The 144,179-nt window shown below is 48.1% G+C and overlaps 1 protein-coding gene and 1 long non-coding RNA gene across 3 annotated transcripts; one reads left to right on the top strand and one right to left on the bottom strand.

Annotated features, from left to right (window-relative positions):
• Positions 1–34,426: 34,426 nt before the first annotated feature.
• On the bottom strand, positions 34,427–40,830 carry EMX2 (empty spiracles homeobox 2). 2 transcript variants are annotated; one of them, NM_001266139.1, is given in 3 exon segments: positions 35,453–35,898; positions 38,147–38,331; positions 40,283–40,830. In NM_001266139.1, coding segments are annotated over 3 exon segments (759 nt in total). In that variant the 5' UTR covers positions 40,689–40,830; the 3' UTR covers positions 35,453–35,730.
• Positions 40,831–41,653: 823 nt separating this feature from the next.
• LOC107000288 (uncharacterized) lies at positions 41,654–98,524 on the top strand. Its single transcript, XR_013398425.1, has 5 exons — positions 41,654–41,853; positions 83,321–83,435; positions 91,574–91,662; positions 92,795–93,221; positions 96,042–98,524. It is a non-coding gene; the product is annotated as an uncharacterized LOC107000288 (long non-coding RNA).
• Positions 98,525–144,179: the final 45,655 nt, after the last annotated feature.

Here is a 144,179-nt window from a genome sequence, read left to right as displayed (position 1 = left end):
GCACTCCAGCCTGGATGACAGAACAAGACTCTGTCTCAAAAGAAAAAAAGACCCTTTTTCAGGTGCACCTGCTAAGTGCCAGGTGCCACAAAAGAGGCTTCAGGGATGCAAGCAACAATAAGGTCTGGCCCTTGTCCTCACCAAGCACACACTTGGGGAAGAACCATAAGAAAGAGGACATAGTAGTTGGTGCAGATGATAAACCCTACAGGAATTTTTGAGGAAGGGGAAGTTCCAGAGGCTGGCTGAGCAGAGATAGTGCCACTTGAGATCACCAGTATTTGGTATATAAGGGAATTAAGATTGAAAAAGATGAAATGACTGGCATAATAAGGATGGCAGGGGTGCCATGGCTCGTGCCTGTAATCCCAGCCCTTTGGGAGGCTGGGGTGGGAAGGTCATTTGAGCCCAGGAGTTCAAGGTTTGCACCACTGTACTCCAGAGAGACCTTGTCTCAAACAAAACATATGGAAAGCACAAACCATGAAAGTTTAATGAATCTAAATGAGGGCCGGGCGTGGTGGTTCAAGCCTATTATCCCAGCACTTTGGGAGGCCAAGGCAGGTGATCACCTGAGGTCTGAAGTTCGAGGCCAGTCTTGCCAACATGGTGAAACCCCATCTCTAATAAATATACAAAAATTAGCTGGGCATGGTGGCGGGCGCCTATAGTCCCAGCTACTTGGAAGGCTGAGGCAGGAGAATCGCTTGAACCCAGGAGGCAGAGATTACAGTGAGCCGAGATTGCTCCACAGCACTCCAGCCTGGGTGACAGAGCAAGACTTCGTCTCAAAAAAAAAAAAAGGATGGGGAACCAGAATTCAATCTCAGTTCTCCTGAATTTGGATTCCAGGTATGTCCGTGATGTCAGAATCCTCCCCTCACTGACAACTTTCCAGAAGCGTCTTGCTTAGTCTTGTCCCAAGATTATGTAGATGGAAATGGATTAGAATAAACTCCACCAAGACTTTCAAAACCTAGGTTCTAGACCTGACTTTGCCACTTTTCAGTCATTTAATCCCACTGCAAGGCCTTCTGTTCGAGCTGGATTTTCTATGTCTATAGAAAGGGGTAAAAAATCAGAGAGTACCAGAATTGCAAGAGATCTCGCAGACTAACTAGTACACAAGATACTTGAAGCCCTTCCCACTGGAAGAGATGTAGCCTATACTTGCATACTTCTGATGATAAAGAACTCAGCACTCTAAGGAAGCATCTGTCATCTTTGGACAGCTCTATTGGAAAGTTCTTAAAGGGAACTGATATTTATTTCCCTGCTTACTCTAGTTGTAGATCTTTAATCTCCCTCTTTGAGATGAGCAGAACCCGTTCTTCCCAAGGAAAGGTCTTCCCTCATTTGAGGACTCAGCTCATGGGACCCTAACCTTCTGCCTTCTGTTGGGTATCCCCAGTGCCTTCCATCACTTCTCACAGGGCCCGGTTTCAAGTCTCTTTAGTAACTTGAGCTCTCTTCTCTGGAAAGGTTTCCACTTCTTTTCAGAGATCCAACAACCAAGGACAGAAGCCAGTGTGGAAATCTCAGCAGTCCACCGCAGGGAAATCCTTCCCTCCCCAGCAAACGCATTTCCATCCTCACAGCCTGACACTGGAGTGGCACTTCCTCCCATCCTTGTGACCCATACTGGACTTTCTTTCAGCCAACTAGGTCTGTTTCACATGTGTCAAGAAGTCACACTTCCCTGGTTTCTTATTAAGGGATTGCATTTGGACTCACCCAAATTCTGAATCTTACACCTATCTTGGTTTTTTCCTCAATTCGGATCTCTGTTCCAATAGATCAAGAGCCATTTGTCTCTTTAGGGTGTGTTGTTTGTTGATTTGAAGTGCACTGGAGTGGTTTTACTTTAAAATTTTAGAGAGTGTTGAGACTTAAAAGAGCCAGTTCAATCCTCTCATTTATTTACATCTGTATTTTTTTATTTGTGCTATTTTCTTTAACTTATAAAAAGTAGAGAAAAAGTCATGAATGGACATTTCACAAAAAAGGAAGTACAGTACTAAAGGCTCTTAACTTTATGAAAAGATGGCCACCCTTATGCATATGAAAAGAAATGAAGATTACCCACCAAATATGTAAAGACCAAACAGTTGCCAAAAATGTAGAAAGAGGCTCCCAGCTATATTGCTGGTGAAAATATAAATAGGCTACTCCATGAGAGCAATATGAAAACATGTACCAAATTACAAACAAAAATAGTAACAATAATGAACATACCATTTAAATTCAAAGCTAACAGAAAGAAGGAAAAAAACTTCAGCATTGTATTAGAGACAAGTAACTTCTGAAATAAACCAAATAAATTGAGAGATACACTATATTCATGGGTTGAAGGACTCAATATTGTTATGATGTTGATTTACTCCAAATTGATCTATAGATTTAATGCAATTCCGTACAATTCCTAACAGGCTTCTTTGTAGAAATTGAAATGCTGACAACTAAACTTGACATGAAAATGCAAATAACTTTGAATAGCCAAAAGAATGTTGAACATAAGGAACAAAAAGAAGGAGTTGCATTACTTGATTTCTAACTATATAAGCTATACAAGTCATAAATGATAGATAGAAGATAGATAGATAGATAGATAGATAGATAGATAGATAGATAGATAGATAGATAGACAGATAGATGACTTACTTGGAAAACCACAGCAATTAAAACAGTGTGGTTAACTGATGTTTGACAGAGGTACCAGAACAATTCAACAGGGAAAGGATGGTCTTATCAACAAATGGTGCTGGAAGAAATGGAAAGTTATTTAGAAAAAAACGAATTTTGCTCCACAGCTCACAAAGGCACAGAAAAAAAAGCTCAAAATGAATCATAAGCCTAAGCACAAAAGTTTAAATTACAAAATTTCTAGAAGAAAAGATAGGGGAAAACTTTCAGATCTTGGGCTAGACTAAGATTTCTTAGATGGGACACACACCCACATACACACATACCAAAAAAAAAGAAAAAAACCCAGAAGATATAAAGTGGATTTCATCAAAATAAAAACTTCTGCTCTTCAAAAGACACAATTAAGAAAAATAGCAGGCAACCAACAGAAAATAAGAAAAGATTCGCAATACGTATAGCTTAAAAAGAATGTGCACACAGAATAAAGAACTTTTACAACTCAATAAAAAGACAAAGAACCCAATGAAAACAATAGACAGAAGATTTGAACAGACACTTCTCAAAAGAAGATATACTGATAGACAATAAGAACACTGAAAGATGCTCTACATCATCAGTCATCAGAGAAATGAAAATTAAGAGGATAATGAGAGGCCGGGCATGGTGGTTCACGCTTGTAATCCCAGCCCTTTGGGAGCCTGAGGCAGACGGAATGCAGCTTAAGAGTTCAAGACCAGCCTGGGCAACATGGTGACACCCCGTCTCTACAAAGAATACAAAAAGTATCCAGGCACGTGGCATGTACTTGCAGTCCCAGCTACTTGGGAGGCTGAGGTGGGAGGATTGCTTGAGTCCAGGAGGTCAAGCCTGCAATAAGCTGGCTGTGATTGCATCCCCGCACTCCAGCCTCAGTGACAGAGCAAGAGACTGTCTCACCAAAAAAAAAAAAAAGTTTCTTCTACACAACCACTAAAACTGCTAAAAACAAACAAACAATGCAGAATAAATCCTGTTTATAGGGTTCTGTTCTCCTAGAAGTTCCCACTTTGGGGACCAGAACCTCAGTTAGGCTGTCAGAAGGGATATTCCCAGTTTGGGTACTTGACCAAAATAATACCTGGAGGGGTCACTTTATGATGCCTATAAAAGAATTTGCTGAGAATGAGAAGAATTTGCTGAACTAGTTCATGAAGTAAAAATTCTAGACATTTTACAACTCAGTGACCTTACTATGAATGATTTTCAGGGGATTCTGACATTGTCAATCTGCCCTTCACTTGGCCGAGGCATGGCTGAGCAGGGGTCACATTACAGTGGTAAGAAGCAAAGGTTTGAGTAGCGCAAACCTGGCCTCCACTCCACTGAGTGACCGAGAGCTCGGGCAAGTTATTCAATGCCTGAGCCTTAGTCTCCTCATACCTAAAAATGGGATAAGGACTCTTACTTCACAGTACTGTCATAAAAGATTCCATGAAATCAAGTATTCCGTGGCACATGATGTTATCAATAAATGACTCATGTTACTCTTTTTTTGTTTGTTTGTGTTTTTTGAGACAGGGTCTCGCTCTGTTGCCCAGGTTGGAGTGCAGTGGTGTGATCATGGCTCACTGCAGCTTGTACCTCCTGGATTCAACCCATCCTTCCCCTTAGCTTCCCTAGTAGCTAGAACTACAGGCGTGCACCACCATGCCCAGATAATTTTTGTATTTTTTGTAGAGGCGAGTTTTCACCTTGCTGCCCAGGCAAGTCTTGAACTCCTGGGCTCAAGCAATCCAGCAGCCTCAGCTTCCCAAAGAGCTGGGATTACAGGTGTGAGCCATTGCAACCGGCCTCATGTTACTCTTCCTGATAAACTTACCTAACTTTCTCATCCCCTTGAGATGCTCTGCTGGTCTTCTCATGGGCAGCGTACCTCACCACTGTGTGCTAAGGTGCCACTGAGCTACCCGGCGCTCTTTCCCAGCTCTGTATCACAGCAGAGACTGCAAGCTGCACTTCCCAGACTCCCATGTCAGCCCATGGGAGGCAAGAGAGAGAGACTGGAGGGTGGGGAAGAGAGGGCAGCCAGGGTCTTTCTCCTCCTGACTCTCTGCATTGGGGTGTCTTTCAGGCAGCAGCTCCTCCAAGCTTCACTCCCACTTGATTCCAGATCACACTAGGCTCCAGTAACACCGTCTCTTCCCTCCGTTTTACCAGCCGGGCAGGGTAGTAGCTCCCTCCCCTTGCTAATCTCTGGGGTACTTTATTGAAATAACTCTGTTTGGCTTCTGGGCTCCTCCATACCATCTGTGTCTCAAATTCCCTGCTTTACACTCCCCCTGTTGTAAATACCTGACTTGGTTCCTGTTTTCCTGGTCTGCCCCTGACCATACAGATGGTTGGTCACCTGGTACGCAGGACCCTTGAGATTTGCAGAACATTAATTGTCATTGCTTATGGCTTGTTCCCAGTCCACCGTCAGTGCCATTTCTCTATCAATCGCTTTGCTGGGAAAGCTTTGCCTCTCTCCGATCCCTTTAGTAAAATGCCTGCTGCTAATTACCTATTACCCAAGGGGATGGGATGGCTTCTTTCTGTTTTAGAAATTTTATGGCCAGATGCCTGGCCGTGAGTATTTGTTTCTTGAGTTCATCTCAGTGTACAAACTGGTCAGGGAGGGGGGAGAATTGTATCATTTTCTTTTAGTTGAAGAGAGTAACTTCCTGAATGAGATCCCAGTTAAGAGTGGACTTTTTTTCTCATCATTGCACAGAAGCCTGGACACCATGTCTCTCTCCATTGTAACACATACAACATCTCTCCACCCTGCCCACACCACCCCTATGCTGACCTCGCACGGCAGCTCAGGCCTGTGGCTATTTGTTTAACAAGTTTACACACAACGTGGTTCAGGCTGACTTTGCATGGTGCTAGGTTCTATGGAGAATACACGGATTTGTCAGACAAAAATGCTCCCCATCAAAATCAGCTACATAATTTGCAGGACCCAATGCAAAATGAAAGTGTTGGGCTCCTTAGTCAAAACATGTCAAGAGGAAAACAGCAGAGCTTTGAATCAAGCACAGGGTCTTGTACATATGCGCAGGTGCATGCCTGGGCACCTGGCTCGTCCTCCACTTCCCCCAGCACAGTGCCCCAGGATTGAAGCCTGCTTTAGGAAGACTAGATTTAAGTACCTAAAACAGTGCCAAGTGACATGGGATCAATGGGCTTGCGTGGTTCCAGAAGGTGACTGCACCAGGGACAAAGGAGTTCTCTTGGCCACGTGGGTAGCATGCATGGAGGAGGGAAGAAAGAGGAGGGAGAGCTGCCTAACCTGAAACTCAGCCAGAGCAAGGGGACCTATTTTACCAATTAATCATGCTTTACGCTCAGTCTCCATGCCACGTCTCCTTGGATTCCCCCATTACCATTATTTTAGCCCCAAAATCTTCAAAACTCAGTCACCCTTCTCAAATGCTTTAGCCATGGGACATTTGTATTATCTACCCTAAACCTGAGCAAGCTAAGGGAGAGGGGGAATCCTTTAGCCTGGGCCAGTGCGTATCAATTAACCACAATAGGGGATCACCTTAATCTATGCATAAAGAGAAAGCTGTATATTGACACAGGAATTGACAAATCTACAGGCCACATAAGATCACTAAAGAGACCCGGACCTTGGGGACAGATCCATCTCAGGACTGGCAGCACAGCAGGGGAACCACAGATACCCAGTCTAGATGAGGGAGGGAATCTGGGTTTGAATTGCAGCTCTGCCACCTGCTAAGTGATCTTGGGATAAAAGATTTCATGTCTTTGACCCTCAGTGTTATCATCTGTAAAATAGGGATGGCATCTATCTTATTTGAGGATTAAAGTATTGACTTTACATACACTAGTATGTAATAATACCTTTTACATACATTATTATGTAATGATACCTGGTCTAGAGCATGTACAGTAGTGGACTCTCAAAAATGATAGTTTTTGAATATAGATATATCTGTTATAGACATGGCTATATCCATATGTACATATATGGATATGAATCTGTATTATATATGTGTATTTATATATTTTCATGCATTCAGATAAATATGGTTGTATCACCATTCTATTGAACAACTTACTCCAACATTGCTCATCCCAACCTCAACTGTCCCTTCAAACCAGCTCTGCAGGTTGTTCTTTTCCGGCCCTGAGAACAAAATCTCTGGCAAGTCCCAGAGCTTTTCTGCTTTGCAGTCACTTTCAGTCCCAAGCATAGTCTCATTTCATTAATTAAAATTTCAGGCCCAGAGTCATAATTACTAACTCCTTACTCTCCCCACAGTGTAGGAGCCCTCCCCAGCTCAGGCCAGCTTTAGCTGGGGAGGCCCAGGGGGGCCAAGGGCAACAGGGTGGTCTTTTCTCCCCTCCCAGCCTTGTGTATCTCCTCCTCTACTCCTCCCGACTCCCAGGCCTCCAGGTTTGGAAAAGAAGAGGGAGAAGAAGAGGATTCAGATGTAATCTTGTGCTTTAACTGGCTATTATAGACGTTCAAAGTTCACTTTCTTGAGGAGTGCTTTTTCTGGGTTTCTCTAGAACTCTCCCTCTAGGCATCTCTCCTTCTCCTGCTACTTAAGACACCCCAGCCCCTGGGCTTCCAGAGGTCCTCCCAACTCAGATGTTCTCAGTTGAGGTCACATTGTCTGACTAGCCAAAGTCAACTGTCTCCTGCAGGTCTCCTTGACTCATGGGAAGACTCATTCACCCCGGTCCCCAATTCTAGGGAACATGGGTCAAGCTTTCTGAGTGGTCTTGCGTGAGCCTGTCTCCCTTGACTTGTGAGTGAGAAGGAAATACCACCTCCCAGAGTGGGGCAGGGCAGGGTGCAGGGAGCAGAAGGAGTTGTAAAATGGGGAAATGTACCACATTTCAACTAGTCCCTAAGTCCTCTGCCCTGACCTCTTTGCTTCAATCATTTATAATCTTCTGGTAGGTGTCCTTTTAGCATCTTATTACATGTAAAATACCACAGATCGAAGGGATTGCCTCTGCCGCCTGCACCCACCCCTGCATCGTCCCATACTTACTACAGTTCTAGCTCAGAAGGAGTACTCAGAAAGCATTCGTTGAGTGGATGAATGAATAGAAACCTCCAACCTAGGCTGGCAGTTTATTTAATCTAGTTAACAAACATGTAATACTAGTTTGCCATCTGCCAGAATCTGTTCTAAGTGCCTTACAAGTATTACTACTTAGTCCTCACAACAACACTTTAAGAGGTGGATGTTACGGCCAACCCCATGTTACAGATGATGGAGGCTTAGACAGGTGAAGTCTGGCTCCAGCGTTTCTGCTTTTTACCCCTCCCTCACCATCAGCATCCCCATGGCTTGGGAGTGTGTTCCAAATGCAAATTATCAGAAACCCCCAGATGCACTCACCCACCAAGAGGGTCAGCACTCCATTTTTAGCAAGCCCTTCTGCTGATTCAGGTGCTTGCTCCGTGTGAAACACACTGGTCCATACCTGCTGCTTCTCAGACATATCCAATTATAAGAATTACCTGTGGTCTTGTTAAGACGATCGCTTCTTAGATACCCCACCCCACCTAATGAATCAGACTGCAGGGAAGGGGCAGGGAGAACCTCAGAATCAGTATCTTTTAACTTTCTATTGGGCAAGTTTTAGAAACATTCATCCAAGCTATTCACATTTTGACTGCACTGGAAGAAAACTGGGATGAGATACCACAAAGAGCGTGGTTGTGGGTGTGCAGGCGGGTGGGTGGATCTGGAGGATGGCAGGTTTATCTTTCCTGAAAATTGAGTCAAACACAGCAGCTGTTCCATCCTGAAGCTCAGAGGACAACAGATCACAAGAGAAATCGCAGGTATAAATCTCCCTCCCCTCAAAAGCAGACGCTGATGTTTGTACATTGTTCACAGCTTCCTAATCAGAAGGGCAGATTCCACCTCCTGCAGGAATGTTAATGCTGCCTCCGTCAGATATTTGCAGCTCAGCCTCAGAAGTCCGGTGCTCCAGGCAAAAGTTTGCCTTTATTGCCGTCTCTTTGAGAAGCATGAGATCGTCCTTGCCAGGGATTTCCTGTAATAAATACTTTTGTCGTCTTGACTAAAGAAGTTGTTGATCTGAAACACCTTAGGCTGAAATATTACCTCTGCCTACCCCTTCACAGTCACCCGGACTGTTGCAGTATGGGGTTTGTGGGAGGCTGAAAAGACAAGGAGCAGGCTAGGAAGGGACCGAATCACCCGTGAAAAGTGCCATGCCGCCCACCCCAAAACTCCTGGTTCCCGACTGCTACCGAAAATCAAAAGAGAACAATGAAAAAAGGAATTGGGTATAAGTTGGCAGAATTTTAAATATCTTAGTGTTTATTTATTTATTTTTAGAGATAATGTCTCACTCTTGCCCAGGCTAGAGTGCAGTGGTGCAATCATAGCTCACTGCAGCCTCCAACTCCTGGGCTCAAGTGATCCTCCCACCTCAGCCTCCTCAGTTGCTGGGACTACAGGTGTCCACCACCATCCTTGCCTGCCTAATTTTTTTTTCTTTTTTTTTTTTTAGAGACAGAGTCTTGCTATGTTGCCCAGGCTGGTCTCAAGAGATTCAAGATAATCCCAAAGTGCTAGGATTACAGGATTGAGCTACCTCACCCAGTCTGGCAGAATTGTTAAAGTTAATAATGTAAAATAAAAGGATAAGTCCAGACATGTAGCTTTTAGCCTAACTTTTCATTTATAATGTACTCTGCAATATTTATGACGCTCAATCTGTCCAAAACAAGAAAATGTGCCAGACTGGGCCTGCCAGGCCAAAGGGTTTACATTCTACTCCACCACCATTTACCAGCCAGTGTGACCTTGAGTGAGTCTTTAAACCTCCTGGAGCCTTGGATAATTTATCTGTAAAGTAATAGAAGTCACACCTTGTTCAGCTGACCTCACGGGCTGTTGGGAGGATTATATGGGAAGATGGCTCTGAAAAGCACTTTGTAAATGCTCTCCCCATGTGAACGGTTGTTATGGTATAGGAGCAAAAGTGGGTCCTGGGCAGATCCCAGACCACTAAGTATCAGAAACACGGAGGAAGGAGGTGGGTAGACAGTGCAATTTCCCAGAGTGGGTGGTGAAAGATATTCACTCTGTGTGAACAATAGACTTTCACGGTGTAATCCATGACCTCAACTTGGGAATATAAGGATGTGAGATATCACTCATTGAGTGAGGACCAAATGGACCCAAGGAATCGCTGCTCCTCCCAGACATTGTAAAAGTCAAGACCTGACCCTTAAAATCCAATTCTGGAAGTGGAGATGTTAGAGACACAAAAGGTAACTTGCAGTGATCCTAGAGCCAATTGTGGGCATCTCTTCCCAACTCCACCTCCAGTGACATGTTATTCACGACACTAGTCATGAGTCAGCCATGGTGGTGTATTTATACCACAGAAACTGCCAAACACTACAAGTCAGGGTACCGCAGAGGCAGAATGTGACTGTCAGGATACAGATATCACTACAAAAGTTGAAAAGGGAAAACAGAAAAACTCCTCCTCCACTCAGGAGAGGGTACCATTCAACCATTAAACCTCTGATTGATCTAGGCAGACCACACAGAAGAGAGCATTTCATAAACCAATTTACAATAAGAGATTGCCTTCTCTCTATATAGCATTGGTGCAAACTCCACTCCCCTAACACACATGCTGTCAGTAGCACCACTTCCAGGTACCATCACCTCCAGGCGGTCTTCCCTGACAATCCTCATCTTACTCTGCAAAAAGCTCCAGCATCCTCTCAGTTCCCACACACACAGTGGAAAGTGGTTCTTTAGAACTGAGGCTTTTGGAGTTAGAATGCTTAAATTACAAATCTCATTTTGACCACTTTCTAGTATTTACAGGAAAGCCACTGAACCCATCTGTGAAATGAGGCTAGAATACTCTAAAGCCATCACGAATTGTTACGAGAAGATAAATGGGTTGAGTACCCAGCATAGTACCTGGCACATAGTAAGTGCTTGATAAACACTAGTCATCAAGACACCCGCTCCTTTGGACTATCATTTCACTTCTCAAACATGCAAAAGCTGCATCTTTCCACCTGGACTGAAGTTTCATGAAGACAAAGACCTTCTCTTCTTCATCAGGCCTTAAAGGGTCCAACATATAAGAACTCCTCAAGAAATCCATGTTAACTTAAATGGAATTGAAAGCAGGTATGTTTCCCTTCTTTCTACAGCCTCTGTACCCAAAGATTGGATGAACCAGGGACAAGAAAATGCCAGGTGGAAACCCCCCAACAGACAGTCCATGAGTGTCGGTGGAACCCTGTGCTGTACCACCCACATCCCTTGCAGCTGAGTCCTTCTCCAGAACTTTCCTTCAGCTGGAGGAAGTTGCCTAGTTCAAGGTTACCTCCCTCCCTGGGGTAGCTAGCATTCAAGGACTGGTCCAAGCATGAGTACAAAGACCCAGCCCCCAGCGTAATTCAGGTCATCTCTGAAATGCCATCCCAGCTCCAGAGTCCCATGGGGTCTGCCGGGTCCTTGGCTGCAACTGCATCACAGCCCAACTTCTCCCTCCACCCTATCCTGCTTCCCTGATTTGTTTGTAGGTTTTCTTCCTAAGTGCATTCCCTAATCAATGTCCTGCATGCTAATTTGTGTCTCAGACCCAATGCAGTCCCCAGTATGTTTGTGTCCCTGTTCATAGCCAAGGCCCATGGGCCAACACCTTACCCTTGTCGTTCAGAAGAGATAATGAGATCACAGTCTCTAAGATATGGTTCATTCACAAATACACTCTAGCACGTTCTCAGATGACCTCTTCCCCACCTCTGTGCCAGCCAACGCTTCAAAAAGGTCTCCCTTCACGCTTAGATTTCTGTGAAGGAGCTCCCCTCCCTTTCTAATTTCATCTCCTTTCATGATCTTGATTCTGGAGCCCTGCCCTTGTTCAGAACCTGTCTTGGGTCCACGTCAGAAGCAGACCTTTAGATGAGAATCTATCTGACCACACCTGCGCGGTGACTCATGCCTGTAATCCCAGCATTTTGGGAGGCCAAGGCTGCCGGATCACTTGAGGTCAGGAGTTCAAGACCAGCCTAGCCGATATGGTGAAACCCCATCTCTATTATAAATACAAAAATTAGCCAGGTGTGGTGGTGCACGCCTGTAGTCCCAGCTGCTAGGGAGGCTGAGGCAAAATAATCGCTTAAACCCAGGAGGTGGAGGTTGCAGTGAGCCGAGATTGTGCCACTGCACTCCAACCTGGTGATGGAGTGAGACTTCGTCTCAAAAACAAAAAAAAAAGAATGTATCTCATCTGAAGGTCTGGATTCATGAGAAATTAAGGAAGTGCTCCCAGGAAAGATTGAAGGAAGGACATGGTAGGGGAGCAAGACAGACAGAAGCAAGAAGAGTGCAGTTTCAGGTGAAGTCCCAGCCCCAGCTGGGCACCAGTCCCATGGGGAGTTCTAAAGGCTAAATTATACCTCTAAGTTTGTCCTGCCTTGAGCCGAGAAAGCTAGGCTTTCATATCCCTGCTCCAGGCAGTCCTTAGCTGCAAACCTTCCCAGAGGGAGATCATCAGCCCTAGGGCACATACAGCCCTCTGCCTGAACAAAGTGGCTCCAGTAGCTCTAAGGTAGCATCTTGAAGAGCAAAGGGAAGCAGAGCACAGAGAAGCTTTTGGGTGGGCACACAAAAAGGGCAAAAGGAACCCCCGTTTACATGAAGAACAGTGCTCCAGCAGCCCCCTCTACAGCACCACCATGACATCTAACTCAGGAGTGGAAAACACAGAGGATTTGCAGAGGATACTGTGGTGCCGGGAAAAGAAAACCAAGCTTGGTCCAGAATCCCAGCCCTGCCCATGGTCTGCTGTGTGATCTCAGCACCTCTCTGAGCCTCAGTTTCACCATCTGTAAACGCAGGATAATAAGGCAAATGAACCCTCCCTACCTCTCAGGCTTGTTGTGTGAATTAAATAGAATTATGTGAGGGGAAGTGTTTTGTAAACCATGAGGAGATTCCTGTCCTGGAAGATGCAGCCTGCTGTCACCAACATAATCAAGCCCTCTTCCAAAACTCGGCCTGTGATTTCCTCCTCTCTCCCCTGCCTACTCCCCCTTGCCAACTTCATTTACTCACTCTCCTTAAAGACTTCTATGTCTATTAAACTCCTAACTCAAAATAACCTGATAAAATGTTCTGGGGGGACTCGCTGGTTCCAAATAGATATATGAGGATCAGGTTGGCCCAAAACACAAAACTCAGAGCCCCAGCCCAGCAGAGGTGCATTCCGCAGGCCTGGAAGACTGACCCCAGCCCACTGAGCTCTCTGCAGCCGGCTCATTAAATCCTAATCACCAGGACTCCGAGCCAGGTGGGGAGGGCGCTGTTTGTACAGGGTTTCCTGAAAGGTGCTGGGAGGAAACTACGCTTACATGATCTGCCCAGAAGGTCTGCCTGGGAAGGATCCCCAGCCTGGGGTCTCAGCACCCTGCCCACGTGACTCATCTTACGGCTGAGACCCCCTTCCCTTTCACCCAAAGCCCTGTTTGAAGTCTGACTCAGGTCTGTGGGGTAGATCCAAGGCACCCTTAACCCAGGGGGAGTGTTTATGTCTTGGAAGAGGAAAGTTCAACCAATCCCCAGGGTGAGTGAAGAGAAGGGCTGAGAAACTGCTGACTCTGTTGTTTAGTTTCAACCATATTTTTGTCCAGCTGCTGAAACAGAAGCATCATAGCAGCATGGGTACTGGCCTGAGAACCAAGAGGTTTGGCATGAGGTCCCGGCTTTGTTGATGACTTCTTGGGCAAGTCAACCACCCTGTTGGGGCTGCCGTGTTCTCCCCTGCACCATGGGAGTGGTAATACTTCTCTCCTACCTCTTCAAAAGGGTTTGAGGAACACAATGGCAGGAGAGGTGACCTCAAAGCTGGAGCTTTTCTGTGCAGGTGGAAGTAGAATGAGGCTTACGTGCAAGATGCTTTACCCACACCATCTCCTTGAGTCCCAAAAGAGAAACAGTACCCCTTTCGCAGATGAAGAAACTGAGGCCAGCTGGCTCCCACACTCATGCTCTTTCTGCCTTAGAGGGGAGCATCCAAGGGGCCCAGGTCTAGAAAAATCAACAACGGGCAAACGTTTCATCACTCATTCACTCAGTAAGGATATTCTGGAGCAGGAGCCTGGTTGATGACTGATATTGGCACATCCTGCTGCCCCCCAAGGACATCTCCCCTCCTACTGAAGCTCTGCCTCCCTTCAGCCTGGTCTCCAGAGACTTCACCATTTAATTCCAGGCCAAAGGGCAAAGCCAGAGCAGAGCTGCCCCCAGCAGTCTCCAGGCTACTTTTGCCGTTTGACTCTCATTGGGCAACTCGTGAAGGCAGAGAAAAGACCTCACCATGAACCAATGGGCCACACTGCAAGTCTGGAAGTCAGGGCTGAACCACAATAATAACAAGAATGAGAATAGCAATAACTAGCATGTGTTGAGCCCTTGGTCTGAAACAGGCACCATGCTAGGCTCTTCAGATATGTTACCTTCATCTCTTTGCAGTCCTCTGAGACAAGGGCATTTGCGGGCCAAGATCACGCAGCCAGTGAGGAACAGAGGCAGGCTTCGAAGCATCATCTTTCTGCCTCCAGAATCCACACTCTTATGTACAGCCCCTCTTTCCCTGACATGCAGGGCTACTTTGGGCAAGCCCCCCCCACCGCCCACTTTCTTGGCCTCAGTTCCCCTGCTACCCTGCAAATTGCTGGAGTCAGACTTTCTCTTCCAACTTTGACAATCGAGTGTCTTGGCCTGGGAGATGAAATGGGGAGGGTGGCCCCAGCTGGCCCTCTCCCTGGAGAAGGGGACACAGATCCCAGCTAAGCCAAGCCTGAGCACAGCGGAAGGGAAAGCCTCAGGATGGGATGAGCCCCGCCAGACAGCTTCTCCTTGGAAGCCAAATTTCGCACTGATGCCAAAACTAAAGCCCCTTTTCAACCTCCCAGTGCAAACTGCTCGCTGTAAGTGACTCCTGAGCTAATGAGCTCGGAATGTCAAATTCCATCAGTCAGCCAGCACAGACACGACACGATGAAACGCCCTACACGGGAGGAGGTATGCTTCTCTTGCCTCTTTCTGTTTTTTTGCGGCAACATTCGTCACTGCTACACACGAAAATAAAAACCAGATGGAATCCCTGAGATGCAGAGAAGGATCTTTCCTTCCTGTGCAGTAGGCTAAAGGCTGCGATGGGCATCTAGGGTCACTGTGGACAGGGTGGAGCTGTCAGCTTCTCAGCAGAGCAACCTCCCAGCCAGGGCCACAGATGAGCTACACCCAGCTCTTACCTGGCTCTTCTCCTTGGAGTCTAAGAGGAGGATGGAGCAGGTAAAGAACTGATGTCACTCCAGCCCTTCAAAACTCTGGCCAGGTCACGGACACTCGCTCCCAGCTTCTCCCACTTAGGCCCTCTGTCCAGCCCTGGACACACCCCTGGGACCACTCTCTGAGTGTCACCCCTGTGCCACATGCCTGCAAGCTCAGGGTGCTGAACAGAACACACTGGGCTGAGAGTGGGCCAGGACCAGAGCCTGATGCTCACATCCTCCGGGAAGCCTTCCCTGATCACTACAATGCCAGGCATTGGTGAGTGAGATCAGCCCTCTCTTTTGACATCTTCCTAAACGTTAAGGCCAAGTCATATGACTTTACCACCACTTGCCTTGTTCATGTAATATGTCATGTGTGACCTGCATAGATCCTTACCTAGACTCTCAGCAGCTCCTAGGGGATGGGCAGCACTGCATACTTTGTTTGAGGGCCCCCTTAGCCCCTAGCACAGTGCCTGGTTTATCAAAACTGTTCTATAAATGTGAACAGAAATAATATAGTTATAGTATCACTTTGATTAGCATTAATATAGCAATAATGATCATCTACCCCCACCCCGTGTGCTGTGTGAACACTGGACAAAATATTTTACCTCATTAACTCACCTCCCCAAGTCTCATCTCTGCTACACAGCTCAGCCAGTCTCCTGCACACCACGGTGCCCACTAACTGCAGCTCCCACCCCTCCTAGGTGGGCTCAAAGCCCACACACCAACAGAATCCAGTCCAGCTGGGGCTCAACTGGGGACTAGTGGCCTTTTTCTAGTTCCACAGCAAACATCCTAGAGGCCCAGCAGATCTCCCTGAGCCTCCATTTGCTCGTCTGCAAAGTGGAAAGGGTCCCTGCCCAATAAGGGGTGGATGAACAATGACTTAGAAAGAGGCTGATCCTAGCTGGCACACCTATATGGGGTTTGGGGCGGGGTCTGAGCTAGGTCCTTCCCTCTGTCCATTTTTTGTTGCTATGAGACAGTTCCATCCTGAAATAGCAGTGGTGCCCGGGCAGCTGCCCCCAATCAACAGGCTAATGTGATGGGGCTGCCAGGCATTGGTCAGTGAGGGAGAGGTGGGGTTCAGATCTGGAAGACAGTGCAGCCAGGACCTCAGTGCCCTCAGGGTTCTAGCAAAGTCCTAAGCCCTACCCTGGACCTTTTCCCTTATTTTCTCCCTTTTTCCTCCAACCCCCAATCTGAGAGCCTTCTGAGTAAACTACTTGTCTTCTAAGCCAAGAAGTTATCCAGCTTTCAGTCCAATTCATTGCTGATTTGGGGACCCCCCGGGTAGGGTTGCCAGGTATCTTGTACACAAGGATGTGTCCCATATTTGCTTATGTGACCCAGCTCCTGTATAGACTGTCAAAATGGTCCATAATTAACACCCTGTATTCAGCTTTTGTCAATAAATTACAAAAATTCAGCCATTAGAACTATTTTTCTAATTTAGCTGGGCATCCTATCTTTTTATTTGCTAAATCTGGCAATGCTACTCCTGGGTCCAGGTGCTCTGAGACTCACAATCAGAGCATCCCCAGGGCAGTCATTTCTACACAGACCATGGAAGCAGCTCTGTGCATGCCCGTGTGTGCATGTATATACATACGTGTGCTACGTGTGTGCATTAGCTGTGTCCCTCCATGCCCAGTGGGAGCGTGCTCAGTATGTTCACTGACAGAAGTCTGTTGAAGGCATGAGAATGAGTCATCTCCACCCAACTCTAAACAAAGCCTGCAGAATAGGGGCAGCCACACCAGGGGTCTGGCTGAGTTACTCTAAGACAAAAAAATGTTTCCATCACCTTTCCCATTGGGATCTTTCCTGATAAGCTTAGGATTCATCCTGCCAAGCCTCCCTCGGATGCTGAAGAGAAACTGCTCTATGAGGTGCCCAAGGAGGCCTCATCATGGACCTACCCGGCTGAGAAGCTCCATTGGTTCAACTCCTTCACCACTCAGGTGAGAAAACTGAAGGCCAGAGGGGGAAAGGGTCTTGCCCGATGTCACATAGCCATCAGAGAAAGAATTGGAACTGGGATCCCCATCTCCTAGATCTAGCCCAAGGCTTGTCCACTGCCTACAATGACTGTTTCTGATAGCAGGGCACAGTCAAAAGAAAGCTGAACTCTTGAGAGTTCAATAGCAGCCATTTGTTCCCCAACTTGCAGGAATATAGTAGTGCCTAGCATTTATTGAGCTCCTACGGCATGCTAGGCTCATTTAATATACACGATACCCCCAGGTTGTAAATTTTACTATGGCCTTCATTTATGCGTGAAGAAACGGAAGCCAAAATACTTGTCCCGGGTCACACAGTTGGCAAGGTTAGTGGCCACTTTACCCAGATGTGCGCTTTGAACCAAGATAGGAAACTGCCTTCCTTGTGCTAAATAAACTGGGCTCTGTAAGCCAGTTCTTCAGGTGCCGCAACGGCTGCTGTGAGTGAGGGCCTGTGAAGGTGGGCTATCATTTAATCATCAGGATCTGAACCCTCTTTCTCCAAGCCAAGGGCAGCTATATCTCCTGGCCACTTTTCTTGCCTGAGTCATCAATTTCAGCTAAGATCTTTAAACTCACCTCACTAAGAGATTTTCCAAGTCTTATGCCTGGGACAGGGGACAGGAAGTGATCATGCTGCTCCCTTGTAAACCCTGCCTTTCAACTCTCCCCTTGAGACAAGACACTCTCCCTCCTTTCCTTCTGAATGGTTCTTCCCTGTGCACCCCCCGCCCCCGCAACCCCATCTTTCCATCTTTCTGTTCTCAGTTCAGCCCAGCCACTGCATTCAGCAGCCATTTGTCACAGCGCCCGACACCACACAGGGGTACTGTTTGCTCACTTGCCTTCAAGAAAGTAAGTAGTTTTTTGGTTGATAGCCAGTTAAGGGGACTGGATATGGGCAGAGAACTGTGTACCAGACCCCTCCCCAGGGAAGTGCCCTGGCATGTTATCGGGCACTCCTGAAATCCAACGCCGGGCTGGTGGGGCAGCCAGGTGTGCCTAAGACAAGGCTGTTTTCCCTCTCTGGAGAGGCCTTCCCCATGAGGAGGGGTCACAAAGGGTTCTGCTTCCTGCTGTTGGGCTGCCAGGCCGCCCCACAGGGTAGGGATTTCATCTCTAAGACTGCTCTGGCTGGGTCTATGTGCTCTCCCGCCTCCTGCAAGCACCTAGGTTTGACCTCCACCCCAATCCCTTATCTGCCATTTATCAGCTGTGTGACCTTAGGCAAGGTACTCAGCCACTCTGAGCCCAATATCCTCATTTCTAAAACGGAGTTGGTGAGAGTTTCTACCTCTCTGGGGGCATCATCAAGAGGATTAAATGAGAGAATGCACATAAAGTTCAGAATTGAATGGTACAGAGCACATTCCATAGCTGTTGGTCACAACCACTGTCTCTGCAAATACTCAAAATCTTATACCTGCCTTCTAACTTTCCCCTGGTCTTGACTGTTTAATTTATGGTTTTTCTATATCGATTTCTTGCTGTTTTATTTTTACATTATAATGTGTTTATACCATATATGTATTAATAAAGTTTAATTCTATTCCCTGAGGGCCACTTCAGATATTTTGTGTAATCAGGTAGGAAAAGTAGACACTCAGCGAGCCACACAGAGACAGGCAGAGGTGATGGGGAAGACAGGGCTGAGAGGGGGGACAGGAGGAGGGGCAGTGGGGCGGGAAGGAGAAGAGGAGAGACTGAGCGCCCCTAGAAGGACTGACCACCAAAGGGCAACCAAGAGGGGCAAGGACCAGCCCCACTCCCTCGTGCCACATTCTTACTGCCTGTTGGAGAGACTGGACTTACAGGTTTAGAGGGAGGGAACCACTGGGGGCAGCAGGGTAGGGAAATGATGGTGGGCAAGGCAAGGAAGTGCTACCCGTGAGGGCACGGAGGCAGGAATGTTAGGCCCCTGTGAGCCAGGCCGAAACCAGGTGCTTAAAAGGAAACTTCAGCAGAAAATGTCCCCGCCCTCACTCATCTCCCCTCCACACACGCAGACCCCTACACACTACCCAGTCTCATCCATACACACACACCCCCACACCCATAGACACACATGCACACCCACACACATATGCACACCCACACACAGACGTGCACACCCACACACATCCACGCACACATGCACACCACACACACGCACACCCACACACCCATACACATGCACACACATGCACACCCCCACACACATGCACACCCACACACCCATATACACACACGCACATCTACACACCACACACATGCACACCCACACACCCATACACACACGCACATCTACACACCACACACATGCACACCCACACATGCACACCCATAGACACACATACACACCCACACACATGCACACCCACACACCCATAGACACACACGCACATCTACACACCACACACATGCACACCCACACACCCATACACACATGCACACCCACACACCCATACACACATGCACACCTACACATCCACACACACGCACACCCATAGACACGCATGCACACCCACACACATGCACACCCACACACCCATAGACACATGCACACCCACATGCCTACTTGTATATACATGCACACATCCATATACACACAGACACATCCCCACACACTGATACACACTCATACACACCTACCCATACACATGCACACTCATACAGACACCCCTATACACATATGTAAACACACATGTACACACCCACACACACCCATATACACACATACACATACACACCTATGCACACTCATACACATGCTCAAACATACATCCATACACACACACGCACCCACACAGTCCCCTATATAAACACATGAGCAACCACATGCAGCCGCCCACACACACACATTTGTGCATGTGCACGCACACACACCTTCATGGCTATTTGGAGGGGCCTCTCCCCTCCCCTCAGCACCCACAGCATTACCCTCACACACCTGCCAAGATTCTCAGGCCCCTCTCCTGGCTGCCACCCTGTGGCTCCCTCCGGTCAGGTCTTGTGTAAACTGCAGCCTCACCTTGGCACGCCTCTCAGAGGCTCACAGGAGGGCTCAGAAACTCAGAAAAGGGTGGCAGAAAGTGAGGAGTGGTCCATAGGGAGTGGCCATGGGAGAGTCTGCTCAGCGAGTCACCAGGGACTTTGTGACTGGAGGGTCCAGAGCTTGCAAACAAATGCCACACTGCTCCGTCCTCACCCACCAGGCATGGCAAGCACTGGGCCCTCTATCTAGGGCACACATGGGGGCTGCAGGCCTGGCTCCCCTGGGTCTGCCTGAAAAGCCACCCAGACCCCTAACTCCAAGGCCTACAAAGCCCCTGAAAGCCCACAGGCCAGCCTGGCCCCACCACCACCCAGGGATATCCATTTCTCCCTCCTCTTTTCCAGCACAGGTAATGACAATGCACTTGAAACTCGATAGGTTGGCTACCTTGAAATGGAGAAGGAGGTCAAGAAACACATTTCCTAACTTTCAAAAGGAACTGTCTGGGATAATTAATCAACACATCACCAACACCCAGGGATTGTTTTATATCAGAAGACATATAATTTTAAAAAACAATGGCAGGCTTGTTGTGTGTTTTGTTTCTAAGGAATGTTAATTATGTTTGGCACCCTGACACATCCAAAGGTTCTCCCCGAATATTTAGAAATCAAACAGAACTTGGCTTCAAGGTCTTTCTTTACCTGGACTTAGCACAGGCAGGGTCGTAGAAACAAAATGGGCCTCCAACAGGTCTTTGAATGGGCCTGTGATTGCTGTACTAGTGAGGAAGGCACTTGCAACTGCTAAATTGCACTCACTATTGCTTAATTACACCTTTGGATCAGCACCTAATTTGCTTAGGGTGCAACTGAGCTGCCATGGGTGTAATTGCTTGTACACTACTTAACAATGCAGCCACTGCCAGGGGAGACTGGAGCCTCACTTGGCTCTGCTCAGAGAGGCTACAGCCCCATAGCTGTGGTTTCCAGGGCCACAGACCCCCCAGCAGCCCAGAACAGCGGAAGGCAACCCTGGCTTTCTAGCTGCTCCCTGGAAGCAACCTGCATGCCAGAAACCTTAGAAAGGTCCATCGGAGGTGTTCACAGAGCCACTAGGAGGACACTCTCAGGCTAATCCTCCCAGTGGGTTCCTCGCCAGTGGGCCCTCTCTGGGAGGCAGCTCTAGGGCATGAGCAACTCCACCTAGGTTCTGCCTCAGCTATCCTGGTTACTCTGGGCTGCCATCTCCTGCTGGGGCCTGGTTCCCATGGTTAATCTGTGCTGAGACACAGCGGGGGAGGTAGTGGCTAAAGCTGCTGGCATCCAAGGGGGACAGGACCATGACCACAGGCACCCAAGGCCCCATGTAAGAGAGCAAAGCCCTCCCCCGAGACCCCTGGAGCCCTGCTGATGTCCACAGTATGACCAGACTGGCAACATCAAGATTCATGTCCCACAGAGGAAGGGGGAGGCATCCACATTTCCCCCTAAACACACACACACAACACACACACACACACGCACACACACACAACAGAGGCCTCTGTGGGAAGGAAGTCCTTGCTCTCTCAAGAAGGGAACTAGTGTCCAAATGTCTTCTTTTCCTCCTGGAGGAGGAGGGCACCAGTGTTTTCTGATGGGCTCACCTGTGTCCTGGCTGCCTCCTCAGTCACACCTTGGGGTGTTTACACCCAATGAAGGGTACACGCAGGCCTGTAACTGTGTCACTGTCTCCTGATGTCACCAGAAAGTCTCCAAGCCACAGCAAGTAGACTTAGTTGAGATGTGAAACGTAAGAGATAAAGGCTTCAGGGTTAACAATCTAGATGTCAGAGTCAGACAGCCATGGATTCAAGTCCCAGTTCTGCCACTTGAAGCCATCACTTCACCTCATGAGCCTCAGTATCCTCATCTGTAAAATGGGTTTTGTTCATAGAACCTACCTTACGGAGTTGCTATGAGGATTCAGGGAAATCATGTACATAAAGCACTTAGCTCAGACCTTGGACCATAAAATCACTCAAGTATGTTCTCCTTCAAGAGAACGAGAGCGAGCAAGCCGTGAACTCATCGCACATCGAGTACTGTCTCAGCCACTTTCCAGCTCTGAGACATTGGGCAAGAAATTTAACTGGTCTATTTTCTTATCTGCAAAATGGGGATGATTTCATGGTATTTCGTTCATAGTATCAATGTGAAAAATAACTACAACGAGTGAAAAGTACATGGCATACAAGAGTCACTCAATAGACAAAGCTCTTAACATGATGTTTATTCATTCATGTTCATTCATTTTGATTCAATTCTTTCTACTATTTTTGAAGTTTTCAAATAAGTGTAACAGATCTTCCTTCTGGGTGCATTTGGCTTTTTCATACCTTCTTCCCTCCCAGACCCCAAAATAATTGTATATTTCTTTTTTGTTTGTTTGTTTGCTTTGATTTAAAAAAAAGAAAAAAAAAATTTCACTTTGTCACCCAGGCTGGAGTGCAGTATCACAATCTCAGCTCACTGCAACCTCCACCTCCTGGGTTCAAGCAATTCTCCTGCCTCCAACTCCCGAGTAGCTGGGATTACAGGTGTGCACCACCATGCCCAGCTAATTTTTGTATTTTTAGTAGAGATGGGTTTTACCATGTTGGCCAGGCTGATCTTGAACTCCTGACCTCCAGTGATCCACCCACCTTGGCATCCTAAAGTGCTGGGATTATAGGTGTGAGCCACCACGCCCAGCCAGAATCTTAGTTCTACTTAGCATGTGCTGCTTTGGGGAATGTTTCTGGAAATTTCAGAAAGCATCTTGTTAAATGAGACCCACAGACCCTAGAAGTGTTCTTGCTGTATACCTGAACTTACATGAGCTGGGTCAGGGGAGCTGGGCAGGGTGGGAGGGGCAGAAATGGGCAGCATCACCAGACTCTACCCAGGAGGAGAGCCCCCTTCCCAGGACCAGGACTGGAGAGTCTGGTTTACCTGGATCCAACAGAGATCTCATCTTTGGGGAACGTGGAGACTGAATTCTGGGCAGAGCCCAGAGCCCAGGTCAACTGGGCAGGAGTCACCACACAGGTGTCTGCTCATCCTGTGGGACAACCCCTCATGGACAGTCAAATTATTAAAGAACCATGGAATTGCAGTTAAGCTTTCAAAAGAATCTTGTTAGAGATACATCCTAACATGGTTACTAACAACAAGATATAATGTCTGGAATTTGCTCCAAAATAGCCTGGGCTGGAGAGACACTGGGAAGGGTAGATGGAACTAGATTGACCTTCACTTGATCATTTGTACTTAACAAGCTAGGGCTGCTGTTGTTTAAACCACCAGACTGCGTGGTTTAAACAACAGAAATTTATTTTCTCACAGCTCCGGAGGCTGGAAATCCAAGACAGAGTTGTCAGCGGGACTGGTCCCTCCGAGGAAAGATTTTATTCCAGGCCTGGGTTTGTAGACAGCCATCTTCTCCTTGGATCTTCATATCATTTTCCCTCTGGGTCTGTCTGTGTCCAAGCTTCCTTTTCTTTTTTTATTTTTATTTTTTTAGATAGAAAGTTTCACTATGTTCCCCAGGCTGGTCTTGAACTCCTGGACTCAAGCGATCCTCCTGCCTCTGCTTCCTAAATTGCTGGGATTACAGGTGTGATCCAAGACAAGCCACCAAACTTCCTCTTCTTATAAGGTCACCAGTCACACTGAATTAGGGCCTGCTCTAGCTATCTCCTTTTGACTTGATTACCTTTATAAAGCCCTCATCTCCAAATGAGTTCACATTGTGAGGTACTTGGGGTAAGGATTTCAACATATAAATTTGAGGGGGGGGTCACAATTCAATCCATCACACAATTACTGAAGATGGGAGATGTATGCATTACACTAGTCACTCTATTGCTGTATAAATTTGCATTTTCTTCATAATAATGGGTGGAGTGGGTAGGCAAACAAGGGAACAGTGCTTCAAACAACTGACTCAACTCCAGGTTAAACTCCAGAGAGATAAAACTTGTTCTCCAGAGCTCAAGGGAAATCCTGAAACTCTACTGTTTTAGAAGAGACTATGCAACCGTGGGAGGTAGAGAGCTTCTCAGCACGAAAACATCCAAGCCCAGGCTGCATGACCACCAGTGGGACCTCCTGTAGGATTCTTTCATGGAGGGGAAGCTGGGCTGGCCAACTTCTACAATTTTGTCTAAAATCTTGGTTGCCAAAAAAAGCCAGTGCCGTTGTGGACTGCATTAACAGGACGGTGGCTAAAGGCAAGGGATGGGAGAGTCCTGCTCTACATAGAACCGGAACGGATCAGCTGGATTATGGTGCTCCATGCTGAGAATCCCTTTGCAAATGGTATATTAACCACTCAAGAGGGACAGAGTTGCATCTGGAGAGGAGCGACCAGGTGCTGGAGGAAATTGTGCCATAGCATTCAAGAAAGACTGTGGAATCTACTTTACCAGTCCCTCCTGTATCCTGCTAGAAAGATTATAAGCAAGTTTCACAACAAATACACACCCATATGTATTTCTTTTGTAGTAATCATATTCCAAGGAAACTCCTTTTGCTTTTGTCAATTAACAGTTACATATCTTAAAGAGCTTCCCATATTAGAACACAGATTATGCTTCTTTGTTTTTAACTACTGCATAACATCCCATCCTAGGGTAAATTATGTTACCAATCCCCTAGCAATGATCATTTTGACTGTTTCAAATATTTCCCTATAGCTAACAGCACTTAATAATTAATTTCACACAGGCTGGGCATGGTGGCTCACGCCTATAATCCCAGGACTTCGGGAGGCCAAGGTGGGCAGATCACCTGAGGTCAGGAGTTCCAGACCAGCCTGGCCAACATGGTGAAACCCCGTCTCTACTAAAAATACAAAAATTAGCCAGGCGTGATGGCACATGCCTATAATCCCAGCTACTCGGAAGACTAAGGCAGGAGAATCACTTGAACCCAGGAGGCAGAGGTTGCAGTGAGCTGAGATTGAACCATTGCACTCTAGCCTGGGCAACAGAGCGAGATTCCGTCTCAAAAATAATAATCGTCATCATCTTACATGTATGTCACTTCACATATGAATGAGTTCATTTGTGGAATAAATCTAAGTTAAACAAATATTATGGAAGGAAGGGAGGAAGGAAGGAAGGAAGGAAGGAAGGAAGGAAGGAAGGAAGGAAGGAAGGAAGGAAGGAAAGAAGGAAGGAAGGAAGGAAGGAAGGAAGGAAGGAAGGAAGGAAGGAAGGAAGGAAGGAAGGAAGGAAGGAAGGAGGGAAGGGAGGGAGGGAGGGAGGGAGGGAGGGAGGGAGGGAGGGAGGGAAGGAGGGAGGAAGGTTGATTGGATGGTTGAGAGAAGGTACAGGGCTCGGGAAGACTTTCCACCCTTCCTGGGTACAGCCACCTCTGTGACCTCAAGCAAGCAGACATGGAGAAATGAGCAAAAATCACAATCAGACAGGCAGCAGGAAGGTTCTGGACAGAACTATCCTGGATCCTGTCTCTTTATAGTGACACCTGTACACCCATTGGCTTGGTCCCTTTCCCCAGGATGAGAGAGCGAGAGTCATGAGACTGGGAAGGAACTACCACAAGGTCCTTTCCCTACCTAAGTGCCTTCCATCACCCACTGGTCTGCAATAGAAGGAGAGGCCAGAAAGGGCAGTGAGCAGGGAGGGCAGGTAACTAGGGCCTGACCCGTGGGGGTAGGGGTGGGGGGCAGACAGCTACAATGTTCATGAAGTGGTGGCACAGAGTAGGCATTTGAAGCAGAAGCAGTGGCTATTTACTCCTGCCCCCAGGCTGGCCTACAATCTAACCCAGGGCCAGAGGCAGGGAGAGAGCTTCCGAAACAAGCATGAGGCTTGGATGCTAGTCCCCCAGAGACTCCTGGCTCACCTATTCCCTTCCCTGGGGCAAAGAACCAAGTGAACCCTCTAGAGATCACTCTTCCTGGGGTTTCCACGAACAGCTGATGGGCTGAGATCATTGGTACATCCACATACACCTCACGTGTGTACACACAGGCCCACACATGCTCTTTTCCTCTACCCTCTTGAGGCTGACAAGTGGATGTGGTCTGTAGCATATTCAGTATATTATAAATAAAGTCTCCTTTTCAGTTATGAAAACTCAAGATTTGAGAGAGAAGCAGGTTGTGGGGTGCCATAGGGTGTGGGCAGAGAAGGGGGCTCTTTAAAGGGCTCTGGCTTTCAATAAACCCTGAATGACACCACCACCCCAAGGGTCCTTGGAGCTGCTTAAGTCCCTTTGTGCTGCCCCTAAACAGCAAGTACAGAAGCAACATTTGAGTCAACATGGTGCTGTTTACTTAACAAAGCAGTGGCCTTCCGCTTGAAGTGATCTACAGTAGTAGACACCACTTCTGGCTTTCATGGAAGGCTGCAATTGCAGTCTTTTTTTTTTTTTTTTTTGAGATGGAGTCTCACTCTGTTGCCCAGGCTGGAGTGCAGTGGCGTGATCTCAGCTCACTGCAAGCTCCGCCTCCCGGGTTCACGCCATTCTCTTGCCTCAGCCTCCTGAGTAGCTGAGACTACAGGCGCCCGCCACCACGCCCGGCTATTTTTTGTATTTGTATTTTTAGTAGAGATAGGGTTTCACTGTGTTAGCCAGGATGGTCTCGATCTCCTGACCTCGTGATCCACCCACCTCAGCCTCCCAAAATGCTGGGGTTATAGGTGTGAGCCACTGCACCCAGCCAACCGCAGTCATTTAGAGTGGGTCAAGGAGAGGAGTGGCAGTGAGCCCTTCAGGAAGCAGACCACCGTGGCCGAAGGGAGGCTCTGCCTGTGCGTGGTTGGGGAGGCAACACAGAGAAGCCAGCTGTACCCCACAACCATGCACCTCACTGTGGCTCCCACAAACATGTCCACTCATGCCCTCTCCACCCCCATGGTCACACCTGGGCCCACCTACACTCACACACACAAATATTCACACTTCCGAACATCCATCCATACACATGTACTCTGTTACTCAGCCCCACTCACAAGCGCAAATGTATCTGTGCTTACCAGGCTTGCATACTGCTCAGGGTCCAAGACGGTGGTGGCTGTTGCTCTTCAGGTCCTCTGTACTGCAAAGGGGGCAAGAGGCAGTCCCCAGCTAGGTGCCACCGAAGGAGGGACTCCTAGGAATAAAGCTGATTCTCAATAATAAAGTCACCCTTGGATAATACCACACCCAACACACAGATGTCTCCACCAGAATTTGAGTTTATGGACTCCAGACTGTGTACTGCCTAAGAAGTCTGGCCAAAAGGATGGGCGACAGGGTGCTCTGCTGAAATCCAGTTCACATTCCACTTGGCAAGCCACAGGAGAGGAAGGGATGCCTTCCACCCAGAAGAAGGGATGCCTTTTGCTAAGCTGCACAAAGACACACTACGGGCTACCGCAACCCCAACCCCCATGGTCACGTGCACACTTACATGCATGTTTGTGATCCACATGTTCAAAGTTGCATGCTGTACAAGCATATTCAGGTATAGCCACTCCTACATATGCAGCCACCAGCATGCAAGGTACATGGCACAGAACTCTCTTCATTAGCACACCCCTTCCTAGGGATCCAGGCACAGATTCTCCTGCTGTCCTCAACCCCCATTCCAGGCCCTGCGCCCCACAGACAAGGCCTCAGAAGTGCCTGATCCCTCAGGAACAAAATCCAGTGACCAGGCAGGTCCCGCAACAAGTTACTTACCTGCCCTCTCTTACCTGACCCAGGATGAGGCCACTGCCAGAGTGGCCCCTGTTGAGGACAAAGGCTGACATGGAGGGCTCTGCTAGGTGACCAAGAACATGGCCCACCCACCTCTTGGGTTTGCAGTGGGTGAGCGTGTGTCTGGGAGAAAGCAAGGAAGCAGGGGAAAGGGAGAACTCTGCCTCCAGGAGGACCTTGCAGCCCCAGGGAGTCAAGTGCCAGAGCAGCTGTCTCCAGACCCATGGCTTCCAAATAAGCCAGACCCTCAGCCAATGCCAGCCACCCAGCCCTAGCTGTGCTTTTACTTACCCAGGAAGTACAGGGGGAAGAACCCCCACAGGCCCTGGGGCACCTTCCTTTAATTACTCCACTGGTGACTCCTGAAACTTTCTTACCTTCCCTACAAGAAAGAGGCTCTCTAGCCTAAAGAGTCTTCTACGGGGGCCCAAAAGCCCCTCTCTGTGCACAAGCACCGTGCCCTGAAGGCAGACGGCAGAGGACAGAGGCGGTGGCCCCAGCCCAGACAGCCTCCCTCCACTCCCACCATTCTACTGCAGACAGGCCCAGGGCCCACGCGCTCTGGCTGACCTGGGGATGGGCAGTCCCTGGCATGGCTGCCCCTCCAGCTCTTCGGTTTTAGGAGAGGGGAGGGGCGTCCACATTCTCTGGAGAGCAGAGCCCTGCGAAGTGACCCTGTTTCAGAATGAAATTGAGCTGCCATTTTCATCTTCTTCCCAAATGTCAGCAGCGTTAGATGAGATTAGGAACTAATCTCTTGCCAAAATTCATTTCGGAACAAGAGAGGTGGCTGCGGGTGATGTGGAGGTTTGTCATTGGTTTCTCAGCTCGCGGTATCCTTTCTCTCCCTGTTACTGGGGTGGGAGCAGAGGTAAAAGTTGGAATAGACTGCACTGAGGCCCCGAGGAGGCCTAAGGAAGGTGAGGCAGCGGCACCAGGTGCAGTGGGAGGAAGCCCGTGGCATTAGGTGAGTGGGCAGCCATGCTGGCCTTGTGCTCCCTAGCTGTGCAGAGCCAATTGCTCAGGCATCCTTCCTGGGCTGGAGAGAAACAGGAACAAGGGCCAAGCGAATGGGGCCAGAAGGACAGGGCCTGATGCCTGCACCTCATCTTCTCTGAGGTCCCTCCCCAAACCCCACCTAGTCCCCCACCTCGGTGTCCCCAGCCTCTCACCCCAGGGGCCAGAGTAGTAAAAGGAAAAATAAAAGGCAATTGCAACCTAAAGAGAGAGAAGGAAAAAAAGGAAAATAAATGCCCAAACGCACTGGTCACTACCTTGCAGGAGGCCTCAGTTGACAAGTGACCAGAACACAGCCGCTGGCCTGAATGCATAATCACCCCCAAGTGAAAATTCCCCCATCTAATTTGATATTTGGTTCTTTGCAGAAGCTATAGCCTTCGTAAATAATATACAAAGTAAGAAACCTAATCCCGCCTGCTAGAATGTTTAATTCATCATTATGCGAGCTAATTGGAAGGTGATTATATGGTAATTGCTCATTAGTGGTGTATATTTATCGCTGTACCTTATGTCAAGGCCATGGGAATTGTGTAGAGTCTGTTCTCTCATTTCAAGGATCAGTTTCAGAAGCAGGAGCGAAGCAGGCAAGATCAAGTTCTTTCTGACGTCAGGGTCCAGCCAGGGCTATGGAGACTCGTGCTATATATAGGGCCTGGAGCTGGCTGGGAGCAGGGGACGTCTGGGGCCAGGCTGAGGCCCAGCCCTCCAGACGTTGCCGGCAGCCAGGCCACCGCCAGGCGAGGCCAATCCTCCTCAAGTCATTTTCCAAATGAGACTCCATGCCCATCCCAAGCACCTCCGGGACCCCCAGGTGCATTTTGGCCTTGTGCTTGTGCTGGGAATGGAGACCTTACTTTTGTGCTGTCTCTCAGGAATGACAGGAGGGGCAGTAAATGTGGGGTAGGGAGGAGGATGGCGAGGCTGGATATGGAGATTGAACACTGGGTGGGAGATAGGGATCGGAAGGTGAGGTTTGACTTGGTGAGGAAGGTGGAATTTTGAGTACTTGTCTCATCCCTCTCTCCCTGCCTTGCCAAAAACATTCTCTCAATCACACCACCCAGCGAAGCCGGATGCTGGCTCCATACTGCCGGGCTGGTATTTAGGGAGGGAAACCCAGAGTAAACCGGGAGCTTACTCCCCGGGGTAATCGGCGGAGCCACGACAAATGAACTCGAAGCACGAAGAACGAAGAACGGCGGGACGTGAGCGGAACCCAGCCACAAGGCCAGCGCCTGGGATGGGAACTTAGGAGAGGCAGGAAGGCGGGTCTGAAATCCTGAGGGTGTGGAGAGATGGGGAGGGCTCGGCCTGCAGGTGGAGGTGGGGGCAGGGGCGAAGCCTGGGGCCTTAGCAGCGGGGAGGACCAGGCTCTGGCACTCGGAGTCCAGCCTCCATGCGTGCATCTCCGCACGTGGGCGTGATCTTTGGCGCGCTCTGGCGCCCCCTCAGAGGAGTGCGATGCGCCTCTGCCCTACCCGGACCCCAGCCCTGGGCGCCGGTCCGCCGCCCGCTTCTGGCACCCCGACTTGCAGCTCCGGTGCCCTCCCGAGACCCCCCGCCGGGCAACAAACACTAATAAACAAAAGGCCAATTAGACGCTGGGGCGCGGCTGATGAATGGACCTTGCGCTTCCAAGCGTGGCGCCGCCTAGAGTTTTCTGGCGCACCGGGGCATGTGGGAGAAGCCAACTCCCGGAGAGGGGTCACGGCTGGGGTCAGAGGGTTCTCAAAACTCCCACTTTCCCCTGGCTACGGGGCTGCCTGGGGCAAGAAAATCCGGCGGCCAAGCGGAGGGTGCGGGCTGGAAGCTGCGGGCGAGGCTCGAGCGGCCCCGCAACGCAGCCCAGCTTTCGGGCGCGGTCTCCAGACGCTGGAGGCCGGCATCCTCTGCCGCCCCGCCCGCGGCTGCTTCGAGGCGGCGCCCCAGTAATTCCAGCGCTGATTGCTGGAATAATAAAGATTGGTCTAGAAAAATGCGCAGTTACACAAAACGGCTGTTGTTTGCCAGACTCCGGAGTTAGTGGGGCGCTGCCGGATGACATCCCAGCCCAAGCCTCCTCACTAGACACACACGCCTCGATCCCAAGACACGCAGATGCTGCCCTAGGGCCAGGCATGGACATCCATCACAGGGACCCCCATCCAAACACCGAGAAACGTCCCCGCAAGCCACACACACACCGAAGTCACCCCATTCTCTGAGATGCACAACTCCAGACGAATTCACAGATACACAGTGCAACTAGATCTGGCACACAAATTCAATAAACTGCATTTCCATACCGTCATAGGCACTCTGCAGCCTCACAACTGCACGTGCTGGCCCTAACTCAAAACAATCTAGACGCACAAGGTCAACTAGACATCTTGACCAAATCTACATAAGTAGCCCCGGCCGCTGCAGCCTTTAACTTACTCAAACAATTAGCACTGACACAAATTGACTAAAGTCCTAGCTGAGACACACAATTCTATTCCACAATCCACACAAATGCCATTATACCACAGACTAGTGCTCTCACCCTATACAAACATACAAGAACAGACCCCTCACCCTGCCAGCCTTACACCGACTTGGACCAGCCCTTAAAACCCCCACCACGAAGCGGGGCCCCGGGCCAGGCCTCTGAGCAGCCAGAGTCCCTCCCCAACCGGCCCGCGAGTCCCAGACTTTGTTTCCTGCGACTCGAGGCGGGGACGGGGAGGAGCCGAGGTTTCCAAATCCGCGCGCAGGCCCGAGTCCCTTTTCTGCCTGTCCCGCCTGGCGCGGCTCTCAGGCAGCCACAATCCGCCCCTCGCACAAAAGTGGCCCGGCAGGTTACGGGCCGCAGCCAATGCGCCAGCTCCTGCTCGGCTTGCCTGCCAGGACCAGAGCCAGAAGGAGCTTGGAGCACTGGACACACAGAAAGAAAGCCAGGAAGTTCGGAGGTCGAAGGCTTCTCCCACCCTAGGACTTTCTGGCGCCTCCGCGAGAAACGCACGCGGAACCCATGTGTACCTCGCAGGAGAACGTAGCCGCGGCACACGCGCGTAATAGATTCGGTTTGACCCTCTCAGGGCAGCGCAAACGGAGAATACGTGCCTCTCCCGAACATGCACTTGGCCAAGGGGTCCTACAGGGAAGGTCCACAAATAATTAACAAAGAAAGGGAACATGGATCAAACTTGTGTCCTATACCCCCATTCGGGGTCACAGACAGGACCCTATGGCAACATGTATACAGTTCACCGTGTCCCAGGAGGAGCGCAGAATCTGACCCACGCTGCCCATTGAGCCCTGCCCGGAAGCATCCAGGCCTGGCACCCAGGGAGCACGAAGGGGCACATAGACCTGGGGCACATGGCTCCCACACCCCACTGCTCAGCCCAGCAGGCGCACACTGCGAAGGGAACGCAGAGGCAGGGCACACGCGCACCCTGCCCCGCGCCCCACGCCCAGATAGTCATCGTGGGATGGCATCTCGCAAATATTTATATTCCTCAGCGCCACGGCAGCCTGCGTCCACATTAGACGCTCTAATCCTGCCACTTTAAATAGATGAATTAATAAAGCAAACGAGCGGCTAATAAGCTGACTGTCCTGCCTTTTTGAGGCGGAGGAAGGACTCGAAAGTGCGCCAAATTTGTTTGCAGTGGATCAAGGCGAGCCGCCTCTGCTTCACTTTCTTTATCTTAATTCCGACTTGAAAAGATATAATTATCTAGTTTGAACAGAGCTGCTATCAAATCCTTCTTTGGGCCGGGAAGGGGGGCGTTGGAGTGGATTGCGGCTCTCTGAGCCGCTCCGTGCAGCCGGAGATAGCGCGTAATGAAGATGTGGAGGCCTGAGATACAAAGGGCATTAACCTCATTAGCATGAAACCTTTTCTTCTTACCATTGTGGGACCCTTTCAGCCGCCTAATCCCCCCTATTTTCAAAGCTTGGTTTGTAATAAAGCTTTTAGTTTTTTTTTTTTCAAAGCTAATAGTATTCTCTGATGATTTTATTGCTGTTACACTACATAGGACGTTTACCCAAAAAAAGAAAAATCTTCCTCACCAGCCCCCTTTTCTTGTACTTAAAAAATATAAAGTATATAATTTTGGCAGAAATAAACCTTTTATTAAGACGGAAAATTTTTTTCTGGACAGACCATTCTGAATTTTAAGAATGTTTAAGAATGCGCTCAGTGTTTGAGGTATTCCGGGTTTCGGAAGGTGAGTGGAAGGAAAAGGTAATTTGTACTTGTTGAAGAGAAAGGGATGCTTTGCGGGAGCGCTGACTGCAAAGCGCTTGAGACAGCTAGTGGTCACCGAGGGTCGTGCTGTCAAAGCGCCTGGAAGCCCCACGAGGGTTTCCTGGATACCCCGAGGCGCACCTGTCCCTGTGAGACGCAAGCCCGGGTCTCCTGAGGCCACCCCGTCTCCCTCCTCCCGCCAGCAACTCCCGGCGGTGGAGTAGCCCTCACAGCACACACACCTTCCAAGAGGGGTCTGTGTGAAAACGCACTACGAGCAAACAGGTTTCTACAGAGGGACAGAGATGGCGGAAAAGAGGGGAGGGCTAGACAGGCAGAGATGGGGGAAAGGAGAAAGAGACGGAGAACGAATTCTACTTTAGAGAAGAGGAGGAAAAAAAGAAAGAAAAAATTTCCATAGTGCCCTATAGTCCCCACACGTGCACGGAATGTCTAATCTTAACTTTTCAAGGCAGGATGTTAACAAAGCTTGTATTTTTGCCCTGCATTGTAACTTGGCCTTATCACAGTGTAAAGGGTGGGGAGATTGTCCTAAATTATGTCCAGGCAGCCCCCCTGGATCCATGGATTAAGAGATTAAAGGAGACCACTGGGCAAGGCCTCCTCTTTCCCCTTCATATTCCTGGTATGATAATTGCTTAAACTGATTTGCACTTTCACAAAAGCTCGCAGGACGCTTTGTAGCTCGAACAGAACAGACGAGGTTTCTCTATCAATGGAAATAAAACTGATTAATGCAGCCTATCAGGATAAGAAGCAAATGAAGCATGCAAAAACAACCTCGTACCCCCAGAAGGGGGAAGGAGGGAGGGAAAAAAAGCTAAGTTTCCTCCAAGTCTGATTACAACTTTTTCTTTAATGTTAAAATTAAGAGTTGAAGGTTTCTCGGAACGCTTGCCTTATAAGGCTGCTGAGGCCCTTGGGCTCGGCCCATCACCTTTGGCAGATTGGAGCCAGGGAGAGAAGGAAAGAAAGGAAGGAAAAGTAAGACTTGTACTTCGGGGTTTAAAGTCAGAAAGTTTAGAAGTTGCAAGATTCTGATTCTGCTACATGTTTTCCCCAATATTCTGGGAGAGTAGTCTTCAATGTGCAACTACATGTCCAGTATTTTTTTAATAACTAGAAGTTAAGAGAAGTAAGCATTTTAACCCAAAGTTCAAACTAAACTCCCTCAGTAGGGCATACAATGGGCAAAGGTCTGGTTGGAAAACTTTTCTCCCATCCCTTTTCTGAAGGACTTAAGTTTTCCTAATCTTCTCCCTTCTCCACCCTCATCTTTCTTTAAAATGCCTGAGAATCCACCAAACTGGCCCTTTTGTGGGTGAGGAGCCTGGGTTTCTTGAGCCTAGTTGGGGAAGGACCACACTCAAATTACTGAGATACATTTTTAAACATCCACTTCAATTTCCCAAGACGACTACTCTGAGGGCATATTGATAAATCTTTATTGACAAAATATTGACATTGACATACTTCTTGGAAGTATATAGTGTGTTAGAATTCTAACAAATTAACACAAAACACAAAAATATTTACATTCTGGTATAGAAGACATTAAGGAAGCATTTGTCACTCTCTTTAGTAAGTCTATGATCTTAGAATAGAAACTCAGTGCTTGAAAACTTGCCGCCGTGTGCTTGGCCACACTTAACATCATCCCCGCTAACTACAGTCCTTCAGTTTTTGCAATAGATAGATTTAAAGTTTGGAATAGCCATTGCAGTGAATGGTTGAACTCGGCCAATTTCTCCAACCACTAAAAGGAGAAGTTTGCATCAGGGTTTTAAGCCTCAGGATGTTAGGAAAGGGAATGTCCAAGAAATATAATTAATTTAGGGTTTTTTTTTTCCAGTACAAGTCCTGACTCTTTTTGTGGGCACCCTCCCCCACCACCCCCAGCCCCCCGTCATCCTGCTCCCCGTTTCTCTGTAAGAGGACACTATCGCTGAGCCTACTTCATTTAGCTTGCACAATCACTTTGACATCAGAAGGTATCAAAAATTGTTTACAGACTGCACATTTCTTGGGAAAAAAAATCAAAATAAAAAGCACACAGAACCTGTCTTTAAAACGAAAAGAAAATTACAATTCATTTCGGTCTTTAAACACCATTCGCCCAACAACTGCTACATGCATTTCAAGGTTTTGAAACAGATGTGGGATGGGGCTAGACATGGAATTTTCATTTGTTATTACTAATTATTTTTAAAGATGGGGGGAACACAGCGAAGTGCAAAAAAAAAAAAAAAAAGTCCTGTGCCTGGTTGGGTCGTGCTTTTTATCATCATCATTATCATTTTTTAAGTGGACTGTGATAAACGGAATACCTGCCAATCATCTTGTCTTCCCGGTTTGGTGTTTGACTGACAGCTCCCCTTGTCAGAGTGCACGTTCAGCTCTTGCTCTCTCTCTCACCCTCTCTTTCTCTCCCTCCCTCCCTCTTTCTCCTTCTCTCTGTCTCTCTCACTCACTCAGCTGCCTCTTTAGACGAGGGTCGCTTGTTGATGAAGGAGCCTCCATCCTCTGCCATCTTGGAACGGCCTCGGGTTGGGACCCTGTGCCCTCGCTGTCCAAAGTCTTCGCGGCATGCTGCTGCTCCCTCCGATTCCCTCTCCCTTTCTCAGTGAACGTGTATGCGGTCTGTTTTTGTTTTGTAGGGTTTTTTTCCTTCTCCACCTCTCCCTGTCTCTCTTTTGCTCCATGTTGTCCGTTTCTGTGGGGTTAGGTTTGTGTTTTTAATCATCTGAGGTCACGTCTATTTCCTCCGGACTCGCCTGCTTGGTGGCGATTCTCCACCGGTTAATATGGTGCGTCCCTTTTTTCTTTTGTTGCGAATCTGAGCCTTCTTCCTCCAGCTTCTGCCTTTTGAACTTTGTTCTTCGGTTCTGAAACCATACTTTTACCTGCGGGTGAGAGGCCGATGGGGTGCGTTAGTTCTTTCAGAGCACCCTTCTATCAAGTGCCTGATCCTTTCACCCAGCCCAGACTCCAGTTCCAGACTCAGCAAAGACCCAGTCCCCCAGATGCAAGTCCTAAGGTCCAGCCTCCCCAAGGCCTGCCCTCAGGGAGCAGGGCCCTTAGTGCCTGGTGGAAAAGAAGCCCAGCTCCCTGCCCTTCTGAGCCTTCCTGAAGAGCCTTTCCCCAGGGCCCTGCGGCCCGCAGTGCACTGAGTCCCCTCTCTCCTGGCCCTGCACATGGCATCTATATCCCGCAGAGAGCAAAGCCTTGCAAAGCATGGGAAGCCCCTACAAAAATAGTAAGTGATTAAAAATAAAAAGAGACATGTCCCTAACTCCCTCCAGCAAGCCAGTGCAAGGGAGACCTCAGTCCACCGCTGCTGCAGCTTCCCTCAGGGCCCAATGTGCTTTCTATTTTCTGCTGATCTGGGCAGTGTTTCCTAAATATAGCGTCTTCTCTTCGTGGCGGGGGCCCTGGGTAGGCGATCAGGGTTTGCCTGCGCTGCATCCTCCCTGCGGGGGATTCTCACAGGTGAGCAGGAAGGGGATAGGGCTGGAGGAGGCCAGGAGGGGCATGGAGTGTGCAGGCCTCCAGACCAACCCAGCTGTACCTTTATAGCTAGGAAAATGGGTTCAAAACTGAAAGCTTCTGAAAGACCGTCAGTTACACGGAAAGTAAGAGAGAAACTAAGAGGAGGGGAGATGACAGCAAGCTCCCTCTTCCCTCCTCCTAAGCAGCCCCGGAACAGGCTGTTGGTCACACAGCCTCGGACCCCAGTCCCATCACTTCCCACCAGGGTGGGGCTGGAGGCTGGGCCTAACCAGAGTGGCTCTGAGAGGTCTTAGGAGCAATGAGGTGGGAGTCAGCTGCCATCCCATGGGCCCCTGGGAAAGCTGAGTGGTGGGACCTCATTCAGCCAGCAGACAGTAACAAGGTCCAATCTTCCCAGCAGGGGGGTACAGGTAAGGGAGATGGCAGAGACTGCACCTCTGATACCATCTCCCCACAACTCCTATCCTATCTGGATAACAGTACCCTAGCTCAGTGCCAGTCCCTGGACCCCTGGGGTCCACTCCATTCCCTCCTTTGAGGCCGCTGGTCGGTCCGTCTTGCTCTCCCGGAAAGCCTCAGTCCCCCAAAGTGCTCCGTGAAAAAGCTGAGCGGGAACAAGGCTGAATTTAATTTGCTTTGAGTTTGCTAATTGAGGGGGAGGACGGTTCATTTCTCCCCGGCGCTGGCCCAAGGCGCGCGTCGGTGCGCTCGGGGCTTGACACGCACACAAAGACTCCAGGCAGCGTGGGCAGCGAGGCGGACAAAGACCACCGCCGCCTCGGCTGTCCAGGAGAAATCAGCCGGGCCGCGCCTTGTGCCGGGCTCCGCACAAACCCGCCAGGCCCTCCTCGGTTTTGGGGTGGGGAACATGTTTTAAAACAAAAGGCTCGACCTCTCTGCGCTGCCCAGGAAAAGTGTTACAACTTAATCTGCCCAAAAACGTTACTGTTTGCTGGGAACTTTGACCCCACCCTGCGGCTCCGTGTACAGTAGCGCCTACTGTAGTCCTAAACCCCCTCCCCACCCTGGGATAAGCCCAAGCCAGGCCCGCCCAGGGACCCTGCTGTGCAGAAGGCCTGTGCCCTGAGGCAGACCCTCTCTCTGCAGCCTCCCAGCTTTATTTCTCTGATGTAGAGTACACACAGGACGCTTGCCCTCCACCTTCTGATCGCCCATCTCCTTCAGCGAAGTCACTGGAGCCGACGGTGTGAGCCATGGGCTGGTAGTCGCTCAGAACTCATCTTTAACCCACATCCTGTCCTTACCAGTCTCCAGCCCCAAACACCCAGAAACCCCACTGTGCTCTCCCTCTTCCTGGACCCCAGCAGGGTCCTCACACTCTCACCAAAAGTCTCACCAGAAATGCAGGGATGTCTTAGCCAGGACATGTCCAACTGGACAGAGAAACAACTCGGCGCGTTTCCCCAGAACCTGGGGCAGGTTGGCACTTACAGCCCCTTTCTGGAACCCAACAAAGCCAAGCACCTTGAGACATACATCCCGAGCCCAGGCGTGGAACCAGCTACCAGGACCTGTGCGGAAGGCCCTCACAGAGCTCCGTGCTCATGGGTGTGCTTGAGAGCCAGATTTGGGGTGGGGGCGCACGCCCAGATGGGTCCCTCGCGCCCGGGCCGCACTCACCTGAGTTTCCGTGAGGCTGAGGCTATGTGCCAACTGCTTCCTTTCGGCGCCCACCACGTAGTGATTCTTCTCAAAGGCGTGTTCCAGCCTTAGAAGCTGGGACGGGGAGAAGGCGGTTCGGATCCGCTTGGGCTTTCGGGCCAGCGCGTTGTGCAAAAGGAAACTCTCGGGGCTAGTGTCGTTCCCTGCGGGGAGCACAGCAGAAATCCCATTAGGGGGGCTGCTCTGACCCGAGCCGCGCACTTCTCCCGAGCCGGGCTGGCCAGTCACCGCGCTCAGGGCCTTCGCATAGCTGGCGCCGCTCGACCTGCGGGGGTCGGTGGTCCTCCCAAGGGCTCACGAAGGGAACGCCGGCTCAGCTGCCCGGCCCGCAACGCTGGGTGTCCACCTGTGCGGCACCCAACTAGCCGCTGCCCCGGCGGGACCAGTCCCCCAGGCTCCTGACCTCGGCCGGCTCCGCAGCCGCCCTGGCGCCGCGGGCCTCGCCACCTCCTCGCCTGGCGCTGTGGGCAGGGGAGGGAGCCGCAGAGCCTGGCCGGGGGATTGGCGCCCACAGCCCGAAGAAACGACTTTCTCTCCTTTCTAACCTCTCGGGGAACTTTGACCCAGGGTGGAAAGGCGGCGGGCTGCTCTCCAGAGTTTTCTTGGAGATTTATTTTTAAATTATTTGTTTTGTTGCCCCTCCGGAAAAGTACAGAGGCGGAGCGAGTCGTTGCAGCCCGATCGGGACAGAAATCTCGCCTGCGGGTGCGCCCAGCTACAGCCGCTGCTGCCTCTCGAGAACTGGGCTCCGGGGCTCCCGGCTCCGGAGAACTAGAAGAGAAACGCGAGCGAAGAGATCGAAACCCGGGGGGGGGGGTTACCGAGTTGCAGACACCGCCGGGACAGTCTGAAACGCAGGAAGATCCCAGCGGCTCCGGGTCTGGTGGGGGGACCATGAGCATGACTGATAGAGAATGAGGAAGGGCAACCCTAAACTTTTCGAGCAAAGCCTCAGAGTTTTGGGTTCACTCATTAGGATAGGAAATCGATTCACCGAAAACCCAAACAAAGAAAAACAAACCGACAGCCCAGGCAGGATGCAGGCAAATCTAGTTCGGGAATAAGGGTAAAAGGTTTTTCTTTTTTTTCTTCCTTTGGTTTGATTTTTTTAAATATGGGGAGGGGGGTGACATCTACCCGACTCTAGGCTCCGGCAGGAACGCAATGGGTTAATGAATGGACAAGCCGCGGAGTATTGGAGTATTGATCGGCTGCCGCCGGAGGTAGATTTTTCACCGACTCCGATCGGTAAACTATCCCTTTTTCTGAAGTTTTAACTCTCCTCCTCCCACCCCGTACCCAGAGAAAAACAAGTCAAAAATCTCAATAAATGAAAACACGCGAACAGATATTTCCCTCTAAGACAGTTTCTGACCAGGTTCTTTTTTTTTTTTTTTAAGAAAGAAAAACAAAAACCAGACCGAACCTGCCTTCCCGCTGTGGCTGCTCGGCGCCCCAATTAAGCAGGTCGCGGCGAGAGCGCCGAGCCCTGGAGCTTTCCTCCCGCACGGGTTCCCGCCCCTCCCCAGGCCTCCGAAAAGCAGGAAAGAAAAAACAAATCCCATACTTTTCGCCGGGGGCGCGAGGGTCCTCTCGCCTCCAGAAGAGGGTGGAAGACCAAGAAGTGGTGGGTCTGGACTGAAGGGGCGCAAAGTGAGTGGTGAACAGGGTCGAACGCAGTCGAAAGCAAGCCTGGCGGCCGAGTCCTGTCCGCGCCCCTCGGAGCCAGGACGGTTGGGGGCATTGCCGATGGTACCAGGAGCCTGGGGACCCCGCAGGCTCTGGGCCCCGCGGCGCCGGGCACGCACAGCCTGCTCGGATACAAGCGCACTGGGGGACAACTTCTCCATTCGCACCCCTTCCCAAAGGGTCAAGCAGACCGCAGGCTATCACTTCAAACCGGTCGTAGCTTAGGAGACTGGGGATCCACACCACCACCGGCCCCGCGCCGCCTAGTTTCCCAACAGGGCGCGCTGGCCCGCAAGCCGGAGAAACCTCCGCCCAGGCCTTGCCAAGCGCCCACCCGGAGCAGGCCGGGGGCAGTAAAGGATGCGGCGGGAACGGCGCTCTGCAGTTCCGCGACGTGGCACGTACCTTGGAAGCGATGACCCAGATATCGGTAGCGGTGGATGAGCCAGGGGTAGAAGGTGGACGGATCCCGCTGCTGCGAGGCGAAGAGGGGGTGTGGCGAGTGCGAAGAGGGTAGGGGGTGGGCGGCCAGGGCGTGCGGCGGCGGCACCGGGTGCACTGGCACGGCGGGGTTGGGCGGGTGCGAGACCGCCTCGGCGAACACCAAGTCCGGGTTGGAGTAGACGCCCCTACCGGCGGCGGCGGCTGCGGCCGAGTGGAAGCCGTTGAGGAACGGATTTATGGGGCTGGAGTTAGCGTAGCTGAGTGCCGCGGGACGGATGGGGTCCTCGGAGCGCGAGGCGGGCAGGGGACTGTCCTTGGCCACCAGCGACTCGATGGTGAAGCAGCGCTTGGGCGCCGGCTGGAACATGCTGCGCCGAGGAGCGGGCGCCCTGGGCTCCCAGCTCCCGGCGACCGCCGCACGCTGCCTCCGCCGCCCGCTGCCCGCGGCGAGGACGGACTAGAATTGGGGACTCGTTTGTTTGGGGTGGGGGTGGGGGGAGGAAGGGAAGAAAGAAAGGAAAGGAAAGGAAAAAGGAAAGGAGGGGGGAGGGAGAGGGAGAGGCAAAGCCGAGGATCCAGAGAATCTTGCACCAAACGCGCCCAACCTGAAGAGAAGGGGGAAAATCCTTCCAGAAGAATTTGCAGGCGTGGATTGGGGTAATTTTTTTTTCTTTTTTTTTTCTTTCTTTTTTTTTTTTTTTTTTTTTTTTTTTTTTTTTTTTTTGGCGAGATGGCGTGGGGGGATCGGAGTTAGAGGCAGGGGGGAGAAGGGGGGAAAGTTCTCGGGGGAGGCAAAAAAAAAAGTTTTTTCTCCTCTGCAAAAGGCGGGCAGGGCGCCCTAAGTCCAAGGACAATCCATGGAAGTGTTCGCTTCTTCACAAGTTGTGCAAACGATTTGTTAGTTCATGAGCCTAATTAGTGCGGGGATCACATAAACAGCTTCCTCCGAAGCCTGGTAAATGGCTTGATGATTGGTCGCTATTACTCGCCCTGAGGTGGAAGGGGGGAGACTCTTTAAAGTGCGTCAGAGGGAGGTGAGCGCCTGGGAACCCGGAGGCCTGGATCCCGGCCGAGTGGAACGGAGTCGGCGCCGCCGCCTCGGCCGAGCCTGCCGCAGCCCGCCGGGCCGCCCGACTTCTCCGCGCCTTCGCCCCTCGCTCCCAGCTCACTCGCTCCTGCGGCGCCCGCTGCGGCTTCTCCTCCTCCTTCGCCTCCTCCTCTTCCTCCGGTTTCTTCTTCTCCTCCTCCTCTTCTTCCTCCTCCTCCTCTTCTTCCTCCTCCTCTTTCCCCACCTACTCCCCCTCAGCCACCGCCTCCTCCTCCACCAGCACCACTCCCTCCGGGGCACCCCGGTCCCTGCAGAGTCCCTGGCCGGCGCCGCCTCCGCTGCGGCCCCCTGAATCCGGAGCCTGCTGAGCCCAAGCTGGTAGGACAGACGGACAAACAGATTCCTTTCGCCTAGCGCTCCGGCGCGGCTGCCTTACGCGGCCCTGCGTCGGGGGAACTGGGATCGTCCCAGGAGCACCGCGAGGGTAAGCGGGCGGGGGCTGGTTCCTGGGCTAAAGGCGCTGTTCGGTTATACCAATCCCCACCCTTAGCAAAACTCCCAGCGATTTCCTAGGCCAGGAGGGATCCTGGAGTGGGGGGTGCGGGGTCCTCCCACCCCACCAACCACGCTTAGCCTCGAGGTCCCAGGGTCGGTGCGTTCGCGAGTCTAGACCCGGCTCGTTCGTTTGCGAGTTGAGACCGGGAGCTGCCGACCCCGCTGAAGCAGTGGGCTTCCAACTCGCTCCCGCTCTCGCCCCACGGTCTCCAGCGTTTTCTGTCTGGGAGGGTGCTCACCTCCTTCCCCAAAACAATTCCTTCTGGAATATCTGGGAGCGGTAGTCCGAGGTCAGGGGAGAGCCTGATGTGGTGCTACCGTACTATTATGGTTCCGACGTATTTTTGTTACTGTGGTCAATGTTATTATTATTATGGATGCTATTATTTTATTATTATTATTTCTATTATTATTATGCCATCTGTTGTCCCGGGGAGGGGGGGTTGCTGTGCAAACCCAGTGCAACTAGGGATTATGGATCGTTTCTCCGGTCCCAGGCCGTGTCCGCATTTTCGAGCTCGCCTTCGGTTTTGGGATGATTTTAGGACCGAATTCCCTCGTCCCCATTGGCTCGCGCGGCGGCATAATTATGATCACATCCCCAGGCTGCTGGCGCTGCTCTCTGTTTATTGGTGGTTAAAGATCTATTATCTATTCATCAGCCGCCTCTTTTTTCCTTTTTTTCTTTTTACCATTACATTCTTCTAAAGTGAAGTACCAGCAGGTATTTTGCACGTTTACAATTAATGATTAAAAAAAAAAAGTCTAGCGTCCTTTAAAACTATTACTCTCAGGCCCCTGTCATTTCTCCTAAGAATGCAGAAATGCCTGTGTTTGGTGACTAGGTTGCCGTGAGACCTGGGAGAAGCCAATGGGAATGGGGGGAGAAGAGTGAAGTCCACCGTGAGCCAGGCTGCACTGCCACCAGAAGCATAGTTGAGGGGACAGGTTTCAGGACAAGCTACCTGCTTCCTCCCTTGGTTTCATCTACTGTATATTTATGTTTGTGTCAATTACTCCTTTATTCCAGATAAAATGTTGTGTTGGGGCAGGTGCCCAAAAACCTCTTTTGGGAAACCAGGCAAGAGAGGAGTTGGGAGCAGTGTTTTCCGGGGTCGTCAGGGCACCAGAGAGATTCGTGGGGAACTGGCAGAGATCATCTTTGTTGCCCCCACTCCACACCTTCCCAGGGAACATACATACACATCTTCACACTAGACAGGTGTGCGCCTCAGCTTTGCCCTTACAGTGGGAGACACCTCCTTCTCCCTTAGGCTTCGAAGCTCTGGGCTGGGGTCCTGGCCCAGTATTGTCCCTCTGTCAGTTCCAGGTGACTTTGCTTTCTCCTCCTCCTCTTTTTCCAGGCCCAAAGATTCTGGGCTTTGAATCCAGCCCTTGGGGTGGGGGTGCATTTAAAGATGCACCTCCCTTGGGCCTGGACCACTGTCCCCCAAAATATTGTCTGCAGTTTGGAAATCTCTCTCTCAATTAGGCTGTGGGGTTAGAGGCCTCTCCTCTCCTAGGCCAGCAGGGAGCCTGAAGGCATGGCAGAGTGGGGAGGTCTTTTGGCTGTGCCCAGTCAGCAAGCCCAGGGTGGAGCTAGAGGTCCGCCCTCGGGTTTTTGAGGCTGGAAACAAACACCCAGCTTAGGGAGACTATGGATCCAGAATCCTGGCAAGCAGGAGAGGGCACCTTTCATGCAAGCTTCAGAAGGAGGACTGGAGGGCCAGGCTCTGGCAGTGCCCTCAGGCCAGACCCTCCAAATTCAGCCTGAGACTCAGGGGTTGCAAACTGGAGCCACTGAAAGCTCCACCCTTAGTGATCTTGGGTGGGGGCATAAAAGTCATTGACCTTGAGGGCATGGGGAATCCAGTTTGTCTGGGAGATAGATGGTTTGAGACCCAGATGGTTTGCGATGTGTAAGGGTGATGGGTGCCTTCCCTCTTTTAAAACTTGCAGCCCTGGATGCTAAGGTGCAGTCATTATTCCCTTAACCAGGACAGTGTTGGACTGGAGACGGACCCCTCAGCCTTCTGCCCCAGGCAGGGACATTTGGCTGTAGTAGAGGGTAGAGTGCTACACAGTCCCCACTTTAGTCAGTTGGCATCCTCTGCAGGCCACCTGCCTTTTATAAACTGTCCTTCTGTGGCCAGGTTTACCCCAAGGGCTCTAGCTAGCCAACAGGTAGGCATGGGTAAAGGGGAAGCGGGGTCTGAGGTCTGGTGTCCCCCTTCCTGAAGGCAGCGGGGCATGCTAGTCCCTCTGCTCCAAGTGCTACTAGACCCAAGCTGCTCTCCAGCCCCTTGAAGGAGAAGTGGGTTTCTAGTGAGTCGGGCAGTTCGGAACCCCAGAAGCTGGGTAATCTATGCTAATTCATGCACTTGGCCTGAGGAGCCCGGGAAGGTTCATGGGGTCTAGCCCCGATGTGCAGGGAAATTAACTAGGATAGTAACTCATTAACCAGAGTGGCCAGTGGAGGCGTGCCAGGGCACTGGGCACTGTGGTCTGGACTGGACTCTGAGCTCCTAGATGGCACAGCTGCCCTGCTGCTCCACTTTACTTGTGGATTTAGGCCTTGCAGAATACGACCACCTTTGTTCCTTAGCTGCCCATGGAGTGGGTGTTTGGTTAAGTAGCCCTGCGTGGAGTGGGAGATGTGGGGATTTCTGAGGCTCCAGCTTAGAGCAAGGGGCTTCCTCCCTCTGTCCTATGTGTGCCCCAAGCCACTGCTGCCTCTTAGGCTCTGTAGACTGAGGAATCTACCTTTGCAGGTAGCTGGACTAGCAGACACATTCAAACGTTCTAATTCCGAATCTGTCACTGAATGACCTTGGGCAACATGGAAACCTCCCGACCTCATTTTGTCATATGTAAAAATACAGCCAATGCAGTCGGAGTAGCACTCGACTTGTTTTGGAGGATGATAGAACTATCCTACTTCCTGATTGTGGTGGTATTTATATGATTCTATATGTTTTTCAAAACTCACAGAACCGTACATTACAAAGGGTGAGTTTTACTATATGTAATTATACTTTAATACACCTGCCCCCATCCCCCAAGATGAGAGACTTGCATTTACAGCTTAAGTGTGTGACCTTGGGTAAGTTACCTAACTTCTCTGTGCCTCTGTTTCCTCTTCTCTGAAATGGGAATAAATAATAGTACCTTTGCTTTGGGTTTGTTCAATGACATAAACAAAGCTAAGTGCTTAGACAGTGTCTGGCACATAATGAACTAGGGACTTCAAAGGAGCAAAGGGCAGTGCTTCTCCATCGCTGTGCTCCGTGCTAGGCCTGTGAGGTACCTGGGGTGGGTGCATGGCCTCCTGCAACTGAGAATAGGTGTGTGGGAGCTGTCTGGGGTCGCCACCTATGTGACTTTCACCTTCTTGAGCCATGGTTGACTCATCTGCCAAAAGGAAATAGCAATGTGTTAACGGTTGTTGAGAGGAGTGAGTGAGCTAATATTTAGCACACTGTTAGCGTTCATCACATTTTAGTTATTGCTAGGTCATGGCCTTGTGCCGTGGAACCTACCCACTGCACTCTGCCAAGTCTTGGTCCCTGATCGCCAAGGTTAGGGTCCTCACGTTGAGCCAGCACGCTGAGCCCGTCCTGTGCTCCCGCGGCGGGCCGTGGATCTCACCGACGCCCGTGAAGGGCGAGCCCTTTCCCAGTCCAAGGCGCACTAATGGTGTCCCAAGTTGGAAAGGCCTGGGGGGCGTTAAGAATTCCTCCAACCCACTGAGATCCCCAGTCACGCCGGCCTCTCCGAACGCGTAGGGTGGCGGTGAGAAAACGAAAAGTATAATTAATGCCCTAAAAACACTTTTTTTTTAATTATTACGACAAATCCCTTTCTGGCGTCTTCCCTAGAGGCCTCTCGCCAGGCGGGCGCAGCGGCCCGGGGCCCCGATTGACGTGCGCGCAGCGGCGCCTAGTGGCGAGGGCTGGGCGCGGGCGCGATACCCACCGAGCCCCCGAGCCCGAGGGCGGGGGAGTGCTGGGGTTGCGCCGCATTGCCAAGGTCTCGCCTAGGCCGTCATCCAGGCCAGCGGAGGGGTCAAAGGAGGCTCACTGGCTACAGAGGAGCCCGGGCGGCTTGGAAGTGAGTCCCTCCTGCCTCCCTCAGCTCCAGCTCTTGGCTTGAGAGGAATTCCAGCTCCAGTAGGAGTCCGGCTTCCTTCCGAAGGGAGCGCAGAGAGGGGCTGGGATGGGACAGGTTCTGCTCTAAGAAGGACTAGGAAGCCGTGATCACCTGTGCAGCCACAATGCCATGCCTGAGGTCCCATATCTCCCGGCCTGACCCTGGTGGTTCAGAGAACAGGCCTGGGACGGCCTGCGCGGACCCCGCCTGGGGTGGAGTCGGAAGAGCTGGGGTCCCGGGGTGCGACTCTCTCATATCCGCGCCCCCTCGCGGCAGGCGGAGGACGCCCGACACAGGGGGTCCTTGGTTTTGGCAGGGGTGGCGATTAATTACTACACACTCCTAGCAGCGCACGTTGGGCCGCCGCGACGGGGTTCTGATGACTCTCCCATTCCTCTCGGAGCGCGTGTACCCCATCCGTCCCGGGGCAGCCTGGCTCCTCTGGTGATGTGAGGCCGTGGAATACGCTTGGGCTTCACTGGAAACCCGTGTCATAGGAAGGCGGCCTGGGAGCGGCGCCCTCAGCATAACTGTTTGGAGCTCCGAGCCCTTGCGGCAGGGTCTTGACCCTGGCCCTGGCCTCCGCGGGTGGCTGCAGGGGCGCTGTCCTCCTCTGGACATCCGCGCGAACGTCTGCGTCTCCGGAGATCTATCCGTTTTGAGACCCAACGTTTCAGTGACGCATGAAGCCACCGGCAGGACCCCGCCGTCGGGTTTTATCTCCTTCATCACGTTGAAACTCGTCACTCCCTCACCACACACACGCTGTCTCGATTCATTATTGAAAGCGAGGAAACAGAGCCAGTTGCTTTCTCCCTCAGCTGCCTTCAAATGAAAGCCTAGGACCAAGCAAGAACTGAGGGGGACCGACAGACGTACACACAGACGGTGGTGCAGGAGCTGGAAACAAGTACACTCTAGTTCGGGGCGCCTGCCGGGGATAGGGGTAAAGACAGTTGCATCTCCCTTGCACTCTCTCGGGATAGGGGGTGGGTGGGAGCGTGGCAAATCCTTCCCATCGCCTCCAAAGCTACAAACTATGAGCCCACCAGAGCGTGCACGGGCTCCTGGGCTCCCAGAGGACCAGCATGGGGAGCGGAAGCGGGGCGCACCTTCCACGCCTCTGCAGCACTTTCTGGCTTTTCGTGTTTGAGGCTCTGCTCTCTGCCACTGATGGCCCGGCCGGTCTTTTAACTTGGAGTCTGGTCCTTGCCCGACAATGTAAGGCGCTCCTTGGGTTTGTCAGCGTCCATCTAGGAGCCTATGCTACTTCTGAAACGCTGGCGTCCCAGGAGCCCCTCTCTCAGGGACTTAATCGTCTCTTCCTTTAGTATTTCCCCATTTTCTGGATGTGGGGGCTGGGCTTGGACTTGAAGAGGAAATCCTGCCATCTGAGGAAAAAAAGGAAACTGTAGGTTTCTTCTTTTGGACTCTGCGGCCCTCCTTGAAACGTGGGGAAGATTGGGGCAAGACTTACAAGAAGGCTAACAATTCCTCTCACCTGTATCGAGTTTTAGCATTTTTGTTTAAGTATGTGTGCTCAAGCCCATGATCTCAGTGAACATCACAATCTGGTGTGGTGAGTTAGGGAAACAGTCATGATACCCACTTTTCAGATGAGAAAACTGAGGCTTAGGGAAGTTACAAAAGTCACTCGGGGCACCCCCACCTCCTAGCCATGGGTGCAGTGCTCACTTCACTAGGAGCCCTAGGAAGACCACCCTCTCCTCCCCGCCCACAGGAATCAGCCTCTCGCACTCAAGCCAAGGGGAAAAGGCAGGGAAGAGTGCCCTGCAGGTGGGCTGGGGTGCAAGCAGCAAGGTTGGCCCTGGCGGCCCCACTTAATGTCACTCTGGCTCTTGCCTCTTATGCACCCGGTCACCGTTGTCCTCCAGGCCGCTCTTCCGGGCCTCAGGCCCTGCCCTTTTTTTTGTTCCTGGTTTAGCTCCTGCGGACTCCAGCCCCGAGTTTAGGACTGGAGGGAGGAGGGTGGTTAGTGGCCTCGCAGCTGCCAGTGAACGGAAGCGCGGGCAGGGCAGGCGCTGCGTGGCGGCGGCTGAGACTCCGTGTGCCCTGTATCCCCACGTCGTTCGCGTGAGCGACTCACAGCGGCCGGGAAACCTCTGCTGGTGGCCACAGAGCAGCGCCTGCGCCAGCGGGCAGGAAAACTGGTGCTTCCAACCGCAGCCAGCGAGGCGGCCCCAAGACCCCTTGTCTAGCATCTTCTGCTTCCCCGGCTCTGCCCGGCCTGCGCGGAGAGAGCTGGGGGACAGAAGAATGGACAGGGACTAGGAGCTTCCGAAGGGGCTCACAAGGGTCTGACCACGACCACTGATGCGACCACGACCCCATCGCATGCCCTTCGAAGACCCCAACTCTCTCTAGGAGTACCGCAGCTTTGCCGGACCAGGAGGCCCTAATTACAGACAGGCTCTGCTGCAACTCCTGGGGCCCGGCCCCCAGGGGAGAGCGAAGGAATCCTCTGGTTCTGGCCCCTACAGCTACCCCCTCCCCCGGCCACACGCATATTCTGGGGCCCCTCGGGCCTGGAGGTTGGCCATACCAGGCCTGGCTCTCCTGTTTGCATCCCCTCGGCGTCTGGGCGCGGGGAGGCTCCGTGCACCCGGCTTCTCCCACGGCCATGCGGAGCCCTCGGCTTTGTGGCAGGCCCCTGGCGTCTGGAGGAGAGGCCGCGAGTGAGGCCCGAGGGAGCCTCTGGGGACCCGCAGCAGCCGAAGCCGGCTTGGGCCTCGGAGGCCTCCTCTACGCTGGGTCCGAAGTGTCCTCCCACCCCTGGCGGGGACCGGGAGAGGCCCGACCGCCGCCGCCCTCCGCTTAGCCCCGGCCGCCAGCAGCTTGCCGGGGGCGGCGTGCGCAACAAAGGGTGGCATCGCGGCGGCGCGGACAGGGACAGCATTGATTCAATATTAGCTTTTCATTCCAGTCTATTGTGCCCATCTGAGATAATATTGACTCTGAGGTGAGAGCCCACAGACAACAGGGCTTGTCTAACACTCCGCTGCAGGGCGCTGGAAGGGAAGAGAACCGGAAAGGGCGAGTTAAAGAGACTGCGAATAAAAGCTGCTCGCGCGGCGCGCTGGCCGCCGCTGGCCCAGAACCTCGGACCCGGGAACTGGGGGTCGTGGGAGGGCCGAGGGGTCTGGAGGTGGCTCGGAGGAAGGGAGCTGTGCTGTGCGTTCCCAACGAAAACAGCCCTCACTTAACACACACTCCCATCTGCCAGACACTTGATGTTGGGTTTCCCCTTCTCGGTAGCTCTGGAGGAAAACTAATGCCCCCACACACTGTTTTGGGTTGCTAGTAAGCCAGCAGCGGCCACTGAGATATTTTCCCCTTGTAAACAGTGTAACTCTTTAGGGTAACTTTTCTGTCAAAATGTTTCTTCTATTTCCCCTTCCAGTGAAGAGTAAACACTCAGCAATTATCATTAAACTGCATTACTTGCGAGAGCGTGTTTAATATCAAATTTCTAACTGTGCATTTGGCTGTGCGTTCAATCGTCTCCTTGCAGCCCATCATTGAGTTCCCTAACTGCCTTGCTAACCGCAGCTTTAAAGGGCCTCTGGAACGTTCCAGTCTTGCATATAAAGATTCGTTTCAATTTTCAAATTGCTTCTAAATGCCTCCGTTGGAAAATGGCACTTTAAGTTGTTTTACGTGTCGGAGACAGAATACTTAGATTTACACTTGGGGCACCAAACGCAAAACGCTCAGGGCTTGCAGTGAACCTGGTGAGTGTGCCCTCGGGTGTCATTTACAGAATTTGCGCCCTCCTCCCAATTGGAGTTTGACCTCTATCAGAGATCATCTTTTCACTACTTTATCCCAATGAGGAGCTGGTCGTTTGAGATCTTTTCATCCACCCCAAAGACACTTGGGCGTGTGGGGAACTGGGATAGGGTGAGGGCTGGGGTGACTGCATCACTATGGGGAGACCCTGATGCGCTTCGCTCCTTCCCTTCCAGCGCCTTGTACTGAGTTGGTGCTTGGCGACAAGGAGATCGGCACCTGGGCTATTTCAGAGGACATGTTGTCTCGTATATACCATCTATAACATAGATGGTCCGTTTGTATTATATACTGTTCAACATATAATATGTATGATGTGGTTTCATATCATAATATTTAACATCCAGTTCCTATATAATATTGTTATACTACTTATCTAACATAATGTTTTATGTTGTATACAATTCTAGATGTGTGTGTGTGTGTGTAAATGTATTTGGGAGAGCCTTTAATCTTCCTGCAAGTACGCATTTGATCATTTTAATGTAACTTTATAAAGTCCTAATCGAAGCCACTTTGAGACCAGCTATGTCTTTATAGCAAAATACCCTGGGATCCACTGTCAGCTCCAGGACAAGGCTGGGGGGAAGGTAGCTGCCGTGAGGGACAGCAGGTCCCCATTGGAAAGTGATTTTCCAAATGTTTATTCCCCGGGGACAGAGGAGCCGATGTTCTGGACTCCGTGGCCGTCTCCTGTCCTCGCTTGTGTTATGGTGGTTGTTTTGGTTTTGAGAGAAGCCGTTTGGAGGCTCTAGTGATCCCTAAACTGATGTCATAAATTAAAAATGAATGTGAGGAGTGCAGCATATGCTCCGCTGAGGCGTCAGGGAGCTCAGCGGAAGCCTTTCACCTTGGGTTCCGGGCTGCAGACGACAAACTGCGTGGCTCCAGCCTAGGTGCACGATGCGGGCGGGCCTGGCAGAGCGGAGGCGCTGCGTGGGCTCCCGCAGGTCCTCTGCTCCAGCTTGCGGCCGCCCGCCCCGACCCCGGACTAGGAAAAGCTGTCGGGGCTTGCATCGTTTACAGATCAGATGGTCCCAACTACAGTCTGCTTTTAATACCAATTGAGAGCTAAAATAAGCAAGCAGACGGGAGTTCCCGTTGGAGGGCAGGGGCCAGGTGTGCTGGAGGAAAATAAAGTCGGAATTTCAGATGTCCTGACGTTATCCCTCCGTTAAAAGGCAAGAACCGCGCAAGTGATTTAGTTTAGGGAGGTGGGGGGGAAAAAGCAAAAAAGAGACGAAGTCAGGTGTAGCCAACGAAAAGATCAGAAATGAGAACCATCCTAACTTTACAGCTTAATAAACAGGAGGCTGCTAACTCAGAGACTTGGGAGTTGGGGAAGGAAATTGGGGTGGGGAGGTGGGGAGGGTAGGCTCAGCGAAGGGGCAAGAGGGAGAGGAGACTGTCAGGATGCCATGGGCTGTTTATTTCTCAAAAGCAACCCCCCCCCCCAACGGTTACCTGGTGAACATCTTGTAGAACAAAACAAAGAAACTTGGCTAAAACCTGGAACAGGCAGTTTAGGCTCCCCACTTCTGGCAAAACTTGAGGTTCAGTGAGGCCCAGAGCCCACTTGGGATCTGGTCCAGTTCCCAGCCTTGGGAAAGGTTGTTGTGGGTGTGGAGAAGTAGAGACTGTACCTCCCCGCTCTGTCCCTGAAGGGGCTCCCAGGCGTCTGCTGGGATGAGCTGGGAGTGGGTAGAGGGGCTGAGATCAGAAGAGGGAGGAGAATGTCTTCTTGTTGCTAAAAATAAAACAACCCACTCTCCTCACCCCAATGGCTGCAGTCTCTGGCCCTGGCGGCACTGGGAGGCGTCTGAACACGTACAGAATGGCAGGCCTTCCAGATGAGGAGTGGATTGCAGTGCCAACCATGTGGATGTGGGTCTTCCCCAGATGGGCTTGGGCACATCTGGCCCATCTGCAGCATTTTCTGCATCCAGGTGATCCATCTCTTCCCCGCCCGGTGTAATGGAGAACTTTATTCTGTGTTAGCACCAGCATTCCTTATTTCTGCCCTGTTCCGATCCGGGTGTGCCGAAAGCAAGATAGACTGTTTCATTTCTCATCTGCTGCCAGGGTATCTCACATGAGAGGTAATTCATTTCTATCAGTGATAGCACCAGTCCCATCTACGGTGCTGAGCTCCCATTACAAGGATTTATTTCATCCAGTCCTCCCAGAAATCCACTGAATCCATTGAAGTCTATTCCCATTTTCCATATGAGAAAACGGAGGCTCTAAGATGTTAAGACATTCATCCAAGGTCACACACGCAGGTAGTAAATGAGGAAGTCTGGATTCCAACCCAGGTCTTTCTGACTCTAACAGGTTTTCTGCTTCCCTACATCTGATTTCCTATCAAAATGCCGACTTTTCCCCAAAGAGGAAGTCACAGGGTGAGGAAAAAGACAACACTTTGCTCTTTAGTCCTCCAAAAAGTCAATGACCATAGGATAAAGAGTCTGGATCCCACATCCCCTCCAGAGCATTTATTCCAACTCTGAAAGAGACAAGAGACTATTGCCACATGGACAGCATGGATGGTTTGCAAATAGCCTGACCACACCTCACTTCCGTCACCTCTCCCACCAGCCCTGTGAGGTGGACACTGTCATTATTACCCCACTTAGAGAGGCAGGAATGAACTCAACGAGGTTGCACAAGTTGCTCACTCCCCATCCATTCTGCACAGAGCCCTGGCTGTCCCAGTCCAAGTCTCCCAGCTTTGTAGATTACCACATATGGGACTATTTAACCAATGAAGTTAGACCTTGCATTGTGCTGTGAAATTGCTAAGTTTTCTCTTTTTCATGTTTTAAGTATTTCTGCAAATATTATTTCAGGATCCAACTTTCTCTGCATTTATGCCTCTCTGACACTCATACCTTTTCCATGTATGTATCCATCTGTATTGTGAAGCCATCAAGGAAACAAAACAAGGAGTTGCCCCTTATCTGTGGTCAGATGATACTCAGAGACCTATACTCATGGTGTGTAGGTTTTATCAATAATGGTATATTTTGCTCTATTATCATTTGCCTTACTTGTATCACTCAAACCCAAATGTGTGATCAAGGGTTTTTAATCGTATGTCTCTGTGTGTGTGTGTGTTTCATGACTTTCAAAGTACAGTTAACTCTCGCTTTAGACAATGTTTTCTCCTTGCTAAGATCCAAGAGGAAGAATTTGAGGCAGAAGGAATTCTTTGGTCAAATAGTTCCATGTTCAAAGAGATAAAAAAGAATGCAGACAGGAAGTGGCTCAAGGGGTCTCTGATCCTGAGATACTATAAGAAATCTCCTGCCACCAGAAAAAGCCTGCCAGGGAAGGATGTTCTCACCCTTCGGACAACCAAAGCTCCCTCATCAGGCTCATTCTGAATCTCACTTGTTTACTTCTGCACAAAAGCCATGCTCTCCTACCCCAGGAAGAAGCTTTTTTTCCTCATTATCATGAAATGTTTTATATATATATATATATTTTTTTAACGTTATGCCAGAATGTGTAAAGAAGTCAATAACAATCATGCAAATTGCCCCTTGTTTACTTCTTCACAAAAGCCATGCTCTCCTACCCCATGAAGAAGCTTTTTTGCTATTATGAAATTATATAGCAAAAATTTGAGATGTTAACTGAAAAAAAAGAAGGAATTAGGGCTGGGTGTGGTGGCTCACGCCTGTAATCCCAGCACTTTAGGAGGGCGACATGGTGAACCCCAGCTCCACTGAAAATACAAAAAATTAGCCTGGCATGGTGGCGCACACCTGTAATCCGTTACTCAGGAGGCTGAGGCGGGAGAATAGCTTGAACCTAAGAGGTGGAGGTTGCTGTGAACCCAGATCACACCACACTGCACTCCAGCCTGGGTGACAGAGTGAGACTCCATCTCAAAAAAAAAAAAAAAAAGAAAGAAAGAGAAAAAAGGAATTAAGTTATGCCTATATATTGGTATTATTACATTTGTCTAACATCTAATATTGTTAGATATATCTAACAACATTGTTATTGTTGTTTTAGTGACTAAAAGAAAGGGAAGAAACAGGCTATGTGAGTCTGTTTATGTGAAGTAACAGGCAAAACGAATCTATGGACATGGAACTCAGAATGGTGTTTGCCTCTGGAGTGGGTTGACTGAGAAAGGCCCAGGAAACTTTCTGGGCTGCTAGGAATGTTCTATGTCTTGATTTGGGTGATGGTAACATGGATGTATACAATTGCAAAAAGTCATCAAACTTAAGATTTTAAAGTATTTTTTTGTAAATGTTTATACCTTAATAAAGAAAAAGAAAGAATCTTGGACAAATATTATATCAAAAAAAACAAATGAGAGAGATGAAGTAGCCAAAGACTGACCAAAAAAGCAGGAGATGCTGAGCTAACACCAGCCACACAATACCTGGAGCTCTACAAAGAGGAAGGCCAAGCTTGGCTCCCCTCCATTCCAGCCTCTCAGAGGTCCTCCTAGGTAGGTTGCAGGTATATCCAAGAGGGCTGGATCCTTAAATGGGTAATACAATCTTAAGGTCCTACTGGGCCTCACCGCTTGCCAGCCTCCCTCTTCTTTAATGTTGACACTCTGCCATGTTCACAGTGAGGCACTGCATTTCCTGATGGGGTGAGGGTCCCTTGGAATGTAACAAGAATCCATGCTTGAGTCAGCAAGGAAGGTAAAAGGCCTTCGCTTTCAAAAAGGATTCCAAAAGTTTCTTTCTTAGCCACTCTCTGGAACTCAGAATGTGGTCTCTCAGAAGCAATGTTATAAAGGGTGGTCAAGATGCCACCCTAAAAAATCTGTTCAATGTCTACTCATAAAAGTATAGAATTTTAAGCTTGGCGGGTGGAGGAAAACTGATATACTAGGAGATTCTTTAGGAAAAACTGTGTTTCCTAAGTGTATTGAGTGATAGTGGTTGTGTGTCATAAAAAAAAAAAAAAATGAGAGGAGGCCGGGCACGGTGGCTCATGCCTGTAATCCCAGCACTTTGGCAGGCCAAGGCGGGCAGATCACGACGTCAGGAGATAGCAACCATCCTGCCTTACACGGTGAAACCCCATCTCTACTAAAAATACAAAAAAAAAAAAAATTAGCCGGACGTGGTGGCCGGCGCCTGTAGTCCCAGCTACTTGGGAGGCTGAGGCAGGAGAATGGTGTGAACCCAGGAGGTGGAGCTTGCAGTGAGCCAAGATCGCACCACTGCACTCCAACCTGGGCAACAGAGCGAGACTCCGGCTCAAAAAACAATAAATAAATAAATAAATAAATAAATAAATAAATAAATAATAAAAATAAATAAAATTAGAGGAAAACAATATTCTTTTTTTCCCAAAAATATACCTATCTACCAGACACTGTGTTGGCATTTGAAATTCAAAAATGAAAAATTCTATGATATCCTCCCTCAAGAAGCTAGCCGAGGAAGGCTAACCTTGTAAATATGTAAGTACAATAAAATCTTCACAGGCTTTGTGATAGAGGTCGTTATAGTTAAACAAAACAGAAAAATAGAAGTGAATGTTGGTTGGCAAGGGGAAAGGAATTTTAAAGCAGGGAGGGCTGATGGGGTAAGGAATTAGATGAAGACCTTTAGGGAGACTTTCAGGGTTCATGGGCACAATGGCCCTGGATCTAATGCTGTTTCCAAATGTCTCTTTCTTTTACAATAAGACCAATACAGTTTAACTTCTCAAGCACTGTTGGGGTGGGTTGATTGTTTTTTGACTTTCAAATTATCTGAAGGGAGTAGAGGTGAGCAAAACTTGCCATTTCAAAGGGAAAAGAAAACATTTAAAAGGTATGTAAACCCAGGAGAAGGACTGCCAGAGGGGATTTGACTGAGTATGGAGGAAGGAAAAAGCATAAACCCCAATACTGGAAAAGAAACAAAAGTTCAGTTCCCCACATCAGTCACTGGATGATGAAGCTGACTCAGGACAGCTTGGGTGCTATCATGAGAGCAGAGTGGTTTAGGAGTCCCTGTGCTCCCAGAAGTATGAACGTATGGGATCACTTAAAATCAGATATTTGTAGTATTTTCAGATCATTTATTAGTTCCACCAGTATTGAGCATTTACCATTTATAAGGAAATTTGCAATTGACCTGTAATTAACAGGGTTAAAAAATTGAGTCAGTCATGGTCCTTGCCCTTGAGAACCAGTTGGAGAACTAGACAGCTAAATATTATTGAACATGATAAGTCCATAAACATAAAATGCTCAGGAAAAAGCTACTGATGTTACATTTAAGTAACACAGACAAGAAAGTATTTCTTTTGTTTCTTTCCCAAGAAACTCCTGTGGGTGGAGGAAAACTGATATACCAGGATATTTTTTAGGAAAAACTGTAAGGTTTTTCAGTAATTGGTAGACAGTAAGACATTACAAGGAGGGCCATGGGTGATTGACCTGAGCAGGTAGAAAGAATATACTGAGCAAGGGACAAAAGAGAACAAGCATTTATTAAGTGCTTACTGTATTTCAGGTACTTCACATATAATATCACATTTAATTGTCATAAAACTCTTCAAGGGAAGGTATGTATATCCACTTTTTTACAGATTAAAAAATTGGGGCTCACAGAGGTTAAGTAAATTCTCCAGAGACACACAGAGAAAGTGACAAAGCTAGGATTTGAACCTTTCTCTGTCTGATGCCTAAGCCCTGACTTCAGTCCACAATTCAGCACGGGGTATTAACAATGCAGGATCTACTGAGCCCCCACAGTTGTTCTGCAGGTAGAATGTGATTCGAGAGTCAAAGTGCCTTTGGAAAATGCAGGCATTAGACAAGCATTATTTGTTAAAATAGTTTGCAGCTATGTTCTCCCCTTGCTGGTCTTCATTCAACAAATATTTTTTGTGTTCTAAGCCAGGCACTGTTCCAGGCACTTGGAATATAGCATGGGGAAAAGCAGACAAAATCTTTACCCTGGTGGAGCTGACATTTCCCTAGCAGGACGGTGTGCAGACATGAATAAAAAGATTGATCAGCCATGTGAGAAACAGTGCTTAAGGCTGAACTCCCTCTCTCTCTCTCTCTCTCTATATATATATATATACACACACACACACACACACACACGGTCATATAGATGTAGTTATATATATAGTTATATAGATACAGTTACATATAGTATATATATAATGTATATATAGAGAGAGTGTATATATACACTCTATACATACATATTCACTGTTTGAAATATTGGAAAACCCAGGGGACTAAATGTTTTTTAATGGGGACTTTTTTTAAAGCATGTTTCCATACTATGGAAAACTGTGTAATATAGCTATTGCAAAGACGGAAGTAGCTCTTTTTCTGTAGTGTCATGGAAAGACCTCCAAGACCTATTAAGGAGAGAAAAAGCGAACTCCAGGACAATACATGATATGATCCCATTAATGCTTAAAATAAATACTACTTGTTCGTGCTTGTGTGTGTGTGTGTGTGTGTGTGTGTGTGTATTCACATACTAATATATAGTTACATGTGTATACGTAGATATAAATTCAGAGAAAAGTTCTGGAAAAATACATACCAATCTGACAACTGCATTGCTTCAGGAGAAGAGAGTGGAACTTGCAGGAATTGGTGTGGTCCTGGTACTTATTCTGACTACAATGTATACTTCTTGATTTCTGATGATGAGAATACATTCACATATTGCTTTCATAATTGAACAGGGAGACAGATACATGCATGTGGGTATAATTTAGTTATAGCAATATGATTATGGATGACAATTGTTACTCTTTTAATCTCCTTTGATGTTGTTTTAATATGTCTATGGAGCGAGATATATACATAGATGGGATGATGCCAACACATAAAAGGTGGAATTAAAACATGGCAACATGGCTTGAAAATCTCGCCTTTCCCCACCCCTCCTGCAGTTTATAGTGAAACCTTTTTTAAGAGCATCATGGGATTTTGGATGGAAATCCTTGATCTCCCAGTTCTGAGGCACATGTAATTATTTCACAGTTAAGTAGCCTCAAGGATCTTTGTGATAGATATGACTTCATTATGAGAGCATCAGGCCTCTCCCAGCAGTAATTGAGCTTTGGGTGGAGCCAACGTGGGGGTTCAAGTGTGTGAGGAGTGGCTCCCAACAGGATTCCCCTGGTTTCTGAACCAAGTCAAGCAAGCTGGCCTTAGCTTTGGCTGATCCCTGAAAACCAGCTAATGTATCCCACCCAAATCTCTTCCATTGGCTGTCTCTGTGACCTTGGACAAGTCTTTGCTGTTTCTCGGTCTCCAGTGGAAGGAGTTGAACCACATGGCCTATAATGTCATTTTCTGTCCTAAACTTTTTATTTCTATTATGACAAGTTGTTACAGGAGCCCTGCATCCGTGCATTCATTTACATGCACCTGCTTATGTGCTGGGGACAGAGAAGCAAGGTGGCACAGCCTCTGGCCTTAAGGAGCTGCTCGTGGTGGCATCAAATTCTTGAAGATATTGAAGCTGGTGGGTCTGCTAGAAACTCAGATAGTTTCTCAGAACTGGACTCAGAATAGATGTGTGGGGATACCTCTCCACTCTTTGCCTCTGGATCTCTTGGGTAAAACTGGACTCTGTTCCTCCAGTCCCTTTATTCTAAATGCAATACTAGTAGAGCCTCTCCCTCTGCTGGGTGACTTCTGGTCCTTAGAGACTAACTCACACCCATATACAGGAGGGAATAAAGAGTCTCAGCTTGGGGACAGAGATGGCCTGAAGTCACAGGAGTTCTAGGTGGACTGGTGATGGGACTTGGGGTCCTCTGGCCACTTCACTCATTCAGCAAACTTTTATTGATCACCTGCTGTATGCCAGGTGCTTTGCTAGATTGTGGGAGCACAAGTGTGAATCAATGGAATGATTTGTCAGATGTGTGTTGCTTTTTATTACAAAAGTGATATATAATTCTAACCACTCACATCCTTACAGACCAGGGTGTGAGTGGTTAGAAGCTCTCCTGGAGAGGACAGTGTCCTCAGTTAGAGAACCCTCAGATCTGTGCCCTTCTCTGGGGGCTCCAGAGAATTTCCCCAACCAGTCTTATCCCCCAAGGAGCAGAAGGCTGCTGGGGAGGCCCAGGTGCAGTAGACACTGAGTCAGAGGCTGGGGTCAGAAGTCAAACTGTACTATGGCAGGAAGCGCCATAGTGCCCTTGGTCAAGGCCAAGCTGGATTAAGGGGAACATGCTTGCATGGGCTGAGGGTGGGTAGGGGTTTCCCCAGGAGAGAGGAAAGAGGGAGTGTGGCAAAAGTGGAGAATTCGTGCCAAGCTGATCCAACCTCTTCTCTCTTCACACTTCCTTGCCGTGTGGACCAGGTCAATGACTCAGCCTCTTGAGCCTCAGTTTCTTCTTCCATGAAATGGGAATGATAACAGTTACACTTGTTCTTCTCTCAGATGATGATTCTGAAGATCAAACAAGGTGATGGGTAGAAAGGTAAATTATAAAGCACTTTAAGATATAAGCTAATGTTGTTGTACTTTGAAATGATGCATCTTCCTTCTTCCTAACTGACCCATCCTGCTTTGCCAGGTCTGTTGTGTGAGGTTTCCAGTATGGTGGGTGCAAAAGCAATCATGGGGGTTGGGGAAGGAATCCCTGGCCAGCTCACCACTTGTGGGCTAGAGGGGTCCATCCAAGGACCCCTTACAAGGCAAGTGGGCAACCTGGCATTGGCATGGGTGGAGCAGCCTCACCACTACTGAGGGCACTGGTCCCACCCTGAAACTCATCAACCCAATTCTGCATATGTGAACTCTTCCCATCCAAGACGCCCAGGGGATGGGGTGATCTGCAGCCTGACAGGAGGCTGCAAATAGCATTTTTAGGGCATTTGTGGGATCCTTTGAGAGAGAGGCTATGCCATGGTCCCGTGGGTTCCTCAATAAGAAGAAGGGACTCTTTGGGGGCACTAAGAGGCTGGGTATCAGGAGACCCAGCGGCTTCTGGTCCTCATGTGCTATTAACCTTAGGCAAGTCACCTCACCTCCCTAGGCAGATTTGTCAGATGTGTGTTGCTTTTTATTATAAAAGTGATATATGATCATAAAAATCTTAAATATGACAGAAGAGGAGAAAGTCCAAATGAAGAGGCTCCCTTCCCACCCCCTCACCATTAGTCCATTCTCATGCTGCTATAAAGAGCTGCCCAAGACTGCATAATTTATAAAGGAAAGAGGTTTAATTGACTCACAGTTCCACATGGTTGGGGAGGCCTCAGGAAACTTACAATCATGACGGAAGGAGAAGCAAACACGTCTTTCTTCACATGGAAGCAGGAGAGAGAAGTGCCGAGCAAAGGGGGAAAAGCCCTTTATAAAACCATCAGATCTCACGAAAACTCACTCACTATCACAAGAACAGCAGCATGGAGGTAACCATCCCCATGATTCAATTACCTCCCACTGGGTACCTCCCATCAGGTCCCTTCTACAACACGTGGGGATTATGGGAACTACAATTCAAGATGAGATTTGGGTGGGGACACACGCAAACCATATCACCCCCTAATCCTACTGCCATTGAACATCTGCTATAAAAATTCTTTTAAATGTACAAATAGCTATGTATGCTTCTTAAGCAGAAGTTGGGATCACAACGCTATATTGTTTTCCTACCAGCTCTCTTCATGTGTTCATACACCTCAGACTTTCCTCCATCAGTGCACGGGTCTGCCTCATTTGTTCAAGCAACTGCATAGGATTCCAGACTTTTGGAACCCTTTTCTGAATCTTTACACAGAGTAAATTCCCTGAGATGAAATTACTGCATCAAAGTATTTCTCTACACCCTTAATATGTTAAATATGATCATTCGCTTTTTAAAACTTTTGACAGTGGTGAGTGAAAATCATATTTTATTGCTCTAATTTTAAATTGTTTGATTATTAGCAAGGTTGAGTATTTTTTGTATATTCATATTTCTTTTTCTATAAAAAGCTTTGCTTCTATTTTCCCAATTTTTCTATTGGAATGATAATCTTTCTCTTATCTGAAAACAGCACTTTATATAGTAAAGCTCTTAATCTATTGTTTGTCATACAAGTTGCATTTTTTTCCTAGTTTGTCCTTTGCTCATAGTATGTTTCTCATACCAAAGATTTAAATATTTATGCAGGCAAAATTGTTGGTCTTATCCTTTATGGAGTCTGAGGCTTATCTCTGTTCAAGAAAGTCTTTCTCATTCTCAAGATTATGGAATTATTGGTTTTAGTCTTTTAAATAACTTTTATAATTTTTTAAAATGTGTACATCTTTAATACATCTGGATTTTTTTTCTGTGAATGTAACATGAAGTGAAGACCCACTTTTTTTTCTCTTAATGGATAACCAATTATTCCAACATCATTTGCAGAACAATATAGCCCTTCTCCATTGACAGGAAATACAACCTTTATCACATACTAGATTCTTATATTTTCTTCTGTTTATTCTATTCTGCATTCTATTTTGTTCATTAATATATTTGATATTCCTAAAAAAATTAGCATACTGCTTAATGACCCTGACTTTGTAGTATCTTTTAAAATCCAATAGGGCCAGGCTGCTCTCATCTTTCTTCATCTAGGAAAACTGTTCTCATGTATCTGTTTTCCTAGATAATATTTAGAATCAACTTCCCAGTTATTTTAATCAGAACTATTATTGGAATTGTACCAAATGTATGAATTAATTTGGGAAAGAGTTGAAATCTTTAAAATATTTAGTCATTCCAGCCAGAAACACAATAATTTATTTAGATTTTCTTTGATGTACTTCATTATTTTCTTCTAAATAGGTCTTGGATGTTTCTTGCATGAATTAGTCATTGCATTTTCAGTCTTGTGGATGATTTATGCTTTGTTTTGTTTTGTTTTGCTATAGTGAATGGAATAATTTCTCATTTTATATTTTAACCTGTTTACTATTACATGAGAAAACTAGTTCATGCCTGGTAATCCTTGTGAATTCTCTTATTTCTGTTAAGTAACCAGTTAAATCTCTTGGATTTTTCCATTTAATAACTGCTTTACTTATTATCAGAGTAAACCATGGTTAGCATAGAAAATGAAAACATATAAAAGGAAAGAAACAAAAACTACCTGGAAGACTTACTTCAGAAACAGTTACTCTTAACATTTTGATAAATGTCCTTCACATATATATGCATATTGTTAAAGACAGTATAAGAATATATACATAACTATACATGTATCTACTGAAGTAGACATATGTAGATATCTAAAAATTAAGGAGACATATGTATAGTTTTCAAATAGCATCGTAATATGCATGTTTTGTAACCCACTTTTCCTATAAAATATTACAAACCTTCTTCCACATAATTCTTATACATTATACATTATCATTTTAACGGCTGTTTTAATTGCATGACTTTATTTAAACAATCCTCTGACTTCAGACATTTAGATTGAGTCTATCGCTTAATATTATAAATAATTCTATAGTAAACATCTTATTAGCTATATCTTTGTAAATATTCATAGTTGTTTTTTAGAAGAAATTTCTAGAAGTGGAATTTTTAGGTCCAAAGGTATGCAACAATCTAAAGCTTTTGTGACAAATTCACAAATTGCATTTCAGAAAACTTGCGCCACTTTATTCTCCCACTTCCATTTATTAAGATATTTGTTTTGTTTAAGACAAGGTCTGGCTTTATCACTCAGCCTGGAGTACAATGGCATGATCATAGCTCACAGAAGCCTTGAACTCACTCCTGGGCTCAAACCATCTTCCTGCCTCAGCCTCTCAAGTAGTTGGCACTACAGGCATGTGCCATGATACCTGCCTAATTTCTTCTTATTATTTTTTTAATGTAGAAAATTACAGGCGTGAGCCACTGTGCCAGGCCTATATATTTTTTTAATCCTACTCTCTTCAGTAAACATTGTACCGCAAGCATTTCCTGAGGTCTTAAACTCAGTGACAATACTGATTGAATGGTAACAGAACCAACCCTCTGTTGGACCCTCAGCTGTCCCTTCCATTGCCTGAGATAAACCTAAGAGCTCCTGACTTCCAAACCAAGAGGCTTCATTTGAGGAACAGGATCAGGGCATTGAACTCCATCTTCTCAAGCAGAACTAAAATGGTTAACTCAGCCCCAATCCTTTGCCGCCTGCACAGAAATGTGGCCGGGAGGCTCCATGAAATGTTAATCATTCTAAGAGATCACTACCTACAAGTAGCAGAAGAGTCATTTGTGCTTTAAATAAAAACGCCTCTTCCCTGTCATTTTTTATCAGAGAAAAGACTCATATTTCTCCCATCAAGTGTTCGCTTGGCAAGAAACTCACCTAATTCAGAAACCCTTCCAGCAAGGGGGATATGTTTTTCTCAGCAGCAAATGACTACAAACACATCTGCATTGACAAGTTACAACTTATATCCTTCTATGGTGTTTTTGCTCTTTTGAAAATGTTAATAAAAACTTAATGTGGAAAAAAACCAACTTTTTCCAAATATGTGTACCAATGGGCCCGAGGCAACTCATACTTTCTTATGAAATAAAGTAGGTCACTCACATCAATCATGTTGTCTTAGGACATTTTTTCCAAATTAGGAATTTTCAACCCATCATACCAACTTATGGCATCTCTTTTCCAAACATTTCCTTTTAATACGCTCTTTAACATGATAAGCAAATCTAATAGAATGCATTAGTGTCACTTTCCAGTGATGGAGTGCTTCCTCCTGTTGCAATCCACGATGAGTTCAGGGAAACATTTTTACTAGCTCCCTCTGTAACAGCGATTGCTTGTCAAAAACATGACAATGGCCCCAAAGCTGTCAAGATCACACTTGGGTGTCAGCCTTAGAAAGATTACCAGGAGTTCCTTCCTTGCCTCTCCATGTGTCATATACATAGAAACTCAAAGGATATGTGTGCACCAAAACAAAATCATAAATCCAGATTGTGTACATGAGGGGAATGTTTAAATGTAGACTGTCAATTCATCAGTACTGCGTATGAATTCATACTATCCTATATAGATCAAAAGCTTGTACTGGGCTTCTTACTATCCTATATAGATCAAAAGCTTGTACTGGGCTTCATTTGAAAAGCACATTGCTCACAGAACACTTCCAAATCTCCTAGATCGTGTAGAAAGGGAGGATCCTTAGGTTAATATGTGTGAGATTCTCCAAAACCGATTGCCATCTTTTGCAAGTGGCTTTGGACCCTGTGTGACTCTCCTTATAACTCATTTGAGATAAATATATTTGCATGTTCATAGATTTGACAACATTTGTCTGGCAGAAACAGGGTATTTGTTTCCCCTTGGACCTCTGGTTCTTGGGCTCATGTGTTCAGTGTTAGCACTTGAGTTTCTTGAAGGAGTTTTTTTGTTTCTTTGTTTGGACAGAGTTTTGGAAGAAAACATTTGGGAAAGTTGGAATGGGAGAGGTTTATAGAGCGCCCAGGAATTCAGCTGTTTCAGGCTTTGGGCCACCCAACAGGGAAACATCTGAATGGAAAAGGGAAGTTCAGTCTGTTTTCTGGATCTCTGGCCCCCTGGGCCTTTCATCTGGACATGTGGGGTCATGCAGACACTGGTTTACATTGCCCACACCATAAACCGCATCACTTCTCCTTCATGCCTTGGGGTGGGGGCAGGTAATGTTATGGACTCTGATTGGCTATAGCTTCCTGACACTGCACCACTATTGTCCGGAGCTAAAGACTTGGGGCTGTGTGTCCTAAAAAGCATCATTAACTCATTATTAACAAAAATGACTGTGCTGGGGCAGTGGAGGACACAAAAATGAGACACAGTTCCTGTCCTTTAGCAGCTTGAAGTCAGGCTTGATGTCAAGTAGAAGGTGATGAGAAAAAGGAAAAAATTGCCCAGAGGTCAGGCACTGTGGCTCAGGCTCATGCCTATAACCCCAGCAATTTAGGAGGCCAAGGTGGGAGGATTGCTTGAGCCCAGAAGTTCGAGACCAGCCTGGGCAACTTAGCGAGACCTATTTCTAAAGAAAATAAAATATTAGCTGGGTATGATGGTGCAAACCATCATGGTCCCAGTTACTTGGGAGGCTAAGGTGGGAGGATCGCTTGAGCCTGGGAGGTGAAGGCTGTAGTGAGCCATGATTGCACCACTGCACTCCACCCTGGGTGACAGAGCAAGATCCTGTCTCAAAAAAGAAAAGAAAAGAAAAAAAATGCCCAGAGACTTCAAAGGAGGGAAAGGCTGCCACTAGGTAGAGGTAGATGAGACAGAAGATGGGGACAGAGACGACCTTTGAACAAGGCCCATGTGATTAGGCTTTGAATATGCACAGATAGGGAAGAGCATTCTTCAGAGCAAGATAAAGGAGCAAGCCTGGGAAAGCATGCAAGGAGTGGGGGCGTGACAGACAACCCAGGACCAACGGAAGGCAGGCTGCAGGGAAAGAGGCAGAAGAAATCAGGAGAGGCAGGTCTCAGCAAGTGTGTGCAAAGTCTCAAACGCCAAGCTAAGGAGAATAGCCTCTAAGGAGTGCTCCCCATCCCATGAGCCCAAAATGATTCTGTTCACATCAACACATTTGTCTGGAAGATTATTAGGGTGACAATGTTTTCCTTGCTGCATTTGAACGCCCCCAGTTTGCTGTTTACATTTCTCCTTCTACACATAGGCAAATGCTATAGCAAATAAGTTTTTCATTGCCATGGTTTGAAGCACAGTCTTGGAAACTCCTGCTAGACTCAAAACCATCACTCACAGGGGTTTAGGATTCTCTCAAGTTATATTGTTTTCCGTGAGTTGATTAAAATTTGTAGACGCGGCCGGGTTTGGTGGCTCACGCCTGTAATCCCAGCACTTTGTGAGGCTGAGGTGGGTGGATCACACGGTCAGGAGATCAAGACCATCCTGGCTAACACGGTGAAACCCCATCTCTACTAAAAATACAAAAAAATTAGCCAGGCTTGGTGGCACACAACTGTAATCCCAGCTATGCAGGAAGCTGAGGCAGGAGAATCACTCAAACTCAGGAGGCAGAGATTGCAGTAAGCCCAGATTATGCCACTGTACTCCAGTCTGGGCGACAGAGTGAGACTCTGTCTCAAAAGAAAAAAAAAATTGTAGACGCTGCTACTTTTCTTCTGGCCTATGGCCCCAGATGGGATTAAGCAATGCAAGACTTCAGGTGCTTTGGTAGCACTTGTTCAACAAATATTTATTGAGCAACTACTATGTACCTAACATTGCTCTAGGTGTTGAAGATGACATATGTTAACGAAACAAACAGGGTCCCTTCCTTCACGGGGTTGACTTACTGGTGGGAAAGACAAAAGGTGAACAAGATAACTTCAGAGAGTTATAAGAGAAATAAAGGAAATAAGCAGAGAGTTGCAACAGAAAGTAACTGGAGGCAAGAGGACAGCCATACAGAGAAGTTGGTCAGAGAAGACCTGAAGGCCAAGGAAGAGAAGGAGCCAGAGAGGTGAAGAGCTGGGAGGACACAGCAAGTGCAAATGAGGTGAGCTAGAAAAAGCCAGTAAGCAAGAGGGAGCAGGAACAGATAGGGCTGGAACCCAGCAGGAGCAGATTTGGGATTTGAGGGACACCAGGAAGCTCCTGCAGCGTTTTAAGCAAGGCAATAACAGAGCTATGAATGTTGGGGTGCCCGCTTAAGAGCCACCACTAGCCACCATCTGCTCTGGCCTTACCATGGCTGATGTCCCCACAAAGACAAAACGAGTGCTCAGAGTGCATTAGCTTTTATTTTTATAACAATCTTTGTACCCAAACCACCGTAGCATTTTTAATAACAAACTGGCAGAGAGTCAGACATCTGTGCTTGAAAAAACTATCCAAGCCAAGTATTTCTAAATGTTTTATATTTACTTGTAACATTAGAATAACCATGAGGTTGCTTTTTGCATAATCGGAACCATTCTCATTAGGGTTCGACAGATCTCATCCTTCATGAACTCGGGTGGTGGTTTTCATTATGGCAGTGACATTGATCTGACGGGAGTGAATCTCTCCTTGAATATTTGTGGGAAAGAGGGGAAGAAGTTGAGAGAAGCCAGGGAAAGCTATAGGAAAATAAGAACTCTGGAAAGATAACCATCAACTTGTCACTGGAAAGAACCCAGGCTTCAAAGTCCAGGAGAGCTGGGCTAGAGAAAAAGTTGGATGACCTTGGGTAAGTCCCCCAAACTCTGTGAGCTTCAGCTCACTCATAGGCAAAATGGGGATGATCACAGAACCCCCTTCCTAGAGTTGTGATGAGGTCTGATATGGTTTGACTGTGTCCCCACCCAAACCTCATCTTGAGTCATAGTTTCCATAATTCCCACGTGTTGTGGGAGGGACCAGGTGGGAGATACTTGAATGATGAGGGTGGGCCTTTCCTGTGCTGTTCTTATGACAGTGCATAAGTCTCATGAGATCTGATGGTCTTATAAAGGAGAAGTTGCCCCCACACATGCTCTCTCTTGCCTGCCACCATGTGAGACGTGACTTTGCTCCTCCTTTGCCTTCCATCATGATTGTGAGGCCTCCCCAGCCACATGAAACTGTGAGTCCGTTAAATCTCTTTTTCTTTATAAATCACCCAGTCTCAGGTATGTCTTTATTAGCAACATGAGAACAGACTAATACAGGTCTAAGTGAAGTCACATACGTAAGGGGGCCTGGTACAAAACTGCTTTCTGTTGCCTTCCTCCAAAATTAGTATTTAACATCCAATTGTGAGACAGCACCTGTATCTATTTATATCTTTTTCTAAAGTCAGGTTGCAAGATGTAACAAATAAACACACAGAACACCCAGCTAAATTTGCATTTCAGATAAATAACGAATAATGATTTAGTGTAAGTGTGTGCCATGCAAAATTCAGGACATATTTAGCGTAAACAAGTATTTGTTGTTCATCTGAAATTTAAACTTGAACATCCTACAGTTTATCTGGAAACCCTGTTATAAAGGTTTACTGGTCCTAAGAACATTAAGAAAGAGTGTTTTTGAGATCCAGTCCAGTCTTTGTAAGTAAACTGGGCATTTGTGTCAGAGGCAGTTTAATGTCCTTGTAAAGACTATGCCTAGAACAGACCTGGCATATAGTAGGTGCTCAATAAAGGTATATTGGCTAAGCAGGTAAAAGATTAGAAGACCTTGTTACAAGTCAATTCAATTTGGTATGTGTACACATTTTAGACATGCCTTCCAGATCAAGTATCTCCTTTATCTGAGGTAGGTAAGAAGACAGATCCCCACCTGCTACCCCAGCCCCCACTTCCCACTGCCAGAATCACCCAGAATCCAAAACAAGGATGGTTTCCAGCTTTTGTCTTCCCTCTCAGCCACCTGTAGCCATTCTGGAGCCAGGTTTGTGTAATTCACATCTCAGTCTCTGCCTTAGCTCCTCCCATGGCTTCTCCCAAAATAACATGGGCTACAGGAATGTTTCCCCCCAATTCATTTCATACCTTATTTTATCTAAAAAGAAGGTAAAACTTCCAAGTGCAGAGTCGACCCTTTTTCTCCCCTTCCTTCTGGCAAATGGGGGCCATGTGGGCTGGGAGGTGGGGACAGGTGGAGTTTCTGGCTGGGAGAGGCTGCTAGGGGATGGTAAAGACAGGTGTGGCCTTTTGAGCCCCCCAGGCCGGCAAATGTCTACATTTCCTGAGAGGTGTGAGCTCGGAGGACTTCCCCAGGAATCTCGGCTGGACTTGTAAAGAAAGGATCCCAACAAAGCCGGCCAGTAAATTCCTAGTGACTCATTTTCTAAGACTTCTGAATGTGTTTTGAATTTTCTCTAAATTAAGATAATCATAAAAGGTTAAGATATTTAAACAGAGCGCCACCTGATCCCAGGGCTTGATTTGTATGCTTAATTAGTTCCCGAACATATGGTTCAGAGCTTCTTATAAAAACAGGGTAATGACTCGAGGTATATTTGGGTATTAGATTGAACGATGTTAAAGGGACATTCAGACCCATCTCAAAGGCCTTAACCTGCCCTTGATCTGTGCTGGAAGCTTTTGCTGACATCTGTTTCAAAGAGATATCAAAAAACTTTCCAGTGGCCTCATGATAAAACAAAAATCCATACGGAGATAGGTATCAGGCATTAAAATACTTAGGATTCAGCACGGCCTGAGGAATGTGTGGCCCTAGAATGTAAGTGGGGTGGGTGGGGAGGGGGAGGGGGAGGTTGAGGAGGGGCTCCCGCAAAGATGCAAAGACACTGAGAACTGCTGAGAGTTCAGTGCCTTGGTGCAATGTGGAGAAGGAGCAGATGGGTCACAAATGTCCCCAGGACCCTTTGTTCTTTTGTGTGTTTCAGTCCCTGATAATAAATCAGGTGCTCCTGAGTGTGGAACATAATTCAGGTCACCAAGAGTCACTTCCTCAGTTCCCACGTAGCCCCAGTCTTCCCCTACCCCAACCTGGGAGAAGGGAGGTATTGCCCTGACTCACCCCAGCTCTCTCTGATCTAAGTTGTGTGATGTACCTCTGACCCCCGCCACATCCACATTGAAGGGGTGTTGCATGTGTGCGTGTGTGTGTGGTTTGATTTGGGGGTTTTTTTGGAGGTTCTCTTTTGTTGTTGTTTGTTTGTTTTGAGACAGGGTCTTGCTCTGTTGCCCAGGCTGAAGTGCAATGGCACAATCACCACTCATGGCAGCCTCAACCTCCAGGGGTCAAGTGATCCTCCCACCTAAGCCTCCCAAGTAGCTGGGACCACAGGCATGTCCCACCACATTAGGCTAATTTTTTTTCTTTTGTATTGACAAGGTTTCTTCACGTTGGCCAGGCTGGTCTCAAACTCCTGGGTTCAAGCAATCCTCCCACTTTGGCTCCCCAGAGTCCTGGGATTACAGGTGTGAGCCACTGCACCCAGCTATATATATAATTTTTTAAAACATATGCTTGGTCTGCATAATACAATGTCCAGACAAGCCCATTCACCAACTTCCAATCAGATTTCTGCCCCTAAATCCTCCTTATAGAGGTGAATGGATCTATCCCATTTGTGAAAATTTGAGCCACATGTGGGAAATGGCTGTCCATTAGGCACAGTCACCAAGGGCCATGAAATAGGTCCCAGGGGGATGGGGCCATCCCTTTGGCTTCAGTGCACCATCACTCTCCCCAAATTCGCTCACTCATCCACACACACTCCCATCCTTTTACGAAGTACTCATCAAGCATCTGTTGTGTGTGGAGTACGAGGTGCAATGGAAAAAGCAGAGCTGATTTCGGTATTGCCCTGCCCTTTAGAAGCTCCCAGTCAAAGGAAGGAGACAGCAGATACAGGAAGACGTGTCTGTGAGAGGTGTGAGGATCAGATATAGGAAACATACACTTTAGGCAGAATAGTCAGGGCGTCTTTACAGACAAGACATGGCGTCTGCCCTGGGCTCTGAACGCTATACCCATTTGGACAATGGTAACTGAAGATGACAAGGAACTCCAGGTGGAGGAATAGTGTGGACAAAGGTCTAAGAGAAAGGAAACCACTGTGTGGCCCCCAAACAGCAAGTTGCTTTCTGGGTTACGAACACCAGACACATCCCCGTTCATCTGATCTTCAAACATCCTTGTGGAGTCCACAAGGAAGGAGTACTGATTTTCATTTCACAAATAAGAAAACCAGGGTGCACAGAGGTTACATGCATTTCCCAAGGTTTCACAGCTCAGATGCAATGGAACCCAGACTCAAATTCAGGCTTGGACTCCCCAGATCCACATGGGGCTGAAAGGTTAAGACAAAGGTCAGATTGCAGAAGATCTTAAATAAAGACTAAGGAGGTGGCTATATTTGCTGTGTAGCCCCCGGGAGCCATAGAGGACTTTGAGCAGGGCTGGAAGATCCATCAGGCAGCTGTGAGCAGAAAGAGGCTGGGGGTCAGCTATGAGGGTCCCTCAAAGGTTATTAGGGCCAAACTGGGCCAGGTGCCAGAGAAGGAGGAAAACACAAACGCAAGACAGGGGAGGAAGGCTCCTGTCACGCAGAAGGCAGCAAAGAGGCTCCAAGCACCATTGCACCTGTGCTTCCACAGGGCTAATTCCTCCCAAATCCATCAGAGATTTCAGCATCAATGACAGTTCCAGTTTAGAGAGAGTACAGTGACTCAGGCACATCCTTATTTAGTCCTCATAACAACCTTGTGAATTACCCATTCTTATTATCGCCATTTTACAGATGGGCAAACTGAGGCACAGAGTAAAGTCAACAAGGCAGATATTGCCAAGGAACTTGACCGTGGCTACTCAGGGAGGAAATGGAAACTCATGATCATTATTTCCAACTGCCCCCATTAGGCCTCACATGCCACTCAGATGGCCAGGGATTGGGGGCTCCCCATCATCCATCAGAGCGCATCTGCCTAGCGACCCCAGGCCTATAAAACCCTCCCCAATCTGGCCCAAAGTTATCTTTTTCCTTCGTTACTTCTCCCTGGGCCCCAGAGTGATCCCGCTGCCACAACCCAGCAAGGAGGAGGCCAGATCTGGGCTGTGATACAGAGAGGGAGAGTCCCTGCGAACTGGAGAGCCATCCTGGGGCGTCATAGCAGGAGACCTCAAAGCTGGGCCAAGCTGAGTGGGATCAACATCAAAGCCAGCGGGGGGTGGCACAGCAACAAGGAACAGAAGTGAGCAGGGGCAGGGCTAGTCCCATAGGAACCCTGGGCAGGGGCCTCTCTGCAGGTCTAAGACACCTCAACCTGGGGCTCAAGGCAGAGACCTCCAGCCGCAGCTGTGCCAAGACCTCCTCCTGTCCCTGGGCCCCCATGCTAGGGGCTGGGGGGACAGTGAAATGCAGGCTGAGAAGTTGTCTGTGAGTAAATGAGAGGTTAAGCTCCCAGCCCAGCTGCCGTGGCCTCTCCTCCCGGGAACCCCTTCAACCCACCGCTTCTTTTAGCAGCACTTTGGGACACTGTCACACCCACACCCTCTGGTATTGCTGCTTTCATCTTCCTATGCCAGTGTAGATCCCTCATAGCTTGGTCCGTCACACTCCTTGTGGCTCCTGGCATAGCACCATGCACATTGTAGGACTTCCAGAAATCCTTGAGACCCGCCTGACACACAGACACATCCTTTGTGTGGCCAGAGGTCCATGAAAGCATTCAGGAAGTCATTTCCTAAGAGGCAGGATGGTACACAGCATGGGAAGAGCACTGCCCAGGGAGCCCAAACCCAGAGCTCTAGCCTGGCTTTGCCACTGACTTCTTGAGCAACCCTAGACAGATCACATCACCTCAGTTTACCTACCTGTGGCCCTAAAGCAAAGCTAGCTCGTTCCTACAAAACTCGGACCTGCCAAGTCTAGGCACAGATTGTGCTTCTCCTTCCTTCACCTTGCCTCTTGAAAGAACTGAGTGTTGGGATTCTCTCACCACCTCCTCTAAGAAGTCTTCCCTGACTACCTGCTAAAGTAGCCCCCTCCCATCTCCCTGGAAGTCTCAACCATGTCACTGATGTTTCCATCTGACCTTTTCCTGTTTGGATTTTTTTTTTTCCCCATTTGCTTCTCAGCTGCCAGCCCTGATAGGATGTAAGTTTCAGGATAGCAAGGAGTCGGCCTGAACTGGCCTCTGCTGCTCCTTGCTCGTCTCCAGAGCCCAGGGTTGTGCCTGCATGGGACAAAAGCCACCTTCTTAAGCACTCAGTACATGATAGTTATTCTAGTTATTCACTGTTTCCAATGAATAACTGTCATGTATTGAGTGCCTAAGAAAGTGGCTTTTGTTTGCCTATTGACTGTCTCCTGTGGTAAGTGCCTCAGCTCCGTGGGAGCAGGGACCTTCTCTGTGTTGTGTCACTGTACCCACTGCCAACCATAGGGTCTGGCATATAGGTTCTATTCAAAGGTATATATTAAATAAACTTAGTCAATATATTAAGTTGAATAAAGGGCTTTCCTCTCCTCAAGAACACTTTCAATTATTTGGCCCATCCCTCTAGTTCTACATTTTGAAAGTTGTTCATCTATCAAGCCAAGGCACTTATAATGTATTAATTGCTTTCCTATTTTAAAAACTTAATTCTAACTTGGCCAGGCATGGTGGCTCATGCCTGTAATCCCAGCACTTTGGGAGTCCAAGGCAAGCAGATCACCTGAGTTCAGGAGTTCGAAACCAGCCTGGCCAATATGGCAAAACACTGTCTCTACTAAAAATACAAACATTAGCCCGGCATGGTAACAGTTGCCTGTAATCCCAACTACTCAGGAGGCTGAGGCAGAAGAATCACTTGAATCCAGGAGGTGGAGTTTGCAGTGAGCCAAGATCGTGCCATTGCACTCCAGCCTGGACAACAAGAATGAAACTCCATCTTAAAAAAAAAAAAGAAAAGAAAAGAAACTTATTTCTAACTGCAGTCCTATCTTTCAGGCAGCTTCTGACCACCACAAGATATTTAGCATCACCGTTTCCAGCTGATGTCATTCCAGATTCCTGCAAAGGAAGGTGACATGTCAGCCCAAGTGATCTTGCTGGGAGTAACTATACAATCTCCATGAGATATTAAGAGATGCAAAAATGCTCAGGGATCCACAGAACAATCTCAGCGAACCCTGGAGCCCCAGGATCCCTGGACTGGCTCATCCCCATTCCCGCCAGCAGTGCTGTACCTCCAGAGCTTGAGACAGTGCCTGTGACAGAGCGGGTACTCAAGTAACACTAATATTTGTTGAATGAATGAACAAATGAACCATGAGCACTTTTCTGTGTCATTAGACATTCTTCTTCAATAACCATGGTTATCCCTCATGCCTGAGGAACTGCCAAGCCTTCAGCCCCATCCTTTCTCACTGCTGCAGAACCCACAGGCGAGGCTCAGCACCAAGTCAAAGTAGGGAAGGAGAATAGGACAGCTTTTGGGTACTGTCCAGTTGGTGTCTGGCCCCCAAAACATGGAGGACCAGAAAGCTGGTGGGGTGTAGAAGCTGCTCTGAGACCGTGTGAAGCAAGTTCGGATGCGTGAGCTACAGCATCACTGATGCCACGAAATTCTGGCCATGCCCTTGGGATGATCACATTGCTGTTCCATGTCTCTCTTCTAGTCATTGGTGCTAGCAGTCTGACTTCCTTGGCTTGCAGCAGCTTCACTTCAATCTCTGCTTCCACTTACACATGGCATTCTCCCCTCTGTGTCACGTCTTCCACATTTCCCTCTTCTTAGCAGAACTCCAATCATTAGATTAAGAGCTACCCTAATCCAGTATGACTTCATCTTAACTTGATTACATCTCCAAAGACCCTATTTCCAAATAAGGTCGCTCTCACAGGATCCAGTAGACATGAATTTAGGGGTGATACTTTTCAATTCAGTGTCTCCAGCCCCAGAGAGAGGATTAACCATGTTGGCACTTCAGCCTAAGGGGGAATCAGAATGGAGGTAGTGGTGAGGCTCTTCTCTACCAAGAGTGCTGTGAGCTTTGGCCTGGAATTCTAGAACTCAAGACCCTTGGAATAGAAAGGACAAGTTCCAGTCTATGGGAGACATCCTTCAGGCAGTCCAATCTGGCTTACCTAGGTGGTGATAAGATTTGGGCCATTATCATGGATTCTGAAGTTTTTTGCTTGAAGGATATTCAGAAGTTGCACCCACCATCTTCTCATCCTATAGTTGAAAACACTGAAGTCCAGGGAAATAACAGTATTTTCCTTAAGTTGCACATTTGGTGAGTGGCTGAGTCAAGAGCCCAGCCTCTTCACTCTGTCCAGTGCCCTTCACATGTGGTCACTTAAATATTAATTCTAACAATAGTAGTGGCACTTATGGAATCAGGCACCTATGGAATCAGGCACCTATGGGATCAGTTTTCAGGGATCAGGGAGACTTAAATTCTTCCAAAATCCTCATGGGCCTCTCATCAAAGACACTTCAACTTTAATAATAATGTTATTATTTGATTACAGGTGTGTTTTCAACCCTATGAAAGTGTGAATAAAGGCATGTTTAGAAAACTTTGCAAATGTCTTTTTCATTGTAACATATGACCTAAGCTAATGCAGTAGGCTTCATTTGCAAATGTAGCTTCAGGACATGACGCCTAGTTACCCACTTCCTTTCCAGCCAGCCTGCCCCCCAAACTCCTCCAGCATGGAATTCTAGAGTCTAAAAGAATAATGGCAATGCCACTGCTACCTCCTGAGTGCCTGGAATATGCCAGGCTCCATGCTAAGTGCTGTAGATGAATTATCTCATTTTTCCTTCCAACAGCCCTTTGAGGGAGGAACTATCTGTCTAGCAGATGGGGAAACTGAGGCTGAGTTTGGCCCACAGGCATGTTTTTCTTTTCTATCTGAATGTCTGTAGGTAGAGCAACCACTCTCTAGTTGTCAAAGGCTCCATCATCCCGTTTTTGTAACCACACTCACCTAAAAGAAAAGTTTTCTTTTAAACAGCTTTATTAAGATATAATTCACATCCCATACAAGTCATTCAAAGTGTATATAATGGAATGGTTTTGAGTATATTCACAGATATGTGCCACCATCACCACAGTCCATTTTTGAACATTTCCGTCATCTCAAAAAGAAATCCCATACCCTTTAGCTGTTACTTCCCCGTCCTCCCATCCCCTACCAGCCCTAAGAAATCATGATTCTGCTTTTTGTCTCTGTAGATTTGCCTATTCTAGATATTTCATATAAATGAAATCATACAATAGATGGCCTTTTGTGTCTGGCTTCTTTCATTCAACATAATGTCTTCCACATTCGTCTACATGGTACTGTGTATCAGCACTTCGTTTATTTTTATGGGTGAATAATATTCCATTGCATCGATAGACCACATTTTCTTTATCCATTCATCAGCCAATGGACATTGGGGAGATAATATTTTCTTGGTACTTTGTGCCAGTCCCTATTCTAAGTGCTTTATCTCATTTAATCCTCACAACAACCTTGTGAGGTAGGTGCTATTGTTACTCCTGTTTTACAGAGAAGGAAATAGGAGATGTTATCTAACTTGTCCAAAGTCACACATCTAGTGAAGATCTGGTTGGCCACTAAGTGAAATTCCCAGAGGCACACAGTCCTCTTTTGAGTTGTGTCTTCAGGGTAATGCATACCCACCTCAGCCTGCTTGTTTATCCATAAGTGGAATCAGAAATGGCACAGGGAGGGACGAGGCATGGTGGCTCCCACCTGTAATCCCAGCACTTTGGGAGGTTGAGGCAGGTGGATGATCCAAGGTCAGGAGTTCGAGACCAGCCTGGCCCACATGGCAAAAACATGTCTCTGCTAAAAATACAAAAAAAAAAAAAAAAAAAAAAAAAGCCAGTTGTGGTGATGAGTGCCTGTAATCCTCAGCTACTCAGGAGGCTGAGGCAGGAGAATCACTTGAACCCGGGAGGCAGAGCTTGCAGTGAGCCGAGATCGCGCCACTGAACTCCAGCCTGGGCGACAGAGTGAGACTACGTCTCAAAAAAAAAAGAAAAGAAAAAGGTACACAGAGGATCTTCTCTTTTCATTACCTGCCCCCCAACTTCGCTCCTTCTCTGAACTGTCACCCAGTCAGGAACATTCTGGAAAACCACTTCTGTAATACAAGCATCTTCTTTCAACAAATGATGTTGGTCAACAAACTCCCTCAAGGGGCGGTATTTGGGCCCGCAAAATCCTCAGTATTTCGGACCTCACTAGTTCAATATTTGTGATCTTTTCAAGAAGTTAGGCTGGGCTAGAGTTTGATTCAGTTAGCAAAATTTTCTTCTTAGATAATGGAAATTCGTAGTATACACAGGATTGTAGAAGGCAGGTTTAAACAAAGTGTTTTCAAGCCTCCTCAAAAATAGCAGAAGTACCAGGATCAACCCAAGAGCTGAGAGGCAAGTTGCACACAATTCTTGTCTATTCTTTAAGCACGTCCCCTAAAGACCCCACAGGCAACTCTGCCAATGGGATAGTGAAAACGCTCTTCATACTGAATGTGCCATGACTGCCTCCCTTCCAAATATGTTGGATTTCAGACTCACCCTCTGATTCTCTGAACCTGAGTCCTGGTACTCAGTCTTATTCTTCTATGGAAAAGCTTGTCTCCACCAATCAGATATTCAACAGAACTAGGTAGTGAGCCACAAAATCCCCCTTGAGCCATGTCGGGCTGAGAAACATTGAAGATTAGGTCCTAGCAAGGGAGCAGCAGGAAAGAGCTCTGGAGGGAACTTCTGAACTTGAAGCCTGCTTCTTCCTTTCACAAAATCCTGTTATTCTTTCCACAGAGAAATTCCGCCCAGCTGAAAAGTCTGAGGGCCGGGGTGACAGCCCCGCAGCCGAGACAAGCCCTCAATACCTTAAACCTATTGAGTCCTGGTTGCCTTTGATCTAGGCATTTCCTGTGGTCCAGCCAGTGAGAGAATGAGGAGCGTCTACTGATGCCAGTATTTCCAAAATGAAAACTTCTACTTCTTTCTAGAATCTTAGACCCTGGATTGTAACAGATCATGGGCTCAGGCTGCCCCACTCCATCCTGGTTTGGGGTTAATTATTTTAAAGTCACAAAGATTTCAATCTTCTGCAGCCTTCAAAAGGATGCCTTTTATCCTGTCTGCAGAGCAGCTTCAGTGACGTTCTATTGCAGGGAGGGGGTGACAGCAGCGACCCAGCAAAATACAGAGGCTTCTGACCCACTGCACCCTGGCTTGGACCGGCCCCACTGGTGTGGATGCTGAAAATACCGGGCAGAGAAAGTCAGAGATCTGAGGCTGAGAACTGACCTTCTCTGACTGTTTTTGTAGCTGACTTCTTTCTGGGCCCCTGTTTCTCCCTCCACAAAATGAAACATTCAACTGAAAGGGACTGCAAACAGCTTTCAACTATTTTTGCTAATTCTGATCTATTGGTAGAGGCTGACTGGAGTTCTATATTGAGGATTTTGAGGCTTAGTAGAAGACAGAGCTGGGATCAATTAGCAATGTCTGCTGTGAGCAAGGGAAAGAGAGCAGTGACACATTTACTTACCATATATTTGCCACTCCTGACATTGACATCCAAAATCTTCTTTGGGTCAGATCTTGTGTGCTTTTATGATTCCTTTCACCTGTACTATTTTCTTTGCCCTTTGCAAGGACCTCTCTAAGGGGCTGTTACCACCTCCCCCAACCAGGAATTGACAGTGGTCTAGAGATGATTGCTTATAGGGTTGAGTCACGTAAGTTAGAGGCAACAAAGGCCAGAGGAGGCCAGAGCTCTCCTTGAGACTAGAGATAAGCCTAAAGGAGAGTGTTTCTCTAATCAACACTGAACTGAAACCTATAGGGATAAAGCACAGCCAATGCGGATAACCCCTTCCAAGATTACCCACCACTAGATAAATGTAAGGCGTGGCCTCCATCTGTCTGCTGTAGGCACGGAGGACTGAGAAAGCAAAATTCCACTGGAAAAAGTGAAAAGAATTTTGAGCTGAGGCCTGCCGGGAATGGGGCCATCTCCCAGTCTATAAAGTGGTGATGGCGACAGTACCTCCTGCAAGGGTCATTGTGATGATGTAATGAGATAATGCATTCAAAATGCTCAACACAGTGCCTGGCACCCAGTAATCAATGCCTAAGCAAAGCGATCCAGTAGTTCACGGTATTATCCTCTGGGCTCACTCTTTGATGGCATTGGGCCTGAGGATATTAAATCTCTTCTGTAATTGGCCCTCCCATTGGCAGGGCGGGAGCTTGCTATCTCACCACTGAGGCCCTGCGTTCGCCAGTTCCAATAACACGATTAGTCATTTTTCATTCCTGAGATGTCTACCCATGGGTGGGTGCATGTGTGCATGTGTGAGTGTATATGTGCCTTTCAGAGAAGGGGAAAATCCATATTCTCTCTCTTCTGACCGAATTAATCAAATAAATCTTCTATAAGGAGCTGCTAAATGAATCACAGATGGCTCTGCCCTTTTACAGGTTGCAGAAAGCACCCGTTACAGTTCTTTTAATTTATCAGAGGGAAAAAGATGCCCTCGTGTGCCCCTTCCCTCTTGCAATAATAATCAGAACCAGTCTATTTTCCAAGGGTCCGAGACTCATTTTCAAAAAATGTGTATCAATAGATGTAACAGCGGGAAGATTATTTTGCCAAGTTCCAGCCTCCAGCATGGGGAAGGTGCCCTGGCTGGGGAGAGCGTTTATAAAACCACATTTAATAAAAGAGAGTGTTATATTAAGTATGTTTGCTAGTGTATTTAAGCATATGGTTTCCATATCAGGCATAAAGATGCCAAACACATGCTTTACCTTCTTCCTAACCTTTCCTAGAGACGTCCTTTCTAGGGGGTGGTGGGATGGGAGGAATTTTTGTGGATGCGAGTGTGTTGTTTTGTTTTGTTTTTTTACAATTCTGGCTCACATGGAAAAGCACTGAGGAATGTTCAGAAAACATGTGAAGACTCTGCCTTTTCTACTTATGTAATTAGCCCAAGAAACTCGCCTTGCTGACTTTATTTAAGTGTCCCAACATCCTCCTTGAGCTCCCTTGCCAAGGCGCTAGGGTCTGGCTGATTTTAAAGTGTGAATCAATTTCAGCTGTAAAGAACTTGAGCTCCTGGATTTTAGACGTGAACCCTTTGGTAAAAACAAGAGCTCCAAGAATGGCTGCCCAGCTTTGTGTCCGCATGAGTCCCGGCTTGCAGCAACCCATCCAATGATTTTCTGCCCACAGATCCCCTTTTTGTACCTGGGCTGAGCATTAGAGATTTTATCCTGTTTCCTGTAGGTCAGAGGCAACCGTCTATGGCCCTGGAGTCATGGGGTCCCTGGAAAGGCAGCTTGAATGGGTCTCCATGGCCCCCCACCATAAAACAATCCCCAAATTCTGAGATCATCCCGGAAGCCAAAATGCCAAACTAGGAAGGGGGTTGAGGAGGGGCCTCTGCAGGGAAGCCGCCCAGCCCACCCCCCACACCAGCAAGCAGATTTGCCTAGGCGAGTTATAAATCTACTGGTACCATTTCTTTTTCGTCACTTGCCTAATCCTGTGCCCTTCGTTTCATGTGCTGTAATTATTAACATCTGCTTTCTGAGCCTGGACCGCATGGAGTTTGCAAAGGCAGTTTTCAGTCCAGAACAATGGTGACAGCTGTTTCATTTAGCCTCAGGCCAGCACTTCCTGTTCAGTCTACATCTGCCCTCCTGTGTCCAATTTCTGTTTCAGGGTTTTGTGTTTTGTTTTCTATTTTTTTCCCCTTCATCTGACCTTGCTATATGTTTAAGAAGAATTTCTAACTTAGCACTGCAGCTAGGATTTCTAGCACATATGCTTATTACATTGGCGACAGCCAGAGAGACACAGGAGAAAGCCCAGATTGTCTCCAGCAACCAACACTGTGGAGGGCAGGGACAGAAGGGAGGGCTGGCTGGGGACCCGGGAACCAGGCTTGAAGGAAATTCTTGGGGCTTGGAGGTGGGGACTTGTGTGACCTCTCTAGAACTTAGACACAGGAAAGACGGGCCCAGCTCATCTGTGCCCAGGCCCGGGGGGCTTATTTGGCAAGGGGTCACCCAGACATCCCACGGAGGAAGCCCGTGTGTGTGGGTGGCCACCAACATGCAAGGGCCCCGCTTCTTTGGAAGTCAAGCAAGTTGCAGAGACCCAGATTCACTTTATCCCATGGAGTCACCAGCGTGCCATCAAAATCCTTTTTAATTTGCACAGGGAGATGCACAGAACGGGAAAAGGAAATGCTGTGGGTAGGAAAATAAAGGACTTCAGCTTTAAATAATCTGCCCAGACCCCTTCCGCATACCTGGCTGTGTGTGACCAAAGAGAAAGGAGACTGCAGCCCACTCCTGCGCCCCCATCCACCCCACCCATCCTAACTCCATCTGATCCAGGCTCGGGCTCCCCAGCTCGGCTGGCATACAGATGTCCAGTTATTAGCCGAGACCCCACCACAAGCGCCAGGTTAGAGACCTCAAAATTTGTGAAAGCTGCCTTCAGGCATTGCTGGATATTTCTTGCCGAATAGGGCAAAAACCAATCTCTGCACGGAAAACAACTTTCAGGAAGGTGTAAGTGTCCCGCGAATGTGCCGAGCAGAGCTTGGGAATCAGGGAGGGAGCCGTGAGTACTCAAATCAGGACATGCGGAGTCTGCATCTGTGCCTTCTGCTGGATCTGGGGGTGTCAGGATTGGCAGAGGCTCTGGAGATCCACTGCCCCACTTCTTTCGTTTTCTTAACAGGTGACGAAACTGAGCCTCAGCGAGAGGAAGTGACTATTCGTCAACTGTGACTGGGTCTAGCTTGATTTTATCCAGAGAGAAACACAGAAAGGTCAATCTGTGTCAGTTCTAGGATCGTGAGGTGTTTTTAGCATCTCAATATGAAGTGTCTCCTTCAGTCCTAGGCCCTGTCCACCCTTCTAAGTGACTCACATTAAAATAACTCAAGACCTCACTCCCAGATGGAAAGAGTGAGGCAAGTCGGGGGGACCTCGGCGGCAGCCATCAGTGCTGAGGCCCACGCCAAACCCATGGCTCCCGGCCGCTGGAAGACTGCTGGACCCCCCAGCTCCCCGTGGCTCCCGGCCGCCGGAGGACTGCTGGACCCCCCAGCTCCCAAGAGCAGAGTCAGTGCTGACCAGACACCACCCGAGGTTCTGGGTGGACAGAGGAGGGCCCATGTCCTCCAGAGGGTAGGCAGACAGAAAGGAGAGAGGCCGCTGCCAGGGATTGGGGTGCAGAGCCGGGAAAGCCAAAACCCGAGGGCACTCACCATTCCTGCACCTTGATTTGAGCCTGAAGTGGCCACGAGGCCTGACCCAGGCTGGCAGGGGCATCACAGGGCTGTTCCCTAAACTCCAGAAGCACAGCCGGGGCCTGCGCCCCTCCACCTGCTGGGAGCCTGCTCCAGCCCCTGGGCTCCTCCCAGCCTGATCATCCAGGCCCCTGGGCCTGCCCCCACCCCCTACCCCTGGCCGCCCCCTCCACTCTTCCTTCCTTTTCTCACTCACTCTTTTTCTTCTTAAAGTTAATTGCAACTTTTTTCTCAGGGCCTTGATCTGGATAAGCCACATCTCATTAGAAAAAGATTTAGCTGGAGCCAAAGCAGGCTAGAGAAGGAATCCCTAATCAACAGAGAAAAGATTTGGGTGTAATTGCTCTCTCCCGCCATTCTCGCCCCCTCCCTCCTCCAATCTTTTTCTGCTCATTAATCTGAAAAGAAAGTCGCAGTCTAATGTCTTGGTGTTCAAGTATCTACCTCTGCATCAAACCAATTGAAGCACTTTGGGCTTTTGAAGGGGGATCTGTATGGAGAGCATTGGCTGTTGGGGTGCATGGGGGTAAAATATTTTGGTTGTTGGGGACTGTGTATGATGCACGTTGGTTGAAGGAGTAAAGCTGTTTGGGTGTTCATGTGGGTGTGTGTGTGAAGTGCTTTAGGCGTTGGGGCATGTGAGTGTGTGTGTGGACCCTTTGGTTGGGGTGCATATGTGTGTAAAGCTCTGTGCGTGTGTATATTAAGTGCTTTGCTTATTGGGCAGATGCGTGAAGCGCTTCTGATCTCTGGGTTGCATGTGTGAAGTACTTTGGTCGTTGGGTGCATGTGTGTAAAGGCTGTTGTGGTGTGTGGAGTGCTTGGTTGTCGGGGTGGGCGTTGTGTGTCTGTGGGTGTAAAGAGCTTTTGGGGTTGGATGCGGATAGGTGAAGTGGCTCATTTGTTAGTATGTGGGTATGAAGTGGTTTGGTTGGTGAGGGGTTCATGTGTAGTCCTTAGGTTGTGTAAGTGTGTGTGTGCATGCGTGCGTGCGTGTGTGAGAGGGAAGCGCTATGTTTGCTGGGTGCATACGTGTTACATGCGTGAGTAGCTGCTTTCCTCTTACCCCAGTTAAACCCCGACAGATGCTTAAATGCTGATACATAGAAAATGAATTTCGGAGCAAACCATCTTCCCAGGCAGGGACCCTGGATCCTCTAACACCCAGCAATGAAATGGTACAGCATTTTCAGGCTCTCTCTTCAGAACTGGGAAATTTTTTACAATGATAATTTATCATTGGTGGGGGTGGGAGGGATATTTGAATTAGTTTTTTTTTTAATTGAAAAAATTAATTCATGTTCACAACGAAAAAAAAAAGCAGGAATACATACTCCTGGTAAAATGGGAATATTACAAGGGGCTAGAGAATGAAAAGTCAAGCTATCTCGCACTGCTGTCTCCGGCTCCCCTCCCCAGTCACTCATTACCAGTAACTTTTGTGCCATCCCAAACACAGGCCACGTGTCTGTGTTCCATGTTGGCCTATATTATACACTTTGCTTTTTTCACTTCAGAGTACATCTCAGAGATTGTTCTCTGTCAGCATAGATTTTATTAATATTGTATTTTTTAACTATAAAATTAATTGATTGGGGAAAATAAGATGCCTCTATTCTGGACAAGCCAAAGTACTAGGAACCATGTCTCTCCCTGTAAAATATAATCATGGTACACTGGTCTGATGCTGAGTCTCCTGTTTATTGCCTCATTTATTCCTCAGAAAACCCCAAGAAGGAGTTACCACCCCACTCATAGAGGAAGACACCAGTGCAGAGAGAGGTTGGATCACTCACCAAAGCCACACAGGACGTGGCAGAGCTGGAATGTGAACCCAGGTAGGCTGAATGCAGAGCTCTGGCCCTCAACCTCTGCCTTCCAGAAAAAATAAAAAGGAAGGAACTGTCTGGGAGCTGGAGTGAGGGGAGAGTTAGAGGGGTCTCTACCACCCCTAGACCCGCTGGAGAGCCTAGAGCCCTGTGTCTGAGCTACCCCACCTGCATTTGTCACTCTCCACGAGCCACAGTGACCATTGCTGTCAGGAGAACCCAAGCAGACGCTGGCTCCCATCTCCCAGTCCAGGCCCCTGAGGGTGAAGCGTGGCTTGAGCCTTTTCATGTTTCTCTGAGCACGGCCCATGTACAATTGCACCCCTTCTACCTGCTTATTATCAAATATAAGTCGCGGTCACAGAGGTGGGGCACTCCTGTAATGAGGGTGTTTCCGTTGAAGCCACAGAGTTGAGCTGGGCGCGGCGAGGTGGGGCGCTAAGCTGGCAAGCAAAGACAACATTCCACAGACCAGATCCCTGAGCCCCAGGGTGCCACAATACCAAGCCCATCCCGAGGGAGGATGTGATCTCTCCACCTCCCGCATCACCCCACCATCCTCTGCATTCCTCTCTCTTACTGTATCTTAGTCTACTGTGCAGTTTTTAAGAACACTTCCACCACATCAAGGACAAAATGGACATGAACATTTGCAGAGAATGGGAAAGACCTGTTTGTGGTGTTGGAGGAAACCTATCTCGGAAGGGAAGGTTTTCAAAGACAGCCCAGAGGCCTGCTGACGACAGGGGAGTACTGGGGACTTGTTAGGCCAGGAAGAAGGCCATCTCTGTTCTGTTAGGGTCCCAAATGATGACCATCTACAGACAAGGTGTAGATACAAAGATCCTCCTAAAGCGCAGAGCCACGTGCTCAAAATGCTATGGAGGGGGAAAACAGTCCTGTCCCACACAGCAGCCCCTTGCCACGTGACCAGTCCAAGTTGAGATGTGCTGTAAGTGCAAAACACACACCCCATCTTGAAGACTTCATGTGAAAATGAAACGAAGTATCGCATTAACAATTGGATATTGACTAGACGTTGAAATGATGGTATTTGGAAGCTACTGCATTCAATGAAACAATTTATGAACATTAATCATGGTGTGTGCTTTGGTTCCCCCTTTACTTTTTTTTTTTTTTTTTTTTGATGTGGCTATTAGAAAATTTAAAATTACATATGTCGCTATCATTACATTTGTACGGGACAGCACTAGCTTAGAATCTAGCCTTTCATGAATATATATTGCTACCCCCATTTTACCAATGAACAAACCAGCTCAGAGTTGAGTGGCTTGACCAAAGTCACCAGCTAATAGCCACAGAAGCCAGAATTCACATTATGAGAGGCCAGTGATTCCAGCTGGACAGTCTACTAGTTGATAAAACTCCTAAAATAAGAGAGGTGGTGTTATTTTCACAAGCTCTTATGCAAAAGTGTTCAGTGCCAGCAAGGACTGAAGCAAATGTGGAATCTGAGGAAAGCAAACTAAAAGCTTGCGATTGGCCGGGCACGGTGACTCACACCTGTAATCCCAGCACTTTGGGAGGTCGAGGTGAGAAGATCACTTGAGCTCAGGAGTTCGAGGTCAGCCTGGGCAACATAGCAATACAACATGATGACGCATGTGCCGGTAGTTCCAGCTACTGGGGATGGGGAGTGCTGAGGAGGGAGGATTGCTTGAGTCCAAGAGTTCGAGGCTGCAGTGAACTATGGTCGCATCACTGCACTCCAGCCTGGGCAACAGGGCAAGACCCTGTCTCTAAATAAACAAGCAAACAAATAAATAATAAAGGCCTGTGCTTGACCTCCTGACATTGGTTGGGAATGTTAAAGGCACTGGGTTGCTCTTCCTGCACAGGGACTGGGCAGGCTTCTGTGTAAACTTAGCCAGTCCCTTCCCCTCTTTGGGCCTCAGCTTACCCATCTGTCAACACTGAGTGGTGGACTAGATGTTCTCTGAGGTCTATCAGGACACCTTGGTACATCTCAGCGGATTCCTCCCCTGCAGGGGTGAGGGTGAAATCCGAAGCACCGAACTGGGTCCGTGGGCTAGTGACAACCTCTCTCGTGTCATCTGTGAGTTGGGGATGAGAAGAGGGTGAACTTCAGAGGTTGGCACTGACAATGAATAAGATAGTGCAGGTAAACATCTCCAGCACATGCCTGGTACACAGGCAGCGCTCAGTGGATGCTAGCTCTTGTAGTCACTGTGATAGTTACTAGGTTGATCAGCTGACATGGATTTTTTCTGGGCTTGTAGACTCAGATTATCATGCAGTTTCTGCCTGGGAGCCTCCCACTAAACGGATACACTCAAATGCTGAATTTGCTGGAAGGCAGGTTCACCTTGCACTTGGCTTTCAAAGGGTTCCTTACTACTGCAACTCAATTCCATGACTGGATGGATAACAGAAGCACCTGGGAGGAGGGCAGCTTGGCAGAGGCCCACAGGGAGATTCAAGGTTTCATAACAAAGCATCTTCTGGTGTGTTAACAGTAAGATTAGGCCAGGTGTGGTGGCTCACGCCTGTAATCCCAGCACTTTGGGAGGCCAAGGCGGGTGGATCACCTGAGGTCAGGAGTTTGAGACCAGCCTGGCCAACCTGGTGAAACCCCCTCTCTACTAAAAATACAAAAAAATTAGCTGGGCATGGTGGCGGGCGCCTATAATTCCAACTACTCAGGAGGCAGTCAGGAGAATCCCTTGAACCCGGGAGGCAGAGGTTGCATGAGCCGAGATCACACCACTGCACTCCAGCCTGGGCAACAGGAGCAAAACTCCGTCTCAAAAAATAATAATAATAATAAGACTAGAAATGTCCACGGCACTGGCGGTGTGTTAGGGGCTCACCTTTTTCCCTGAGTAGTTGTCCAATGTCACTTTTCCATCTACAGGAGTGATGCCAATCCGTGGCCACAGGCTTTCTTCTGCCCCTTTTCCCCACCGTGGGAGGACTCTGACTTTCTTTCATCTCAACAGCTGTTTACATTTTTTTACCCCTGAATTGTGGGTAAACAGCCTCCTGTATTAGATAAAGGCTTTATCAACTCACTGGCTCATCCCCTCCACACAACCTCCAGTGCAAGTCTGCGTCGGGAGTAAGCCAAACTTGATGACTCTCCTGGCTCCTTATTTTGCACTTAATTGGAAGAACCTTGAGTTCAAAGTGTGGGCGCCCAGCCGTCTCTGGCGTGAGTCGGCTGCCACCTGCTGGGAAATCCTGGTATGGCGTGGTCTCCTCGGCCGACAGGCTCGCTCGCTGGGGGAAGAGGTTCATTCACTCAGCCAACAGGTTTTCTGGAGCAGGAAATATGTGTCAGCCAGAGTCCTAGGCACTTGGAATGATTCAGTGAACAAAACAGAGACCCGTATACCTGATTTTCTGGAGCTTATCATTTTTCAGAGGGTGACAGGCAATAGACAATATCACAAATACATGATACCATATGTTAGGAAGTGATCAATATGTGGGAAGATTTTTTTTTTAAGTAGAACGTGTAAGGGGGGTTGAAGTGCTCAATGGGGGAAGGAGAGTTGTAAAGAGTTTTCAGGGTCAGCCTCATTGAGAAGGCTGAAGCTTTTTGAACAAAAGCTTGAAGGAAATGAGGGAAATTTCCGTGGAGGAAGAGTGAGGCTGTCTGGGGAGATGAGAGTGCAAAGGCCCTGGGGTAGGAATGTGCTCGTGTCATTCAGAGAATACCAAGGAAGCCTGTGGTGCTGGAGAGAGTGGGCCACAGAGGAAAGGTCACGGTAGCGATCAGAAAGAGGGGAGGCCAGAAGGTGCAGGGTCTCGTGGGCCACGTTTAAGGGCCATGACTGTATTAGTCAGCTTGGTCTGCCATAACAAAATACCAGCTATTGCTGTAACATTTAGTTCCTCCATAAGAGAAAACCTGGTGGGCGTGTTGGCTCACACCTGTAATCCCCTTTGGAAGGCCAAGGCAGGTGGATCACTTGAGCTCAGGAGTTCGATACCAGCCTGGCCAACATGGTGAAACCCTATCTCTATCAAAAAAAGAAAAAAAAAAAAAAGAAATATGACAAAATAATATAACTTCCATTGACTTTTTTTTGACATATAATTTCATTTACTAGATACATGAACCAATCCTAAAATATGTGTGTTGCCCCTGTATTACAGATAGGTAAACTGAGGTTGAGTTATTGTATCACATGGGAAGCTGATAATTGAAACTAAGTCTGTCTAAATGTGATGTCTTAGCTCATTTTGTTAAGTCACCCCTACCTCCCTAAGGTATGTTTATTCCTCTCTGGATTTGATTTGCTAATATTTTGTTGAGGATTTTTGCATCTAAGTTCATGAGAGATGCTGGTCTGTGATTTTCTTTTCTTGTAAAATCTTTATCTGGCTTTGGAATCAAGGTTAAACCAGCTTCATAAAATGAATTGGGAAGTATTCCCTTCTCTTCTAGTTTCTGAATAACATGGTGTAAAATTCCTGGTTTTTTTTTTTTTTTAAGAATTCTCCAGAAAAACCATCTCTGAAGCTTTTTAAATTACAAAGTCCATTTCTTTCATAGTTTTTGAGCTATTCAGATCGTCTGTTTCATCTGGGTTGGGTTTTGATAGGTTGCAGTAATTACAGAATTGGTTCATTCCTTTTAAGTTGTTGAATTTATGAGCATAAAGTTGTTCAAAGCATCTGCTCATCATATTTTTAGCAACTACAGGATTTGTAGTGATATCCTCTGTCTCAACTCTGAGATTGTGGTAATATGTCTTCTCTCTTTTTATTTTTGTCAGTCTTTCTAGAGATGTATCAATTTTATTGTTTTTGAAGAACAATCTTTTTGTTTTATTGATTTTTCTCTATTATTTTCCTATTTTCAATTTATTTCTGCTCCTATTTTTATTTCCTTTCTTCTGCTTGCTTTGGGTGTAATTTTCTTCTTATTTTTCTAGTTTTATGAAGTGAGAACTTCGATTATTGATTTCAGATGTTTCCTCTTCTAATGTTAGCATCTAGTGTTATAAATTTTCCTCTCAGCACTGCTTTAGCTGCATCTCAGAGTTCTATGTGTTTTTAATTCCCTTTGAGACTCCTTCTTTGACCCATGAATTATTTAGAAGTATGCCATTTAACTTCCAAGTGTTTGAAGATTTTCCCATGGTCTTTCTGCCCTCTGAATTTTAGTAACTGTCTCTGATACTATTTCATTTCCATGAGAACAGGACATTATTTATTCTACCGCTACATCACTGATGATGGGAACAGAACAATAGTATGCTCTCAATAAATAAGGATGAATGAATGGTTGAAATAATTTAAAAATCAAAACACGGAAAACTGAAGCTTAAAAAGGAAGAGGAGGTCATCAGAAAGTTGATGGTGATTATAAGTGGGTGGAAAAATACGGTTACCTTTTATTTTCTTTTTATTTTATATTTTCCAAATTCTCTGCAATGAGCATGTCCTGCTTTTACCATCAGGAAAAGGAATTATAACAGTGGAAGTTGCCATTGCTGATCGTTTTCACCCTCTCCCTGGCAGGTCATATCAGAATGTGAGTTGCTAAAAAATACTGAAGATGACAGGACCTCAAAGGGCCCTTAAGAAGGTCCCAGAGCTGGCCGGGCGCGGTGGCTCAAGCCTGTAATCCCAGCACTTTGGGAGGCCGAGACGGGTGGATCACGAGGTCAGGAGATCGAGACTATCCTGGCTAACACGGTGAAACCCCGTCTCTACTAAAAAATACAAAAAACTAGCCGGGCGAGGTGGCGGGCGCCTGTAGTCCCAGCTACTCGGGAGGCTGAGGCAGGAGAATGGCGTGAACCCGGGAGGCGGAGCTTGCAGTGAGCTGAGATCCGGCCACTGCACTCCAGCCTGGGTGACAGAGTGAGACTCCGTCTCAAAAAAAAAAAAAAAAAAAAAAAAGAAGGTCCCAGAGCTGAATGGACCCAGACCCCTCAGAAGACAGGGAAGGACCTTGCTAGTCACCCAACTTTTGTAGGCTTGTAAGATTACTGCGACAATAACTTTCTCAATGAGATCATGCACCTTTTCAATCACAGGATCATTTTCATGTTTCTCCTCTAGGCACACAAAAGTCCTTAGAGATCTCATGAATTAGTGTTTATCCCAGGATATCTGGCTTGGCATTGTAAATAAAACGTCCATCTGCCTAAGTCCAGCCATCAAAATTACTTTGACAATTTACTCTGAGAAGCAGTATTAGCATTTGTTTTCAGGGTTCATGATGGGCAAAAGATTACTTAAAAATAGGAGGGAACAGAGAAGAGAGATCGTAGTTTTTTGGTCTTGTTTGTTTTTTTAAAAAAATATTGCCATCTCTTACATCTTTAGTCTCAGTCTCTTCATGATTTTTCAAGGCAATTTCTTTGGGAAGCCAAGTGGCTGAGACAATTTGATGATAACTCAACCAACCTGCATCACTACCTAAACAGTTTTTAGGTATAGACAGTTTCTAAAGATGAGTGAACATGCTTCTCCACTTTTGAAAATACTCCTGAAAACTTGGTTTCAATTTTTTCAACAAAGTGATTGCCCAGATCTGAAAATGTTTTTTCACCCTTTTCTGCTTTTGAGGTGAGGTGATTTCCTGCAAGGTCCAGGGATTTTGGAGGGCTCAGGATAAGGCAATTTTATGAACCGATGCCTGGGGGTAGTGCAGAATGCCATGAATGGGGATGTCCCACAAAAGGCAGGGAAGCGGATGTGGCAGCAGCTATGTCCTCTTTGGAGCTGAGCCACAGAGGGCATCAGGATCAGTGAGCGGATCTTTATCAGTCTGTCCGAATCTTAAAGAATAGCCAAGGACATGAGAATCTGGAAAACAATTACATAATCGAATTGGGGGAGAACTTGATTCTCCCCCAATGAAGAATCCACATCCCAGGCACAATTCATGTCAAATAACATAGGCTATGCTGAAACCAGCCAGAAATGGGGTCTTGTAATATAAACTAGTCTGTGTCTTACAAATCATTTGATTTCTATAATTCCTGGACACTTGATTGGCTAATTTTTTTCTGTTGCTGAGTTGACTGATTTGAATTCCTATGTCAAAAGGCATAGATTTTTTTATTCATTTAATTTGTATTGACACCCACTGTTCCACTTAATTCAAAATTATTCATTCCTCCATGGACCCCTGGTAGAGACCAACCTCAGCCACTTTGGGAGACTGCTCACCAAATGTCTCTAGTTCCCTGCTTTCTGAGCGTGTGAGGCTTCTCCTTCCCTGACTGTGACAGTTAGGCATGGCCACAAGCCCACTTTGGCCCATGAAATGTGTACAGAAGGGACACATTGGGCCAGTGAGTAATTCACTCCATACTCTCTCTTCTGTTGTAATTGGGGATGTGTGTGTTGAGAAGACACCATCGGGGGTCCCAAACTAACTATGACACGCACACCACTCCATGTTGACCTGCAATGGACAGGTAATGTGAACAAAAGAAAATATTTATTGTATAATGCTGCTGAGATCAGGTGGTTGTTACCTGCAACGTCACCTGCCCTCTCCTCGCTGATGCGCAAGCACACACACACGCACTTGTCCATATGTTTTGTATATACATTGTGCTGCTTGGGAAGGAGGTACTCTCTCTTTGCCACAACTCTCCCAACTGAGAATTCTCTTTTGTCCTGCCATGGGATTCCTGTGGCTAATTCACTGGATTTATTCATTTCTTGGTTGGTTTTCCATGTAAAAAGCCAAAGGAGACTTGGAACATATGTACCCCAGGGCGGTGGGTAAATCCAAGAGAGATGCAATCTCTGTCTCTAAGGGCTTACAAACTGGCTTGGCAGAAGACAGATCTAGGCAATATATAATAATGAAAACCACAGACGGGTGCTCCAGAGCAAAATGACAAGATGCTTGCATGGCAGCAGCTTTAAGAAGGAATGCATCAGGCGGGGTGCAGAGGGAATGTAAGAGCAGCTCTGGTCCCAGGTGACTCCTCTCAGCCTCTCCAGATCCACCCTTTGCCCCTCTCCACGCTGCTCTCTACCCCACGAGACTGACCTGTCTGTCCTATAGTAATAGACTGCTCCCGCTCTGGCTCTGGGCTGGGTCTGGTCAATGGGGTCTCTGATAGACTAGAAGGAAGTCGGTCAGTGAAGTTGGCATATTTATTCCCCTGTCTCTGTTCTCACAGGGTCATCTCAGGCTGGCTGCATGCCTCAGCTGAAGATCCCAGCTCCTGTCAATGCCACCTCTCCGCTTGACTGTCTCCTTCCAGACTCGGTAACTCTCTCCTGTCGGCACTTTAGGCCCAGGGGTGGTAAGAGCCCTGCACTGAGATCCCAGCTCCAGGATATCGCACCAGCCCTTTCAGTTTCCCTATACCCTGCCCACACCTTAGTCAAGGCAGGTGTGGGCAGGATACACATTTTTTTTAAGGGACTCCTTAAAGCATCCTAATTTGAGTGTGCTTCTGTTTCCCGATAGTCCCTGACCACTAGATCTCACTTTAGGGAGCCAGCAGTAAAAAGGAAATGAATGCTTTTTCTAATTATAGGGTCAGTTGGTAAAAGAGGCGGAAAGCTTTTAAAAATGATTCATTCTTCATTAAGAAATGAGTTATTAAATGCCTTTGCTTCTCCCCAGCCAAAGTGAAAGATTCTTCTCTAGAGTTTTAAAAAACGTTGGAGGCCAAGTATTGGCCTCTTTGCACCTGTGATGAGCAAATGGGCTGTCCTGGAGCCTTTGTTTCCCAAAGTCCTTCACCAATACTGAGGCACAGAGGCCAGCCAGGATGTCACTTCACCACCAAGGAGCTGCCCCAATCCCCCCTTATCTGGCAAAGTTGACACCAGAATTCCAAACACTGTTTTTAACTTGAGCCCGAGAGCAGAACCTAATTTCCAGATGCTCAAGGAAAATTGTAACCCTTCTTTGGAGTTTCCGTATTTAGCATAGAGCTGCTGGAGAAGGAGGCGCTGTCTCTTTGCCATAACTCTTCCAACTAGGGATTCTCTTTTTTCCTGCAGTGGGATTCCTGTGGCTAATTCACTGGATTTAGTCATTTCTTGGTTTTCCACGTGCAAAGTCAAAGGACACTTGGGTCTGGAGGTGCTCTAGGCCCTGTCCTCTGTTCCCAATTCCCAGGGACCCTCATGCCTTAGCTGTCTCCAACTCTGGAGAGGTGCAGCCGGGAAGAGGCTGGTACCTGGAACCCCAGCGTTTCCCAAAGCAGCTGGAAGACGCGAACACATGATTACAGCTGCTGGGACTGGATCCGGGGGGCGGTTCAGCTCAGGCATGCCAGGATATAAAGAGAGAGGAAGTGCAGACGGCAATTTGGAAGATTTAGGAGTTCTTGGGCTGTCATCGGGTTTTATGTGTTGTCATTGACATATGTTTGTCTTCTCTCCAGAGCAGGTATGAGCTGGGAAGAATGCAGGCAGGGCATGCCCGTGTGCCAGTTCTGCACAGCTGGAGAGATGAGGCAAGACGTGGAGGAGAAGCCGGGGATTGTCTGGAAGTCTAAGGGTGTTGTTTGCCCCTTGGGCTGCAGAAGATGCATGCCAGGACCTGGGGTGGCACCACCAGGAAGCAACAGAGAGGAGATAAAACTCACAGCAGACAGATTTGCCTTAACAACAACTGTCTTGAATTAAAACACGCTTTTCAAGAAAACAAATATCAGTTCAATCAGCAAATAGCAGAGAAGTTTCTCATCATAAAGGCAAAGAAGGGCCCAGTTGCTGACCAGTGTAAGAGCTTCAGAAGAGGAGAGGGGAGATGAGATGGCCAGAAGGAGCAAGAGCACCATACATCCCTGGACAACCTCATTCTAATGGGTCAGGAACTGGGACGTGCATTTTGGAGTGCAGGAGAAGTGGCAACTCACAAATGCTAGATTTTCTTCTAGAGATGACCAAGCTGTAGTTCTCAAAGCAGTGGCACTAGGACAGAAAACTCTCACACTTTGACATGCACACACAGCCCCTGAGGATCTCGTTAACATGTAGATTCTGATTCCGTAGGTCGGGCTGAAATTCTGCATTTCCAACAAGCTCCTAGATGAGGTCCATTTTGCTGGTCCATGAATCACACTTAGGATAAGTAGCAAGGCATAGGAGGATACTGACTTTGCTCAGTGATGCTTGTGCTTCCCTCCAAACTAAAATAAAACAAAAGCAGATATCAATGGCCCAATTCAACAGCCTGAGAATTTTGGTGATAATGACCCAAGCCCTGGCCTGGTGACCAGGTGGCTGCTCAGGGAGCTCCATCTCCAAATTCCTTCCCTTCCTGCCTCCCCTCCAAGAGTGAGTAATGTGCCAGAGTTCATTGGGGTCTGCTGTCCCCAGGGAAAGGTGGCCCAGTCACCAAGTGCAAGTGTATAGAATGGCTCACCTAGAAACATGACTTGCCACTCACTATCATTCATTCATTTCTGCAACAAACGCTTCCTGAGCACATGCTGTCCACCAGGCCCTGAGCTCAGCTCTGGGGATACAGGATGGATGGCAGATTGTGCTCCCAGTCAGCCTGCTGGAGCACATATGAAAAGCAATACGGATGTTTTGATTTATTATCGTATTGATCATTATGATGGTAGCTTATACTTTTGGAAGGCCTGCCGTCCATTAGCCATTGTGCTAAGCACATGATATGGGTAATCTCATTAATCCTCACAACAACCTATGTGGCAGCTACTATTATTAAAGCCACTTCAAAGAGGAGGGAACTGAATCTCAGAGAGGGTAAGTAACTTGCACAAGGACACCAGCTAGTCTGAGGAGAGGAACTAGGAGGAATGGCCAGGCAGGCTGTCAGCCTCTGTCCCCACGTGCTCCGTCTGAGTGTCTGCTGGTGGGCACATTCCCTCCCTGGAGAGAGAGCTCCTGGGAGCTGATGGCAGCACTGAGTGAGTCTGGAATGTGATGGGAGTGCATTAGATGACGTTGGTGATCTGATGAGTACACAGGTGTCACATTGCAATGACTTCACGCATATATCTCCCCTGAATGGACAGAGATTCAGCAGAGGCCAGGCGCATGAGTTTCTGGCCCAGTGTCCCCCTCTTTCCCCTGCAGAAAGCCAGGGACACACTGCTTGGCTTTGCTACACCTTGCTAGGCAAAGGCAGTATATTCTCCCTCTCCTTGGCCTCCCTGGCTGTCCACATATCCACACCCACTCACACACACATGCACGTGATCATACACATTACCCAAGCCCACATGCCCACAGACATGCTCACACTCACACTCACATGCACGTGATCATACACATTACCCAAGCCCACATGCCCACAGACATGCTCACACTCACACTCACATGCATACACTGCCATGCACAACACACATACATACATTCACACACACTCGCCCGCACACACACACACACACACACACACACTCTTCTGATGGCCAGTCTTTTGGGGGTATGTTGACACTGCGAAACAGGTGAAACAAAGTCTTTGCCAATCCCTGCTTTGGGCCTATTATGCTTGTTTTATAGTTTAACTCTCAAAAGACAACTTTATTTATTTTCCAGAATCTTTCAGGTTCCCAGCCAGGTGCAGTGGCTCACACCTGTAATCCCAGTACTTTGGGAGGCCAAGGCGGGCAGATCACCTGAGGTCAGAAGTTTGAGACCAGCCTGGCTAACATGGCGAAACCCAGTCTCTACTAAAAATACAAAAATTAGCCAGGCGTGGTGGCACACACATGTAATCCCAGCTACTCAGGAGGCTGAGGCAGGAGAATCGCTTGAACCCGGGAGGTGGAGTTTGCAGTGAGCCAAGATCATGCCACTGCACTCCAGCCTGGGCAACAGAGGAAGACTCCATCTCAAAAAACAAAAACAAAATCATTTAGGTTCCCTAGGGGCCCCTCACTGTGTCCTGGATTCCATTCCACTTTTAGAGTCCCAAACAGCTTGTATGGCCACTTCCCTTGACACCCAAACCAGATAGGAGTCTTAAATGGCACAGAGTCTTGATGGTTCCTTTAAAAAGAAATCTACTCTCAATGGGAAGTTGGATAACTTCGCATCCGGATTTCATCCTTCTTGGGCTTTGGTGGCTGCTGTTTGTTTTTTTGTTCAGGAGAATCTCTCCTAGCCAACGTCGATTTCACTAACACAGTGGTTAACCTTTGCTGTCTACTCTTGCATCAATCTGCTGCCTACCTCATGCTGAGCCACGCTGCTTGCTGGCATTCCTTTTGGATTTTCAATTTACTACCCAACTACCAGTCCTAATAACATCAGATAAAAAGGCTTCTGCGGTGCTGCGCTTGTGTTCAAAAACTATGAATGCCATCAACCCAGAGTTGAGTCCAGCCTCAGAGAGACAGAATATAAATACCCAAGTGGCCCTGGGCCACTGAGTTCCTCAGACATTATGTGCTATGGGAGTTCCAGAAAGGGGGATTGCATGATTTTGAGTGCAGAAGGCTTCCTGGAGGAGGCGAGATTTCTGATGGGCCTCTGTTATGAGCTAAATTGAGTCCATCCCAAAATTCAGATGTTCAAATCCTAACCTGTAGTACCTAAGAATGTGATCTTATTTGGAAGTAGATGCATAGCAGAGGTAATTCGTTCAGATTAGGTCATAGTGGAAGAGGGTGGACCCCAATCCGATATAACTTGTGTCCTTATAAAAAGCAGAAATTTGAAGACAGACACACAAGAAGATGAACACAGAGACTGGGCTGATGCAGCTACAAGCCAAGGAACGCCAAAGATTGCCAGCAAAGCACCAGAGCCAGGGAGAGACCTCAAACAAATTCTCCCTCCCAGCAAAAAGGAGGAAGGAAGGAACCTCCAAAAGAAGCAGGCCAGGCACGGTGACTCACACCTGTAATCCCAGCACTTTGGGAGGTTAATGCAGGTGAATCACCTGAGGTCCGGAGTTCGAGACCAGCCTGGCCAACATGGTGAAACCTCATCTCTACAGAAAAATACAAAAAGTAGCCAGGTGTAGTGGCGTGCACCTGTAGTCCCAGCTACTCAGGAGGCTGAGGCAAGAGAATCGCTTGAATCCAGGAGGCGGAGGTTGCAGTGAGCTAAGATCGCGCCGTTGCACGCCAGCCTAGGCGACAGAGCGAGACTTCATCCCACAAAACAAAAAAGAACCCTGCTGACACCTGGATTTCAGACTTCCAGCCTCCAGAACTGTGAGATATTACATTTCTGTCATTTAAACACCCAGTTTGTAGTACTTTGTTACAATAGCCCTAGTGAGTTAATACAGCCTTGAAGGACAGGTAGGAATTTGTGATGCACAGAGAAAGCAAACTGGCCACGGTTGTTGAAATTAATAGAATCGAAGTGCCCCTATCACTACCAACCCAGGCCATCACTTACAAAGCTGTTCAACGTGATGCAGCCGCATGAGAAGGTCGGAGGGCCAGGGCAGGAGATGGGCTCCAGGTGGGCCTGGGCTGCCTGCAGAGCCAGCTTGCCCTGCTGCCTAGTTGCCAAGGAGCACCTGTGGCTAGGAGGAGGCACCCAGGAAGAAAATTTGGCCACATCCCTGCCTGCCTCCCTGGCCGTGGGTGATGCTCTCTGCCAGCTGGCCCAGCTCCCCCACCACATACCTGGCTGGGAGTCAGTAGGAAAACAGTGTGTGTTTGTAGGGCTCTGCACTGAAGGGCATTAGATTCATGCAAAGGCTAATAAATTAGAGATAAGCGGGATTTGTCGATTTGCTGGAGGTTAGAGCTGCAGGATCAGCGTCAGCGCTGGGTCTTTTCCATGGCCCCAGGCTGGCTCAGGTGTGAGCTGAAGAGGGAAAACTGTCTGTTTAGGTTGCATTGGGTTCCCCTAAAAGATCTGTTGAAGTCCTAACCTCGGGTACCTCTGTGCTATTTGGAAACAGGCTCTTTGCAGATGTAATCAAGGAAAGATGAGGCAACACTGGACTTAGTCAGGCCCTAATCCAGTGACTGGTGTCCTCATAAGACAAGAGAAATCTGGACACAGACACACAAAGAGGAGAAAGCCATTCAAAGACACAGAGACACACGTACACAGGGAGAACACCATGGGACAACGCAGACACAGATCGGAGTGACACAGCTGCAAACCTAGGAGCGCCAAGATTGGCAGCAACCTCCTGGGGCTGGAAGAGGCAAGAAGGAGCCTCCCCTAGAGCCTTCGGAGGGGACATGCACAGCTGACGCCTTGATTCCAGACTTCTGATCTCCGGAAGCACGGGAGAACAGATTTCCCTTGTTTGAAGGCACCCAGTTTGTGGTCCTTCATCATGGCAGCCCTCAGGAATGGATACAGGCCCTTCCCTGCCTGCCTGGTGGAGCAGCCTCCATGGGGAGCCTTTGCCAGCAGGAAGAGGCCCCACATGGAGCTCGGACCCACCTCAGAGGAACTTCTCTCAGCACTTAGCCAGGGCCTGTCAGATCAAGGGTAGGTGGTCTAGGCTGATTGAAGGAATGGCATTTAGTCTTTAAAATGAAAGCGTGTTGCCTGGCTTGGTTAGTTTTGAACTCTGTAGTTCATCAAGGACTGCGTTACCCGAATATCCTCTGCAGAACACCAGTTCCATAAAGTGCTTCACACACACCAATTCTATAACGTAGTATGTTTTGGAAAGGCTACATACTACTACAGGCCCTTTTACCGATTAGCAATGCCCGTGAGCGCACTAAAGCCTGAGAGATTCTGCAGTAAAGAAGCCTATTTCACTTTGTTTAACCAAGTATTTCTCAAATTTGTTTGATCATATGTGGCAGAAAATGCTAAGTGTCTAGCATTCTTCATTTCCCTCTTCTTCCTTTAACATGGAACCCCTGATGTTTTTAGCTTGGCACATCGCCACCCAGAATAAAAACTACCTTTCCCAGATTTCCTGCAGCTAGGGGCAGCCCTGGGATAAATTCTGGACAATGAAATACAGGCAAAAGTAAATCATATATGATTTTCATGAAGGGACCTTAAAGGGAAGTGTACCCTTCTTTTCCCCACACATTCCTCCTCCTGTCTGAAATGCAGATGCAATTGCTGGCATTTGAGCAGCCATCTTGGGCCATGCGGTAGCTTCTTATGGATGATGTAGGACTAATTCAGGGGTCTAGATTTACCTCCAAACTTTGTTTATCTACAAAAAATAAAACTCTATCTTCTTTAAGCTACATGATCGGGCATTTTCTGTCCCATACAGCCAAACATAATGTTGCCTGATGCACCCTGAAGCCCTCTTGTCCACATCACCTAATTCTGCAGGATATTATTGCAGAAATCTTGACCATTTAGAATATGGAAAAGGCACACGAAACCTGGAGCATTTTCAACTCAGTCCTGATTTTCCCTGCCTCCACCTCAGCGTGCGTGAACTAAAACTGTTTCTGCAAGATGTTGTTGCAGAAATACTGATCATCTAGAACATATGGTGAGCAAAGCCTGTGGCCAGGGCAGGAACTGATCCCAGGGTCTCATCCTCCACTGGAGTCATGGAGTGGTTGCATCCAGCTGGAAGGGCAGGGCAAGAAAAGGCAAATGTCAGGCCCTGAGAAAGTGGGTGACCTACAGGCCTGACTGCCACCCCGTACCCCACAGTCAGGGCAGCAGGAGCATGGCGTTCCTATGGCCTCCCTACCAACCTCACGTGGCTCCTCCTCTCTCACACTCACTATTCTTTGGCCACATTGGCTGCCCTTCAGTCCTTCCAGACTGTCCTCCGTGGGGCCTCCCAACACGGTCCCTCCACCTGTAATTCTGCTCACTCCTGGCTGCCACCCATCTCTCCCTATCAGCTCCTTTTCGCCTTTTGGGTCTCAGCCTCGACGTCCTTCCTCAGAAACCCTCCATCCTCACCCTGTATGAAGCAGCCCTCCAGCCCTCCTGTCCCTCTGCATAGCCTACTTGAACACAACACTGACTGTATTGTGGGTCTGTTGACCGATTTGTTTTCCTAATCCCCCCCGGCCATCCAAGTTGAAGAGGGCACAGTCTTTGCATGTTCTGCTCATCACTGTGTACTCAGCACCTAGCACAGAGTTGTTGCCCCATAAAGATTTGCTGACAAGCTGTCCATGGGTGAATTCCAAAAGCCTTGGGGCCCCAGCTGGGTGACTGTGTCCTGAGCCAGAATTTCATTGCAGTCTTGCAAAAGTGCCAGTGACAAATCTGTTCATCAGCACAAAACAGACACTGCTGCACTGGGTGTGTCCTCACCCACACCCTCACCTAGGGGCCATCAGTCAGGCCCTGTGTACCATGTCTCACTAGCTCAGGCCATCACTCCCTCCCTGTCTTGCAGCTGTCGGGGGACAGGGGAGGGGGCATGAAAGAAGGATCTGATATGTTGTGCACTGAACATGGTAAAAGTAACATAAGCAATCCAAGGACATACTGTGAGAAGCCCATCTTCCTCCCTCCTGGCACCCCAGCCTCCCAGTTACCTTCTCAGAGGCAATCACTGTCCCCAGCGTCTTCGTTGTCCTTCCAGAGGTGTTTCCACGTATACACGAGCACACACATCAATAGGATTTTCTTATTAAAATGTGAGCATGTTATGCACATTATCCTGCACCTTGTCATTCACTTGCTCTGCTTTTCAACCTAATATATGTTAGAGATCCACCTACATGAGGCTGCCTCATTCCTTCGACCAGATCACATGTTGGCATTTTATTGTATGACTGATGCCTCAGCCCCCCAGTGAGGTGGGCTAATGAGATATCTCATTTCTCACCTAAATAAAGAATGCCTTGTGAATACCTCTTTGCACACATGTGGGAGTGTGTCAGATGAATACCCATAAGTGGAGTTGTTAGGCCAACAGGTATGTGCCCTTTAGCTTCTGTTAGATAGTGCCACAGTGCCCTCCTAAGACGTTCTGCCAGCGGGCCCTCTCATCCGGAATGTATGTGATGGGGAACGTGTGTCCCCATCTCCAGCACATGGAATCTTCTAACCCCACTCCAATCCTGTTTGGGCTGGTCTGTGCCCCCTAGCCACCACTGCCTACCTACTCTCCCTCCCTCCGTGGAACCCAGGCTCCTACCTGCCCTCTGCTCTTGAAATTCTAGAAATCCTTGCCTTTAGGCCTGCATGCTTTGTCTAGCATCTCTCTTCAACACTGACCCACACGGAGGCCCAAAAGTGACCATGATCCTGTTGCCTGGGAGAGTAGGCAAACTCCCAGAATTCTCTCACTGTGAAACGCACTTGTCTGGAAGATGTAAGTGTCTATGAAGTTCTGGAAAGCAGTCCCATGCCGAGGGAAACATGCCCTTGTGAAAGTGTTTCACAACAAGCAGTTGAAGCCAGCAGAAGGCATGTTCCATGGCTGTCTACAGTGTGGATCTGTCATCCCCTGACCTGAGTCACTGGACTTGGAATGGGGGTGGCATCCTGATGATAATTTGACCTTTGACCTTTAACTCCCAACCTGTTAGTGAAGAGTCTTTTTTTTTTTTTTTTTTTTCTGAGATGGAGTTTCGCTCTTGTTACCCAGGCTGCTGGAGTGCAATGGCACGATCTCGGCTCACCGCAACCTCTGCCCCCTGGGTTCAAGAGATTCTCCTATCTCAGCCTCCCCCGTAGCTGGGATTACAGGTGCCCATCACCACTCCTGGCTAATTGTTGTATTTTTAGTAGAGACGAGGTTTCACCATGTTGGCCAGGCTGGTCTCAAACTCCTGACCTCAGGTGATACGCCCGTCTCAGCCTCCCAAAGTGCTGGGATTACAGGTGCGAGCCACTGCTCCTGGCCAAGAGTCTTCTTTACTAATCATCTTCATCATTCATCATCTTCACTCACCACCTTCAGGCATGGTTCAAGGCATTAGAGAGAGTATCATGACGACAGGCAGGACTCCCAGGTCTGAGCCAGCCTTGGCTTCACCTGCCTGAGTGACCTCAGAATGTCTCTCCCTTCTCTGGGCCTCAGATTCCTCCTCTAGAATGGGAGACGTTGGCCTTGGGATGAGCCCTGGGGTCCCAGCCCTAACAGGGGCCTTCCCAGCTAACCCCAGGCTATCACACAAAGGGGGGCTGTAGAAGCCGGACTCCTGCCTGGTCAGTGCTCAGGTCAGCCCTCTATCACTGAGTCCCAGGTGGGGCTCAGAGCAGCCGGCTCAGAGCGGCTAACTGGCTCTGTGTTCCTCTAGCACACTTTGTTTTTTGTTTGGTTTGTTTTGTTTGAGACAGAGTTTCACTCTGTCGCCCAAGCTGGGGTACAGCCTCCGCCTTCCAGGTTCAAGTGATTCTGGTGTTTCAGCCTCCCAAGTAGCTGGGATTCCAGGCATGCATCACCACGCCTGACTAATTTTTGTATTTTTAGCAGAGATGGGGTTTCATCATGTTGGCGGGGCTGGTCTTAAACTCCTGACCTCAAGCGATCCACCCACCTCGGCCTCCCAAAGTGCTAGGATTACAGGCATGAGCCACCACCCCCAGCTTCTTAATGTACACTTTAAACTTTGCAAAAGTATTCAAGGGCTTCCCTTGCCGTTCTATGACAATCTGTCCTTCTCCTTTTGCCCAATATCCCCTGCCCCTAGTCTCAAACACCCAGATATACTTTTTTAAAATTATAAACATGGCCCATTCTCAAACCTCTAAACAGAGGCCACAGGTAAAACTCCCTCCCAGCCACCAGCACCCCAGGGAGAATTTCACCTCTTGTTAAGGACACATCTTAGGGCAGCTAATCTGAAAACAGGGCCTGGGGGTCCAGTGGAAGCACCTGCTCATCCAGGGCTCAGTTTGGTCCCCAGCACTGGGCAGGACACCCCCACACAGACTCGGGAGCCCAGGCACTGTGACCCTTGAGAAAGAATCAGCCCAAGATCAAAGCCCCATGATGGAACTGAGTCGTTGTGCCTAGGAAGGAAGATGGAGATGCCTGGAGTCAGGTGACCGAGACCCACCTCAAAGAGGGGCCACAGCCCAGAAGGCTGCTGGCCTGCAGCTCAGCCGGAGAGCCTCAGGGTTCCTAAGTTCCTTCTGGCTGCAGGTGAGGCTTGTATCCTTGGGTTCAGCCTGGAGAGGTGGAAGCAGGCGAGCACTCTCAGAGGTGACTGGGATGGTGGTGGGAGTCAGATTCCTAAAGACAAGCTTACCAGGACCTAGGAGGTCATGCCTGGTCTGCAAGGAAGACACTGTGGTTGGAGGCAGCTGGACTGCAACAGGTCCACCTGGTACAAATCCCCTCTTCTTCATCTGTGAGCTGGAAAGAACCTCCCTGGAGCCACTAGATGGCAAACGGGCTAGCTCAGGTTAAAGCCCTCACCACCAGATGGGCAATCGGACTAGCTCAGGTTAAAGCCTTCACCACCAGATGGGCAATTGACTAGCTCAGGTTAAAGCCTTCACCACCAGATGGGCAAACGGACTAGCTCAGGTTAAAGCCCTCCCCACCAGATGGGCAAACGGGCTAGCTCAGGTTAAAACCCTCACCACCAGATGGGCAAACGGGCTAGCTCACCACCAGATGGGCAAACGGGCTAGCTCAGGTCAAAGCCTTCACCACCAGATGGGCAAATGGGCTAGCTCAGGTTAAAGCCTTCACCACCAGATGGGCAAACGGGCTAGCTCGGGTTAAAGCCTTCACCACCAGCTGGGCAAATGGGCTAGCTCGGGTTAAAACCCTCACCACCAGCGGGGCAAATGGGCTAGCTCAGGTTAAAACCCTCACCACCAGATGTCAAACAGGCTAGCTCAGGTTAAAGCCCTTACCACCAGACGGGCAAATAGGCTAGCTCAGGTTAAAGCCCTCACCACCAGACTGGCGAACCGACCAGCTCAGGTTAAAGCCCTCACCACCAGACGGGCAAACGGGCTAGCTCAGGTTAAAGCCCTTGCCATCCGCATGGTACATTCACACGTGGTATAACAATGCCTTCCTTTTGCTCTATACTTGGCATGTATGTGCCCAATTTATAGATTCAGGCTGGCCTGTGCTCAACTCCCAGCCCCTCTATAAACAAGCTGGCCTCAGGAAGCCTCTTGAACTCTTTGAGCCTGTTTTCCCATCTGTAAAATGGGCAGGATAACAGTGCCTGCCCCATAAGACTTGTGAGAGTCAACAAGAGAATGTACACACAATGCTTGGTGGCCTGTGGGCACAGAGGCTACTCTCTTACTAAAGATTAAATGCACTGTTGCCTTTTGAGGAAGTGCCTCCTTGCCACTGCCATTTCTGCCCCTGTCTCATCCTGCTGGAGACTCAAAATATCTGAGGGAGGCTGGCTGCGGTGGTTCATGCTTATAATCCCAGCATGAGTCTTTGGGAGGCCGAGGCAGGCAGATCACTTGAGGTCAGGAGTTCAAGACCAGCCTGGCCAACATGGCAAAACCCCATCTCTGCTAAAAATACAAAGATTAGCTGGGCATGGTGGTGCATGCTTGTCATCCCAGCTACTCGGCAGGCTGAGGCAGGAGGATCGCTTGAACCCAGGAGGCAGAGGTTGCAGTGAGCTGAGATCGCACCACTGCACTCCAGCCTGGGCGACAGAGTGAGACTCCATCTCAGGAAAAAAAAAAAAAAAAAAGTCTGAGGGGCCCTCTCATTCCCCTGCAGAATCAAGCAAAGCCCTGGTTAGGAGGGCTGGTCACTGTCCCCAGTCTTGGCTCCCTGGAGAGAAGAAACAGTGCCTCCCCAGGTGTCTGAGGAGGGGAAGAGGAGCCTTCCAAGGGAGCACTAGGATATTTGTCTCTTTCCCCTTCCCTGCCTCTCTTTGCTGGCCTAACGTTCATTGAGCCCCTGCAGTAAGTCATACTTTTTGGGGGAAAGAGGACAAGAATCGTCAGGAAGGATTCAGACCTAGTTGGAGACATGCACCCAGAGAGAGAGAGACAAATAACACACCACAAGACAGCCATCCCTCTCTTCAACAAACAAGCACAGCAAAACTCTCCAACCAGCTTCTGCCTTAGGAGTCAAGGATACAAAAATGAATGAGACACTGTCCCTGTCCTCAAAATGTTCACCATCTAATAATATAATTCCACTCAGCAACTGAGGGCTTCCAGGGGCTTTGCATGCTTTGTTTCATTTGTAATCCTCACTTACTCTCATGCAGGAGATCCTAGTATCCCCATTTTGCAGACAAGGAACCTAAGACTCTGGAATGTGTCCAAGGTCTGAATAATCACCACTCGGTGTCCAAAGTGCTCTAACTAGAGCCTCCACACATCGCCTTGGGAGCTTCAGACTGACTTCAGAGCAGCGCAGATTGTGGTCAGGGAAGAACAGTGTCTGAGGTGCTTCTTAAATGACTCAGTCTCCAGCAGGCCAGGCAAGGCAAGGAATTTCTGGAACAGGATAGTATATGCAAAACACCTGGGTGTAAAAGAACACAGTTAGGGGGCATGAGCTATTTGCTCAATTCTAAAATCTAAGAGGTTTTCAAGGTAATGGTGGGAGACGTAGCTGTGAAGGGAGGCAGAAGCAAGAGCTTTGAACAGAAACCTAAAAAGTAGAACTTCTGGAGGCAATAGGGAGTCATTGAAGGTTGTTAAGCAGGGGAGAGAGCATCTCAAAGATCACAGGTCAGTAGAATAAACCATATTGTCAGGGCTCTGAGTGATGGGAGAGAAGAACACGGGTAGAGTGAGCCAACAAGGTTCCTAGAGGCAGGGCACTCCAGTTAGGCCCAATGCTCAGATGAAGGTAGCATGTTGATAGGAAAAGGCAATGGTCAAATTAAGCCATGAACATGGCACATGAAACCTGGAACATTTTAGACTCAAGTCCTGGATTTCCCTGCCTCCATCTCAGCATGGGCAAACTGAAAAAGAAACAGCTGAGAAAGTATCAGATGTATTAAATCCATGGAGTTCCTGTCTCGGGCTCTTGGGCTCTCCCTTTCATGCTATATTTAGATGTTCCAGAATTCTCTGCTCAGGCTGTCCCACACCCCCTCAGAAGACTTAGCATGTTTCCTGGGCTCCCCCAGCCTTTGCCCACCCTATCAAGCTTCCTGTCTGACCCCAAGACATATTTTCCAACCAGGGTTTGAGGGACTCCAGGTGGCCTAGCCCCTCTTCTCCCTGGGATCTGGATTCCACAAAGAACCAGCCAGAATTCGGCATTATTCTCCTCATGAAGAAAAGAAAGCCTCAATTCTTTTTTTGGCTGGGTTTTTCACCATAACTGGTTTTCATTAGCTTTTCAAGTGGAAAATAAATTTTCCCCAATGGAACATTGCCATTTATTTGCAGAAAGTCATCATTCATTTCATATTTTTTTATGCTGAATGACCCAAGCCCAAGTCTGCTGAGGCTCTGTCCAGGGCCCTCAGGGAGTGTGATTTAGAAACCTTCCTGGCAGGCACCATTTGAGGAGACAGTGTCCAGTTGCCTCCTATTAAACCTGCAGGGTTGAGAAAACTCACTTGCCTTTCCAGTCCAAGTCCTAGTTCACCTGGCAAAGAAGTACCTTCTCAAAGTCTCGTATTCCTCCTAGCCTCTCCTCACTCTGGTGCTAAAAAGAGAAGGAAAAAGTAAACAAAACCAGGAAAGTACTCCAGTTGATCAAATGCCAAGTGATGTTGTTCTGTGGAGGCAGAGGGGGGCCACCTGGCACAATTCTCCCACAAAGGAGCCAACTCTACCGGGGCTGAGACCAAGAGAGGTCTGGATTCCCAGGCCAGCCCCAGGGCATTGGGCAGCGGGTTAGGATACTTAAGGAGAGGCAAATTAGGCAAGAAGGAGAAAGACAGGAAGTGGAGAAATAGGAAGCAGAGAGACAGGAAGTGGAGAGATAGGAAGCAGAGAGACAGGAAGTGGAGGGACAGGAAGTGGAGTATCCAGCAAGGGCCAATGTTGGACAACATTCCTTTGCCAGCTGCGCTCCCCATGCAACAGGATGAGGAGATTTTAAGCCTCTACCAGAAAAACTCAAGTCTGGAGATAATTTAATTTTTCCTGGGTCTCTCCCAGCCATCTCCAGAGTTTTGTGAAATTTTCCACCTACTTCCTGTGTGTATGGAAACTCAGCCTCCATTTTAGAAACTCCATTCCCAATAGGGGTTCTGCACCCCCACCCATGCTTTTTGTTTGTTTGTTTTTGGTTATCCTGGAGGTTTTGTGGATTAAGATGTGTGAGATGAGGAGTTTATAGGGACTGGTTGGAGGAATGGCCTCCCTACCACCCACATACCAACACACACATCTACACACACACGCTGTTGTGCAGAAAATGTTTCTTGGATGGCTGAGCAAAGAATCAGGTATTCAGATGTCCTGATTTGACCCCGAGAAAAACAGCAGCCATCCACAGAGCTCTGAAACATACTTCCCACTGCTTGGAATGGCAGCTCCTCCTCAGAGTAAGTTGGAAATTTCTCTGCTTTATTGTATAAATATAGAACAAAATCACACACTATGTAGAGTTTTATACAGGAATATATAGATTTTAAAGTTCATGGTCTTCTCCTCTTTCCTTCTAATCCCACCACTCTCAGGATTACTATTTTAATGTGTATCATTAATTTTTTTATTTATGCTTTTTTAATGTATTGCTTATGAATACACATTCCCCTATTGGCTTTTCTCCCCCAGACAAAACGGCGACAAGCAATTGGCTTTTGAAAAATTTAACAATATATCCTGGCCATTGTTCCAGCTCAGGAGATATGACTCTGACTCTTTTTTAACAGCTGCATAGCATCCTATTGTGTGGATGTGCCATAATTTTGTTAACCAGTCTTCTGTTGATGGACATTCAAATTGTTTCAGGTTTGGGGATTTTTATTGGTTTGTTGGTTTGTTTTCTACTATTATAAATGACCCTGTAATAATTACCGTGCATCTCTCCTGCTGTACTGGGAGTTTTATTTTGTAGGACAAAGTTCTAAAAGTGATCTAGAAGATTTATGCGTCAGAGGAAACGTGAGTTCAAATTGCAGTAGACACTGCCAGATAGAAATCTCAGAAAGATCTTGCAATTCACACCCCTTCAGAATAAGTCTTCAACTCCCAAACCAGAGGGTGGTAATTTCTCAGGGAAGGCCTTTTTTGGATTTCGCTTTATATTTAGATAAAACATATGAAATTAGTTTATAAACTCTAAAGCATTTACAACTGAGATGTCAGCCAGTGATGACTTACTCCTTAAATTCTAAGTAATAGCACTTCCAATCTCCATTCTACAGAATTTCCCTAAGCCATTGCCTCACCCAACGTTGTGGAAGTTCCTGATGCAGGGTGAGAAGTGGGGGAGTTGATAGTTTTAAAGTCACTTCTAGCTCCTCACTGTAGCTCCAAACAGAAGAGAAAGAGATTGTATTTCTCTCCCTCTAATTATTGGAAAAAAAGTCCTAAATTTTGCTCTAATTGGACCAACCTAGGTCACAGGATTTGAGCCAATGTGAGTATGGCCTACCATGAATAAGGGGGAGAGGTTGAGGAGGGTGAGTTCCTGGAGGTGGGCAGGGGCCTGAAATCATTCCATTTGGGTTCATTTCATAATCCCACACATGCTGTGGTGGTCCATGCCACATTAACCTAGACTTGGGACTGTGCCCTTTTCTATAACACACATATGCACACACCCTCCTCGCATACAGTTATTCATAGTGTACAGACTACTGAAGCTTTAGGGGACCTGGAAGGACATCATCTTAGGACACAAACAACTTAAAATTCAAAGTTCAATAAACCAGTTTCTAAAACTGCCCCGTCTTAGTCCTTTTAGTGTTGCTATCACAGAATAGCTGAAGATGGGTAATTTATTAAGAAAAGAGGTTTATTTGGCTCCCAATTCTGATGCCTAGAAAGCCCAAGATTGGGTTGCTGCATCTGGTGAGGACCTTAGGCAGCTTCCACTCATGGTGGAAAGAAGGGAAGGAAACGTGCAAAGAGATCACAAGACAAGAAAGAGAATGAAATTGGGGAAGCCACATTCTTTAACTACTTGCTCTTGTAGGAACTAATCCATTCCTGGAAGACTGAGAACTCACTCACTCCCTCAGGATGGCATTAATCTATTCATTAGGGATCCACCTCCATCCTCCATGTCCTAAGGCCCCTCCCCAAACATTTCTGAAATGGAAGCTCTAGATTTCTGATCTTAACTAGATCCATCTTTTTTTTTTTTTTTTTTTTTTTTTTTTTTTTTTTTTTGAAGACAGAGTCTCACTCTGTTGCCCAGGCTGGAGTGCAGTGACACGATATCGGCTCACTGCAATCTCGGCCTCCCAGGTTCAAGCAATTATTCTGCCTCTGCCTCCTCAGTAGCTGAGATTAAGAGGCCCACCCCCACGCCCAACTAACTCTTTTGTACTTTTAGTAGAGACGGGGGTTTCACCATGTTGGCCAGGCTGGTCTTGAACTCCTAATCTCAGGTGACCCACCCACTTTGGCCTCCCAAAGTGCTGGGATTACAGGTGTGAGCCATCATACCTGGCCTCATCTCTTTCCCCACAACTCTGTCCTCTCTCTCAGAAGAACAACTACCAATAATAATTATTTCTCATCAGGCATGGTGGTTCATGCTTGTAATCCCAGCACTTTGGGAGGCCAAGGTGGACGGATCACATGAGGTCAGGAGTTCAAGACGAGCCTGGTCAACATGGTAAAACCCTGACTCTACTAAAAATACAAAAAAAAATAATAATAATAATTAGCCAGGTGTGGTAGCATGCAACTGTAGTCCCAGTTACTCAGGCAGCTGAGGCAGGAGAATCTCTGGAACCTGAGAGGAGAAGGTTGCAGTGAGCCAAGATCACACTATTGCACTCCAGCCCAGGCAACAGAATGAAACTCCATCTCAAAAAACAAAAAAATGTATTCCGTTTTCTTGCACAGTGAAGTTCAGTTCTGCCCAGCCCTTACTCCCAGATTTTGCCAGAGCAAGACAAAAGGGTCTTTCATACAATGGACTCTACTCTCCTTAAAAAGAAGCAGGGGTTGTTTAAGTAGCAAAAAGTTTTCACTTCTTTCCACACCAAAAAGGTTCATTCATTTAATCCATTCTCCACTCTTAGCACAGTGTTCTTTTAAAGATGTAAATTAGATTATATCACACCCCTGCTCCATCCCCACTGGCTCCTCCAAGCCATTGGAATAGAGTCCAGGCCCTACTTTGGCTTTCCAGTCCCTGCCGTCCCAGATGTGGCCCCTGCCCACCTCCAGGAACTCACCCCCCTCAATCTCTCCCCTTCATTCATGGTAGGCCATACTCACACTCGCTCAAGTCCTGTGACCTAGGTTGGTCCAACTAGAGCAAAATTCAGGACTTTTGTCCAATAATTAGAGGGAGAGAAATGCAATATTTTTCTCTCCTGTTTCCACCAAGATACGAGCAAGGAAACATGTGGCATCTTGCTAGCATGAGCTGAAGACAAAGCCTACATGGGGAAAAGTGCAAAACCAGGAGAATGGGAGAGAAATGGAGCCACACACTGATGCTGTGAAACATCTCAATCAAACTGCACCTGAAGACCGCCCTATCACTGCGTTTTTCATTTACATGAGCCAATAACCTCTCTTTCTCATTTAAGTCAACAGGAGGGGTGTTTTCTGTTACTTGCAAGAGAAACATCCCAAAGAATACACGAAATTATTTTCTGTTCCATTCGTCTTCAAGGGGGTCAGAATGAGGGGTATCTGGTACTGTTATCATTAACTATACAAATATTTCTTCCACTTCACATCACGCTGAACAGAAGCTCATTCTGGGGTTCTGCCCCTCAGCTCCCCAAACCTATCTCGAGGTCCCATTGAATCCCCCTGCTCAAAAAAAATACACAGGGGCCCAGCCCACAGAGGAGGAGCCCTCAGATATCTACAGCCTTGTGTTCCCACGCCCTGCCCTCCACCTACCCCTTGCTGAGGCATACCTGATCTCCTCTCCAAGAGCAGGGGGAACTGGCTCAGGGCAATCACAGTTTTCCAGATCTTTTATTCCCATACTTGGATCTTGGCTTTCAATACTCAAAGCCAAACATTTAGCTCTCGTTCTCTGCATTGTGCTCTAATGATCCTCTCTTGAGGTGATGATCCATGTGCCAAAATGCGGGGAACATTACTGATAACAGGCAAAACCAGGAGCAAATGTGGAACGAATATATCAGCTCCCCGTCTCTTGTCAGAGACCTCCTCACAATAGCTGACTGCTTTGGGTGAATGCTTTGATAAGTTCTTGGAGTGGAGGGTATGGGCTTGGGGAGACACCCCCAGGGGGCCACGTGTGAGGTGCAAGAGATGGTTTCTATCCAGCTAATCGTTTCGCTGACATTGAGCAGAGGTGAGAGCTGAGAGCAAAAGCGGGATTGCTTGGGATAATAAAGAAGTTTCTAGAGACTGTAGATTCAAAGAAAGGAAAAATGAAGCAAGAAATAGAAACTTTGAGGAAAGAATAAAGGCATTTCGAGGGCTATCTCTGGTGTTTTGCTGTGTTGTGCCATCTTTCACCGAGGCCACTGCAGCAGCGTCCCCACTGATCTCCCACTGTGTCCCCCACCAATGTGTCCTCCACATACTGGCAGAATGACCCTCCTGAGATGCAAATCTGGTTGTCCTCTTTCACCTAAAACCTTCAGTGGCTCCCCATTGCCCTCAGAAAAAAGTCCAGTCTCTCCAAGTAGCCATGAGCCCCTCCATGATGTAATTCCTCACCTTCCACTCTATACTTGGCAAATTGAGCTTCTGCCATCTCCTCACCCACCTGTGGCCTCCTCTCCCTCACTGCAGGGTTTTGGCAACCATGGACCACCCACAGAAGGCCCCTGCCTTCTCCTCCACACATTTTTGTAATCTTCACAACCACCCCAATGAGGGGATCTGTATCCTAATTGTAGAGATGAAGAAACTAAGGCTCAAAGCATTTAAGTCCCATCCAAAGGCCACACAGCTTCAAAAGCAGAGGACCCAGGTTTAAAACTAGGCCTGTCTAAGGTCTATGATCTTTCCAACATGCCAATACCAACAGGACTGGCCACCACAACACAAGTGACATGGAGGAAGAGCATGGTGACACATCTTTACAGGACAAGAGCTCTCAGCTCTGGTATTGCATTGCCCCCCCCAGGACCCTGAGGCTAGGTAGTTTTGCAGGTGGGAGGGAATCAAGAAAGATCTAGAAAGACAAATGCTGTCTATTTCTACTTACATGAGGTAAGCAAAATCCACAGACAGAAAATAGAATGCTGGTTGCTAGGGGCTGGAGGTGAGGGGAAGGAGTTACCATTTAATGGTAAAGAGTTTCAGTTTTGCAAGAAGAAATTTCTGGAGATGGTGGTGGTCATTGGTTGCACAACAGTGTGAAGATACACAATGCCACTGACCTCCACACTTAAAAATGGTTAGGATAGTAAATTTTATAATAGGTGTATTTTGCCACCATCACAAATAATTTTTTTAAATTGCACAATGAAAATGACAGGGTTCATGGGAATAATAGAGTTGATCTGTAACATTCAAAGACTGTCATTTACATATTTTGAAAAGAAAGGAATCTAATAATAATGATAGCACAGTTTTGCACATGTTCAGTGGTGAGAGAGCATATAAGTATCACAATGCACATGGCACTTTATCTTGAAGAAAAAAGAAAAAATCTGGAACAAGTTTCTCAAACTTACTGATTTCAATACCTCTTTATACTCTTAAACATAATTAAGAGCTCCAAAGAGTTCATGTTTATGTGGTTTATAGCTATCTATATTTGCCACATGCTAAATAAAAACTGAGAAATGTTTAACCAACAAGAATACACAGGTGCAACTTCCCTCCATCATCAGAGTGATGACATCATCCCATGTCACATAGGCTCCAAAAACCTCCACTGCACACTTGTGACAAAACGAAAGGGAAAAGGGCAAATAACATCATCATATTCTTTTTTCTTTTCTTTTCTTTTCTTTTTTTTTTTTTTTGTTTGAAATGGAGTTTTACTCTTGTCACCCAGGCTGGAGTGCAGTGGCGCGATCTTGGCTCACTGCAACCTCCACCTCCCAGGTTCAAGCTATTCTCCTGCCTCATCCTCCCGAGTAGCTGGGATTACAGGCATGCGCCACCATACCCGGCTAATTTTTTGTATTTTTAGTAGAGATGGGGTTTCATCATGTTGGCCAGACTGGTCTCAAACTCCTGATATCAAGTGATCCTCCCACCTCGGCTTCCCAAAGTGCTGAGATTAGACGTGAGCCACTGCACTCGGCAACATCATTATATTCTTATGAAAATAGTTTTGACTTTACAGATCTGAAAGACTCCAAAGAACTTCCGCACATTTCCAGAATACACGAAGAGGAGCTAAGCAAAGGCTGATGTGCTACAGAGAGAACAACCCAAGAGACCCCGCCATGCCCGCCTGACCTGCGTACAGTGTCCTGGGCAAGCGCTAAGCTGCTTGCCCCAAAGCTGCCCACACTCCATCACTCCCTAGGTCCATGGCTCCAGGACCTCCCCAGGGCCCTGGACAGCCGGGAGGCCCTCTGGGTTATTCCCAAACTTGAGGCAGGCAGAAGCAGTTGTTTGAAAGCGGCTTTGCTGTGTCTGCCAAGCCAGGAAAGTCAAAGCCCTGCCCTGCAATATTGCTGCAGATCCTCCATGAGTGGCAGCCAGTTTTTAATAAGGCTTATTTAAAAACAAAAACAAATCAGCTTATTTACAGTGTGAAATGAGTTGTGTTCGGCCCTAATCCCCTGTGGTCAGTCAGCACTCAGCACTTATGCCAGCCATCCTGGTCCCTGCAGACCGCCTTAGTGAAGGTTACGTCCCCTTTCTAATGACGAGAGGCAGAAATCCAGTAATGCATTCAGTGCAGTGAAAACTTAATCCCAAATATCATTTTTACTCATATGAGGAAAGTTAACCCACTGCAGATTCAATTCGACAAACACGGTCTCCGAATTGAGGTCATCCATTTACTTAATTGTAACATTGCTGTCTCTCACGTGAGCTTCCGACCAAGACTCAGGTCAGGACTCTCTGATGGGTTTTATTCATTGGATTTGCGGCTCCCTCCTGGTCAGTGAAGTCAGGAGGGAGCAGGGATTGGCGGTGTGCTGCCACCTATGCCCAGCGGAGCTCCCAGAACACTTGGGCATTTAAAGGTGAGGAGAGGCCACAGGCACGGGGGCATCAGATCCATGCCCCTTTGGGAACCCTGGGACACCAGAGGAGCTTCTTACGCAGGGAGGCTCCTGGACCTCGTGGGAGAAAGGGTGGAAAGGCTGTGAGCCTGAGAGGAGGGCCCCCAGGTGACTACTCCAGGGCACCCAATTAGTCAGGGTTCTCCAGAGAAGCAGCACCAAAAGGATGTAAACATATAGAAAAGAACCCAGATGCTGTGGCTCACGCCTGTAATTCCAGCACTTTGGGAGGCTGAGGCGGGTGGATCACTTGAAGTCAGGAGTTCAAGACCAGCTTGGCCAACATGGTGAAACCCTGTCTCTACTGAAAATACAAAAAGTAGCTGAGTGTGGTGGCAGGCGCCTGTAATCCCAGCTACTCGGGAAGCAGGGCAGGAGAATTGTTTGAACCCGGGAGATGGAGGCTGCAGTGATCCGAGATTGCGCCACTGCACTCCAGCCTGGGTGACAGAGGGAGACTCTGTCTTAAAAAAATAAATAAATCAACATATAGAAGACAGGTTTATGATATTGGCCCCACAATAATGGAGGCTAAGAAGTCCCAGGATCTGCAGGGTAAGCCGGTAAGCTGGAGACCCAGGAAAGCCAACGGCGTTGTTCCGTTCCAAAGGCCAGCAGGCTGGAGGATGCCCAGGGAGAGCCAGTGTTTCAATTCTAGTCTATAAGCAGGAAAATGCTGCTGCCCCCATTCGAAGGTAGTGAGGCAGGAGGGATTCTCTCTTCCTTGGAGAAGCAGCAGGCTTTGTGTTCTAGTCAGGCCTTCAACTGATTGGATGAAGCCCACCCACATTAGGGAGGGCCATCTGCTGTCCTCAGTCCACTCATTCAAATGTTCATCTCCCCTGGAAACACCTCCACAGACACACCCAGAACAATGTCCACCGAATATCAGAGTAGACCATGGCTCAGTCAAGTTGACATATGAAATTAATCATCCCAAGTACCCAAAGAAAAGGGAGACAAAGATTATCTCCAAATCAGGAGGGAAAGAGTGGCACTCACCCCAAAGCAAGGGGGAACTGAGAACTGGGTGCCCCACTGCAGGCTGGTGACCATGACTTGCAGAGAAGTTAACTCTGTCGGGCCTGCAGGCCCTGGGATGTGACCATTCGTAGAGCAAACATTTGAGCAACAGTTTCCATTGCCAACCCTGAGACCAAGCAAGGCCTGCCCCCAGCAGCAGGGACTTTGAAGACAAGGCCACAGTTTAGACCAACAACACTCCTGATGACACTTCTTTGGCATAAACGATTAACGCTGAGTCTCTAAACAGCCAACAATAAGAGGAGAAGACATTGACAAAGGAGAAAAGGAAGGAATGAGAATTCAATTAGAACCTGCTCCAGAGCCTGTACAAGGCAACACCTGTGAAATGGTTTGGCTCTGTGTCGCCAACGAAATCTCACCTCGAATTGTAATTCCCACGAGTTGAGGGGGGGACCTTAATCCCCACGTGTCGAGGGAGGGAGGTGATTGGCTCGTGGGGGTGGTTTCCCCCATGCTGTTTTGTGATAGTGAGTTTTCACAAGGTCTGATGTTTTTATAAGGCAATTTTTCCTGCTCTCCTGTACTGTCTCACCTGGCGCCATGTAAGACACGCCTGCTTCCCCTTCTGCCATGATTGTAAGTTTCCTGAGGCCTCCCCAGTCATGCAGAACGGTAAGTCAATTAAATCTCTTTTCTTTATAAATTACCCAGTCTCAGGCAGTTCTTCATAGCAGTGTGAAAATGAACTAATGTTAATGCAACCTACAAGCATCATCTCATTTAACAGAAAAGAAAACCCAGAAACGTCAGGGTGGCCTTTCTGTAACTACTCATGAGTAATTATGATTTCATAATCAACAGAATCAAGTGCCTATGATAAGCCTGCCCCTGAGCTTTATGGTATGAATTCTTTTAATCCATTAATGACATTAACTGAAACAACCCTGAAAGAGGGGAACCATTATCCTTCCCATTTTGTAGATGGAGAAAGTGAGGCACACAGAAGTGAACTATGTTGCCTGGGGTCAGAGAGCTTCTAAAGGGTAAAGCTGGGATTTGCCTCCAAACAGTCAACTCCACTGTGCCACCTCCTTTGATAAGTGGATCCCCTACTGGGTTCCCTAGGCCTGGGTTACACACTGGCCTAAGGCATGACTGAGTGGCAGGAAAGCAGGCTTTCTGCTGGCTGAGAAAGCAGACCATCCTTCCACCTGGTTCTCTCTGGCTCACGCATTCCTCTTGCCATGGACACAGGCAGCCTCTGGAAGGGGAAACAGCAAATGGGGGAAAAACAGGCAGCCACCTAGAGTGAGGCTAGGGAGAAGGTGGCAGCTATAAGGACAGAGTGTAGGTACCCCAGCCTGCAGGAAGAGCTGACAGGTGGGAACCGGGTGCCTCTCCACTGTGTTGGGATTCTTATCTGAGGGTTCTTTAGCCTCCTATGTGAGGGTTCTTTAGCCTCCCATTCCCACTCCAGGCTCCCCTATTGCATTTGTAAACCCTATGGTGACAGTGACAGGGACTCTGTCTCCTCTCCACACTCAGTAGACAGCCCATCAACCCACCAGACCCCCGATCCGAACTGCCTTCTCAAGCCAGCCTTGGGCTTTTCTTTTTCCCTGAGGGAAAGAGCTAAATTTGCCCTTCCAGTCCAGAACAAGCTCTGAATTTTAATTCTGGATTGAATTTCATGCGGATTGAGCCCAGAGCTATTCAGAGATGGATTAGCAGCCCTGACATTCAGCCTCTAGTCTTTGGGAAAAGCGACCTAAATCAGCACCCATCAAACCCAGCTCACCTAGAACTCTTCCTGTGGCTCTGATAAGGCTTTTGGGGAAGCCTCTGGGAGGGTTCACCACGTTTTCAGAAACACACCGCCCACACAGCCGGACCCATCAACACGGTGGGGAGGCAATGAGAGAGGAAGGGTACAGAAGAACTAAGAGCTAAGATACCTGCAGCCGCAACTGCCTTAGATGGGAAGCTTCTCTCCTCTGCCCTTGCTAGGCACCAACACATATATGCCAAAGCTAGGCAACTGGAGAATCGGGGCTTGGATTAGCCAGGGTTCTCCCGAGAAACAGAAGCAACAGGAGATGTTTGCATATACACAGAGGGAGAGAGAGAGAGATATTAAGGAATTGGCTCATGTGACTCTGGAGGCTGAGAGGTCCCAAGATCTGCAATCAACAAGCCAGAGCCCTGCAGAGCCAAAGGTGTAGACCCAGCCAGAGTTCAAAGGCCTGAGAACCAGGGAAGCCAATGGTGTAGAAAGTTCCAGTCCAAAAGCCAGCAGTCTTGAGACCCAAGAAGAGAGATGTTTTCTTGTAAAGGCAGGAAAAGACCCATGTCCCCGCTCAAAGCAGTCAGACAGACCCTCTTTCTCTTGAAAAGGTCAACCTTTTGTTCTATTCAGGCCTTCACCTGATTGGATGAGGCCCACCCACATCAGGGCCACCTGATTTCCTCAGTCTGCTGCCTTACATGTCCCTCTCATTCAAAACACCCTCACACAAACACCCAGGATAATGTTTGACCAAGTATCTGAGCACCCTGTCGCCCTGTCAAGTTGACAGCCATCAGGCCAGCACGGTGGTTCACACCTGTAATCCCAGCACTTTGGGAGGCCAAGGCAGGTGAATCACCTGAGGTCAGGAGTTTGAGACCAGCCTGGCCAACATGGCAAAACCCTGTCTCTGCTAAAAATACAATTAGCCAGGCATGATGGCACATGGCTGTAATCCCAGCTATTTTGGAGGCTGAGGCAGGAGAATCACTTGAACTCAGGCGAGAGAGTTTGCAGTGAGCCAAGATCGCACCACTGCACTCCAGCCTGAGCAACAGTGAAACTCCATCTCAAAAAAAAAAAGAAGAAGAAGAAATCAGCCACCACAGGGCTTGAGATGGAAAAAGAAGGGACAATGGGCCACTTAGCATAAAAACACATAAATGCTATGCAAGAGACAGCCACAGACAAAGGCCTGATTGTCTTGCTAGTGTCCCAGCTTGAGGCCAAAGCAGGTGCCCAGGCAGGTGTCCCTGAGTGACAGCAAAGTAAGAAAAGCCCCATGGAGAGGGTTCCCAGGAGCACCCCAGGGTCAGGGGATGTGCGAGGTATTTACAACCTGGGTAGTAATTAATTCATTAACATATCAATCAGAATTTTAAAGGATCTTACCTCCTATACTCTAAATGAAACTATATGCTGAAACTGCTTGTTAGTGATAAACACTGCAGCACAAATTATTCATTGAATCCTTGTAATAATTACCAACTGATATGTGGGAAGTTCCTGTCTGAGCCATGGCTGACTATGGAGACTGCCTCAAACTCTTCCAAGGACATTCCCAGTAGAATGATGGTCACTAAGTCCCTGGCACCTGGTGCTCTGTTGCAGCCAGAGCTGCACAGTGCCTTGTCCACACATCTTGCCTGGGAACACACACCCACCACATGGTCTGGACACAGAGAGCCTCGGGCACAGTGGCCTCCTGATCCACCTCCTGCTGTGTCACACCCACCAATGCTGGCTGCCCTGGAGTGGTGGGCAGGTATGGCATTTACCCTCACTGCCTCTGCCCACATGGCACCTCCCACGGCTGCCACCATCCTCTCTAGCACCACTCTCAGGCCTGGTGACTTCCCCGGGGCTGCTGTGGGCAGTGTTATTTGGTGGTTGATAGTCTCATTAAGTCATGCATTTTGCCACCTGGTATAAGAGGGTTTCAATCTTCTAATCACAATGAGGCCTTCATAGTATGTTCTCATTGAACAGCAGCCCCGAGTCGGAGGGGCTGAGCAGTAATAGGAAGGAGGGGAGACAGAAGGGGCCCAAAGCATAGGGTTCTGCCTACTGGCTGGAGAGCAGCAGCTAAGTGGAACAGCCCCAGGAGGCTAGAACCAAGGCCTCTCATGCCCACTGAGGAGATTGGGAATGAGCTGCCAAGAGAAGCTAGGAGCACAGATCTGTTTTGGACATCTTCTACACTTTGTGTTCTTAACCACTCAACGGTAAGAATTAAAGATATACATACCATGGACCAGGCCAGCTCCTGTGGAAGGTGTTTCATAACATTTCGCTTTAAATTTGTTGTTTTAAACTCTTTAAAAAATATATTCTTATCTCACATTTCATGAGGATGGTGAACCTCAGAGAGTTTGAGTTGGTCCATTCATTCATCCAACCAGAACACGCCAGGCACCGTGCCAGGCACTGGGTGATAACTGACCCCAAAATATGTGGGCCCTGTGCAGTCCGCTGAGCAAGTCTGGCATTAAGGAAACAAGCCCACAAATAAACATGCAATTACACATCCCCATGAAACGCAGTAAAGAAAGGTCCAGGGGTGCCATGACATGGGGGTCTACTGTGGGTAAGGACTCAAGGAAAGCTTCCTTCTGGGGTAGCCTACAGTCACCCAGTTCCAAAACCAGACGCAAGCCCAAGACCTTACCCTTTCTCCCGTGCCAACCAGTGCCCCTTACTACGCAAAGGAGAATTGAATGGGGGAACTCATCAGTTTCCCCTTCGATGTTCACTCTACATGTCTTGGGATGTACTACAGCCCAAAGTTCTCCCTTCTACATCCCCACTTCCAAATCTCCTTCCCTCCATCCATGTATGAGGCTGTGACAAGTCATACATGAGAAGTTGTTGATGGGATAATTTAGAAAATGTTGAATGATAGCAAGATGTTTTGAGGCCCAGATTCCGTTCCTAACTTTGCTGCTTACCAAGAATGAGACTGAGATATGTGGCTTTACACAAACTGTAACGAGTCATACAATGATCATAGTTGCAGTTTCCTAAGCACCTACCACATTCCAGAAGCTGACATTCTTTGAATGAGCTATCTGTGGTTGATTGAATTATTAGTCCTGATTCCTCACTCTTCCCTGCATCCTTGCTCTTGCTGCGGTCTACCAGTGGTCATAGTGTACTTCCCCACTCCTGGTTTTGGGCTCAACCATGTGACTTGCTTTAGCCAATAGGATGTGGCTAAATAAAATGCAAGCAGGGGCTCGAAATGTGCTTCAGCAGTGGAGTTTGCTCTCTTCTTGTGTCTTGCCATTGCTATAAGGAGATATTCCCCCATGCAGCTGCTGCCACCTTGGCCTGGCTCACAGTGAGATTCAAGGGACAGCCGTGAATCTGCCTAAGCCGGCCAGACTTGCCACTGGAAGCAGACTTGGTCCTAGCCAACCCTCAGAAACATAAGAAATGAATACTCATTGCTGTCTGCCTCTGAAAGGTGATGACTGGTTGTTACACAGCAATAGCTAGCTGATACACTTTCAAACCTCACAACTCTAAGAGGCAAGTGTTATTTCTCCCATTTTACAGATGAAAAAAAAAAACAGAATTGAGGTTTCTACATAGGCTCGTGTCACAAAATTAGTAAGTGGCAGAATTGGGATTTACATCTAGGACTTTCTGGGGCTAAAGTCCAAAATGTAAGTACTGGTGCTGCTCCCGCAAAACCCTGCCTTGATGCACACTTGTGATGATGTAACTTTGGATGTGATACAATTGACAGCAGACCTCTAGAGCCCAGAGCTGCCCAGCTACAAGGTTCACCCAGTCATCCCCAAAACTTCTCAAGAATGCCACCTCACATTTAATGTGTGTTAAGTTTTAGTCCCCATTTAATAGCATTACAGTAGATCTTACTGTATTATAATTAGTTAGAGAGCAAGAGTAACTTGTAGAATAAAATGTCAGCGTATGTTGGGACAGAGAATGAAGGAAATGGTTTATATATGATAAGGTAAACATCCCCAAGAGAAAAAGGAGAAATGATTATTCTTCTTCAATTCAAGGGGCTGGAGTGCGGCTCTCACTCCAGTGGGAGATCAGTGAGGACATTCTTGCAGTTAATCAGCCCAGAGCCCGTCTCCAGTTAACTCGGCTCCTCATTTCTTCTCCAGCCTGAGTAGGGGCCCTAAATGAACCAGAGGAAGAAGCAACCAGCAGGAAACAAGTCCGCACATCCTTGCAGCCTCAGCCACCGGGAGAGGCTGCCCCACTGTTAGGGCTCCTCATTGCCCTGCCCCACCCCTGCCCCGGGCTCTGCCACACACAGCTGGGCAGAGGGGCTGTTGCCACTCCATCCAGGCCTGCTGCAGCCTCAGGGAGGAAGAACTGCAGTGCTGTGTCAAGGCTGGAGAGATTCTGGGGGAGTTTTGGCTTTAATAGAGGTCACATGCTGGGAAAGCAGGTGGGCAGAGGAACAACGGGACTTGGAATCTGAGATTTGAAGGGCTTTGGGTCAAGGTTTGGGCTTCCATCTTTCACTCGTGATCTGAAAGCCAGGAGGGGGTGTGAGCTGTATGTCAGAGGCTTAGTTCTCAAGGGAGGCCGGGGAACAGGGGATCAGATGCCCTTGGTAAGTGTCAGGCTGTCTCTGCAGGCAGACAGCCTCTGCCTCTTACACCCCACAAGCTCGGTAGTGGAGATTCGAGGAAAACAAAGGACAGCCATGTGGATCACCAAAATACATCTCAACCGGCCACAGCCTTGCTATCTCCCCAGACTTGGCCCCAGGAACCAGCTCTGCCAGGGGCAGGGTGCGCCTTTCCTGGTGTCAGCATCTGGGTCAGGGCTTTGCTATGTGTTTGTTTCTGGGCAGGCTGACTTAAGCAGTGACTAAGCTTGAAAGTCGTAAAACTTGATAATCAACCTGTCAGTGAGGCTGTCAGCCAGGCCTGGATGTAGAACCTGGGTGTCTTCTGCGGCCGGGCAAGGCCTCTTTCTTCCAGCTCCTTTGAGGGTTCTAGGCAGCCCTTGCCTGAAATCTGCATAGCTCCCCAGGTCCTTTTTGCCGGGCTGAGAGCGTCCAGCTCTACCGCAGTTTGACAGCAGGGCTGAGCCAGGGTAGGAAGAGGGGCCAAGATCAGTGTGACCTGATGAATTTCGCTCAAGCATTCTCTGAAGCCCTTTTTGAATCTATGGGCAAGAAGCCCTTGGATTTAATAAAGGGGATGGGCTCTCTGGGGAGCTCCCTCCCAAGGATGCTATTTACACAGAGCGGCCACATAACCCAGAGTCTGAAGACTCATCCCATCTCATCTCAGTCCTGTGACTTGGAGAGGAAGCATCATCTCTCCGAGCCTCAATTTTCCTTAGCTATAAAATGGGAAGGACAACATCATCTGTCCTGCCTGCCCCACAGGCATCTGGCAGGGCTCATATGGGATACTGTACTCAGAGGATTTGGAAAAGTGCAAAGAGACACATAACAATGAAGAACAGCAAGTCTTGAGTTCAACCCAATGACCTTTACCAAGTGCCGGGTTTGTGCCAGGCAATACCTGAGCACCAGAGATGCAAAGGTGAGTGAGAGAGAGACCGTTCCTGCCTTCTCTGGGCTCAGCACTCTGCAGGATGCTTGGAGGAGGCAAAAATATATATCAATAGTAACACTAACCAGCATTAATAATAGCTTCACTCACTGAGTGCCTACTATGGCCCAAGCTTGAACTAAGCGCTTTACACACATTTAATCTTTTAAATAGCTAGGTGAGGTGGGCGTTGTTATTTCCATGAGACTCAGTGGGATGAAGTCATTTACCCATGGTCACTCAGCTGAGAAGCACAGGTCATCTGATTTCAAAACCTCTCCTCTCCAGGAGAGGTCTCCTTCTGCATTTTCTAGCATGCTCATGTTTTTTGTCTGTTTGTTTTGTTGGATTTTTCTGAGTTTCTTGAGACAGGGTCTTGCTCTGTCACCCAAGCTAGAGTGCAGTGGCACAATCTCAGCTTATTGCAACCTCTGCCTCCCAGGCTCAAGCAATCCTCCTGCCTCAGCCTCCCAAGTAGCTGGGACTACAGGCACGTGCCACCATGCCAGGCTATTTTTTTTTTTTTTTAAGTAAAGACAGGGCTTCACCATGTTGCCCAGGCTCATCTCAAACTCCTGGGCTCAAGTGGTCCTCCTGCCTCAGCCTCCCAAACTACTGGGATTACAGGCATAAGCCACTGTGCATCGCCTTATTAAGGGAGGAGACCACCCCTCATATTGTATTATGCCCAGTTTCTGCCTCCAAAGAAAGAAGAAGTAAAAACATTAAAAGGCAGAAATGAAATCCACAAGCAGACACCACACCCTGGGCCTGGTAGTTACAGATCGGACCCCTGACCTAATCGGTTATTTGCATTAAAAAAAAATCACTGTGAAGATCCCTGCCTGTTCTGTTCCCTTTGAATTACCAGTGCCTGTAGCCCCCAGTCACGTACCCGCTGCTTGCTCAATCAATCACGACCCTTTCACACGGGCCCCTTTAGAGTTGTGAGCCCTTAAAAGGGACAGGAGTTGCTCACTTGGGGAGCTCAGTTGTTGGAGACATGAGTCTTGCCGAAGCTCCTGGCCAAATAAAGCCCTTCCTTCTTTAACTTGGTGTCTGAGGGGTTTTGTCTGCAGCTTGTCCTGCTACAATCCTCCTGCCTCAGCCTCCCAGGTAGCTGGGACTACAGGCATGTGCCACCACGCCAGGCTTTTTTTTTTCTTTTTTTTAAGTTAGGGTTTCACCATGTTGCCCAGTCTCATCTCAAACTCCTGGGCTCAAGTGATCTATCTGCCTCAGCCTCCCAAAGTACTGGGATTACAGGCATGAGCCACAGCGCCTGGCCTCATGTTGTGTATGTTTCCTTTTGCAACCTTTAGCAGCAGAACTAAAGAGCTCTGTGCTTTGTTATAACAGTAGTTAAAGCAGATGTGTGTGCAAGCATCATCTTTGCTGTTGCGTGTCCTTGTTCATATCACACCACCAGCAGTAGGAGGAAAACCCTCCTCAGCATTTCCCCACCAGCCAGCTCTTTGAACTTGGGCACATCATGACGCTCTCTGCTCTCCGGCTCACTCATCCGAACAGAGAAGGGCTTGGATGAGGTGATTTCCCAGAGGGTCTTCCCTGCTCTAAAAACCTGTGCCACTCTAAGTCAACATCTCCCATTTGGACAAAGAGGGGGAAGGCTTTGCAGTACTTGTCCCAGCTCAGCTTCAAATAGGCTGTGTGATGTTGGGAGAGTCACTTAACCCATCTGGGCTTCAATTTCCCCATCATGAACTGGGAACAAAATGTTATTACTCTTCCCACCTCACAGGCTTGTAGTGAGGATCATATAAGACAGAGGCCATGAAAGCAGTTTGGAACCTTTCTAATGATGTGGGGATGAGTTATGACTTCAACCTCGCTAGTTATCACTGAGAGAGGTGGAAAGATAGCCCCAGAAGGTGACTAGAAGGAAGGCAGAGAACCCTACCTGGGGACCTCTGCTTCCCTCTACACAGAGCTCCACTGTGTGGAGGCCAAACTTCCCTTTGTCAAACATCAGGACCCTATCGGAAGTTGTTCCTGTTATATCATTAGTTGTTTTCATTACTCTAATAGCTGACAATCATTTCATGCTTATTCTGTGCCAGGCACTCAGCCAAATGTTCTGTGTTACTACAGCCGTTCGAGGTCAAATCAAACAAATCCTAGTCATTGAAACATTCTCTTTTTTAGTCAAAACAGGTCATAAGAGTTTATGGGAGGTGTCAAGGTTAAGAACATGAGGCAGACAAACAGGGCTCCAATTCAGTCTAAGCTGTTAGTAGCCAACATGACCTTACAAATCATAACTTTCTAAGCCTCAGCTTAGCCATCTGAAAAGTGAATGAGGAGAACGCCACTGATCTCGAAGAGATGCCGTGAGCATCTCACTAGGTTGTGCTTGTGCCAGGTGTTAGGCGAAGAGATGCCGTGAGCATCTCACTAGGTCATGCTTGTGCCAGGTGTTAGGAAAAGGGAGCTCCATGGGGGTAGACACAGATCGAGGGCCCACGTGCTCCTGGCAGGGGACAAGGCAGAGCTCAGGGGTGTGATGAGCAGAGTCAGGCAAGGTGGTGATGGGGCAACTAGGGGCAGAACAGGAAACACAGGAGGGATGGGCAGGCTGGACGGGAGTCTCCCTTCTCCCGGGAGCCCTGCAGGCGACCAGGAGTTTCCTCCACAGACACATTGTCCCAGCCCATCCTCCTGTTCTCCCTCCCTCTCACCTCCTCCATCTCTTCTTTCCAAACTCCTGGATCGGGGGAATCTTATGATTCCAACAAACCTGCCTCGACGATGTCGTATCAGGCTGCCCTGCCCCAGGGAAGAAAGGGCCATGACCAGGACTGCCATCGTGAGGGAGGAACCAGAATGCAGCTGCTGATGGAAAAACACAGAACTTCTGGAAAGAGGAGGCCAGAGGGCGGTCCTGTGAGTGATGCTTCCCCTCTCTAAGAAGCCATGGCAGTTGCAGCTCCAGCGCTTCAAACCCAAGGGACATGGAATTGGCTCTGTGTCCTCAAGTCAGCCAGAGGGGTGGGGGCCAGCCCTGAGGAGCTGATTCAGGAACTCTAAAGCTGGGCCTGGGGGCAGGTATTAACACAGCGCCCAGGTTGTGCCTGTTTGGCATTTGCCACATGGCTTCCAGAAGGAAGCTGGGGCATAGAAGAGGTTATTGAAACCCACAAGTCTTAGACTTTGAAAAGTGACCTCATTTAGCTCTTTTTTTGCCCGTAATTACTTTGATCTCCTTTCTTCTGCTCAACGGACCTGAGACAATAGCCATCAGAGTGAGGGAACCGAGGGTGACATTGTAGCACCTTCTCCACCCAGAGCTGCCAGCAGGGCTCAGGGACCAGGGGGAGGCAGGTGGCTCCTTCCAGCTCATCTACATACAATGAGCTCGTAAATCAGCCAGGCCATTCTTCTCCCTGCCTAGCTGGACTCTATGCCCTGGGTGACTAGTCGGCTGGCCCCAGACTGGCCTATACTCAGTAAGGCAAGCCTGGCATGGGGCCCAGGAGCCTTGGCCGATCCATTCTGGAGGTGACCCCATGGCTGGAACGCCCTCCTGCTCACGTGGACCTGTCTCCCCACACAGGTGAGCAGCTTCCCTTTCAAGCTGGCATTCAGAAGTGGTCACAACTTCCCCCGGCCCAACCTTCTACCTATTCAAAAACAAAGAGACTAGCCCACACCAGGCATCCTTTTCCTGCTGTGGAGCCATGGGCACGTTCTCCCACTGAGCTGGTGTTCGCTGTGACATGGGGAGAAAAGTGACTTCTGCTTGGAGGGTTTTTCATGAAGATTAAATGAGAAGATGCTGCATGGTGAAGTTTTTGTCCCCTTGGTGTCCCATGATGTCCCCTTTCTTCCCGGTCCTTCCTGCCTCATCCCCTCCTGAATTGCTTCCAGACGCCTGAGGACAAGGCTGCCCTCAACCCGCCTGTTGGAATCAGAGGACGGTGGTGATTGGGAGGATTCGCTTCCTCTGGGCTATGGCCCCCAGAGAGGTGGAGAGACTCTCCCACAACACTGACATTTCAGATCTGGCTCTAAACAGATGTCTGGGAAACACTTCATTCAGTCAGTCTACAAACTCTGAATGGGACTCTGCTGGTCAGAAGGCTCAAGGAATATAGAGATAAGCCTTTTCCTCAAGGGACTCTTCAGGGCCAGAGGAGACACATCCCTAGAGCCCCATAATAAAGGGACACAACTGCAGGGATTTGGGCCCTCAAACTCACTGTGCCAAAGGAGAAGTTAAGCTTGGGAAGTGAGTCACCAACACTGCCTTCCTTTTGTTCCCAAACAGATAGCTATAATTTCTCAACCTGGGGTCACAGCCTCATTTCCTCTACTACCTCCTCTCGCACATTTACTTTATTTATTTAAGACAGAATCTCACTCCCTTGCCCAGGCTGGAGTGCAGTGGCACGATCTCGGCCCACTGCAACCTCTGCCTCCTGGGTTCAACCAATTCTCCTGCTTCAGCCTCCCAAGTAGCAGGGATTACAGGCATATGCCACCACACCTGGCTAATTTTTATATTTTTAGTAGAGACAGGATTTCGCCATCTTGGCCAGGCTGGTCTGGAACCCTCAGGTGATCTACCTGCCTGAGCCGCCCAAAGTGCTGGGATTACAAGTGTGAGCTACCGGGCCCTGCCCATGTTTACTTTATCTTATGTAAAATGTAGATTGAGCCCAAGACAATGCATAATTGACTTTTTCCTCCACTCCTTCTCTTCACATGTAAAATGTAGATTTATTGAGGCTCATAAGAGCCTCACAAGGATATATCTGTCTGCCTCACTGCCCACCTTCCCACCCTTCCCCACCCCCTCCTGCTTGTTCTTTCTCCTTTAAATATGAAGTTCCCAAAAAAAATAGGTCACAGATGCTCCTGTGATTTGTTCCCCCACCCCCAACCCTCCATGGGTCATTAATCTTAGCTAAATAAACCTCTAATCAATTGAGACACCAGTCTTGGTCACTTTGGGGTTTACAGAAGTCTTCATCGATGCGATTGGAGCCCAAAGGTGGGAGTGGGTATCCCTGCATTGGGTAGAAGGTCAGGACTGGCTTCTGAGATAGAAGCCCCTATTTTAAGAACTGGAGGATGAGTTCAGGGTGAGGAAGCAGTGTCAGCAGTGGCACAGAGGCATGACACACATTTGGGAAACTACGAGATACTCCATGTGGCAGAGCAGAGGGGCAGGCAGATGAGCAACTAGCCAGAGCACTCAGGGGAGCAGATCCCAGAGGACTTGTGGGTATTTTAGCCCGTGGGGAGGCCGGGACTCAGGGACAGGACACAATCAGACTCATCACTCGTGCAGCACAAACCAGAGGGGAGGCTGAGGCCCCGAGGCTGGAGCGCAGTGGCTGGAGCCGGCCTGGCCTGGAAAGTCACTGTGTTCGGCCGCCTGTTTTCATGTCACTTGTTCCAGAGTAAAAATCCACTTATCGAGGAGTAGAGACCAATTAAGATTTCTTACAGTATTGCAAGAGAACCTTAAAAGACCACCCCCGCATCCTCCCCCACACACAAACATCTATACACACAGGCACGCTCATGCACTTATGCACAGAGCCACACAGTGACCCCATACACCAGCCCTGCACCTTCCTCAGACTGGGTGTCCCAGGCCACCTCTCTTGGCCCAGCACATACAGCTTCCCCAGATGGTGACTCAGGGCCTTGCTGAGGACACCTCCAGTGAGGACACCTCCAGGCAGCTCCACAGGCAACAGAATACTCATGTGCAGAGTTGCTTCTTTTTAGCCCCATGAGCTAACTTTGAAGCCAGCATTTTCCATCTTCCCAAATCTCTAGGATCCAAAAGAAAATGATAAGAAAACTAAATTCACCCTGCTGGAGAAATGGAAAACTTGGAGCACATTTCTTCGTTTTTGTTGCATCTCATTCCATTGTTCTTAGGCTCGAGGGTATATTAAGAATCACTTGTGTTTGTTAAATGCCATTTTCAGGTCTCACCTCCAGATGTGTTAGCTCTGTAGGTCAGTGTGGAGCTCAAGAATTGACATTTTTAAGGTGCCCAGATGGTCAGAGACCACACTTTGAGAAAACAGAAATGTCACACATTAGCCACAAAAGTGTTGAAGCGAAGGAGCCATTTCCTCCCTCTCTCACTTTCTCTTTTCCTGTGTGACCCTGGCTAGTTATTGCATCATTGAAGCCGTCATAATAAGCCAGGAAGGAAGAAATTTCCTAACTGTGCTGACTCCACCAGAACCCCTGCCTCCGTGAGCAGGGAGAGGTGAGGCGTAGCAGATGTTGTTGGCTGCCTACCCAACGGCCATCCCCTTCCCCAGTCCATGCCTCTACACTCTTTCTTGCTGAATAGAACTCCCATTCTGTTCAGGAAACAAGGACTGTGTGTTCCACAGCGGCCTGGGCCCCAGTCCTAGCCCCGGCCCCAGGAAGGAATCTTGATTGGCAAGGCAAGAGGTAGGTCAGCCTCCCCGAAATGTCCTGATCCCAGAGGTTAGCAGAGTCACAGGTTCAAGGAGTTCCTAGTACTTCCCCTAGTACTACAGCTGAAGCCCATTCCCCAGCCAGTGCAGCCTCTGGCATCTGAGGCAGATCCCAGCAGAGGATACCAGTGGCTGGAGACATCTGCCTGGTCCCTCTAGGGTTCCAGCCTTTGATTTGGCCTCATGCTTGCTCTACTGCTCACTGTGGCTGGCTCTGAGAGGTAGGATTTGAGCCCAGGAGGTATGTCCATGTTTTACTTTAATCACATCTCGCTGACCTGGTTGCAATGAAAATGTGTTCTTTGAAATACTGTTTTTCCCTCAAAATGAAGGTGGGAATTGGTGGAGAACAGGATGGGGTGGAAGGGTGGGGTCAAAAGAGACTTCCAGGACTTGCCTACAGTGAGAACATCCTGTGTGAGGCAGGTAGAGGAAAGAGTGGTGCCCAGTCCTTGGGTTGTTTCCCTGTCCCTTCTTGCTTCCAAACCCTGGCTTTGGTACCCACAGGCTGAACGCACCGATATGGTTTGGCTGTGTCCCCACCCAAATCTCATCCTGAATTCCCATGTGTTGTGGGAAGGACCTGGTGGGAGGTAATTGAATCATGGGGGCAGGTCTTTCCTGTGCTATTCTCGTGATAGTGAATAAGTCTCATAAGATCTGATGGTTATTATAAGGGGGAGTTTCCCTGCACAAGCTCTCTCTTTGCCTGCTGCCATCCATGTAAGATGTGACTTGCTCCTTGTTGCCTTCTGCCCTGATTGTAAGGCTTCCCTGGCCACATGGAGCTGTAAGTCCAATTAAACCTCTTTCTTTTGTAAATTGGGCCAGTCGTGGGTATGTTTTTATCAACAGCATGAAAACGGACGAATACACCCAACCTTGCCCTTTCAAGTCTAGTTTCTTCTGTCCGTGAGGCTTATTCAGAGGATATATTCCGACCCTAACTCCAAAGTCAGTCTGAGAGCAGAGCCTGGGTGAAGCCAAAAGTTGCCACTATTTGATTCTTTTCTGTGCTACTCATGGTCTTGCTCTAACACTGCTTCTACCATTGCCTTTTTAAAAGATCTAATAAGTGATTCTTAGATATGCAAAAGAGGCATAAAATATAACATAATTCATACCTTCATGCCTACCATTCAGCTTAAGAAACAAATCATTTACCAGTGGAGTTGAAGCTGATCCATTCTCTCTTCCCCCTCCTCAAAATCAGCTGACTCTTGTGCCTATCACATGTATTAAGTTTGACTACAAATAACAGAAAACCCAAAATAGTTACTCAAGAGAGCTAGAAGTTTACTGACCCTTGGTACAAGAGAGCTGGAGGGAAGCAGTTCAGGGCTTCTGTGGGAGCTCCACAGTCCCCAGGACCAGCCATCTCCAAGCTGCCACCTGCAGCACCATTTCTACCTCCTGGACCAAGAGAGCTGCCATGCTCCAGCCATCTCATCTACTTCAAGCCAGCAAAAAAGGAGAAATGAAGGAAAGAAGGGCATGTCACCTGCCTTAAGGTGACTTATTGAAAGTTGTACACTATGCTTCCCTTACATCCTATTGGCCAGAACTTGTCGCAAGGCCACACCCAGTTGTGGGAGAAGCTAGAAGATGTCATTTTTATTCCAACGGGCTATGTGAAAAGGACAACGAAATTGGGAGACCCCTAGTGGTCTCTGCCACATCATAGTCTTAACCAACATGCTGGCTTAGGACACTAAATTGCTGAAGATGTTGCCTTTTAATTTTTTAAAATTTTATTTATTTATTTATTTGAGATGGAGTTTCATGCTTGTCATTCAGGCTGGAGTGCAATGGCGTGATCTTGGCTCACTGCAACCTCCACCTCCTTGTTTCAAGTGATTCTCCTGCCTCAGCCTCCTGAGTAGCTGGGATTACAGGCATGCACCACCATGCCCGGCTAATTTTGTATTTTTAGTAGAGACGGAGTTTCACCATGTTGGCCAGTCTGGTCTCAAACTCCTGACCTCAGGTGATCCGCCCGCCTTGGCCTCCCAAAGTGCTGGGATTACGGGCATGAGCCATCACGCCCAACCAGATGTTGCTTTTTTAAAAGAAACTTTTTGTATATGCAAAAAAAAAAAAAAAAAAAGGATATAGATGATAGGGCTCAATGAAATCTCATAAATGAATCATGATATAGACTGTAACCAACACCCCAGAAAGGCCACCTCATGCCAAACAAGAGCTGTTTCATTCTATGTTGGTTCATGAGAATTTAGTTTGCATCACTCCTTGTTCTTAGAGGACTACGTTTCCAGTTTCTGGTAATACTGGTAAGTGTTTCTCTTGATGAACGAGCTGAAACTGAAAGTGAATTTTCCTTTAGAAAAATCACAACCCACAGGGGGTCATATCATGCATTTAGTTACAAGCAACATGAAATAAAGAGGGATGGCATTTATTGTGCGCCTATTGTGTCAGCTTCTGTGCCAAATGAAGATGCTGCTTTTGAAAATACAACCAGTGGAAACACTGCTGTCCCCATTCCTGGATCTGTCACTGACTAGGGCTGTGTGATGTCACTTGAACCTGAAGTCACTTAAGCTGGCTCTGCCTTCGTTTTCTCATCTGCCAAATGGGGATAATATAGTGATGATTAAAAGAGGAAAATGTTGCCAACGTGGTCTATAAATATAAAGCTCGGGCCGGGCACAGTGGCTCATGTCTGTAATCCCAGCCCTTTGGGAGGCCAAGTTGGGTGGATCACCTGAGGTCAGGAGTTCAAGACCAGCCTGACCAACAAGGTAAAACCTCGTCTCTACTAAAAATGCAAAATTAGTTGGGTGTGGTGGTGCACGCCTGTAATCCCAGCTACTCCGGAGGCTGAGGCAGGAGAATCACTTGAACCCGGGAGGCAGAGGTTGCAGTGAGCTGAGATTGTGCCACTGCACTCCAGCCTGGGCAACAAGAGTGAAACTCCGTCTCAAAAATAAATTAAATAAATAAATAAATAAATAAATGTAAAGCCCGGTGTAGACATTGCTTCCTTCCCCTTAGGAGGCCAAGTGTTTGACGGAGTTCTACCTACACAGTGTGTCTTTCCACTGAGCTTGCCTCCTGGCTCCTAAGCGCCATGAAGGCAGAGGTCATCCCCACCTCCCATCCCTGAGCTGATGATGGAGTGAGCACTGAGACACATTCCATGGATGGAGCCAAGGGCTTGCTGTGTTTCCTTTTACAACTGGATCTGAGTCATGCCTCCTTTTGCCTCCCATTGCGGCCCTCCTCCCCTGGATTTCTGGAACACTCAGGCTGTCTGCATGTTTTAATTTATGCTGCCTTCCTCCCTTCCTTTCTTGCTCTTTTCATACTTGCCAGCCCATATATATTTAGCTCTTTTCATCTTTCTTCATAAATCATTCCTGCAAGTCAAGTCCCTGAAAATGTTTCCCCTGAAATCCCTCCAAACGGTATTTGAAACACTTACCTCCTCATAAATGCAACGTGGACAGTTTGGCCTATCACTGCTGCCTTAGTGCCAGGAGAAAGACAATAAGGAAACTGGGGTGCAGGCTCTGGCACTCCATGTGGGGTACTTTGTATCCCCTTTCTTTTAAAGATGCTGATGGCTGGGCACGATGGCTCACGCGCTAGTAATCCTAGCACTTTGGGAGGCCAAGGCAGGCAGATCACTTGAGATCAGGAGTTCGAGACCAGCCTGGCAAACATGGTGAAACTGCAGCTCTACTAAAAATACAAAAATCAGCCAGGTGTGGTGGTGCATACCTGTAATCCCAGCTACTCAGGAGGCTGAGGCAGGAGAATCGCTTGAACCAGGAGGCGGAGGCTGCAGTGAGCCAAGATGGCACTATCGCACTCCAGTCTGGGAGACGAGCGAAACTCCATCTCAAAACAAAATAAAATTATAATTAAATTAAGATGCTGAAACAGCATTGAAAGGTCCAGGGCATAATTTACTTTATGGTCCTCACAATGAAGGAGTAATCTGGTGGTGAAGGGTCTGGGCTATAGCATCTGAATGTCTGAGTTAAAATCCTGGCTTGGTCACTTATTTGTTGTGGAATCTTGGCCAAGTTACATGACTTCTCTGTGTCCCAACATCCTCAGCTGTAAAATGGGAATGAGAGTTTACCTTACTAGGCAGTTATGAGAATTAAATAAGCTCATTCACACCAAGTTCTTAGCATGCTGCCTGGGATATGGTAAGTGCTTGACAGATTTTAGCTTGTTGTTGTGTTTTTTCCTGGGTGTACCCAGTCTCCATCCTTTTCATCATTATTATTGGCAGAACCCTTGTTTTATGCTGGATTCCAATATAACCTGAGTTTTAAAATAATAGCTTTTTCTGCCTTCCCTTGCAGCCAAAACAAGTCATGTGACACAGCTCTTGCCAGGGAGATGACAGCTGGAATCGTGAGTAGTGCACCCAGAAAAGCTTTGTAAAGGGAGCAGACTGAATTGCCATGTTCCTGCCTGCCTTTCTCCCCTTCCTCCTTTTTCCTGTTTAGAATGTGAATGTGATGTCTGGAGCTTCAGCAGCCACATTTGGACCATGAGCCCAATTTGAAAATGGCAGTCATGTGCCCAGGATAATGAGAGAGAAAGAGAAAAGGAACCTGAGTCTTTCCTCCCAGATGGCGCTGTGCAGCTGCCGTACCAGCCCTGGGCCGCCTGCCTTTGGACTTCTTGTAACCAAACAAATGAATAAATAACCCCGTAATCTGCGTAAGCCCCCACTTGTCAGGTTCCTATTAGCAGCTATGCGCAATTCCTAACTGCTGCAAGCGTAGTTTCCTGATGGGGAGCAGCTCCGATCAGAGCTGGATAAGATCCTGAAGTGGTTTGTAAACTGCATTCTGCAGGAGCTGAGGGATCCTATGAAGCCCCCTCTCAGACTGGAGATCAGGGATGGGAGGAGAAGGACCATGCTGCCTCTCCCCACCTCATCTTTTTTCCAAGTTTGTTTTAACTTACTGTAGCAGGAGAGGTGGCCCAGTTAGGCTTTGCGGAAAGAACAGATTTCAGGACAAAAAAAATAAAAGGTTTGGAAATCACTTTTCTTGTCCAACCCCCTCATTTTACAGATGAGTGATCTGAGGCCCCCAAAACGTCTTGCCAGTCAAGCTTAGCCAGGCAAAGCCAAGAGGAGAACCCAAGTTTTCTGCTCTTTCCGGGGGCCCTGCCAAGTGCTGGAACTGCCACACACAAAAAAAGCCGATCCAAAGAGTTTACAATCGCTGACGAAGTCCCAACCCACCAAGCTCTGATGGGCTGCCTGCTCTTAGGGGAATTGGACAGGGCCCCTCCGGTTAAAACTAATGAGGGCTGGGAATGCCCTTTCAGGGCCCTGGGCAGCCAATTTGCCCTCCTGCTGAGAGAAAGTTGGACCCGGTTCCTCTTCTGTCTTTATAGTAATTCATTCATTGTTTGTTTATTTTTTTTTAAAGCACACACACATTAGATGTGTGAAGCAAAGGGGGCGAATGGGTGGCATGAAATCCTCAATGCATGGGGCTCTTTGTCCCTGTTCTTGTAGTTCTCCTTTGCAAAATGCTCGCTTAATCAATTCAAGATCAATGGCTGCTAAGTCGCAGCTGTAAACACCATCTCATTCAAGGTCAATTAGAGCAGCCCAGTGTTCTGTAGCAGGAAGTTTAACTGTGGGAGGGGCCTGGGGAGGGCCTTTATCATGGAGCCTTCAGTAAGTGTTTACAGAGCCCGTCCTTGTGGATTTGCCCTATGTGGGCACATTGGTCAACTTGGTAGAAAATACGTCACCACTTGAGTGGAATAACTAGATGTTATAATAATTCAGAATATCTCATTCCAGGACTTTCACTAGAAACTCTTTTCCTCATCCCTCCATTCTATCCATCCATCCATCCATCCATCCATCCATCCATCCATCCATCTACCCACCCACTCCACAATTATTTCTTGAGCAGCTACTCATGTATCCAGCACTGGTGCAGAAGAAAACAGGCAGGGTCCTCGCTTGGAGATTTTTTGAGGGGAGCATAGAGAGCCCGAGAATGAGCATGTAAATGAGTGGACAGAGAAGGGAGCCTGTGACAGAGTTGTCCTCAGCTGGAGAAGCAGCCCAGAGGAGGTCACACTGCACCCCCTCCATGGGGCAGCCGGGACAATGCGAGCCCCCCTACCCTCAGCCCCACCCCATCCCAACCCCAGGGCTCTGCTTTCCAGCTATGATGAACTCATGGGGCCTCTCAGAGTGTTCAGTGATTATCAGGGGCCAGGCTCAGTGTTAAGCGTTTGGCTCGGATTCTTCTGCTGAACTCCTTTTGGAAACAGGCTTTTCCCCCTACCCTCAGGTGCCCACAATGAGACAAGGGCTGAAAAGTCTCTCAGAGGAGCCCAGATACCAGGGTGAGCTTAGCAGCCCTTCACTTTGTGAGCACTGGGCAAGGCCCAAGACTGCTTGAAGACTCTTATTTGTAAACTCCAAAGGCTTCAGAACAGCTGTGTGATGCAAAAGAAAAAATCACCATAAAACCAGCTTTCATAAATTCATTCAGCAACTATTTTAAGGCATGGAGGAGAACCAGAATAGATGCTACACTCGGAATTAGAGACCCAAGTTCAAATCCTTCCACCACCTCTCATTCTTCAGCAAGTCCTTAATTTATTGAGGCTCACTATCCTAACTTGTAAAGTGGTGCTAACACTATCCCACTCATGTAACTGTGATGAGGATTTTTTTTACATGGGATTCCATAGCCAGTGACTGAATCTGCCTTGGAGGCAGAGAGATCCACTAAGAGACTGGGAGAGTGGCTTAGGCCAGGGGCACTAATGAAATATTGCAGATGAGAACAATGGCTGGGAAAGATGCCAAAGTGCTAAGATCAATGGGACTTGGCAACTCCTTGCAGAGGGGTGGGGTATCACCATTCATGAAGGCAAGGAACTGGGAGAAGCTTGGGAGACTTGGTGGGCAGTGATGCCATTGACAACCACTGGGGACACCAAAGATACTCTGTTTGGGAGACCAGTGGGCCAACCAGGTAGTCATCAGTAGGCACCTGGCAGCTGGAGACTGTGGGAGTCATTCACAGGTGGTCGTTGAAGACACAATGGGCATGGGTGAGGTCTGGTAGGAGACACATGCCATTTTTGACTGTCCAACATAACATACACCTTCAAACAACTGCTCCTCCTCCATTGCCGTCATGAGTGTTTGCAGGACTGACAGTCTCCATAAAATGCAAGGGGAGATAAGAAGCCTGGACCCCTGGTCATCCCAGCAGGCAGCTCCCTTGGCCATGTGATTGCTGTAGTGGGGAAGATATGACTCAGCATGGGACACTCAGAGTCCTTCCTGGGGATTTTTCAATTTGGAATTAAAGAAGGGGCTTTGTCTTTTGCATCCTCGAGTGGGAAGGAATTGAGACATGCCAGGGGCCATCTTCTGTGGAATATGAAGAAGCTAATTTGCTGGAGAGAATAAAGCCAATCAGAGGAAGCAGAGCTGAGAAATAGAGAGGAGGAGAATCCTGACTGCAACGTGTTCCTGATTCCAGTCTCAAAAACTCCCAAAGCTTCTGTGCTTTCCACAGCACTTCCTTCAGTTCGTTGAGCTACTGCAGGCATGAGAGTCATTAAATTCTCTCTTTTCAAGTCAGCTTGAATTGGGTTTCTATCACTTGCACTCCAAAGAATCTTAGCTAACTCAGCTCTCAAAGGCAGAAAGATTGCATAGCTGATTTTGAACACTTTACTATCCATATACACATTTCAGAAGCTGATGGAAAGCTATGGATGGATGCAGGAAAGGTTGTCTACAAGTTCAAGGTGGGGGAATCTCATCAAAGAGCCCAGTCATGGAATACTAGAACCTCTGGGACACAGGAAACAGCAGGGAGACTTGGGCTGATCCTTGGGAGACAGGTCATTTTCAGGAGACAAGAGGAGAAAGACTAGGGCCAGAGGCAGAATGAAAAGATCATATAAATGGAAGGAGAATCAAGAAGGGGCAGCATGGTGGAAACCAAGGAAGAAGGATGCTCAGAGGAAGTTCCCACCAGTGCATTCATAAAGGCTGTGGAATTTGGGAACTGCATAATGGATGTTTTGGCGAGCTCAGCAAAGAAGGCGTGAGGCAGCTCACAGAAGCCAGGTTGCAGGGAGGGTTCCTAAGAAGGAGTGAATCTTTAAAACATTATGCTAAGTGAAAGAGGCCAGATATAGGGGCCACATATTCTATGATGACATTTATATGAGGTATCCAGGATCAAATAGGGAAATCCACAGAGGCAGGAAACAGATTGCCAGAGGCTGAGGAAGGGGGAATCAGGAGTGACTGCTTAACAGGTACAAAATTTCTTTTCAGGGTGATGAATGAGATAGTGGTGGTGGCTGCACAACACAGCAAGCACACTAAAAACCACTAAAGTGTACTTTGTTGTTTTGTTGTTGTCGTTGTTGCTTTTGGAAATAGGGTCTTGTTCTGTCACCCAGGCTGGAGTGCAATGACAAGATCTGGGCTCACTGCAGCCTGTACCTCCTGGGTTCAAGTGATTCTCCTGCCTCACCCTCCCAAGCAGCTGGGATTACAGACACCCAGCACCACACCTGGCTAAATTTTGTATTTTTAGGAGACACAGGGTTTCACCATGTTGGCCAGGTTGGTCTCGAACTTCTGACCTCAGGTGATCTGACCACATTGGCCTCCCAAAGTGCCAGGATTACAGGCATGAGCCATCGTGCCCGGCTTAAAGTATACATTTTAAAGGGGAAATATTACGTTATGTAAATATGATCTCAGTTTCAAAAGCAAGTGGGGGCTGGTAGAAGGGAAGCAGCAAGAATAGAGCCTCCGTGGAGGTGCTTGGCAGAGGATCCAAAAGGAGCGCTGGGTGATACCTGGAGGGAAACAGTAAGATCAAGGAAATGAATTTTTAGGATGAGAAACCCTGACCTCAGAGAGAAGGTAGGTGTGGTGGACAGAATGGTAGCACCAAAGATGTCCCTGTCCTAATGCCTAGAACCTGTGAATATATTACCTTACATGGCAAAGGGGACCTCAGATTGCAGGTGGAAATAAGGGCGCTGATCAGCTGACCTTAGCATAGGGAGATGATCCCTGGTTATCTAGGGGGCCCTGTGTAATCACAATGGGCCTTACAGGTATGACTAGGAGGCAGAACAGTCGACGTCAGGAGGTGAGATTTGAGAAAAACTCAACTGGCCAAGCCTGGCCTTACTGATGAAGGAAGGGAGTCACAGGCTGAGGAATGTGGACAGCCTCTAGAAGCCGGAAAAGGCAAGGAAATGGACTTGACCCCATGGCCTCCAGAAGAAAAAGCAACACTGTAGACACCTTGACTTCAGCCCCGTGAGATGCATGTCAGACATCTGACCTGCAGAACTCTAAGATAAGTCTGTGCTGCCTTAAGCCACTACATTTTTGGTCATTTGTTACAACAGCGATAGGCAACCAATACATTGGGATGTTCTAAAGATAGGGATGACTAAATATCAGGAGGAAGCTGGTGGCTATGAGATGGCGGCGATGTAGGCAGAACATTGGCCTCAAAGTCAAATGATGTGTGAAACCCCAACTACCACTAACTTAACTGCACAGTCATAGGCAAGTCAGCCCTCCCCTTGCTGGGCCTCAGTTTTCCCACCTGTGAAATAGGAGCATTGGTGCGATGACCTCTAAGGGATCCACCAGCTCTGATGCTCTGGTTCCTCGGGCTTTGCAGCTGCGGTCACTGGAATAGCATATGCTGGGTCTGCCTCTGCCAGGGTCCATAGGGAGGCTGACCTGATTGTTTTGGTTTGTCAGAGAGGCTGCCCTACTGAAGGATGATGGCAAAGGACACTCAGCTGCCTTCCACAGAGGCAGCAGGGTAAAGAGGATCCAGGATACCCCACTATCACCATCCCCATAATATATGTATTAGTCCATTTTCACACTGCTGTGAAGAACTAGCTGAGGCCAGGCCCAGTGGCTCACCTCTATAATCCCAGCACTCTCAGAGGCCAAGGTGGACGGATCACTTGAGGTCAGGAGTGCAAGACCAGCCTGGCCAACGTGGTGAAACCCCGTCTCTACAAAAAATACAAAATTAGTTGGGCATCGTGGTGCACACTGTAATCTTAGCTACTTGAGAGGCTGAGGCAGGAGAATCACTTGAACCTGGGAGGTGGAGGTTGCAGTGAGCCAAGATCACACCACTGCACTCCAGCCTGAGCGACAGAGCTAGACTCCACCTCAAAAATTAAAAAAAATAAATTAAAAAAAGAACTACCTGGGACTGGGTAATTTATGAAGAAAAGAGGTTTAATTGACTCACAGTTCCACAAGTTTAACAGGAAGCATGGCTCAGAGGCCTCAGGAAACTTACAATCATGTTAGAAGGCAAAGGAAAAGCCAGCACTTTACCATGGTGGAGCAGGAGAGAGAGAGAGAGAGCGGAAAAAGCCACACACTTTTAAACCATCAGATCTCATGAGAATGCACTCACTAGCATGAGAACAGCAAGGGGGAAATCTGCCGCCATGATCCAACCACCTCCCACCAGGCCCCTCCCTGACACATGGGGATTACAACTCAACATGAGATTTGGGTGGCGACACAGAGCCAAAACAAATCAACATATATCTTCCCAACCCCCTGAAAGTTAGGAGGGGCTCTGCCAACTGTCTCCCACTGGCTGACATTGTTAATGAGTTTTGGCTTCAGAATCCTCCTCAACACAGTGCCCCACAAAGCCACTGCCAACTGAGCAGGACTGGCAGGTGAGGTGGTGTCTATATGGCAGCCTCGGGTTGAGATATTGCTGATACCAGCAACCTCCTTGAAGCCATAAGCACCTTTGGGATTAGGTAAGACCTTAAAATTCTTTCAATCATAAATAGCAAACTCTGGGTTAATTAGTTCACCAAGGTTCTGGAGGAGATTCCTGATTTCAGACAATAGAAATCACCCCTGGCCAACTAAAGAGAAAACACTAAATCCCTGTTGAAAACGTTGAGTTGCTTACAAAATTTGACAAGAAGCAGACAAAAGAGGCAAGACCGTAGAAATTAACAGTGAGAACAGTCACGTTCATGACACAGGAAAAGCGTGATTGAGGCAACACTGTTGGCACGGCTCCCCACCCCGGTCACTGCATTGGCACCTCAGCTGCTGCCCTGAATAGCCTCTACCTGAGCTCACCTCTTTGGGTCACGCTCAGGATTGAAAGTACCAGGAGAAAGCGTCAGTTGCCGGAGCATAGGTTAGGTGCTGCCCCCTGGTGGCCGAGAGCACAGAGACCGCCTCTGTCCCAATCCACTCTCACTTCCTCCAGCAGCTGGGGGGCCCTTCCCACTCTAACCCACTCTGTGGAATAATGCGCCCTAGTACCAAGTGGTTTCACGTGCTAGGTCCCTTAAAAGGGTCTAAGGTTCCCTGCACTCAGATAATTTACTGTGGAATGTTCCTTCTAGAAAAGACTTTTGAAACCTACTAGTTCAACACTCAACGATCCAGAAGCACAGAAGCGCCGGTTAGTATTGGCGCCAGGGCTGCACACAGGCCTCCCAGCTGCCCCTCCAGTGGTCTCCCTGCCCCGAGCCAATGTCCTCCTGCCTGCGACTGGCCTATGACAGTGTAGCACCCAGAGTCGGAAGACGTGGCATTGCCATGGCGACCAGAAGTCACAGCTTTTCAAAGACTAGATGAATTTCTTGAGCTTTCACATTTTTCTAAGAAGGGATAAGTAGTAGCTCTATGTGATTTAGTCCTTATACCTTGGTAAACACAGCTTTCCAATGAATATATTTACAGTTCAGCAAAACAAGCCTTTGCCAGGTTCTGTTTTCCTGGATGTTCTTTCTGAGAATGTGATTGCCGCAGTGATAGGTCCCTCAGAGGGCAGTTCTGTTTCAACATCACAGTCAGGGTCTCTGGGCAGTGGAGCAGCAGGGGGACACAGTGTCTGGGATGAGAGGAAGAAGAGGAAACAGGAGGGAAGTTGGGCAGACAGGGACTGAGCTGGAACTTCTAGTGACTTCATTATTTTTCAGCAGGCTGGCACAGCGGCACTGGATCTTGGCTGGACAGGGCAATTAACAGCTCCCCAAGCTCCTAATGAGTCACTTTCTTGAGGTTTAAGCTGCCTGCAGTTTCCCAAGGGAATTTATTCCTGGAAGCTCACTCCTGAGAAGTGCCCTCCCCTGGGTGCACCTTGTCGAGGGCTCCTGGATTTGGCCGATTGGTCAGAAACCAGGAATTCTGGGTCTAGAACCATAGCATGTAATTTACAAGGGGGACTGATAGTGCTCAGCCATAACTCAGGCACACAGGATGGTGCCTGGCAAGGACATTTCCCTTTCCGGGGCAGCTGAGAGGTCTCACTTCCTCAAAACCCTCTTCTGAGACTCTCCTTCCACAAAGGGCCCGCCAGGTTTTGTATCTGGTTCAACCAAGGGTAGACACAGCCGCCAACAGCAGTGGTTTATAGTTGGCCAAGAGCCAAACTCTGTCCTAGATCAGGGCTGAAACCAACGAGACTTTCTCCCAGAGATCTCAAACTTGAGACTTGCATAAAATCTGTTACCAGGTAGTAGCAAGAACAGTGGAAACCAAAGCTGAAGAGCTAAATTTGCAGAGGAAAGGATGAGGTGGCTGTGGCGTGGCTGCTGGCAGGAATGAGGGGTGCTTCTTAATGTGCCCTGTAGCTGGAAATCATCTGAATTTGTCTCCGTTCTTGGAGACCCAAAATATCCCTGTCACACATCCAAACGCGTGCACTCATAGCCAAGGAGGCGATCGGACACTTATCTGACTGACTCAAGCCTAAAGGACTCCACTTTTGCCTCACACTGAGGAGATATGGGAGATCCAGCCTAATCTGTTTTAATGTCTTCAGTTACTCACTTTAGTTTGTCTATGAAACATGAACAGGGTTAAAATCTAACAGCAGTCGGGCGCGGTGGCTCACGCCCATAATCCCAGCATTTTGGGAGGCAGAAGTGGGAAGATCACTTGAGGTCAGGAGTTCAAGACCTGCCTGGCCAACTTGGTGAAACTCCATCTGTACTAAAAATTCAACAACAACAAAAAATTACTGCAGTGTGGTGGCAGGTACCTGTAGTCCCAGCTACTCAGGAGGCTGAGGCAGGAGAATCCCTTGAACCCGGGAGGCAGAAGTTGCAGTGAGCCAAGATCACACCACTACACTCCAGCCTGGGCGACTAAGTGAGACTCCATCTCCAAAAATAAAATACAATAAAATAAAATCTAACAGCAATTGATTCTTCATCAAGGAGAAATATTATGGGTGGAACATCATCCTCTAGAGTCCAAAACTCTAGAAGGCTAGCCATTTAAGAACCTTCCTGCCAGATGCAGTGGCTCCCACCTATAATCCCAACACTTTGGGAGGTCAAGGCAGGAGGATGGCTTGAGTCCAGGAATTCGAGACCAGCCTGGGCAACATACCAAGACTCCCCCCCGCCATCTCTAAAAAACAAATATGAAAATTAGCCAGCCATGGCAGTTCACCTGTGTAGTCCCAGCTACTCCGGAGGCTACTCCCAGCTACTCCGGAGGAGAATTGCTTGAGCCCAGGAGTTTGAGGTTGCAGTGATCCATGATCACACCACTGCATTCCTGCCAGGGGGACAGAGCAAGACCCTATATCAAAAAATTTAAAAGTGAAGAAGAAGAAGAACCTTCCTTCCACTTGAGACAATGGGAGATGGTGGGAGGCCTTTGCTTCTATGGAGAGTACAGACTTGGGTACATTATGGCAGTCCCCAGAGTAACCACCCCCTGGTCTGCAGACGTAAGTGTGGTCTGCCAAGCATGGGCTGGCCCTTGTGCCCCTGCAGCCCTCCAGTCACACCCAACAGCATCATACTGCTGTTTCCTGCTCCCTACAAACAGTTTCTACTCCCCTGGATGCCCTTCCAAGACCCAACTGTGTAACAAACTCCATTCCAACCTTCAATACCATATGAACTAGGGTTATTTTGGTTGCATGATATAGAAACTGACTCTAGATGATCAGAAGGCTCTGGGATGCCTCACAGGTATAAGAGTTGAATTGCCACATCCCAGCGAGGGCAGAGATAGGACCACTCATGCATTTTGGAGCTGTCACTCTAGAGAAGTAGTTCTCAACTAGGGGTGATTTTGTCCTCCAGGGGATATTTGGCAATGGAGACGTGACTAGGAGTGGGATGCTACAGGCATCTACTGGGTGGAGGCCAGGGATGCTGCTCAACATTCTGTACTGTACAGGACAGTGCCCTTCACCCCAGCAAAGAATGAGCCAGCCCAAATGTCAATAGTGCTAAGGTTAAGAAACCCTGCTCTAGAGAGCTTCCATCACCATGATTTAGTTCCAATGACGCCCAGCCTCCGAAACTCTCCATTCCAGATTTCAGTTTACTGGGAGAGAAAACTTGATTGGCCCATCTTGAGTACTCATCCACCTTCAGATCTATCAGCTATGGCCAGGAAAACAGAGTTACCTAATATAAACTTGGCCACTGGGGACCCTTTTCTCATGTTGGGGATGTCCCCAGAAAAAAAAATGACTTTCTGTGGGCCATGTGTCCCAAGAACAATGGGGCCAGGGGCCAGACAGATGTCACCTCCCTCAGGAAGCCTTTCCTGCTCCATCTGCTCTTTGGGCTACCATTTTTTCTTACACATGTTTGTTTTCACTGAATTCTGATTTGTTTGTTCATCTGTCCATCTCTCCCAGGAGACTTGAAGTTCTCTATGGAGTGAAACTGGGTCTTACTCATCCCTGAAAGCCCAGTGTCAATGTTCTGGTTACATAACACACTATTGCTACATAACATGCTGCCCAGAAAATCATCCCAAAGCTTAGTCACTTCAAGTAACAATCTTTTCACCTCCTGATTTTGTGAATCTGGAATTTCAGCAGGACTTGGCTTGGTGATTCTTCTGTTCCACACAGCCTCCACAGGAGTGACTCAGGGGTATTCATCTGGCCACCAAGCTTGGCTGAGAGGTCCAACATGTCTTCTCACACAACTGGAGCCTTAGTGAGCAACTGGAAGTCCAGGCTCAGCCAGGCCCCTCTCTCTGGCCTCACAGCCTCTCCATGTGATCTTTTCAAATGGGCAGTCATGTTTTGAATGTGGCAGATTAGGGCCCCAAAAGCAAATGTTTAAAGGAAACCAAGGCTAAAACAGAAAGCCTTCTTAAGACCTTAAACTGGAAGTCCCAGAACATTGTTTCAGCTTTATCCCGTTCACCAAGAAAGTCACTAAGAACAACCCAACTTTAAGAAGTAGGGGGCCAGGCACGCAGTGGCTCACTCTTGTAATCCCAGCACTTTGGGAGGCTGAGGCAGGAGGATCGCTTGAGCCCAGGAGTTCGAGACAAGCCTGGGCAACATGGCAAAACCCCATCTCTACAAAAAAAAAAAAAAAAAAAAAAATTAGCCAGGCATGGTGGCATGTGCCTGTAGTCTCAGCTACTCAAAAGGCTAAGGCAGGAGGATCGCTTGAGCCCAGGAGGTCAAGGTTGCAGTGAGTTGTATCCCACCACTGCACTCCAACCTTGGCAGCAGAGCGAGATCCTGTCTCAAAAAAAAAAAAAAAAAAAAGGAAAAGAGGAAGGGAATTAGACTCCACTTCTAAATGAGAGGTGGCATGCACCAACAAGAAGGGAAGAAACTGGCGGCAGTCATTCTTCAAGATCATCACCCACAGCCTACTACAGTAATTGTTCAATAAGCATTTAACAGATAAATTAATATGAAGACAGATTAGCCCTACTGAGTTCACCCAGGTGATGCAATGGTTAAATGAAAACAAAGCACATTTTGAAACTATTCAACGCTGTAAAGAGGTAAGGAGCTGCTATTAAAAGAAAATTTAATGTGCTTCCTCTGGTTTATGGATGACTGTTTGCAGGGTTCTCTCCACTACTCTCCACTCCCACTTGCAGGGATTCATCA

Source organism: Macaca mulatta, chromosome 9 (assembly GCF_049350105.2).
Source record: "Macaca mulatta isolate MMU2019108-1 chromosome 9, T2T-MMU8v2.0, whole genome shotgun sequence".
NCBI lineage: Eukaryota > Metazoa > Chordata > Mammalia > Primates > Cercopithecidae > Macaca > Macaca mulatta.
Note: the sequence above shows the minus strand (reverse complement) of the source record. Positions and strands in the feature narration are given on the sequence as shown.

What these genes read in the sequence shown, in the direction of transcription:
- EMX2 (XM_028853359.2), bottom strand. Translation starts at nt 40,688, where the DNA reads ATGTTCCAGCCGGCGCCCAAGCGCTGCTTCACCATCGAGTCGCTGGTG. An exon ending in TCTGGGTCATCGCTTCCAAG is followed by an intron (nt 35,899 to 40,282) that starts GTACGTGCCACG and finishes TCTCACCCGCAG; the next exon opens with GTAAAAGTATGGTTTCAGAA.